The sequence below is a fragment of the Bufo bufo genome, chromosome 6 (assembly GCF_905171765.1).
Source record: "Bufo bufo chromosome 6, aBufBuf1.1, whole genome shotgun sequence".
NCBI classification, from domain to species: Eukaryota; Metazoa; Chordata; class Amphibia; order Anura; family Bufonidae; genus Bufo; species Bufo bufo.
The window spans coordinates 28466539-28598893 of record NC_053394.1 but is presented as its reverse complement, the minus strand read 5'-3'; the positions used below and the strand labels follow the sequence as shown (position 1 = coordinate 28598893).

The window sequence follows — 132355 nt, the reverse complement described above, 5'->3', positions numbered from 1 at the left end:
GTATTTTTATGAAATAGGAGTCAATTTATAACTAGAGTTGAGCGAACACCTGGATGTTCGGGTTCGAGAAGTTCGGCCGAACTTCCAGGAAATGTTCGGGTTCGGGATCCGAACCCGACCCGAACTTCGTCCCGAACCCAAACCCCATTGAAGTCAATGGGGACCCGAACTTTTCGGCACTAAAAAGGCTGTAAAACAGCCCAGGAAAGAGCTAGAGGGCTGCAAAGGGCAGCAACATGTAGGTAAATCTCCTGCAAACAAATGTGGATAGGGAAATTATAAAAAAAAAAATAAAAAAAAATTAACCAATATCAATTTGACAGAGGTCCCATAGCAGAGAATCTGTCTTCACAGCAGCAGAGAATCAGTCTCTTCATGCCATAGCAGAGAATCTGGCTTCATGTCATAGCAGAGAATCAGGCTTCACGTCACCCACCACTGGAACAGGCCACTGTCACATATTTAGGCCCAGGCAGAGGAGAGAGGTCCCGTAACAGAGAATCTGGCTTCATGTCAGCAGAGAATCAGTCTTCATGTCATAGCAGAGAATCAGGCTTCACGTCACCCACCACTGGAACAGGCCACTGTCACATATTTAGGCCCAGGCACCCAGGCAGAGGAGAGAGGTCCCGTAAAAGAGAATCTGGCTTCATGTCAGCAGAGAATCAGTCTTCATGTCATAGCAGAGAATCAGGCTCCACGTCACCCACCACTGGAACAGGCCACTGTCACACATTTAGCCCCCGGCACCCAGACAGAGGAGAGAGGTCCCGTAACAGAGAATCTGGCTTCATGTCAGCAGAGAATCAGTCTTCATGTCATAGCAGAGAATCAGGCTTCACGTCACCCACAACTGGAACAGGCCACTGTCACACATTTAGGCCCCGGCACCCAGACAGAGGAGAGAGGTCCCGTAACAGAGAATCTGGCTTCATGTCAGCACAGAATCAGTCTTCATGTCATAGCAGAGAATCAGGCTTCACGTCACCCACCACTGGAACAGGCCACTGTCACATATTTAAGCCCAGGCACCCAGGCAGAGGAGAGAGGTCCCGTAACAGAGAATCTGGCTTCATGTCAGCACAGAATCAGTCTTCATGTCATAGCAGAGAATCAGGCTTCACGTCACCCACCACTGGAACAGGCCACTGTCACATATTTAGGCCCAGGCAGAGGAGAGAGGTCCCGTAACAGAGAATCTGGCTTCATGTCAGCAGAGAATCAGTCTTCATGTCATAGCAGAGAATCAGGCTTCATGTCACCCACCACTGGAACAGGCCACTGTCACACATTTAGGCCCAGGCACCCAGACAGAGGAGAGAGGTCCCGTAACAGAGAATCTGGCTTCATGTCAGCAGAGAATCAGTCTTCATGTCATAGCAGAGAATCAGGCTTCACGTCACCCACCACTGGAACAGGCCACTGTCACACATTTAGGCTCCGGCACCCAGACAGAGGAGAGAGGTCCCGTAACAGAGAATCTGGCTTCATGTCAGCACAGAATCAGTCTTCATGTCATAGCAGAGAATCAGGCTTCACGTCACCCACCACTGGAACAGGCCACTGTCACATATTTAGGCCCAGGCACCCAGGCAGAGGAGAGAGGTCCCGTAACAGAGAATCTGGCTTCATGTCAGCACAGAATCAGTCTTCATGTCATAGCAGAGAATCAGGCTTCACGTCACCCACCACTGGAACAGGCCACTGTCACATATTTAGGCCCAGGCACCCAGGCAGAGGAGAGAGGTCGCGTAACAGAGAATCTGGCTTCATGTCAGCAGAGAATCAGTCTTCATGTCATAGCAGAGAATCAGGCTTCATGTCACCCACCACTGGAACAGGCCACTGTCACATATTTAGGCCCCAGCACCCAGACAGAGGAGAGAGGTCCCGTAACAGAGAATCTGGCTTCATGTCAGCAGAGAATCAGTCTTCATGTCATAGCAGAGAATCAGGCTTCACGTCACCCACCACTGGAACAGGCCACTGTCACATATTTAGGCCCCGGCACCCAGACAGAGGAGAGAGGTCCCGTAACAGAGAATCTGGCTTCATGTCAGCACAGAATCAGTCTTCATGTCATAGCAGAGAATCAGGCTTCACGTCACCCACCACTGGAACAGGCCACTGTCACATATTTAGGCCCAGGCAGAGGAGAGAGGTCCCGTAACAGAGAATCTGGCTTCATGTCAGCACAGAATCAGTCTTCATGTTATAGCAGAGAATCAGGCTTCACGTCACCCACCACTGGAACAGGCCACTGTCACATATTTAGGCCCAGGCACCCAGACAGAGAAGAGGTTCATTCAACTTTGGGTTGCCCCGCAATATAATGGTAAAATAAAAATAAAAATAGGATTGAATGAGGAAGTGCCCTGGAGTACAATAATATATTGTTAAGGGGAGGTAGTTAATGTCTAATCTGCACAAGGGATGGACAGGTCCTGTGGGATCCATGCCTGGTTCATTTTTATGAACGTCAGCTTGTCCACATTGGCTGTAGACAGGCGGCTGCGTTTATCTGTAATGACGCCCCCTGCCGTGCTGAATACACGTTCAGACAAAACGCTGGCCGCCGGGCAGGCCAGCACCTCCAAGGCATAAAAGGCTAGCTCTGGCAACGTGGACATTTTGGAGACCCAGAAGTTGAATGGGGCCGAACCATCAGTCAGTACGTGGAGGGGTGTGCACAGGTACTGTTCCACCATGTTAGTGAAATGTTGCCTCCTGCTAACATGTTCCGTATCAGGTGGTGGTGCAGTTAGCTGTGGCGTGGTGACAAAACTTTTCCACATCTCTGCCATGCTAACACTGCCCTCAGAGGAGCTGGTCGTGACACAGCTGCGTTGGCGACCTCTCTGCCTTTGCCTTGGGCTTCCACTGGTTCCCCTGTGACATTTGGGAATGCTCTCAGTAGCGCGTCTACCAACGTTCGCTTGTACTCGCGCATCTTCCTATCAAGATCCAGTGTAGGAAGTAAGGTGGGCACATTGTCTTTGTACCGGGGATCCAGCAAGGTGGCAACCCAGTAGTCCGCACACGTTAAAATGTGGGCAACTCTGCTGTCGTTGCGCAGGCACTGCAGCATGTAGTCGCTCATGTGTGCCAGGCTGCCCAGAGGTAAGGACAAGCTGTCCTCTGTGGGAGGCGTATCATCATCGTCCTGTGTTTCCCCCCAGCCACGCACCAGTGATGGGCCCGAGCTGCTTTGGGTGCCACCCCGCTGTGAACATGCTTCATCCTCATCCTCCTCCACCTCCTCCTCATCCTCGTCCTCCTCGTCCTCCAGTAGTGGGCCCTGTCTGGCCACATTTGTACCTGGCCTCTGCTGTTGCAAAAAACCTCCCTCTGAGCCACTTCGAAGAGACTGGCCTGAAAGTGCTAAAAATGACCCCTCTTCCTCCTCTTCCTCCCTGGCCACCTCCTCTTCCATCATCACCCTAAGTGTTTTCTCAAGGAGACATAGAAGTGGTATTGTAACGCTGATAACGGCGTCATCGCCACTGGCCATGTTGGTGGAGTACTCGAAACAGCGCAACAGGGCACACAGGTCTCGCATGGAGGCCCAGTCATTGGTGGTGAAGTGGTGCTGTTCCGCAGTGCGACTGACCCGTGCGTGCTGCAGCTGAAACTCCACTATGGCCTGCTGCTGCTCGCACAGTCTGTCCAGCATGTGCAAGGTGGAGTTCCACCTGGTGGGCACGTCGCATATGAGGCGGTGAGCGGGAAGGCCGAAGTTACGCTGTAGCGCAGACAGGCGAGCAGCGGCAGGGTGTGAACGCCGGAAGCGCGAACAGATGGCCCGCACTTTATGCAGCAGCTCTGACATGTCGGGGTAGTTGCGAATGAACCTCTGCACCACCAAATTCAGCACATGCGCCAGGCAAGGGATGTGCGTCAAACCGGCTAGTCCCAGAGCTGCAACGAGATTTCGCCCATTATCGCACACCATCAGGCCGGGCTTGAGGCTCACCGGCAGCAACCACTCGTCGGTCTGTTGTTCTATACCCCGCCACAACTCCTGTGCGGTGTGGGGCCTGTCCCCCAAACATATGAGTTTCAGAACGGTCTGCTGACGTTTACCCCGGGCTGTGCTGAAGTTGGTGGTGAAGGTGTGTGGCTGACTGGATGAGCAGGTGGAAGAAGAGGAGGAGGAAGCTGAGTAGGAGGAGGAGGAGACAGGAGGCAAAGAATGTTGCCCTGCGATCCTTGGCGGCGGAAGGACGTGCGCCAAACAGCTCTCCGCCTGGGGCCCAGCCGCCACTACATTTACCCAGTGTGCAGTCAGGGAGATATAGCGCCCCTGGCCATGCTTACTGGTCCACGTATCTGTGGTTAGGTGGACCTTGCCACAGATGGCGTTGCGCAGTGCACACTTGATTTTATCGGACACTTGGTTGTGCAGGGAAGGCACGGCTCTCTTGGAGAAGTAGTGCCGGCTGGGAACAACATACTGTGGGACAGCAAGTGACATGAGCTGTTTGAAGCTGTCTGTGTCCACCAGCCTAAATGACAGCATTTCATAGGCCAGTAGTTTAGAAATGCTGGCATTCAGGGCCAGGGATCGAGGGTGGCTAGGTGGGAATTTACGCTTTCTCTCAAATGTTTGTGAGATGGAGAGCTGAACGCTGCCGTGTGACATGGTTGATATGCTTGGTGACGCAGGTGGTGGTGTTGGTGGTACATCCCATGTTTGCTGGGCGGCAGGTGCCAACGTTCCTCCAGAGGCGGAGGAAGAGGCCGAGGCGGCAGCAGCAGAAGAGGCCGAGGCGGCAGCAGCAGAAGAGGTAGCAGGGGGAGCATGAGTGAGTTCCTTGTTTTTAAGGTGTTTACTCCACTGCAGTTCATGCTTTGCATGCAGGTGCCTGGTCATGCAGGTTGTGCTAAGGTTCAGAACGTTAATGCCTCGCTTCAGGCTCTGATGTCACAGCGTGCAAACCACTCGGGTCTTGTCGTCAGCACATTGTTTGAAGAAGTGCCATGCCAGGAAACACCTTGAAGCTGCCTTTGGGGTGCTCGGTCCCAGATGGCGGCGGTCAGTAGCAGGCGGAGTCTCTTGGCGGCGGGTGTTCTGATTTTGCCCACTGCTCCCTCTTTGTCTTTTGCTACGCTGTTGGCTCGGTCTCACCACTGCCTCTTCCTCCGAACTGTGAAAGTCAGTGGCACGACCTTCATTCCATGTGGGGTCTAGGACCTCATCGTCCCCTGCATTGTCTTCCACCCAGTCTGGATCCCTGACCTCCTGTTCAGTCTGCACACTGCAGAAAGACGCAGCAGTTGGCACCTGTGTTTCGTCATCATCAGAGACGTGCTGAGGTGGTATTCTCATGTCCTCATCATCAGGAAACATAAGTGGTTGTGCATTCTATCTCTTCCACCCCTGGGGAAGGGCTAGGTGGATGCCCTTGGGAAACCCTGGCAGCAGAGTCTTCAAACAGCATAAGAGACTGCTGCATAACTTGAGGCTCAGACAGTTTCCCTGATATGCATGGGGGTGATGTGACAGACTGATGGGCTTGGTTTTCATGCGCCATCTGTGCGCTTTCTGCAGAAGACTGGGTGGGAGATAATGTGAACGTGCTGGATGCACTGTCGGCCACCCAATTGACTAATGCCTGTACCTGCTCAGGCCTTACCATCCTTAGAACGGCATTGGGCCCCACCAAATATGGCTGTAAATTCTGGCGGCTACTGGGACCTGAGGTAGTTGGTACACTAGGACGTGTGGCCACGTCCTCTCCCAGCACCAGAGGGTCCACTAACACCACCACGACCATGTCCGCGTCCGCGTCCCTTACTAGATGTTTTCCTCATTGTTACCGTTCACCACAATAAGAAAAATATTATTCGGGCCAATGTATTGAATTCAAATTCAGGCCTTTATTTACAGACACCGAACACTATCTGGCTATCTATTTAGGTACCGTATTACACTAATACAGGCACACCAGTAATGACAGATTTAGCTGAATATAAATTTGAGGCCTATTATTTAGGCGCTGGGTGACAGGTATACGTTTACGGACAGAATTAGACTTGGATCTGCACTGTAGCGTGTGTGTGAAGTTATTGAGAATAACCCTATCAGCACCTTGAATCTAATATACCCTTTTAGGGATAGATTTAAAGTAGGCCTGATACAGCAGAAACCACTAATTTTGAGAATTGCAAAATTGGGAATTGTATTTCAACCCAGAACAAAAACTGTGCTTTGACGGACACTAAATAACTTGACCAGCTAAAGCAGTAATGACAGATTTGGATGAATATAAATGTGAGGCCTATTTTTTAGTTTCTGGGTGACAGGTATACGTTTAATCACAGAATTAGACTTGGATCTGCACTGTAGCGTGTGTGTGAAGTTCTTGAGAATTACCCTATCAGCACCTTGAATCTAATATACCCTTTTAGGGATAAATTTAAAGTAGGCCTGATACAGCAGAAACCACTAATTTAGAGAATTGCAAATTTGGGAATTGTATTTCAACCCAGAACAAAAACTGTGTTTTTACGGACACTAATTAACTTGACCAGCTAAAGCAGTAATGACAGATTTGGATGAATATAAATGTGAGGCCTATTTTTTAGGCGCTGGGTGACAGGCTTAACTTGCCCCTGATGTAGTATATGGCCAAAAAATAACCACACTATTGATGGTTAAATGCACTTGGGTGACAGGCTCAGCTTGCCCCTGATGTAGTATATGGCCAAAAAATAACCACACTGTTGATGGTTAAATGTACTTGGTGGCAGCTTGTGCTGGCGCACCACAAGCCACAAAATGGCCACCGATCACCCCAGAAAAAAGTGACTGAAAAACGCTCTGGGCAGCCTAAAAACACTGAGCAATTGAATAGCAGCAGTTCAATGATCCACAGCTGTAGATCGATCACTGAATGAAGTCTTTTGGAGGAGTTAATCACTGCCTAATCTCGCCCTAAGGTCGCAGCTGCAACCTCTCCCTACACTTGAGTGACGTGCAGTGCTACGTGACCCAAGCTTATATAGAGGCTGGGTCACATGCTGCACTGGCCAATCACAGCCATGCCAATAGTAGGCATGGCTGTGATGGCCTCTTGGGGCAAGTAGTATGACGCTTGTTGATTGGCTGCTTTGCAGCCTTTCAAAAAGCGCCAAGAAAGCGCCGAACACCGAACTCGAACCCGGACTTTTACGAAAACGTTCGGGTTCGGGTCCGTGTCACGGACACCCCAAAATTCGGTACGAACCCGAACTATACAGTTCGGGTTCGCTCATCCCTAATCCTGATGCATCCTGAACGGATTACTCTCCATTCAGAATGCATTAGGATAAAACTGATCAGTTCTTTTCCGGATTTGAGCCCCTAGGACGGAACTCAGCGCCGGAAAAGAAAAACGCTAGTGTGATTTCTGCTTATACCGGGGGTCTAGTAGCGTAGCCACCCAGTACAGGTCGTTCTCCTTCATCCTTTTTATACGAGGGTCCCTCAACAGACATGACAGCATAAAAGACCCCATTTGCACAAGGTTGGATGCCGAGCTACTCATTTCCCGTTCCTCGTCCTCACTAATGTCATTGACGGTCTGTTCTTCACCCCAGCCACGTACAACACCACGGGTCCCAGATAGGTGACAACAACGAGCACCCTGGGATGCCTGCTGTGGTTGGTCTTCCTCCTCCTCAAAGCCACATTCCTCCTCTGACTCCTCTTCCTCACACTCCTCTTCCAGCGTTTCCGCAGGTCCAGCAAGCGATGATGACAAGGCTGTTTCTGGTGGTGATGGTGACCACAACTCTTCCTCTTCACGCTCATCTACGGCCTGATCCAGCACTCTTCGCAGGGCACGCTCCAGGAAGAAAACAAATGGGATGAGGTCGCTGATGGTGCCTTCGGTGCGACTGACTAGGTTTGTCACCTCCTCAAAAGGACGCATGAGCCTACAGGCATTGCGCATGAGCGTCCAGTAACGTGGCAAAAAAATTCCCAGCTCCGCAGAGGCTGTCCTAGCACCCCGGTCATACAAATACTCGTTGACGGCTTTTTCTTGTTGGAGCAGGCGGTCGAACATTAGGAGTGTTGAATTCTAACGTGTCGGGCTGTCGCAAATCAAGCGCCTCACTGGCATGTTGTTTCGGCGCTGAATGTCTGAAAAGTGCGCCATGGCCGTGTAGGAACGCCTGAAATGGCCACACACCTTCCTGGCCTGCTTGAGGACGTCCTGTAAGCCTGGGTATCTAGACACATAGCGTTGTACAATGAGATTCAACACGTGTGCCATGCACGGCACATGTGACAACTTGCCCAAATTCAATGACGCCAACAAATTGATAACATTGTCACACACCACTTTGCCGATCTCCAGTTGGTGCGGGGTCAGCCACTGATCCACCTGTACGTTCAGGGCGGACAGGAGTGCTGGTCCGGTGTGGCTCTCTGCTTTCAGGCAAGTCAACCCCAAGACAGCGTGACACTGTCGTATCCGGGATGTGGAATAGCCCCTGGGGAGCTGGGGGGATTCAGTTGATGTGCAGCCAGACGCCGCAGCAGAAGAGGACTCAGCCGAGAAGGTTATGGAAGAGGATGGAGTAGGAGGAGGCAGTAGGCCTGCCTGCAAGTCGTGGCGGTGTCACCAACTCCGCTGCAGAGCCACGCATTCCATGCTTGTCAGCCGTCAGCAGGTTGACCCAATGCGCAGTGTAGGTGATATACCTGCCCTGACCATGCTTTGAAGACCAGGTATCAGTGGTCAGATGGACCCTTGCCCCAACACTGTATGCCAGAGATGCCATGACTTCCTTTTCAATCACTGAGTAGAGGTTTGGGATTGCCTTTTTTTTTTTTTTTTAATTCGTCCGGGTACCTTTCACTGTGGTGTCCCAATAGCGACAAATTTTTTGAAGGCCTCAGACTCCACCAGCTGGTATGGTAAAAGCTGTCGGGCTAAGAGTTTCGTCAAGCCAGCTGTCAGACGCCGGGCAAGGGGGTGACTCTGGGACATTGGCTTCCTACGCTCAAACATTTCCTTTACAGACACCTGACTGTGGGCAGATGAGATGGAACTGCTGAAGGTGAGAGGCGGAGTGGCGGGTGGTTGAGAGGGGGCAAGGAGGACAGCAGTGGTTGATGTGGCTGAAGATGCTGGACCAGGAGGAGGATGGTGGCTTTGAGGTTGTGTGCTGCTTCTACTCATTATCATGTGTTGATCCCTTAGGCGTTTGTGATGTGCGATCATGTGCCTTCGCAAAGCAGTTGTACCTAGGTGGGTGTTGGATTTCCCACGACTCAGTTTCTTTTGGCACAGGTTGCAAATGGCATCGCTGTTGTCAGAGGCAGACACACAAAAAAAATGGCACACTGCTGAGCTTTGCAATGACGGCATTCTGGTGGTGGCAGCAGCATGTGTTGATTGGCGTGCTGTCTGGCTGACCCCGGGTGCCCATGCATGCTGTCTGACTGTGCCACTAGCTCCTTGCGACGACCTCCCCCTGCTTCCAACTCGTCTCCTCCTTCTCTCTGTCTCCCCTTCTGAACTTTCCCCCTCTTCTTCTTCTCTTCGAGCAGGCACCCACGTGGCATCCACGGACACATCGTCATCATCAACCACTTCACTTGTATCTGACACCTCAGCAAAGGAAGCAGCAGCGGGTACAACATCATCATCATCATCACACTGTACGTCCATGTGAGTAATGCTGCCTGACTGAGACATATCCCTGTTATCTCCATCCTCTGGCAATAATGGTTGCGCATCACTAATTTCATCCAAATGATGTGTAAATAACTCCTCTGAGGGATCAAGTGAAGCGGCTGTGGTGGTAGTGGTGGTGGTGGCGGCGGGCGGGCGAGTGGTAACTTGAGAGCAGGTGACCAAAGCTGAGCTGGAGGAGGATGGTGCGTCAAGGTTCTTAGCGGAAGCTGTTGAAGATTGGGTGTCCTGTGTAAGCCAGTCAACTATTTTCTCCGAATTTTTTGGGTTCAGGGTACGTGGCCTCTGAACACTGGGCATTATTCAAGGGCCAGTGGAAATCACAGCACCACGAACACGACGGCCCCTGCGGAGTGGCCTGCCTCTGCCTGTCATTATTTATTAGATAAGTGTTACTATGCGTGCAAGGTACTGTGCCACCCTATATAAGTGGTGGGCAGTGGGCACAGTACAGTCTATGTGGGCCTGACACACACTGGCTTGCAACTGTGATTATATCACAGAAAAAAATTAAATAGAATTTTGTTTTATCTGCGACGTATTTGTGAGTAAATGACACCCTGTAACGGTATAAGTGGAGGTCTAGCCACTAGCCAGCGGCCACAATACAGTCTGTGTGGGCCTGACACACACGGGTTTGCAAATGGGATTAGATCACAGAAAAAAATTAAATAGAATTTTTTTTTATCTGCGAGGTATTTGTGAGTAAATGACACCCTGTAATGGTATAAGTGGAGGTCTAGCCACTAGCCAGTGGCCACAATACAGTCTGTGTGGGCCTGACACACACGGGCTTGCAAATGGGATTAGATCACAGAAAAATATTAACTAGATTTTTTTTTATCTGCGAGGTATTTTCTGTCACACCCTGTATGAATGGTGTGCACACAGTACTGTCTGTGACTGAGCCTGCAGCCTCTCACACACGGGCAGGCAACTGCAATATATGTATATATAAAAAAAAAGCAGACTGATGTACCAGCCCTGAAAAGAGCTTTTTGGGGTGCTGTCAGGACGCTGTCCTTACAGCAGATGAGTCTGTGGACACAGAACACTGCCCTAGCTAACGCTTTCCCTATTGAATCAGCAGCAGCACTTTCCCTCCTCTCTCTGAGAATGCAGATTCCGAATTAATCTAAAATGGATGCTGTCCGGGAGGTGGGAGGGTCTGGGAGGGAGGGTCTGCTGCTGATTGGCTGGAATGTGTCTGCTGACTGTGAGGTACAGGGTCAAAGTCAGGTACAGGGTCAGGGTCATCGCATATGTTCGCCCGCCGCGGCGAACGCGAACAAGCTATGTTCGCCGGGAACTATTCGCCGGCGAACTATTCGGGCCATCTCTACTGCTCACCGCAGCAAGGGACCGAGCACACCAAAGCCAGCTCCAAGGAGTTCCCTGGCGTGGCAGTTCTTCAGACAATGTGCTGACGACAAGACACAAGTGTTTGCACGCTATGAAATCAGAGCCTGAAGCGAGGCATAAACGTTCTCAACCTGAGCACAACCTGCATGACAAGGCATTTAAGTGCTAAGCACGAGCTGCAGTGGAGTAGACACCTCAAAAACCAAGAAAGGTCTCTGGCTCCTCCTGCTTCCTCTTCTGCTGCAGTCGCGGCCTCTTCATCCACCTCTGGAGTGACAGTGCCACCTTCCACCCCGCAAACAGAGGATCTTCCAGCAACACCACCACCTGGGTCACCAAGCATCTCCACAATGTCCCACGAAGCGTTCAGCTCTCCATCTCCCAAACGCTGGAGAGGAAGAGGAAGTACCCCCCTACCCACCCGCGATCCCTAGCCCTGAATGCCAGCATTTCAAAATTACTGGCCTTTGAAATGCTGTCATTCTGTCTGGTGGAGACGGATAGTTTTAAAGGCCTTATCGCAGTGGCTGTCCCACAGTACGTCGTGCCCAGCTGCCACTACTTTTCCAGGCGAGCCATCCCTTCCCTGCACAACCAAGTAGGGGACAAAATCAGGTGTGCACTGCGCAACGGCATCTGTGGTAAGGTGCAACTGACTATGGATACGTGGACCAGTAAGCACGGTCAGGGGCGTTATATCTGCATAACAGCACACTGGGTAAATGCAGTGGCAGCTGGGCCTGAGGCGGAGAGCTGTTTGGCGCATGTCCTTCCACCACCGAGGATTGCAGGGCGCTTCAGTTTGCCTCCTGTTGCTTCCTCCTCCTACTCCGCTTCCTCATCCTCTACCAGCTCCTCATCCGGTCAGCGTAACGCCTTCACCACCAACTTCAGCACAGCCAGGGGTAAACGACAGCAGGCAGTTTTAAAACTTATCTGTTTGGGGGACAAATACCACACCGCGCAGGAGCTGTGGATGGGCCTTGAACAACAGACCGAGGAGTGGTTGCTGCCGGTGAGCCTCAAGCCCGGCCTTGTGGTGTGCGATAATTGGCGAAATCTCGTTGCAGCTCTGGGACTAGCCGGTTTGACGCAGATCCCTTGCCTGGCGCATGTGTTGAATTTTGTGGTGCATAGATTCCTTAAAAATTTCCCCGATATGTCAGAGCTGCTGCATAAAGTGCGGGCTGTCTGTGCGCGCTTTCGGCATTCTCACCCTGCTGCTGCTCGCCTGTCTGCGCTGCAGCGTAACTTCGACCTTCCCGTTCACCGCCTCATATGCGACGTGCCCACAAGGTGGAACTCCACCTTGCACATGCTGGCCAGACTGTGCGAGCAGCAGCAGGCCATAGTGGAGTTTCATCTGCAGCACGCACGGGTGAGTCGCTCTGCGGAACAGCACCACTTCACCACCAATGACTGGGCCTCCATGCGAGACCTGTGTTCCTTGTTGCGCTGTTTTGAGTACTCCAATAACATGGCCAGTGCTGATAACGCAGTTCTCAGCGTTACTATCCCACTTCTATGCCTCCTTTAAAAAACGCCCATGGTGATAATGGAAGAGGATGTGGCACAGAAGGAGGAGGAGGAAGAGGGATCATTTCGTAGGGTTTCCGGCCAGTCATTCCCAAGTGGCTCCGAGGGTGGGTTCCTGCACCCACAAACCCAAGGTACACAATTGTCCAGCCAGGGCACAGTTCTGGAGGATGAGGAGGTGGAGGATGAGGAGGAGGAGTTGCAGGAGGAGGAACCATGTTCACAGCAGGGTGGCACCCAGACCAGCTCATGGCCATCACTGGTGCGTGGATGGGGGGATACAGAGGACACAGACGATACACCTCCCACAGAGGACAGCTTTTCGTTGTCTCTGGGAAGCCTGGCACACATGAGCGATTACATGCTGCAGTGTCTCTGCAACGACCGCCGAGTTGCCCACATTCTAACTTGTGCTGATTACTGGGTGGCCACGCTGCTGGATCCCCGTTACAAGGACAACGTACTGTCCTTAATTCCATCACTGGAGCGTGATCGTAAGATGCGCGAGTACAAGCGCACGCTGGTAGACGTGCTGCTGGTGGCATTCCCACCTGACAGCGGGGCTACAGTGGAAGCACAAGGCGAAGGCAGAGGACGAGGAAGAGGTCGCCAAAGCAGCCGGGGCACGGCCAGCACCTCAGAAGGCAGGGTTAGCATGGCCGAAATGTGGAAAAGCTTTGTCAGCACGCCACAACAACCAGCACCACCAGCTGATATGGAACGTCTTAGCAGGAGGCAGCATTTCACCAACATGGTGGAGCAGTATGTGTGCACACGCCTATACGTACTGAATGACGGGTCTGCCCCCTTCAACTTCTGGGTCTCCAAATTGGGCACATTGTCTGAGCTTGCCCCTTACGCCTTGGAGGTGCTGGCCTGGCCTGCCTGCGGCCAGTGTATTATCTGAACGTGTGTTTAGCACGGCAGGAGGTGTCATCACAGACAAGCGCAGCCGCCTGTCCACAGCCGATGTGGACAAGCTCACGTTCATTAAAATGAACCAGGCATGGATCCCTCAGGACTTGTCCGTACCTTGTGCAGAATAGACATTTATACCACCATCAAACATACATTCTTGTACTCAAGTCAAGTGCAATGATTCTTTTTTTTTTTTTATTTTTTTATTTGTCCCAATATTTTGGGGGCTACCTACCCCAATAAAAAATAAAAAATAAACATTGTTGGCTACCTCCTCCTCCTCCATTGCTGCCTCCACCTACAACACCACATTCACCAACTCCTCAACCTCGGACTCCATATCCACCTCCTTCTCTGAGTTGCAGGTTAATAATTTGTAATTTTATTTTATTTTATTTTAAGTTATTTCCCTATCCACATTTGTTTGCAGAGCAGTTGCCATTCTCTTAAGCACATTTTACTGCCTTTTACATCCCTCTAGCCTTTTCAAGGACTATTTTAGAGCCATTTTAATGCAAAAAAGTGCCAATTTTAGTGCACTAAATTGAAAAAAATCGTATTTTCAATTGTCGGGTGACATTTTACCATTTTTGGCGTATACAAACCCCTGCTGTGCCTGGGTGACAGGGGCCTAAATTTCTCAAAATCCTCTGTTCTATTGCTGGGTGACATGAACCCCCTTTTGCCGTGAATGAACCCCTGCTGTGCCTGGGTGACATGGGCCTCGTTCTCTCAAAATCCTCTGTTCTATTGCTGGGTGACAAGAACCCACTTTTGCCGTGAATGAACCCCTGCTGTGCCTGGGTGACAGGCCCTAAATCTCTCAAAATCCTCTGTTCTATTGCTGGGTGACATGAACCCCCTTTTGCCGTGAATGAACCCCTGCTGCGCACGCTGATGATGGCATTCCCACCTGACAGCGGGGGCACAGTGGAAGCACAAGGCGAAGGCAGAGGAGGAGGAAGAGGTCGCCAACGCAGCTGGGGCACCGCCAGCACGTGAGAAGGCAGGGTTAGCATGGCCAAAATGTGGAAAAGCTTTGTCAACCTTGGAGGTGCTGACCTGCCCTGCAGCCAGTGTATAGTGTGAACGTGTGTTTAGCACGGCAGAGAGCATTATCATAGGCCGCAGACAATGTGGACAAGCTTAAGTTTATTAAAATGAACCAGGCATGGATCCCACGGGACTTGTCCGTACCTTGTGCAGAATAGACATTTATACCAGCCTCAACCATCTATCCTTGTACTCAAGTGCACTTATTCTTTGTTTTATTTTGTTATATGTCCCAATATTTTGGGGATACCCCAATTTAAAAATAAAAAATAACACAAATCAGTGTTGGTTACCTATTCTTCCTTCACCGCCTCCTCAACCTCCTACTCCTAGATCCAGATTGTAATTTTAAATTTTTCTGTATTTTCTGTTATTTTAAGTCATTTCCCTATCCACATTTGTTTGCAGAACAGTTGCCATGCTCTTAAGCCTTTTGCAGCCCTCTTGCCCTTTCCAGGACTATTTTAGAGCCATTTTAGTGCCCAAAAGTTAGGGTCCCCATTGACTTCAATGGGGTTCGGGTTCGGGGTCAAGTTCGGGTCCCGAACCCGAACTTTTTTTTCAAGTTCGGCCGAACTCGTCGAACCCGAACATCCAGGTGTCCGCTCAACTCTACCCGCCACTTATCGGATGCATTGTAAAAAGGCTAGAAAAGTCTTTTTGGCAAATTCTGGCACATTTTGATTAGTAAATTTCCCCCAATATATCTTTTTGTGTCATCTAAGGGGCTTTTACTGCCAAACCAGGACAGTAATGTCAACATACTCTGCTAATCTTGAATACCCATTTGATTGGGCAGTTTCACTATGTGACCCTAGCACAGATGTGTGCCCCTTGTCGATGCTGAGGTTTGTTCTTTGTCTTAACTAATGTTTCCTTTCATAAATGTAACCACAGTAGAGCTCAATTCAGATTTACCACGGTGCACAAAAATATCTCTGTTCTATTCTGTGCAGGTAAGGATGGAGTCAGACCTGTTTGTAGCCTTTTTTGAAAGGGTGACCCTCCCAAGTCTAGTCCAGATGTGTGACTACTAGACAAGGATGGAGTCAGACCTGTTTGTAGCCTTTTTTGAAAGGGTGACCCCCCCAAGTCTAGTCCAGATGTGTGACTACTAGAACAAAAAGCAAGTTGGACACAAGCTGAAGACGGAAAGTATTTTACTTTTGATTTATGGATGAAATCACAGATGGATTATCACAGAAGAGACTTTGAGAGCAGAAAAACATCAACAAAACAGTCCACCACACAATGAACACAATGAATCCTCCTCCAGTTCTCGGCATGTTCCAAACGGTTAGCCTTGACATTCCAATGGTCTTTTCATCTGTTTTATTTTTTATTATAGATCATCATTAAGTATTGCAAACTAAAATCTACAACAATTCTTTATGTTATAGAATATCCTGAAATGTGATCCGACATGAAGGCATCAAGATTATTCCTGGAGAAAGAATAGAACCAGTTACTGTCAGATTGTTCCCCTTTATCCTATTCTATAGGCTCCACATCATATAGTATGATATAATTTAGCAGATGCTCTTCTGGTGCCAGATACATTGTATATGAATTCATTCCTGATCATGTAATACCTCAAGTCACTGCTTTACAGTGCCATCTCCTCACCCTGCCAGTCAAGGTTGCAGTGAGATAGCTCACTTACTATAATGCATAACCACTACTCCTAGGTTCCTCTAAGAAAACTTTGGCTCGATGGGCTACTCAAATTCTCCTCACCTTACTGTATAACTGGCTCTTTTTGGCCTCTGCTATTAGACTTTTCATATCACCAACTTTGCTCACGTTCTACCCCAATATTGCACACTTCTACCCAACTCCCATATCTAACTTCCGGACTTCTGTCTCTCTGCTTGGCAACATTTGTGACTTCACCAAAATCCTGGAGCCAGGTAGATACCTTAACCAAAGTTGTCGAGAAGGATGGGTGAAATATGTAACTTTGTGCTGCCTGATTGGTTCTTTTCCTGAGTATTGCAGGAATCGGACCGTGACACATCTGTCCCTTACATTTGCTCTTTACTGCATTTGTTTGGGAACAGATCACTGTTTTCTCTATGTAGCTGACATAATCCAACAATTGGCACATGTGAAGTTCATGGGAACTCACTACAGATATTTTGCTTCCATCTGAAAGTAATGACTTCTTTGTTATTGAAAGCATCAAGTTGGGATACACGACCAAAATGACAAGGCTTTGGAGGCAGCCTACTTATATTGACCCCTCCAACACATGACTCCTATAGAGGAATCTATATAAATAGAAAGGACCTATAGACACCTTCTGTTATGATGGTGGCCCTTGCCCACAGCCAGTTTGTTGTCCTTGGCAGGCACATGTGCTGCACTGCTCACTCGATTCCCTGTTTCTGTTCTCCAGTATCTTAGGCCCGCCGGTCTTTCTTTCCAATATGCCTGGCTACAAGAGTAGCTTGGCTGATAACGCTTGGAGATTGACGTCTTCTTCTTGCTGGCAGTGCCTCTCACTACCTGTGTGTGCTCCCTTTAGTTCTTAAGAGGCCAGTGTGCACACACCCTAAGCTTTTCCAACGTATGGCCAGCCACCCAGGGGAACTTCCTTCCCCTATGTGAGTGTTCAGGATCAGGAGCAATACATTAATTTCCTAAGTTCTTGCAAAGGTGTGCATTCTACGTTCATCTGCTTGTGTACCCACTTTTGCTTGTGCAGTACCTTAAACCTGGGGTTATCAGCAATTATTATGTTTTATATGTATTTTCAGTACATGTTTTGGCCATTTATTCCAACAAGATGATAGTGGTTGGCAGGAACTGTGCTAACTATCCTGTTCCTCTCCACTTGGTAGGGGTGGGCTGGTCCTACTTCCTGCCAGTAAGGATGGGGGGGCTCATTTCAGGCGGAAGAAAGGAGAAGAAGCAAATGTCAGAGCTCCTACTTCAAGGAACCATATCCATATACAAACACTCCAGAGAGATCATCAATATCCAGAACACTGCTGTCAGAAATCATCAATATGTCAAGATAGCAGAGTGATCAGTGAAATACAGCTTTACAGACACTGCTGCAAGGTGGGGGCCTACTGTTAAGACACCCATCACCCAAACCACATCCAGGCCAGACTAACATACGGTAAGCCTGTATCACAGTGGACAAGTGCCTGCTAGTGCTATTAAATTGCCATCCAACCAGCCACCATACCCCCTTACACCTGGCCTGATTCTTTAAACTACCTTTCCACTGCACCGATCCCCAGAGAGCCATTCCCTGAAGACCTACAGTACACTATGACACAACATCTCATCGCTGCCGCTACCACTCCCACTCCCATACTTTGCAACAGCTCCTCAGGGGCTTGCTGCAATTGTTATATGGATTTGACCCTTCAATGGCTGCCCTGACCTCAGACTGTTTATTGGATTGCATGTACTCTGATTGCCCTGTTCCTGACTATGATTTTGCCTGAACCCTTGATGTTTTCCATCAATGTCTCTTGACCCTTGTGTATGCAGTCACTTGAACAGACACTACCCTGAAAGGTAGTGGACTGCTAGTTCCTCTGCAGAAGTCCAGACCCCTCTGTAGACCTGAAGGTGGGCACTTTGAGAACACTCTTGGGAATAACCCCAAGCCAAATCTGTTCTAGTGGTACAGTGTGCCCACACACACTGTGCAACTGATTCCGTTTTTTCTTACCACAGCGGTAGGTGAGCAGGGGTAGGTATACACAGCAAAAGCTGCATTATCTGTAAATAAAACAAGAAAATAAACCTTCCATAAATGATTTGAGTGCTGTGCAGTCATCTCAAAGTGACTAAAAGTATAAAAAAAAAAGCATGGAATTCCTTTCATGTACAGTATATTACAATGTAAAAATGATTCTTAATAACTTTTTACGTTGGACATATTACCTGCATCATAATAATCGCATATGGTAACGGCGCTGTTCTGATAGAGTAAAGCCCGTTGGTCCAGAAATGATGTGATGGTGAAGCAGACCTCAAACTGGGCTTTAAGCTGCACAGTAAAGAGAATGATTACATACAGTATTCATAGATGTGATACTCATTTATTAAATAGGAGATGCAAAGGTTATTAATCTACTACTCACAGACATCAGGTAAAACTGCACGTGATTGTCTCTAAATTCAACTTCACCCGTTGTTATGGGGGACAACATCTAAATGAAGAAGAAAATGGCATGGAGTTTTCAATAAGTAATGACATTTATGTGAAGAGCTTGTCAGCACCACACAACATTTTTGGATTTTCATCTCAGCACTAATTGCAGTCCTAAAAGGCTTTTATGAATTATAGCCTTGGAGACCCTTGTCTAGTACTACAGTAGTTTATCTATGTAACACAACTAATTTCTACTGTTAAAAACCCCTTCCCTGACTTGGGTTCAGTTCCAAGGTACCACTTGGAACCCGAAACAGAGTTCAGGAAAACGTTTTTAACAGTATAAATACATTTTTGAAGTTATTACCCGAAGTCTCGCGACTTTGGCTCATCTGAGCCTATACATTCTAATACTGTACTGAGTGCTCATCCGAAGTCGATTCGCTCATCTCTAGACACTACTACGGGGGGGGGGGGGGGGGGGGGGGGCACTGTGACTGTGGTGGAACTATAGAGGACATTACTTGGGGGGGCATTGCTATTGGGGGTGCTGTGGGGGACACTACTACTGGAGGAGCACTCTGAGGGGCACCACTACTGGAGGCGCACTTTGGGAGACATTACTACTGGAGGGGCACTGTGGGGGACATTAATACTGGAGGGGGACTCTGTGGGCATAACTACTGGAGTAGCACTGTGAAGGACACTACTACAATACTACTGTAGGAGCACTGTGGGGGACAGTATTACTGAAGAGGCTCTGTGGGGCACATAACTCTCAATATTATTGAAGGTACTCTACGGGAATTTTTTGTGCTAGGAGCATTATAAGGGGAATTACTGGTGGCTTATACTGAGGCTTTATGGGGGACATTACTACTGGAGGGACACTGTGGTGGAAATTACTACTGGGGAGACACTACTACTGGAGGGGCACTGTGGTGGAAATTACTACTGGGGGAGACACTACTACTGGAGGGGCACTGTGGGGGACATTACTACTGGAGGGGCACTGTGGGGCACATTACAACCGGAGGAGCACTGTGGGAGACATTACTACTAGAGGGGCACTGTGGGGGACATTACTACTGGAGGGGCGCTGTGGGGGACATTACTACTGGAGGGGCGCTGTGGGGGACATTACTACTGGAGGGGCGCTGTGGGGGACATTACTACTGGAGGGGCACTGGGAGGGACATTACTAATGGAGAGGCACTGGGAGGAACATTACTACTGGAGGGGCACTGTAGGGAACACTACTACTGGAAAAGCACTGTGGGGGACACTACTACTAGAGGAGTATTGTGGGGGACACTACTACTGGAGGAGTACTGTGGGGGACAATAATACTGGAGGAGCACTGTGGAGGACACTACTACTGTAGGAACACTGTGGGGGACAGTATTACTGAAGGGGCACTCTGGGGAATATTACTACTGGAAGAGCTTAGTGGGGACACTGCTACTAAAGGAGTACTTTGGGGGATATTACTACTGAAGGGGCACTATGGGGAACATTACTACTGCAGGAGCACTGTGGGGGACACTACTACTATAGGAGCACTGTGGGGGACAGTATTACTGAAGGGGCACTGTGGGCGACATTGCTACTGGGGGCACAGTGGGGCACATAACTGGCAGCATTATTGGGGGTACACTAGGGGAATTTTTAATACTAGGAACAGAATGAGGGGCATTACTGGTGGCTTATACTGTAGCTTTATAAGGGGCATTACTGGGGATTTTTTTTTATATGAGAGCACTATCTGGGGCATTACTGGAGGTACTGGGGGCGTTTTAATACTGGGGCTCTATAGTGGTATTTTTTTAAAGGGGCATTATTACTGGGGGCACTATTAATACTAAGGGTACTATAATGACATTTTTACTTGAGGTAAAATGGGGGATATTAATGCTGGAGGCACTGTATGGGGCATTTCTGTTATAGGGACATATTGGGGGACATTATTCTTTGGGACACAGGCATTATTACTGGAAAAGCACAATGTAGGGTTTTATAAGTATTACTGAGGGCATTTTATCGGACATTATTATTACTAGGGGGCGTTCTAGGAGGCATTATAATTGCTAGAGGCACTATAGGGGGCATTATTTCTGCTGGGGTCACTTTTTTGAGCAGTATATTATTTGGGTGCATTTGGGAGCACAGTGGGCACAATTGGGAGTGTGTGTTGATAAGGTGGGGAGTTTGATTGAAAAATTGAGAAAGCTAACATGTGTAACAATCTTTGCAAAGACGAGACGCGGCTGAAAGAATTTGTCAAATGGAAAAGATGAGGACAGAATGTCTACATCACAGGAGAGGTCACTGGATGTAAGAAGTATGTGGTGCTCTGGCTCTATCCTTCTATACGTGTTGGCAGCCAGTATGCTGTAAGTAGAGCTGGCTCACTACTGTGACCTGCGTCTCACTTCCTTCTCCAAGTCTTTTTTTTTATTATATTTTTATGTACTTTAAATTTGGTGACAAAAATTTTAATTCGGCTCCTAAATTTTTCAGTTTAGGAGTCAGTGGCTTCTAGGTATTTTTTTTAAGTCTAGATCACTGTAGATGGTAATGCTGTTTTTTTTAGATTCTTATAGCACCCAAGCAACACAGGATACACTGGAATGCAGGGTAGTGTTAGTTACACAGTCCAGACAAGGCATTCTGACTGGGATGTATACCTTCATTGGCATTTTTTAAAATTGCATTTTAGGCTACTTTCACACCTGCGTTAGGTGCGGATCCGTCTGGTATCTGCACAGACGGATCCGCACCTATGATGCAAACGCTTGTGTCCGTTCAGAACGGATCCGTTTTCATTATAATGAACAATATAGATTTTTTTTGTTCATGATAATGCAAACGGATCCGTTTTAACTTACACTGAAAGTCAATGGGAGGCGGATCCGTTTTCAATTGCACCATATTGTGTCAGTGAAAACGGATCCGTCCCCATTGACTTACATTGTAAGTCAGGACGTTTGGCTCCGCATCGTCAGCGTTTTGGTGTCCGCCTCCAGAGCGGAATGGAGGCTGAACGGAGGCAAACTGATGCATTCTGAGCGGATCCTTATCCATTCAGAATGCATTGGGGCTGAACTGATACGTTTTCGGCCGCTTGTGAGAGCCCTGAAACGGATCTCACAAGCAGACCCAGAAACGCCAGTGTGAAAGTAGCCTTACTCATTTTGTTCTAAAAGTCATTTTTTCAATTGGTCTTTATTAAAAAAAAGTTCAGCCATTTCTGAGATGCAAGAGCTAAAACATCAGTCTGCATACAAGTTATCAGTTCTGTTCTTTTTGAATCCCATCAGCTGGTGGTTGTGCGGGGCTATTATCTCTGACCTCCTGACCTCATAAACACTTTTTTGAGCTACAGTATATTCTTATCAGTTTGATAAGAATTGAGCTATAAGGAGTGTATAGGAGGTCAGGAGGTTGCAGATAAGAACCCCACATGAGCCGTCACCTGATGGGATTCAAAGAGAACAGAACTGAAAGCTTGCAGATAGATTGATGCTTTAACTCTTGCATCTCAGAAACGACTTAGCATTTTTAATAAAGACCAATTGAAAAAAAGATTTTTAGCCCAAAATGAATAAAATGCAATCATAAAAAATGCCCCTAAAGGTGTACATAGCCTTTAAATACAAATAAAGCTTGAACTGGAGGTTAAGGAACACATAGGGAGGCTGGGAAGAACAAGAGGAGAACAACAGGATCCCAGGCAGTGACTAACGCAGGCAAGATGCAAGAGAATTGCAGAAGTACTAGACTTCCAATACACCTTTGCTGGTCACCAGGGAACCTAAAGCTCAGATGCCCTCTGACTGGGGAGTGTGCGTCGAGTACCCAGGTCCAGGGATCCTTAGCCATTGGCTGTGAAAGTATTTGGTAGTGCCCTAAGGGAGTAGCATAGAGAAAGTAACATGCAAGGGATGAAGTCAACTAGGACGCCACATGGCATAGTTAATGGCACGATGTTCGTCCCACAGGGGATATAAGGGCCGCGCCGGTACGGGCTCGTAACAGTATCAAATCTTATGACTTCCAAAACCCTTATATCTCACCATGTAAGCTAATCCTCTGTCAGTAGTATACCCAGTCAATTCTTTAATGTCAACAAGTACCATATTGGTTTGGTTTTTACTTCCTGTGTACCTAAGAAAAGAAAGCAAATAGTGAGATGAAATGAATATTTCTTAGTTCCTAAACAATGGAGCCAGGGAACAAAATCACAGGTGATTGCAATCATCGAGTAGCAATGTTAAATCCCCTACTAGCTCTGGGATTGGACACTGAGGCAGGAACCTGATCAGCTCAGCTTTCAGCCTTACTTATAGGTCAACTAGCCAGGGATTCACTGGTCAGTATGGCAACCATCCCAGCACAGCCACAAACAGTATTTTGAGTGGGTAACTTCCTGACTTTTTTTTTTTCACTTCTAACAAAGTTCTGACCCTGACCAGAGCCATGAATTCTACTTTTCCAACCATTAGCTTCTGTGTTCAATCCCAAAAATTTGCCTGGAACCCAAGCAGCCTAAAGATAGAGTGTGATCAATTAGCTTTGGTCAATACAGTGACCTTCTTTAACCAATACATTTTTCTAGTAACAAAACTTAAGCCTTAATACATAGACATTAGTAATGTTCAAGCACCAGAGTATTCGGGTGTTCAGCCCAAACAAATTGCTATATTTGTGTCCTCGGCCGAGCACCTGAGTATAATGGAAGTCAATGGGAGACAACCAGGCAACCCCCTGCTCGGAAGAGAAGAGGACGTCTGGATCATAAAAAATGTTAGAAATTGATGAAAACCCCATCAAAATGGTTTGGCAACAGCATTAAGAGGATGTCTGGATGCGTCTTAGACTCCTATTATGTACGGCATACAATAGACAACCACACAAAGTCTATAGGCCAAAAGCCAGGTATGTACAAGCCATCCATCTATCCATGAGACATATAACAGCCAGCATACCTTACAATGGCAGCCTTGTGCACTATGAGATATTCCAATCCAGCTCTCATCTGACTGAGAACCAGTTGTAACACCCCAGAGTTGTGTTACCACACGCCTCTAACTCACTACTATCTTCTAATCACATGTGGTTGCCGTTGGCAACATTAAGTTGTTGGCAGTGGAGCGGCCTGAGCGGTTGCTAGGCGCTCGCTGTCACGGCATGCGGTTGCCTCTGGTAATGTGTGGTTTTAGTGTTCACTTTCTATGTCTGATGTGCACGAGGTTTATGTAGGTGTGCACTGTGACACTTCCCTTCACTCGTGGCTGCCCGTCGCAACGTGGGGTATTGTGTACATGTGTGGCAGTGTCTCGGCCTTCGGGCTGACTCCTAGGACATGGTTGCCACGCATGTCGTTGCCTGCGGTGACAGCTGCAGTGAAATTGTTTATTGTACACTTCCCCTTTAAGTGACACTTACCTTGTTTGGTGATGGAAGGGTTAACCCCTTTCCTAGTGTGTGTGTGGGTGTGGCCGCTTGGGCTATTTAGCTTCCTGCTGGAAGGCAGTTGCTGAGGGGTACTTCAGCCATGCGTTTTGCTGGAGTCATCCTCCTGGTTTATATACCATCTTTCCAGTAAGGGCCACCCTTGCGGTCATAAAAAGAATGTCTGATGTTAAGTTGATGTTTTTATGCTCTTGATATTTATTGCAGCTATGCCTGTCCTGGTTACCTGTGTGTTTTGATGTGTGTGCTGTCTCCCTTGTGTTTGTGTGGACAGCGTATTTGAGCACGGGTTCCAGTCAGCAAGGCTGTGGAAGGTTAGTGTGGAACTGCTTGGTTCATCTGTCATATCCATATCTCTGTTTATGTTCCCCATCTCCTTGCAGCTTGGCCAGTGAGACTCCTGTTCGTCCGTGCCTAGGAGGAACAGGTCGTCTTACCCTGCTCCTAGTTCAGGGCCACCCTGAGGGCTAGTTGGGACCCCGAGGTTCCGGAGTATGAGCCCTCCTACCATCAGGGTCGGCTCATACAGCTAGGAGTCAGGGTCAGTATTAGGGATGCGATAGGAGGTGACCTGCTCCCTGATCCTGTGGTCCTGGCCGAGCAGCGACCAAACATCTTCTGGGATCGTACGGCTGAGGGTTTCCCCCATCCTCAGCCGTGACATATACTGCTTGGATACAAGTTAGAAACATTTGAACTTCATATAATCTTGACATCTAATCTGGTCTGGACATCATTTCTGCTGCCAAATTCCTCTATTACTCCTACTATCACTACACTCAAATTTATTGCAAGTGAGCCAGGAGCCAGTAGTCCAGCTGTACCCAGGTAGGAGACACCGTTGACACAATTATCACCACCTTATAGAGACATTATAGGCCATTACACCACTCTGGCATTCCTAATCTGGGACGTGCGTTATAACACCTTGGAAGGGCCCTGGGATAGTACCCTGTGCACGCTGCAATTGGAGTCGCAACAAATGCAGAACTTTAACCACCGTATCCTGGCCATTGCTCAGTAAACCTCAAAGTTACTTCAGATCTGTTGGATGGCTTGGGTGAACCTGCACACCTAGATCAATATCATTAGGGCGACAAAACATTTTCTGATTGTCCTAACATAATATTCAATAACCTTTCTATACAGTTTTGTCATGTAAAATGTATTTGCATAAACATGCGCATATGGAAAAGACATGCAAATTAGCAGAATCTGCCTTGTTTTTCTGCTGTCATAAGACTATGAAAACCAATAGAGGGTGCTATGGAGGTATGAACAGCGCCCTCTATTGGTTTCACAGTCTTATGACTAATATTCTTGTCAGAAGACTATGAAACCAATAGAGGGCGCTGTTCATAACTCAATAGCACCATCTATTGGTTTCATAGTCTTCTGACAAGAATATTAGGCTGAGTCTTATGACAAGCTTATTAGTGTAGCCTTTTGCATGGAAAATTCGCAATAAAAATTTGCGATTAGAAGATTCATGATTTACACTAGGATATCATCTGACACTGGGAAAGGTGGGTAATAACTCAGTGATAAAATCTGACACTGGGAAAGCTGGGTAATAACTCAGTGATAAAATCTGACACTGGGAAAGCTGTGTAATAACTGGCGATCTACACTGAGTTATTACCCCGCTTTTTTAGTGTCAGATATTATTACTGACTTATGACATAATTATTACATAATATTCGCTATGTTGCTATATATTCTTTTTTTAGAATATTACGAATATTCTAAAAAACATATATAGAGCAATATAGCGAATATGATCTCAGCGAATAGTCTTGTTATAACACTATGCAACTAATAGAGGGTGCTGTTCATGAGTCATGATTCATGACTCATGAACAGCGCCCTCTATTAGTTGCATAGTGTTATGACAAGACTATTCGCTGTTGTGAGTGAATAGTCTTGTCATAACACTATGCAACTAATACAGGGCGCTTTTTATGAGAGATTCTGCTCATTTGCATGTCTTTTCCATATTCCCATGTTTATGCAAATTAGTTTTTACATGACAAAACTGTATAGAAAGGTTATTGAATATTATGTCAGGACAATCAGAAAACTTTTTGTCGCCCTAATGATATTGATTTAGGTGTGCAGGTCCACCCAAGCCATCTAACAGATGCAAAATAACTTTGAGGTTTACTGGTTCTCAGTCAGATGAGAGCTGGTTTGGAATATCTCATAGTGCACAAGGTTGCCATTGTAAGGTATGCTGGCTGTTATCTGTCTCATGGATAGATGGATGGCTTGTACATACTTGGCTTTTGGCATATAGCCTTTGTGTGGTTGTCTACTGTATGTCGTACGTAATAGAAGTCCAAGACGCATCCAGCCATCCTCTTAATGCTGTTGCCAAACTATTTTGATGGGGTTTCCATCAATTTCTAACCTTTTTTTATGAATCAGACACCCTCTTCTCTTCCGAGCAGGGGTTGCCTGGGGTTCTCCCATTGACTTCCATTGTATTAAATTGTATTTGAGCACCCGAATTATTCGGCCGAGCACTCGGATCTGCCGAGCATAGCATGCTCGCTCATCACTAATAGACATCATAAGATTATAGGGATACACAGAAAAGAGCAATAGCCATAGCCATTATCAATATGGGCCCTCACAATGAAGCTGGTAGGACAGGAGGAACTTCATAAATATCTATAACCTTGGGGAAAATTCCCTATCCTGGTGTTTGCTAAAAACTCTGTTCTTCTGGAGAGAAGAGTCCTGCACAGAGGATGGGAGTAACTACGGTTGGGTCTCCTCTCTCAAAGAGGTGGAATAAACAGAACTTAAATTGACTTGTATAAACACATTCAGTGTATAATCCAAGACTCTAATTGAGACATCAAACCAATGATCTTAATCAAGATGAAAAAAAATAGCAATTCACAATATGACTTGGGGAACATATCTATTAGTTTTCTCATTGATTAGCCAGATTGAACAGAAGCTACAAAGAGCATCTTTCACTCTAGACAGACAGTAATTGAAATCAAAGGGGTTGTCCAGTGTTTAGTAAATGATGCCCTATCCTCAGGATAGGCTATCATTAGCTGATTAATGAAGGTTTCACACCCCACATCCCTGCCAATCAGCTCTTAGATGTACCTCTGTCTTTGGAAGTCAGTGCTGGAACCACAAAGCAGCACCCATTCTGTGGAGGCAATCAACACTTGCTTCCAGGTTTCTCCACATATCACAGCTGATTTAGGCTAATTTCACACTTGCGTTTGGGGTTCCGCTTGTTAGATCCGTTTGAGGGCTCTCACAAGAGGCCCCGAACTGATCCGTTCATCCCCAATGCATTCTGAATGGATAAGGATCCGTTCAGAATGCATCAGTTTTGCTCCGTTCCGCCTCCATTCCGCTCTGCAGGGGGACACCAAAACGCAGCTTGCAGCGTTTTGGTGTCCGCCTGGCCGTGCGGAGCCAAACGGATCCGTCCTGACTTACAATGCAAGTCAATGGGGACGGATCCGTTTGACGTTGACACAATATGGTGCAATTGCAAACGGATCCGTCCCCCATTGACTTTCAATGTAAAGTCAGGAGTCCCTATTAATATACCATCGGATCGGAGTTTTAACTTGAAGCGTCCCCATCACCATGGGAACGCCTCTATGTTAGAATATGCCATCGGATTTGAGTTAGATCGTGAAAACTCAGATCCGACAGTATATTCTAACACAGAGGCGTTCCCATAGTGATGGGGACGCTTCAAGTTAGAATATACTAAGAACTGTGGACATAACGGCCCCCTGCTGCCTGGCAGCACCTGATCTCTTACAGGGGGCTGTGATCTGCACAATTAACCCCTCAGGTGCCGCACCTGAAGGGTTAATTGTGCGTATCATGGCCCCCAGTAAGAGATCAGGTGCTGCCAGGCAGCAGGGGCCAGACCCCCCCTCCCTCCCCAGTTTTAAATTCATTGGTGGCCAGTGCGGCCCCCCTCCCTCCCCAGTATTAAATTCATTGGTGGCCAGTGCGGCTCTCCTCCCTCCCCAGTATTCAATTCATTGGTGGCCAGTGCGGCCCCCCCTCCCTCCCTCCCCAGTATTAAATTCATTGGTGGCCAGAGAGTTCCGCACCTGAGGGGTTAATTGTGCGGATCACAGCCCCCTGTAAGAGATCAGGTGCTGCCAGGCAGCAGGGGGCCGTTATGTCCACAGTTCTTAATATATTCTAACTTGAAGCGTCCCCATCACTATGGGAACGCCTCTGTGTTAGAATATACTGTCGGATCTAAGTTTTGACATCTAACTGAAATCCGATGGTATATTCTAACATAGAGGCGTTCCCATAGTGATGGGGATGCTTCAAGTTAAAATATACCATCGGATTGGAGAAAACTCCGATCCGATGGTATATTTATAGGGATTCCTGACTTTACATTGAAAGTCAATGGGGGACGGATCCGTTTGCAATTTCACCATATTGTGTCAACGTCAAACGGATCCGTCCCCATTGACTTGCATTGTAAGTCAGGACGGATCCATTTGTCTCCGCACGGCCAGGCGGACACCAAAATGCTGCAAGCTGTGTTTTGGTGTCCGCCTCCAGAGCGGAATGGAGGCGGAACGGAGCCAAACTGATGCATTCTGAGCGGATCCTTATCCATTCAGAATGCATTGGGGATGAATGGATCAGTTCGGGGCCGCTTGTGAGGGCCCTCAAACTAATCTCACAAGCGGAACCCCAAACGCAAGTGTGAAAGTAGCCTTATGAGGATCTGAGCACCCTGTGGTCAATTTATATGAGGGCCTTTCTAACAAAATAGCATTGTCAAGTGGGCAACGCCTTTAAAATACAATATTTTGGAATAGAGTCAGTTTTGTGCCTGCAGAGACTTACATGGCACAGATATCAGTGTAAATAACTGGAGCTACACCTTCAGTACAGGTTTCAGCCCGTGTAGTAACGTTTAGTGTGAATGAGCTGTCTTCATTTGATATCCTGGTGTTGAATTTCGATGTTATCTAGATAGAGAAACATACAGTTACTACTTGAAGTAGTAGTTGGTAATTGACAAATTCATACATCCCAACATGTCAAACCCTATTCGAAGAAGGGTAAAAGCCCTGCCGCCGATCCACACAGAAAAGCTTCCCAGAAACACTAGCTTTGGGGCACATTTGCATCGGTACCAAAATTTTGTGAAAATTTTGTAAAAAAGGAACAATTTGGAGTCATGCATATTCAATAAATGATTATGCAGGGAAACTACAGTAATATTCTGATTGTCCCAACATTCATTAATACAAAGATAAACTCATCTCTTTCTGTCGAACAACATCCAGTATAAGAAAGGTCTATTTTTGTTCTAGGGTTTTGGTTACCAACTTGTGCCTTTCCAGCTATTGCAAAACTATAGCTCTGGCCATGCCCTGTCAATTGTCTATGGTGTGGCAGAACTACCACCTGACCGCCTGCTTCTTGTCCTGAGAATCAGGCAGACAGAGTAGATAAAAAAAAGGCACCAGATTGCGCCCAATGTGGATGGAAACCTTACAAGGTTTCTGTCAAGTTCTGCCGTGTCAAGTGAATTTCTAGAATTTTTGGGGCGTTCGTTGTCTTTTTCTCTTAGCAAGCTGATGTGGACAAGTCTATTGGTTTCCTTCAGCTAGCCCTGCCTCTTTTAGAATTGGCAGAATAAATTATCAGCAGTCAAAGAGACATGGCATTGACCCAAGACATACAAACTTACAGAGACCTGACCTTTGTATGGGGCATGGAAATTTATGGTGCCTGCCCTAAGATGTGATAATGAAAGTATGAATACAGTATATGGTCACTTTGATTGCAATCTTACCTGTGTGAGGGAGTTGCCTGTCCCAGTGGCAGAGATTTTGATCATCTCAAATACAACGAGCAGGTTCACTCTATGAACCACCATCTTGTTTTCTGTGTTTACATTTATTCGGGCAACTTCCTTATCTCCTTGACTCACAATAACCTCAAAATCGGTGCCCTTGACATTGACCAGTCGACCAAACTCAGTCATGGCTTCAACGCCCGATGCTGTATCCTAAAGGAAATAGGCAATATCGACTTACTTTTCCAGTTTGCTTTTTAAGAAGCTGACAATATATACAATATTCTGGATTGTTCGCCCTTTGATTACCAGTGAGGATGAGTAACCACCCCTGGAATTCTGACACTGAGACAGCCATGTTGCTGCTTGGCCAAGCAAATTAAGATCTTGATTTTCTTTGGGGCCCTTGATCATACCCAACATCATGTTTGCTGTGATGTCCACGTTTGCTGAAAGGCACTTGGAATAAAGTGTCCTTCCTGGAGGTGAGTTTTCACGTTGCCAGTGTACTGTGCCACCTAAAGGTAAGACAATATGAGATGGGCATAAACAAGACATTTTAGTAAATCCACCTTTACTCCTAAGACTCACGTAAACTGATTTTAATAGGTATGTATAAATGCTCTGTTTATGAATAGAATTCCCATCTAGCCTCAGGGTTGGGCACATATTTTTCTATTAACTTTGGAAGTAGTCCCCCGGTCCCCCCACCGATCAGTTGTTTGAGGAGACCTTCTCGCTGTTTCCTGCAGACCAGTGACGTCATGACTAGTAATACTGGCCTGGGCCAGCTCCATTGAAGTGAATGAGGCTGAGCCGCTTCCAGGCCAGTGATAATAGTCTTGATATCACTGGCCTGTGGGAAACAGTGAGGAAGCCACAGCGCTACTGTGAGCGCTGCTGCCTTCTCGAACCCCTGATCACATGCTGATGATCACATGCTGATGAACTATCATCCATTATAAAAAGGTACAGAACCCCTTTGAGGTCCTGGAACTGAATTAAAGGGTTTATTCGGAACTTATATATTGATGGCCAATCCTTAAGATAGCTCTTCAATATCAGATCAATGAGGATCCAACTCCTGGCACCCCTACAATCAGCTGTTTTGGGCAGAACCTAGCCGCCGGAAACTATACAGTGGATGGAAGACTCCATGCACTGTGGAGATTTCAACGCTGGCAGCTTACTTGAATTTCGTACTTCTGCACAGCTACCACACAGTAAATGGAACCTTCTGCTTCCTGCAATGTCCACTGTATAATTTCCAGCACCGGTGGATTTCCAACACAGCTGATTGGTTGAGGTGACGGGTGTCAGTACCCATCGTTCTGATATTGATGACTTATCCTGAAGATAGGCCATTAATATCTAATTTCCCCGAAAACCCCTTTAATAACCTTGCAGGCAGGATGGACTGGTATTATATTGGTGGTATTGATGGCATATTTATTTGAGGGTATGGGACCATATCGCTGTGGTCAAAAAGTCAGGCCTACATGCATAAGGCAAGTTTTTAAAATTGCATGAGTGTGCGGATAATTAATACAGCAGTTCTATCCACAAACCTTCAATAGCATGATTATCAATGGCCATGCATTTTTCAGGTATTATCGGCATAATCATGTAGTCAATTAACAATCTATATGAAAACCCTGCCCCTGTGGTTTTATCAGCCACATACGGCAGCTGCCACATGACAGTGTATGCTAGCTCTTTCCGTTTTACAGTAGGTCGCACAGTTTAGAGGTAGGGCTGGTCTTAGGAATGTGCGGCCTATGCTGTCACACGAGGTACATGAAGGGGGCGCCACTGGTATTTACTTATGCATTGCCTGGCACTACTACTTAGGCACTGCACAGTCTATTATTTTTACAGTTTATGTTGATTATGGGGGCACCGTGTAGAATTGTTATTAAGACAACTGCATGGAACAATAAAACAGGTCCTCTTTCAGGTGGATTTCTGGGACCCAGAGCATTCCACAAAACCACCTTAATTACACATTACACGGCTGATGGGGAAAGTTTGTAATATATTTACCTCCCTAGACTTTCGTGGATCGGTCTACCATGAACCCACTTCTCCTTTGAAAATCCAGGTTCTGCTGACATCATGTCCTTTACCAGTTTTCCAGTTTGGGCTTTAGACAGGACGTCACTTCTGCTGTGATTTGAGTCAGAACTGTTCCTCTCCCTGGCGCATGCACACACTTAATCCACTTCATCTGCGCATGCACCAAGAACAGGTATAGTTCTGGCTCTGTCCACAGAGGACATGACTTCCCATCCACAGCCCAGGATGAAAACCTGGTAAAGGACGTGACGTCAGCGGAAGCTGGCTTTTCAGAGGAGGAGCGTTACGTGACCAGTTTCCTGGGAGGCCCATCCATACAACTTCGAAATGGTAAGTATATTACAAACTTTCTTCTGCGGGCAAGTTATGTGTAATAAAGGTGGACTTGTGGGGACCGCTTGGTCCATAAAACCGATTTATCATTTTACCGGGGCATCATCAGCTGATGGTCATATCATAGCTAAGGTTATAGTGTATTTCACTTAGAAAATAAATGCCATAGGTTTACCTTCAGCAACCGCCCGCTGTAACACAAGGTTGTGCAACTCGTTGACCATTGGTAGATTAGCACGAGCCGCAGCATGGTATAAATAGGCAAGTGTATAAGTATCCAGAGATGATAAATCAGCTGCCTGGAGACACTTCAGACCACCTTGTAACAATGGCTCCTGTAAGAAATATGTAATATGAGATGCAGCCTAACATGTCCTACTGTGCCCATGTGGATCATTATTTGTGGCCAAGTTCTGAAAAAAAAAAAAAATGGCACACACAAAAAAGAAAAAAACCCACGATGACCTATTTCTTGGATCAACCTCCTTATTTCCAGTAAAACGTGTAACATCTGAAAAATATAGTTTAGGGTTCTTAAAAATGACAAAACTACATGCTCTGCCTTACTCTTTTGTCTGTCTTTTCTGGCAGCTTACTGGCATTAAGGAAAGGTTTTTAATGTGAACCTTTCGCCAACATAACAGCCCCCCAACCTGGAGTACCCTACAGCTCTGTACCCCATGGACGTGTTGTGTTACTTTGTCTGAAGGCTCACTTTGCAGAAAAACATGTTTATTCTCCCCACATGCTGTATAGAAATGTTGAAGTCAAGATGGCAGCGGACCTCAAGCTCGAAGTCAATCTTGCCGCACTCCCATCCCATTTCTTCAGTAATGATGGATGTCTCTCAGTTTGTTTAAGTTAGACACAATGCGTCTGAACATGTGCTATTGCCTATTGTCTAGTGTTTTTGGAGCCTGAGCAGTGAGCCTTTTGAAGCCAGTTTCTCAGCACTTGGGCTCACTGCGCAGGCACCAAAAACACTAGACGATGTCAGGCATATTGAGTCTGACTGAGTGGACCTCACTCTCCAAGTCAAGCTTTCCACGCTCCCATCCTGTGTCTTCAGCCTTGATGAACATCCCTTTAGGTTGTTAAGTCATGATACGCCTGACGCACATGCGCCATTGTCAGTCTCAGAGGCTCACCGTGCAGGCACCAAAAACACCAGACGAATGCTGCATTCTTGGGATCCCAGGTGCATCAAGTCTGACGGAGAGTCGTCCATCAAGGCTGAGCATGAGATCTCTTGCCCCCTTTTCTGCAAAGTTAGCCATCGGATAAAGTTGCCAAAAACATCCATGAGGACTTGATGAACAGGGCTGTAAAGTGGTCACAGGTTTCCTTTAATAATGTTCTACCTAGTACATTAGTAAAGGGCAGTGTAACTGGATGGTACTGTAGGATGATAGTAAAATCCCTCGTGGATTATTTTACTGAAAGAATAGTTGCATTCCCCATACAATCAGATTGTACAATTTAGAAAAAATCAAATTCTGCAGAAAAATGAAAACCCTCCTAGTTCTTACAATACATTGCTGTGTGTCTCCCAGTCTTACACCTTACTCACCCCATTGCTGTACGGCTCATCTACTATTAATCGCATTACCATATACGCTGTAAAATGGGTATAAGTATTCTTAATATCCTATGAGAAGAAGAAAAGTGTACAGTTAAGCACTGACTAGCCCAATGGTCCAAGTTAACCCCATCCCGATTCAGTGATTTTCCGTTTCTTTTTTGTTGTTGTTTTTGACTCCCTGCCTTCCCAGAGCCATAACATTTTATGTATTTTACCTTCACATAGCTAAATAAGGGATTGTTTTGTTGTTGTTGTTGGACAAGTTGTACTTTCTAATGACACCATTTAAAGGGTTTCTGTCACTAGCGTTTTCACTATTAAACTGTCTGACTTTTGCGATGGGCTAATGTCAGCTGCACCTAACTATGCTATTCTTGTAATTATTCATGCCTCCGTTACTGCAGAATTCTTACTTTTATAATATGCAAATTAGCCTCTAGGAGCAGGAGGGGGGGGGGTTGCTCCTGCTCTTAGAGGCTCCGTTCTCCCACCTCATTACACGCCCTCCAAGTCTTGATTGACAGGCCCAGGCAGCGTTCACATCCTCCTGCCGGCCCTGTGCTCTGGGGAAATCTTGCGTGGTTCAGTATTCGGCGCAGGCGCAGTGAGCTGCCAGCTTCCTCACCGCGCCTGCTCCTAGAGGCTAATTTACATATTATAAAAGTAAGAATTCTGCAGTAACGGGGGCATGAATACTTACAAGAATAGCATAGTTAGGTGCAGCTGACATTAGGACATCGCAAACGTCAGCCAGTTTAATATTACATGCAATGTAGTGGGAACCTGGAAAAAAATATCTAAATGAGATAGAATAGGGAAGTTGAGATTTGCAGGGCAATCTATAGTTTGTATTGATACCATTTTGGGGTGTGTATGACTTTATGATCATTTTTTATTCAGTTTTTGAGGTGAAAAGACCACAAAATGTCAGCCATTGTGAGTTTTTTTTTTCATTACGACATTCACTGTACGCGACAAATACATTTATATTTTAATTTTAGTTTTGTTTCGGCATTTTGGGAAGCGATGATAGCTATGATGTTTATTTTAAATTGTTTGTTTTTATTTTTAAAATGGGAAAAGGGGGTGGTTTGAATTTGTATTGCTTTTTATATTTTTTTTAACCCTTTGAGGACCAAGGAAGGGACGTATTTTTCCATTGTTTTTAATTGCCTGTATAATGTGATTAAGAACTTAAAATACTTTTTTTTTTGTTTGAGTCAAAATATTAGTTCTTATCAACAAATGGATCTAGCTTTATTTATTGTTCAAAAACCTTCTAAGGGTACTTTCACACTAGCGTTTTTCTTTTCCGGCGCTGAGTTCCGTCCTAGGGGCTCAAATCCGGAAAAGAACTGATCAGTTTTATCCCCATGCATTCTGAATGAAGAGTCCGTCCTTCAGGATGCATCAGGATGTCTTCAGTTCAGTCTTTTTGACTGATCAGGCTTTTCAGAAAAACGTAGCATGCTGTATTTTTACCTCCGGCCAAAAATCCTGAACACTTTGACTGAACGCCGGATCCGGTCTTTTTCCCATTGACTTGCATTAACGCCGGATCTGGCGCTGTGTGTTCAGTCAAACCAGATCCGGCTTTTGCATGTTAAACCCGAAAAATGTGAAAAAAAAGTCCATAAATGGCGGATCCGTTTTTTCCAATGCATTTTTTCATTGTGATCAAAATCCTGATCAGGATTCAAATGTAATCACACGTTTTCACACGTTTTTCCGGATCCGGCGGGCAGTTCCGGTGTCGGAATTGAATGCCGGATTAAAACAACGCTAGTGTGAAAGTAGCCTTAAAGGAAAAAAATATATAATTATTTTTATATTGATGACGGTAATCTTATGATCCTCAAAGGATCATAAGATTTATTTTCAGCCCCCTTAAGGGACATCATCTGATCTCTTCTCCCATAGACTGCAATTATTTAGCATTGCAAACTATGGCAGATTCACTATGTTCCTGTTTAATACAAACTTTGCTATGACAGGCCTTGGAGCCTACAGAAGGCATAGCAACCAAACGGCTCCTGCAATCTAGCCACGGGAAGCCTTCGGAGCACTGGGAGTGCCGAGCTACTGGTAATTGCCAGCTCAAATGCAGTGGTCACAAATTGATCATGGCATCTGAGGGGTTAAAAGACCACGATGAATGTTATCACTAATTGCGGACTGTGCAGTCAGCAATTATGAGCGCCAGCCCAGCTCCTGAGTAGGCACCAAAAGACCTGACATCTGCCGTATATGTATAGAGGATGTGGGGAGGGGTTAAAGGGGTTATCCAGCCCATAATATTGATGACCTATCCTCAGGATAAGTCATCAATATCTGATCGGCGAGGGTCCGATACCTGGCACCACCGCCGATCAGCTGTTTGAAGAGGAGGTGGCGACGCTTCCTCCTTACTACATCACATTTTGTCTCGGAAGTGGGTTGTAATACAGATGCCCGCTCCTAGAATTACACTACGCTCCATTGGAGACGAGATGTAGTGTGATGACGAGGAAGCAGTGCTTGCTAGGAGCAGCGCCTCTTCGTCTCACAGCTGATTGGTCCCAGGTGTCAGTTCCCCGCCGATCTGATATTATCTAATATTATTGGCTGGACAACCCCTTTAAAGATGTTTTTCGATACATTTATATTGATGGCCTATTCTCAGTATGGGCTATCAATATCTGATCAGCAGGAATCTGACACCCCACATAAATGGAGATCATTCTCAAGATGTATTGTTGCGACTGAGGTACTGGAACAACACGCCGCCGCCGCCGCCACTTGTGTAGTGGTTGTAGACAAAAAAAGGGAGAAGGCGCTCATAGGGTGAGTATGTAAATGATTATTTCCCATTTCTTACGGGAGGTAATATGCTCACCTCTTAGAGTTGCACCAATTGGGTGCAACTACAATGAAGGCTAAGTACTCGTGGGGGTTGGTTGGTGCCGCTGGCTTTGTCAAAACACCATTCGGTCGGTACCGAACTCGGGTGAGTATGAGAGCTGTGGGTTTGGTGGACCAAGAAAGTCCAAGAGGAACGGACAGAGTAACTGGTGCAAATCCACAACCAATGGTAGAAAACAGTTTGGTTTAATCAGGACAACGCGTTTCGGGGTACATGTGTAGTGGACAGAGCTGGTTACTGCAGTACTGCCCCTTTGAAGTGACTATTGCAGTAACCAGCTCAACGTAATGGATGGGGCTGTGTAGTTCAGGTGCTAGAGCTACTGCAGAACAGTTGATTGCTTGGATGATGTTTGTCGGACCCCTAACAATCTGATAATCATGGTCTATCCTGTTCACGCAAAAATTGCTCTGAAATTGAACACTGTAATTATGTCTACACGATCATGGAATTTACCTGGTCCTGGATTGTGAAAAACGGCCCTGTGGGATGGAAACAGCCAGTTTCCAAGTTTTGTTCTTTGCTCATTAGTAGCAGTGTCTGTTTCTGGATGTCCGTATCCACATAAATTATTGATTTGATCAGCTCGAATGCCCAGAACGTATTTATGTTCAACCTGAAACAAAGACAACAGGGGCAATAAAGTCACAAAGCCACGACGGCCTTGTTTACGACACCTAGTGTGGATATGAGCCATGACTTTGGCTTTCCCAATTTTTCAGCCATGTGGTCCTGAGACTTTTGATGCAGCACACTGACATTAGGCCAAATATATCACTTTGTAAAACACTCAGTGAGGCCAAGTTAGACGGCTTGACCTTTTACTCCCAAAAATCATATAACAAAATGTACTGACCCCCTAGGGGACAAAGGGGTAAAACTTAACATTTAATACAAATGCTTCTAAAATAGTAGGCGCTAGAGGAAGAGCCTCTAATACAAACAAACATGAGACAGCCCAAAGGGCCTAAACTAGACATACAAAAACAATGGATTGAGCAAAACAGGAACGTTCTCACCCATGTGTGGAGATGGATGGCGGATTCTCTCTGATGTTGCTGATGTCATCAATGGACATTAATGATGCGTCACCATACTGAATCAGTGCCAACGTATTCGCCCCTGCATAGACAGGAATCGGGAGACAAAGGCCCTAGAAAGCCCTATTGGAGGGACAGGGGCTAGTGTGCCCTACCTGTCTATACGAGTCCCCGTCCGGATACCTTTCCCTGTTAGGGGCGGAATCCCTAGTACACCCTATCCCGGTAACTCCCTGAATAGGGTGTACTAGGGATTCCGCCCCTAACAGGGAAAGGTATCTGGATGGGGACGCCCCTTGCGGGGCAAGTACCTCTTATAGACAGGTAGGGCACACTAGCCCCTGTCCCTCCAATAGGGCTTTCTAGGGCCTTTGTCTCCCGATTCCTGTCTATGCAGGGGCGAATACGTTGGCACTGATTCAGTATGGTGACGCATCATTAATGTCCATTGATGACATCAGCAACATCAGAGAGAATCCGCCATCCATCTCCACACATGGGTGAGAACGTTCCTGTTTTGCTCAATCCATGGTTTTTGTGACCATACTATGGATGTCTAGTTTAGGCCCTTTGGGCTGTCTCATGTTTGTTTGTATTAGAGGCTCTTCCTCTAGCGCCTACTATTTTAGAAGCATTTGTATTAAATGTTAAGTTTTACCCCTTTGTCCCCTAGGGGGTCAGTACATTTAGTTTTTTTTTTCAAATATATCACTTTTTCCCTTACCAAGAATTCAGCACAATGGAACTGCGGAACACAGAGTAGTAGCCATCAAACCGTCTGCACCCAAGCTGTCGAGCATATTCTAAACGTAAAAAAGACCAATTAAAACAGGGCATAATGTTCCATTTACATGTGGAATAGATTCAGAAGTTGATCCCTACTGCGAAAGCATTGTTTGGTAAGAACACTTGACACGTTCTTCTCTCACTTCTCTCGTATTCCCATCTCAGACACTTATGGCCTATCCATGGGTCCCACCTCTGGGACCTACACTTATCTCTAGACCAGGACCAAGCGATGTTTGGTAAGAGCACTTGACACGTTCTTCTCTCACTTCTCTCGTATTCCCATCTCAGACACTTATTGCCTATCCATGGGTCCCACCTCTGGGACCTACACTTATCTCTAGAACAGGACCTCCCTGTCCTATCCTGCCCCTGGATGCTACTGCCAGAGGTGGTGAGAACCAGCAGGCTACTCTAGGCTATTTCCATACCTCTCATACAAGTAAATGGTAGTTATCGAAACAGGTATACTGTAGCGGCACAACTATTTCCATAGTCCTGACGACCTCATTATTTTGCAAGGGAGGAAACATTGCCTTGGGAGAGCTTTAAAGGGGTTATCCCACAAATTTTAAACTCATTTAATAACTCTGGAGGACGTTTTTCCCTTACAGTGGGTGGGCAGCAGCTCACATCAGACACTCAAGCAACTGCATTTTTCAGGATGCATTGTAATTAGTTCTTGTTAACCCTTTCCTCCACTGCATTGAAAATAATCCCTTACATTTAGCCCCAGTGATACATCTAGTAAGTAATGCCCCCACAATTTCCTTGTCCACCATCCAAGTAGGGATGAATGAATAAAAAGAGTCTGGTCCGCTTCACCTACATCACTATGAGATTACTGAGGGGAGCAGGGAAGCTACTGAGCATGTTAGGCCACCACCGAATGCATCAGAAGGTAGACCAAAAGGATAAACAGCAGGGGGCGCTGCCAGAGAGGAAAATGTCCTGTACATAAAAATTAAAAAACGATATTTGCAAAGCCCTATGCATTGCATCGTAATACTTTTTGTGGAATAACTCCTTCAAGTCAAAAGTCTCCATTCTTCTTGCAGCTCTGCTGCAAAGTTGTTTACTTGGTGCAACGGTAGACAATACAGTCAGGTCCATAAGTATTGGGACATCGACACAATTCTAACATTTTTGGCTCTATACACCACCACAATGGATTTGAGATGAAACGAACAAGATGTGCTTTACCTGCAGACTGTCAGCTTTAATTTGAGGGTAATTGGGATAATGAGGGAATAACACACACCTGGCCATGGAACAGCCGAGAAGCCAATTGTCCCATTACTTTTGGTCCCTTAACAAGTGGGAGGCACATATGCAAACTGTTGTAATTCCTGCACCGTTCACCTGATTTGGATGTAAATACCCTCAAATTAAAGCTGACAGTCTGCAGGTAAAGCACATCTTGTACGTTTCATTTCAAATCCATTGTGGTGGTGTATAGAGCCAAAAATGTTAGAATTGTGTCAATGTCACAATATTTATGGACCTGACTGTACATACAGTATACATTTTAATGGCTAACACACAGAGTTACTTGAATTTAGCCTCATGCACACAAATGTGTGCCGGACGTTCCGTGCATTGGGTACCGCAATTTGCACGGGCAGTATCCATGCGGATTCTGAAGACGGATCCAGACCCATTCAACTTGAATGGGTCCGTGATCCGTCCACACCGCAAAAAAAAATAGAAAAAGTTCTATTTTTTTGCAGTACGGAGACATAGAGAGTAACCCCACGGAAACACTCAATTGAATGGGTCCGCATCCATGATGCGGTGTGCACATGGCCGGTTCAGTACATTGCGGACCTGCTGTTTGCGGCCCGGCCGACACACGTTCGTGTGCATGAGGCCTAAATGTGCCCCAAGCTCTTTGTAGTCCAATTTTACAATTTCAACTACCAAGCTACAGAGCCTTCTTAAGGAATCCAACAGCAAAATAACTTGACATGTTCCACTGGACTCCATATAGACGGATGTACTGTAGCATTTGCCAAGCCAACAGCTGACACACTACCCTTATAATCTACCGTGCCACACTGGGCACGCTGATGTAGGCGTGCTATATTAATGATGTAGTGTGCCCCTCTGGATAGCTTGATGAATGCTGCATCATATGTCCACCAAAGCTGGCACCTTAGTGGACAGCACCAAACTGAGAAAGCAGTATCGGGTGTACCGGCTTCATGACAGTATGTGTGGGCCCTGAAAGTGACCAGACACAGGAGATAGAACTCCTATGCTTCCCAAGGCTGCAGATTTTGAGGAGACTAGCCACTAATCTCATCCGTATACGGGCCTCTCCACTCTCTCCCCCGACGTCTGATATAACTGCATAGACATCTATGACTAACTTTGACTATTTCCGTCTTGTTCTGTAATATATCTATGCTGCTACTCTGCCCATATAAATGATGACCACGGGGCCATCCTTGGCACATCATCTTAGAAGGTCATACTTACGAACAGCGAGGTAACTTTTTGCTTTTTCATAAAGTTCATCATCTATATCTCCAGTAGAGATGAAATATTTTAGCATATGTGCAACGGCAATCAAACTCCCCAGGCTTTGTTCACAGCATCCATCTGGCAAGTTCAGCAGATTGACCAGATTCTCCGCCACAAGTCCAACAGGGTCACCTGCATGCATTCAAAAATAGCATTGATGTGATATATGACTTAAAACAGAAATAATTATTGGTGAATTTCAATACAAATCAAAAAGAACAAATCATCATCTAATATATTCATATACAGTATATATATATATATATATATCCACAGCGTCCCACTGCAAGTGTTTATGTCACTGTAGTTGGTGCATTATATGAATCGAGTGGGAGGTTCCTAGTTGACATTGCTAGGCAGGGCTGGCTCCACCCTTTCCTCTCTAAGTGGGTCAGTGTAAGCTGTGGATCTGTAAAACGGCTACGGAGCAGGGCAGACCAGGCAATACTTCACTCTGTGGATTAGGCCTCATGAACACGACCATATCCCTTTTGCAGTCTGCAAAGCTTGAACCGAAAAACACGGATGATGTCTGTGTGACGTCCATGTTGCATCTGTTTTTTTGCAGACCCATTGACTTCATGGGGGCCATGATTTGCATTTTGCAGCCAAGAATAGGACATGTTCTATCGTTTTGTGGAACGGTCACATGGCTGCGGTCTGTTTTTTTTTTTTTTGCGGACCCATAGAAATGAATGGGCCCGTGCACAGCCTTTGAGAGAATGAGCCACTGGAGACTACAGAATGTATAGCGGCTACAAAAGGGAAAGGTAACACATCTACATTGTGGCTACAGTGTTCCCTGCTGGCGGGAACAATAATATTCAGGTTCCCCATCATATGAAAAGGACAGAAAGGCCCTCCGTTCAGACCCTGTATTCCACTGAATATACAGTATACAGTACAGACCAAAAGTTTGGACACACCTTCTCATTCAAAGAGTTTTCTTTATTTTCATGACTATGAAAATTGTAGATTCACACTGAAGGCATCAAAACTATGAATTAACACATGTGGAATTATATACATAACAAACAAGTGTGAAACAACTGAAAATATGTCATATTCTAGGTTCTTCAAAGTAGGCACCTTTTGCTTTGATTACTGCTTTGCACACTCTTGGCATTCTCTTGATGAGCTTCAAGAGGTAGTCCCCTGAAATGGTTTTCACTTCACAGGTGTGCCCTGTCAGGTTTAATTAGTGGGATTTCTTGCCTTATAAATGGGGTTGGGACCATCAGTTGCGTTGAGGAGAAGTCAGGTGGATACACAGCTGATAGTCCTACTGAATAGACTGTTAGAATTTGTATTATGGCAAGAAAAAAGCAGCTAAGTAAAGAAAAACGAGTGGCCATCATTACTTTAAGAAATGAAGGTCAGTCAGTCAGCCGAAAAATTGGGAAAACTTTGAAAGTAAGGGCTATTTAACCATGAAGGAGAGTGATGGCTTGCTGCGCCAGATGACCTGGCCTCCAGTCACCGGACCTGAACCCAATCAAGATGGTTTGGGGTGAGCTGGACTGCAGAGTGAAGGCAAAAGGGCCAACAAGTGCTAAGCATCTCTGGGAACTCCTTCAAGACTGTTGGAAGACCATTTCAGGGGACTACCTCTTGAAGCTCATCAAGAGAAGGCCAAGAGTGTGCAAAGCAGTAATCAAAGCAAAAGGTGGCTACTTTGAAGAACCTAGAATATGACATATTTTCTGTTTCACACTTGTTTGTTATGTATATAATTCCACATGTGTTAATTCATAGTTTTGATGCCTTCATAGTCATGAAAATAAAGAAAACTCTTTGAATGAGAAGGTGTGTCCAAACTTTTGGTCTGTACTGTGTGTACACTGCTCAAAAAATAAAGGGAACACAGAAAGAACACAATGTAAGTCCAAGTCAATCACACTTCTGTGAAATCAACCTGTCCAGTTATGAAGCAACACTGATTGCGAATCAATTTCTCCTGCTGTTGTGCAAATTGACCAGACAGCAGATAGAAATGATAGGCAATTAGCAAGACAACCCCCTATAAAGGAGTGGTTCTGCAGGTGGTGACCACAGACCATTTCTCTGTTCTCATCCTTTTTGGCTGTTGTTTTGGTCACTTTTGCATTTTGTCATTGCTCTCACCCGTAGAGGTAGCATGAGATGGTGTCTACAACCCTCAGAAGTTGCTCAGGTAGTGCAGCTCATCCAGGATGGCACATCAATGCGAGCTGTGGAAAGACGGTTAGCTGTGTCCATCAGCACAGTGTCCAGAACATGGAGCAGATACTAGGAGACAGACCAGTACATCAGGAGATGTGGAGGGGGCCTTAGAAGGGCAACAACCCAACAGCAGGACAGCAGAGCCCTGCAAAATGATCTCCAGCAGGCCATTAGTATCCATGTGTCTGCTCAAACTGTCAGAAACAACTCCATGTGGGCCCTAAGTCCAAAAGTACAGTCGTGGCCAAAAGTTTTGAGAATTACATAAATATTGGAAATTGGAAGGGCAGCAAAGAAGCCACTTCTCTCCAAATAAAACATCAGGGACAGATTGATCTTCTGCAAAAAGTATGGTGAATGGACTGCTGAGGACTGGGGCAAAGTCATATTCTCCGATGAAGCCTCTTTTCCGATTGTTTGGGGCATCTGGAAAAAGGCTTGTCCAGAGAGGAAAAGGTGAGCGCTACCATCAGTCCTGTGTCATGCCAACAGTAAAGCATCCTAAGACGATTCATGTGTGGGGTTGCTTCTCATCCAAGGGAGTGGGCTCACTCACAATTTTGCCCAAAAACACAGCCATGAATAAAGAATGGTACCAAAACACCTCCAACAGCAACTTCTTCCAATAATCCAACAACAGTTTGGTGAAGAACAATGCATTTTCCAGCACAATGGAGCACTGTGCCATAAGGTAAAAGTGATAACTAAGTGGCTCGGGGACCAAAACGTTGACATTTTGGGTCCATGGCCTGGAAACTCCCCAGATCTTAATCCCATTGAGAACTTGTGGTCAATCCTCAAGAGGCGGGTGGACAAACCCACTAATTCTGACAAACTCGAAGAAGTGATTATGAAAGAATGGGTTGCTATCAGTCAGGAATTGGCCCAGAAGTTGATTGAGAGCATGCCCAGTCGAATTGCAGAGGTCCTGAAAAAGAAGGGCCAACACTGCAAATACTGACTTTTTGCATAAATGTCATGTAATTGTCGATAAAAGCCTTTGAAACGTATGAAGTGCGTGTAATTATATTTCACTACATCACAGAAACAACTGAAACAAAGATCTAAAAGCAGTTTAGCAGCAAACTTTGTGAAAACTAATATTTGTGTCATTCTCAAAACTTTTGGCCACGACTGTAGGTGTTGTGCTTACAGCCCAACACTGTGCAGGGCGATTGGCATTTGCTAGAAAACACCAAGATTGGCAGATTCGACATTGACATGTGCTAGCCAGAGGTACGTTGACTGCCATTAGGTACCTGGATGAGATCCTCATACCAGTTGTGAAACCATATGCAGGTGCAGTGGGCCCTTGGTTCCTTCTGATGCATGACAATGCTTGGCGTCATGATGAAGGCATTCATGCTATGGACTGGCCTGCCTGTTCCCCTGAACTTAATCCAACCGAGCACATCTGGGATATCATGTCTCGTTCCATCCACAAGCGCCAAATTGCACCACAGACTGTCCAGGAGCTGACTGATGCTTTAATCCAGGTCTGGGAGGGGATCCCTCGGGAGAACATCCGACACCCCATCAAGAGCATGCACAGGCATTGTAGAGAAGTCATACAGGCACGCGGAGGCCACACACACTACTGAGCCTCATTTCCTTGTCTTGCCAGAAATCTGCCTAATTTATCAAGAGGCCTGTGCCTGTAAATTGAAGGGCATGGATCTGGACTTTACAACAAACAGCAGCAGTAAAAGTTAATAGAATAAAACTATAGCATCTATATTATATCCTACATGAGGATGGAAAGAAATATAGAAAACCCCAAAGTGAACTCACCTACGACAGTACAAAATAATTCATATGAATCTTCAACTAAGTTAGGTGGGATCTGTAGTGTAACTTCATTTTCAATGGTTGAACCTTAAAAAAAAAAAAATAGTTATTGATAGGGTATGCCATCACATTCTGCCTGGTGGGAACTTAAGACCTCTATGATCCACAGAATGAAGGGACCACAAACCTCAGTCCCTAATATTGTCAATATTGGACCGGAGTCCAAAAGGTCGGATGCCCACTGATGACAATTTTATGGTATATCCTAGCATATACCGTAACATTCTAAGATAAGGGTATTGCAGTATTTAGTAGAAGAATAATGGAAAAATTATGGAATTTTGGTCCTTCGTCATGAAGAAGGACCAAAATTGTTAGATGGTCTGAAACGCGTTGACGAAACTGTCCTGTATTTGGAAGATTTGAACCGCATGAATAAAGTTTTTCCTGCTACGACATGGAGCTGTATTTTTTCTTCCATTATTCGTTTCAATCGCAACCAGGTGCGGTATCCTTGCTCGTATAGCAAAGGAATAGGTGAGAGCCGCCTTTACTATTTTAGTAGAAGAATGTATGCATTAAAATGAGTACAAATGAAGGTAACAGAAATAATTTTAGTAAAAAATGCATTCAGAAAGTCTTCAGACCCTTTCACGTTTCTTACATTTTGTTATGTTGCTCCTTGTGCTCCTTGCACCTCCATCATTCAGCACTCAATCGCCGATAATGAGATAGTGTTAGAATCTTAGAAATTTTTGCTAATTTATTGAAAAGGAAAAAAATATAATTTGGTATTGACATTAGTATTCACACCTATTACCCAGGACTTAGTTTGGCAGTGATTACAACATCCAGTCTTCTTGGGGATGATGCCACATGGTTTGCACACCTGGATTTGGGGATTTTCTGCCATTCTTCTCTGCAGATCCTTTCAGCCTCCGTCAGGTTGGATGGGGACTGTCAGTAGACAGCAATTTTTAGGTCTTACCAGAGATGTTTGAGTTCAGGACTCTGGCTGGGTCACTCAAGGACATTCCCAGACTTGTCCTTAAGCCGCTCCTGTGTGGTCTTGGTTGTGTACTTAGGGTCATTGTCTTGTTGGAAGTCTGAGGTCCGAATCAGGTTTTCATTAGGAATATCTCTGTAGTTTGCTTCATTCAGCTTTAAAAAACATCCCCACAGCATGATGCTGTCACCACCATACTTCCCTGTAGGACTGGTATTAGGCCGGTGATGACCAGTGAATGGTTTCCCTCCAAACACGAGCGTTGCAAGCAGCGTTTTTGAGTACATCCTGGTATGCGGAGCAAGACGGATCCGTCATGACTCACAATGTAAGTCAATGGAGACGGATCAGTTTTGTATGACACAAAAGAAAACGTATCCGTCCCCCACTGACTTACAATGGTTTTAGAGACAGATCCGTCATGGCTACTTTAGAGATAACCAGCAAAAACGCAGATGTGAAAGTAGCCTAACTCGACACAAAAAAATCCTTGATCCAAATTTTTTGCATCGAGGATTCGTTTATACCATGTGACCACGGAGCGTGAGTGAAGTGCTTGCTATTACTCACCGCTCCGTGGTCTCCCGCTGGGTCACACCACGCGGTACTGTATCCTAACATACACACATCATCAGAATGTAGTGCACGTAAGCGTGAACTATGACCTGACGCTGTGTGAGGTCAGGAGGACAGTGCAGCGCGTGAAGAAGAGGCTGGAAGATCTGTGGAGGCGCTGGGGACTGATGGCTAGGAGGGCTGATGATGGCAATGGGGGGGAACCTAATGGCACTGGAGGGAAGCTGATGGCACAGGGGCCGGGGGAGCCTAATGGCATGGGGGGAACCTGACCGCACCGGGGGGGGGGGGGGAGGGAACCTGATAGCACTGGGGGAACTTGATGGCATGGGGGGAGCTGATGGCACTGTAGGGAACCTGATGGCACTGGGGGAAACCTGATGGCACTGGGAGGGAGCTGATGGCACTTGGGGGGGGGACGGACTAATGGCACTGGGGGAGCCTGATGGTGCTGAGGACTGATGGCACTGGGGGGGACCTGATGGGACTGAGGGGAAGCTGATGGCACTGGGGGAGCCTGATGGTGCTGAGGACTGATGACATTGGGGGAGCCTGGTGGCGCTGAGGACTGATGGCAAGGGGGTATTGATAAGTTTTTATAAAGGAAAACTTTCTTTTAATTCGTTTTTTTCTTATTAGAGTACTCAATTAATTGTTGGATTAATCGGGAGAAAACTTGATTACAAAAATAATGGATAGCTGCAGCCCTACCCTAGGTCTAAATTTGAAGTGTCATAGCAAAGGGTCTGAATATTTATGCTCATGCAAATTTTTGTTTTCCCATTTTAATAAAGTTTCATACATTTCTAAATTTCTGTTTTCACTTTTGTATTAAGAGGAACTGAGTGCAGACTGATGGGGGAAATTATAGTTTTTTTTATTTTAGCACAAAGCTGCAACATAACAAATGTTAGGCAAAGTGAAATGGTCTGAAGATTTTCCAAATGCAGTGTGCATGTATAAAGTAATATAAGCAACAGCGCTCAATGCCAATCAGCACCTGCAAAAGCAAAAATAATTTTCTAATGCCTAAAATGACACAGTACAAAACAATGCCAGTATAATATTGCCCCTCTGCAAGTTATATTAGTTCTGTTCTTACCTTCCAGGATACTCAGGAAACTGTATGTGACTTCTCTTTTCATTCCTTCAGCCTTGTAAGAGATTCAAAAAGCAGACACATTAAAATAAATGTTAAGGTTCCTAAAAATGCACACCTAGTCTAATAGGAATACTAATCCTAAAGACATTTTTGAAACTGGAATTTCATAGAAAAAGCCTTATTCACACATCCAAGACGCAATCTGTGATAAGATGGTCAGTGATTCATCCGTGAAGATGTCCGTGGGTGAGGGATCTGTGTTTGCTCCGTGTGTCCGTTCTTTGCACTCCATGTGTCATCCGTGTTTTACAGACACTGTACAGTTTAAAATAAATTTTCATTGCATCTCCTCCTAATGGTCCGTGAAACACGGATGACATTCGTATTGTGTCCATGTTTTTTGTATTGATCCACAGACTATAATTTGCGTGATCGATCCGGGAACATGGACAAAATAGAGCATGCTTCCGTCCTAAAACCAAAAACCACGGACCGTGCTAAAACAAAGATGTGTAAATACACACATTATAATGTATGGATACATGTGCTGTCCATGGAGAACACGGACAGAACACGTCTGTGAATCACTTATATGTGAATGAGGCTTTAAAGGGGTTGTCTCACTTCAGCAAATGACATTTATCATGTAAAGAAAGTTAATACTTACTCTAAAGTGGGGAAAATTGGCTTCTACCTCACAGTTTTTTTTTGCCTTCCTCTGGATCAACTTGCAGGATGACAGGCCGAACTGGATGGACAGATGTCTTTTTTCGGACTTATGTACTGTGTTACTATGTTACAAATACAAGCCACTTACTAATGTATTGTGATTGTTCATATTGCCTCCTTTGCTGGATGGATTCATTTTTCCATCACATTATACACTGTTCGTATTATGGTATTATAGCCACCACTGCAGCGTAGATACAAGGTGTCCAGGACAGGAGCTGCAGCGCATGAAAGCCTGTGTGTACTCCCACAGTCCCGGCCACCAGAGAGGAAGGCGCCTTTTCCTGGGTGGTCGTAACTATGAGCACATTTTTCAAAAATGTAACTTGTCCGGTTCGCCGAATTTTTCGTAATTTTTTTTTCGGATCGATCGAATTTATTTGCGGCGAATTGCGTTAAAAATGGCTATTTTCTGGCTGCAGAGTGCCTTTATAGTGGTGTAGAACACTGTGCCTTGCAGTAACACACATAGGGAGTCTACTGTGGTAGTGAAATAATACTGTGAGTCAGTATGACATGCAGATGACAGGCGTTGCTCTTCGAATCACTGCACACTTCACTTATTTGGGCAGTCACGTGGCCAAAACTGACCAAAATACTCAAGAATTAACTCAGCCTTACAGGTCGATGTTAGCGCCAAGAAGAAGCGCACTCCTTTTACACCGTCACCAGCTGATTCCACAGAACCTGTTCTATTAAACGCTTATACAAGGAGAGCCCCCCGACAGAGTGGAGAGGGTTTCAGCAGTAAGTTTGTGTCGACGTCACTGATTATTTTTGCTCTGATCCATCAGAACAATAACTCCCAAAAAATGGATCCTGTCTGTTGGCCATCCACCTTTACTCGGTCAGCATTTGGTCAGTAAACCATCAGTATTGCTAATGCCAAAAAAAACAGGAGTGGATCCAAAACAGAGATGATCTTCTGTGTTTTGTACCCACTCCTGCTTTTGGCTACCAAATTACAAGCCAATTCTGATGGGACCATACAGGCCTTACAGCTGCTACACAGACAGGATCCGTTATGCGTCTCATTTTTCCTTCCTTCTGACAGATCAGAAGAAGGGTAAAATACATGATGATGTCAGCCAGGCCGAAAGGCAAAATAGTGGCCCAATCATGAAATGGGGAGGGTAGGAACAGCATGAGAAGTCCACAGAGTGGCCCTATGACAGAGTCTGGAGGTGGCGGCAGCATCAGGAGGCCACAGAGTGGCACAATTACAGAGTATGGAGGTGGTGGCAGCAGCATCAAGAGGCCACAGAGTGGCACAATGACAGAGTGTGGAGGTGGCGGCAGCAGCAGCATCAGGAGGAGGCCACAGAGTGGCACAATGACAGTGTGGAGGTGGCAGCAGCAGCATCAGGAGACCACAGAGTGGCAAGGTGACATAGTGTGGAGGTGGCAGCAGCATCAGGAGACCACAGAGGTGGGGAGGTGGGGAGGTGGATGGCAATACCAGTACCAGCTGAAGATGGTAGGTGAAAGAAGAAGCACTTGGCATCAGATGTGTGGCATCAGGCGGGTGGCAGCATCAGAATAGTAGCTGAGGCTGGTAGCCAGAAGAAACCGATCTCTTTTGTCAAAGTGTTAGTGTGGCACCATGATTGATCTAGTCTGATGCATGATGGAGCTATAACTGCTCCTACTGCCCACCCTGCCACAGCAGCCATGGCAGATGAACATGAGCGCAGAGGGCCCCCCAGTCAGACCTGCGAGAGGATGGACGATGGCAGCTGCCAACTCGCTACATAGATGTCTATATAGTAGTTCAGTTTGTCCTCCCTCTCAGCGGGTGTAAAAAAGGCCCCCATTTTGGATCGGTACCGAGGGTCCGACAAGGTGGAGAGCCAGAAGTCATCCCTCTGCCGAATAGTGATAATCCGGCTGTCACTACGCAAGCAATTGAGCATGCATCGGGCCATTTGTGCAAGTGACTCGGAGGGACTCCCTGCCTCCATCTCCACTGCATACTGCCATGGTGTGTCTGGGTCCTCTAACTCGTCTTTCTTATCGCCCTGTAGCTCCTCTGGCTGCTCCTGCTCCTCCTCTCCTGTCACCTGTGTGTAAAAACCACCAATTTCACTACACATTGCTTGTGCTCCAATGTCCTCCTCCTCCTCCAGTTCAGCCCCCACAGGACTCATGTGGCCGTGAGATCTAGGTGCCACATCTTCAGTCCCCTGACCAGCCAGATTTACCAGCATCTGTTCCAGGACATGAAGCAGTGGAATGATGTTGTTCATCCCGTAGTCCTGGCGACTGACAAATAAAGTGGCTTCCTCAAAGGGCCTAAGCAAACGGCAGGTGGTAGGTATTACGCATGAGCTGCCACTGGCTGACATCGAAGTTACACAGAGGAGTACTCCTGTCCTTTTGGATCATCAAGAAATTGCTTATGGTCTTTCTCTGTTCATATAGTCGGTCCAACATATGGAGTAGGCATCCTCAAACTGCGGCCCTCCAGCTGTTGTAAAACTACGACTCCCACAATGCCCTGCTGTAGGCTTATACCTGTAAGCTGTTCGGGCATGCTGGGAGTTGTAGTTTTGCAACAGCTGGAGGGAATTCCAACTGGTGGAAACGTCGCATATCAGTCTATGTTGGGGGATGCCGTTCTGCCGCTTCAGATCAAGGAAGGTGTGCTTTCCGGTGTACAAGTGGCTGAAGTGCATGCAAAGTTTCCTGGACATTTTTAGGATGTCTTGAAGATGGGTGGAAGACTTCAGAAAAGAGCAGGGTGCATGGCTCATCCCTCCTTGACGCAGCACTGACACCATGGTTTTCCCATTGTCGGTCACCATGGTTATGATTTTGAGTTGTCGCGGAGAAAGCCAGGATTCGATTTCTTGATGAAAGACACGGAGCAGTTCCTCCCCTGTATGACTCAGTTCGCCCAGGCAAACGAGGTGCAGAACAGCGTGACACCGCCGTGCCCTGCACATGTGGTATGCTGGGGGGGTACTGTGAATTCGACCTGCAGTGGAGGCTGAGGACACAGTGGAGGATGAGGAGGCAGAGGTGGACATTGTCGCAGAACCAACGGCGTAACAACGTGGATGCGGAAGCGGCGTCACCTGGCCAAGTTGCTGGTGTGGCTGTGCAGGAACCACATTCACCCAGTGGGCCGTAAAGGACATGTACTGTCCATGACCGTAGTTACAGATCCACAAATCGGCGCTGCCGTGCACTTTGGCAGACACAGATAGGCTCAAGGACTGGCCCACCTTCTGTTTTACATGTGTGTGCAGGGCTGGTACTGCCTTTTTGGCAAAGAAATGACGGCTTGGGACTCTACACCTTGGCTCGGCACAAGCCATCAGTTCTCTGAAAGGTGCAGAGTCCACCACTTGGAAGGGGAGGGACTGCAGCACCAGCAACTTGGACAGGAGCCCATTCAGCTTCTGCTCCGTTGGATGAGTGCACGCATACTGTTGTTTCTTGGCAATCGCTTCGGTGATCGATTGCCGATGGAATGACTGACGAGGAGTAGGAGCAGGACCATCAGGACCAGCAGATGATGGGAAGGACAGACAGCTCTCTTCGGCTGAGGTGGTGGAGCCTTGACTGCCTGAAACCGGGTGCGTGCCACTGGGTGATGCAGCGGTTGTTGCGGCAGGCTGGACCACCACATCGGAGCCACGGTTCTCGCAGGCCACTTTATGGTGACGCTGGGCCGTGGTGTCAACATTGGCACCCTGGCCGCGCTTCACCTTCTGCCCACAGATTCTACAAATAGCCATGTTCACCTCCTCCGGTGGCTTAACAAAAAACTGCCACACCGCCGAGTAGGTGATTTTACCCCCAACACTACGCACTGACTGACTGCTACAGCCGCTGCTTCTGTGAACCCCTGCACCACTACTTTCCGGGCAGGTAGGATCCTGGAAAGCGGGTGGTCTACCCGGGCACGTTTGGCTACTGACCTCCCACTGCTGCCACCTTGCTGACTCCCGGCCATGCTAGCGACTTTCTGGCTCTGCCGCTGTCTCAAGGGCAAGCTGCCACCCTCCTCTCCTGATGATGATGATGCCTCTAATTCACCCAGCTCCCAAGTGCGATCAGCTACATCATCATCATTGAGTACTGTCTGCACATGACTGATGTCCTCCTCAACGATCTCTCGGTCAGGAGCCTCACCGCTCACAACATCAGCTCCCACACCACTCTCCTCATCACTACTCCTCCACATCTTGGCTGGCCTGTAGCTGCTGACTGTCCTCTAGTAGCTTGTCCTTGCTGTATAGTGGGGCTGAGCCCACAGCATATAATACTTCTCTGGCTGAGGGAACAGAAAGGACAGAGGCAGGTTGAGGACAGGTGAGGGCACAGGGCCTGCTCCCAGGCCATGCCAGCTAGGGGGTGTCGTACCCACCGACTCTTGGCTGGGAGTGTCTGATGTCACTTGAGATGAAGTGGATGACCGAGTCAACCATTCAAGAACTACTGGGTTGCTGGTCGAGACACGACCGCTAGATGACACCGAGAGCTCAGGCCTCTCGCTGCGACTCCTGCTGCCATGCCCCCTTACTCTGCTGTGACCTTTGCCTGCGCCAGAAACATTTAGAACTCTGCCACTCCCCTGTGCAGGGCCTGGCACTTCTCTGTCTGACATACTGTTAGATCAAATAAGTAAATAAAAAAGAAATTAAAACACCCCAAAAAAGTCTGTAATTTTCTCACTTCACCACACAATGGCAAATACTTTTTTGTGCCACTAATACACGCAAAAAAGGGCTTTAGAACATATAACTGCACTGCTGCACGGCAAATAAAAAAAAAAATTGTGACACTTATATACAACAAAAAGGGCTGTAATTTTCGCACTTCACCACACAACGGCTAATAAGCCCTTTTTTTCCCACTAATAAAAGCCAAAAAATGCTTTAGAACATATAACTGCACTTCACAGGGGCAAATAAGATGTAGAAATATTTCCTTGTAATAAACCCTGTTAATGGCTGTATCAAACAGCACTTGCACCCGAATAACAAGAATGGTATGCTGGAATTACAGAGCTGTATAATGGCAATTTGGATCCGCAGTCAGTGCAGCAAGGTGTAATAGGATTGTTCCTATTACCCAGGCTGTAACCTCCCCTACTGAACCCTGTTCTACATAAATGCTGTGGAATGATTCCTCCCTATCCTTTCCCTACAGCTTGAATAATCTTTCCCTGCACTTATAAATCGTTTTATTTAGCACAATGAAGTCTTTCCAAGCACTGTCCCTAGCGCCTGCTGACATCTCTCCCTGCACTAAGTACACTGGAAAATGGCAGGATCCAAGATGGCTGAGGCTATTTATAGTGCTGCGACATCACAGGGCTGGCTGGCTGCTGATTGGCTGCATGCATGGCATTATGAGTTGATCCCGCCTTCCCAGAGTTCCTTGCTCCATGTCCTCACACGTGCAGCAGCCATTTTAAAATTCGATTAGTTAGCACGAAGCGTGAGGAAACTTGGATTCGGTGCGAATCAAATTTTTCCTGAAATTCAAATCGAATTCCACTTCGTAAACTTCGATTCGCTCATCTCTAGCCGTAACCATAATATGCATAATGTGATGGAAAAAGGAATCCAGCCAGCAAAGGAGGCAATATGGACAATCACAATACATTAGTAAGTTCCTTGTATTAACATTGTCTACATGATGAGAGGACCCCTTTAAGACACGCATATTTTTAAACTCCCTTCTTTCTCTCCCTCTTTCTCTCACTCCTTCTCTTCCCATCTCTGCCTGCTTTTATTCCTTTCCCTGCCTCTGTCTCTCACTCTCCCTCCCTCGTTCCCCCTTTCTTTCCCCCTCTGTCTCTCCCTCTGTCACTTTCCCTCTCTCCCTCCCCTACACGTATCTCTCAATCCTTCACCCTCTTTTTCCCTCTCCCCTTCCTCTGTTCTGCATCCGCTCTCCCTTTCTCTCTCTCTCTACTTTCCTCCCTCCCTCTGTCTGTCCTTCACTCCCTCTCTTCCTTTCCCTCTGTCCCTCCTTTTCTCTCTCTCTCCTCCTGTTCCTCTCTCTCTCTCTCTCTCTCTCACCCTTTCCCTTTCTTCCTTTCCCTCTGTCCCTCCTTTTCTCTCTCCTCCTGTTCCTCTCTCTCTCTCTCTCTCTCTCTCTCTCTCACCCTTTCCCTTTCTTCCTTTCCCTCTGTCCCTCCTTTTCTCTCTCCTCCTGTTCCTCTCTCTCACCCTTACCCTCTCTTCCTTTCACTGTCTCCCTCTCTCTCCCTGCCTTTCTCTCTCCCTGCCTTTCTCTCTCCCTGTCTCCCCCTCTGCTCCTCTTCCGTCCCTCCTTTACCTCTTTGATTGTCCTCAATATAATCACTTAAAAGTTGGGTTATATTGCACCAAATTGTTCAAAAAATTCTGATTCTAATTCAAAATTATTATTTTATTTTATTGATTTGCTCATATCATTTCCCGAGTCCTCTAACTGAGCGTCCAGTGATTGTTGATGTTGTCAGTCTCTTTCCTACTCGCTGCAGTATTTCTCTATCAGTGCTCTGGGTAAGGAGCAATCGGACATCTCTCCCTGCTGCTCTCTTCCCTTTCCCCTTCTCCTGCTATTTCATTGACACGCTGCAGATGAAGCTGCTTCTCCCTCCTCCTTTTCCTCTATTAGATACACTTATTTTGTGAATGAGGAGGTTTCTTAACATTACTAAAGAGTCTATAGGCAGACAAAGGTGAAAAATAGCCCGCTAAAGGGCAAGCAAGAAGACATACAAGGCTTATTGTATTCACTCGTAAAAGTAATGCAATAAAACACACTGCAGATACAGCAGCGCTCAGTATTCTTACCTCTACTGTAAGGGTCTTTATGACAGTGTCTCTGAGGGGTGTTTCAGATTCATCATTGGCCCCATCACATGAATTGGAAATGTGTGTTGTTGATGCGGATACAGTGATTTTTATATCACCTTTGAATGGCAAAAGAGGTTACGATGAATCAGAAATTTCAGAAGCATCAATAAACTCATTGTACAAAAAAATTGATGGATAAAGATAACAAACATTCTAACCTGTGGAGTTAAAATCCAAGCTCCATTTCTTAGACGTTCTTTCTCCTTTACATATACAGATCTCACCATCATCACTTATGGAATTGGGGGTAAAACCTGAACCTTCTATTATTATTTCCACCTGAAACATTAATGTAAGAATACTTGTGAGTTGTATATTTTTCTTCATTTAAAAAGTATTATTTAAAGAAAATCTGTCGGCTCTCCTGTGTGGTGTAGTATAGAGGATCTGTCAGCTCTCCTGTGTGGTGTAGTATAGAGGATCTGTCAGCTCTCCTGTGTGGTGTAGTATAGAGGATCTGTCAGCTCTCCTGTGTGGTGTAGTATAGAGGATCTGTCAGCTCTCCTGTGCGGTGTAGTATAGAGGATCTGTCAGCTCTCCTGTGTGGTGTAGTATAGAGGATCTGTCAGCTCTCCTGTGTGGTGTAGTATAGAGGATCTGTCAGCTCTCCTGTGTGGTGTAGTATAGAGGATCTGTCGGCTCTCCTGTGCGGTGTAGTATAGAGGATCTGTCAGCTCTCCTGTGTGGTGTAGTATAGAGGATCTGTCGGCTCTCCTGTGTGGTGTAGTATAGAGGATCTGTCGGCTCTCCTGTGTGGTGTAGTATAGAGGATCTGTCGGCTCTCCTGTGTGGTGTAGTATAGAGGATCTGTCGGCTCTCCTGTGCGGTGTAGTATAGAGGATCTGTCAGCTCTCCTGTGTGGTGTAGTATAGAGGATCTGTCGGCTCTCCTGTGTGGTGTAGTATAGAAGATCTGTCAGCTCTCCTGTGTGGTGTAGTATAGAGGATCTGTCAGCTCTCCTGTGTGGTGTAGTATAGAGGATCTGTCAGCTCTCCTGTGTGGTGTAGTATAGAGGATCTGTCAGCTCTCCTGTGTGGTGTAGTATAGAGGATCTGTCGGCTCTCCTGTGTGGTGTAGTATAGAGGACCTGTCATCTCTCCTGTGTGGTGTAGTATAGAGGATCTGTCAGCTCTCCTGTGTGGTGTAGTATAGAGGATCTGTCAGCTCTCCTGTGTGGTGTAGTATAGAGGATCTGTCGGCTCTCCTGTGTGGTGTAGTATAGAGGATCTGTCAGCTCTCCTGTGTGGTGTAGTATAGAGGACCTGTCATCTCTCCTGTGTGGTGTAGTATAGAGGATCTGTCAGCTCTCCTGTGTGGTGTAGTATAGAGGATCTGTCAGCTCTCCTGTGTGGTGTAGTATAGAGGATCTGTCAGATCTCCTATGTGGTGTAGTATAGAGGATCTGTCGGCTCTCCTGTGTGGTGTAGTATAGAGGATCTGTCAGCTCTCCTGTGTGGTGTAGTATAGAGGATATGTCAGCTCTCCTGTGTGGTGTAGTATAGAGGATCTGTCAGCTCTACTGTGTGGTGTAGTATAGAGGATCTGTCAGCTCTACTGTGTGGTGTAGTATAGAGGATCTGTCCGCTCTCCTGTGTGGTGTAGTATAGAGGATCTGTCAGCTCTCCTGTGCGGTGTAGTATAGAGGATCTGTCAGCTCTCCTGTGTGGTGTAGTATAGAGGATCTGTCAGCTCTCCTGGGTGGTGTAGTATAGAGGATCTGTCAGCTCTCCTGTGTGGTGTAGTATAGAGGATCTGTCAGCTCTCCTGTGTGGTGTAGTATAGAGGATCTGTCAGCTCTCCTGTGTGGTGTAGTATAGAGGATCTGTCAGCTCTCCTGTGTGGTGTAGTATAGAGGATCTGTCAGCTCTCCTGTGCGGTGTAGTATAGAGGATCTGTCAGCTCTCCTGTGTGGTGTAGTATAGAGGATCTGTCAGCTCTCCTGTGTGGTGTAGTATAGAGGATCTGTCAGCTCTCCTGTGTGGTGTAGTATAGAGGATCTGTCAGCTCTCCTGTGTGGTGTAGTATAGAGGATCTGTCGGCTCTCCTGTGTGGTGTAGTATAGAGGATCTGTCAGCTCTCCTGTGTGGTGTAGTATAGAGGATCTGTCGGCTCTCCTGTGTGGTGTAGTATAGAGGATCTGTCAGCTCTCCTGTGTGGTGTAGTATAGAGGATCTGTCAGCTCTCCTGTGTGGTGTAGTATAGAGGATCTGTCAGCTCTCCTGTGCTGTGTAGTATAGAGGATCTGTCAGCTCTCCTGTGTGGTGTAGTATAGAGGATCTGTCAGCTCTCCTGTGTGGTGTAGTATAGAGGATCTGTCAGCTCTCCTGTGTGGTGTAGTATAGAGGATCTGTCGGCTCTCCTGTGTGGTGTAGTATAGAGGATCTGTCAGCTCTCCTGTGTGGTGTAGTATAGAGGATCTGTCAGCTCTCCTGTGTGGTGTAGTATAGAGGATCTGTCAGCTCTTCTGTGTGGTGTAGTATAGAGGATCTGTCAGCTCTCCTGTGCTGTGTAGTATAGAGGATCTGTCAGCTCTCCTGTGTGGTGTAGTATAGAGGATCTGTCAGCTCTCCTGTGTGGTGTAGTATAGAGGATCTGTCAGCTCTCCTGTGTGGTGTAGTATAGAGGATCTGTCGGCTCTCATGTGTGGTGTAGTATAGAGGATCTGTCAGCTCTCCTGTGTGGTGTAGTATAGAGGATCTGTCAGCTCTCCTGTGTGGTGTAGTATAGAGGATCTGTCAGCATTCCTGTGCGGTGTAGTATAGAGGATCTGTCAGCTCTCCTGTGTGGTGTAGTATAGAAGATCTGTCAGCTCTCCTGTGTGGTGTGGTATAGAGGATCTGTCAGCTCTCCTGTGTGGTGTAGTATACAGGATCTGTCTGCTCTCCTGTGTGGTGTAGTATAGAGGCTCTGTCTGCTCTCCTGTGTGGTGTAGTATAGAGGATCTGTCAGCTCTCCTGTGTGGTGTAGTATAGAGGATCTGTCAGCTCTCCTGTGTGGTGTAGTATAGAAGATCTGTCAGCTCTCCTGTGTGGTGTAGTATAGAGGATCTGTCTGCTCTCCTGTGTGGTGTAGTATAGAGGCTCTGTCTGCTCTCCTGTGTGGTGTAGTATAGAGGATCTGTCAGCTCTCCTGTGTGGTGTAGTATAGAGGATCTGTCGGCTCTCCTGTGTGGTGTAGTATAGAGGATCTGTCAGCTCTCCTGTGTGGTGTAGTATAGAGGATCTGTCAGCTCTCCTGTGTGGTGTAGTATAGAGGATCTGTCAGCATTCCTGTGCGGTGTAGTATAGAGGATCTGTCAGCTCTCCTGTGTGGTGTAGTATAGAAGATCTGTCAGCTCTCCTGTGTGGTGTAGTATAGAGGATCTGTCTGCTCTCCTGTGTGGTGTAGTATAGAGGCTCTGTCTGCTCTCCTGTGTGGTGTAGTATAGAGGCTCTGTCAGCTCTCCTGTGTGGTGTAGTATAGAGGATCTGTCAGCTCTCCTGTGTGGTGTAGTATAGAGGATCTGTCAGCTCTCCTGTGCGGTGTAGTATAGAGGATCTGTCACCTCTCCTGTGTGGTGTAGTATAGAGGATCTGTCAGCTCTCCTGTGTGGTGTAGTATAGAGGATCTGTCACCTCTCCTGTGTGGTGTAGTATAGAGGATCTGTCAGCTCTCCTGTGTGGTGTAGTATAGAAGATCTGTCAGCTCTCCTGTGTGGTGTAGTATAGAGGATCTGTCTGCTCTCCTGTGTGGTGTAGTATAGAGGATCTGTCAGCTCTCCTGTGTGGTGTAGTATAGAGGATCTGTCAGCTCTCCTGTGTGGTGTAGTATAGAGGCTCTGTCTGCTCTCCTGTGTGTTGTAGTATAGATGATCTGTCAGCTCTCCTGTGTGGTGTAGTATAGAGGATCTGTCAGCTCTCCTGTGTGGTGTAGTATAGAGGATCTGTCAGCTCTCCTGTGCGGTGTAGTATAGAGGATCTGTCGGCTCTCCTGTGCGGTGTAGTATAGAGGATCTGTCGGCTCTCCTGTGTGGTGTAGTATAGAGGATCTGTCAGCTCTCCTGTGTGGTGTAGTACAGAGGATCTGTCAGCTCTCCTGTGCGGTGTAGTATAGAGGATCTGTCAGCTCTCCTGTGTGGTGTAGTATAGAGGATCTGTCAGCTCTCCTGTGTGGTGTAGTATAGAGGATCTGTCGGCTCTCCTGTGTGGTGTAGTACAGAGGATCTGTCGGCTCTCCTGTGTGGTGTAGTATAGAGGATCTGTCAGCTCTCCTGTGCGGTGTAGTATAGAGGATCTGTCAGCTCTCCTGTGTGGTGTAGTACAGAGGATCTGTCAGCTCTCCTGTGTGGTGTAGTATAGAGGATCTGTCAGTGCTCCTGTGTGGTGTAGTATAGAGGATCTGTCAGCTCTCCTGTGTGGTGTAGTATAGAGGATCTGTCAGCTCTCCTGTGCGGTGTAGTATAGAGGATCTGTCAGCTCTCCTGTGTGGTGTAGTATAGAGGATCTGTCGGCTCTCCTGTGTGGTGTAGTATAGAGGATCTGTCGGCTCTCCTGTGTGGTGTAGTACAGAGGATCTGTCGGCTCTCCTGTGTGGTGTAGTATAGAGGATCTGTCAGCTCTCCTGTGTGGTGTAGTATAGAGGATCTGTCGGCTCTCCTGTGTGGTGTAGTATAGAGGATCTGTCAGCTCTCCTGTGTGGTGTAGTATAGAGGATCTGTCGGCTCTCCTGTGTGGTGTAGTATAGAGGATCTGTCAGCTCTCCTGTGTGGTGTAGTATAGGGGATCTGTCAGCTCTCCTGTGTGGTGTAGTATAGAGGATCTGTCAGCTCTCCTGTGTGGTGTAGTATAGGGGATCTGTCAGCTCTCCTGTGTGGTGTAGTATAGAGGATCTGTCGGCTCTCCTGTGTGGTGTAGTATAGAGGATCTGTCGGCTCTCCTGTGTGGTTTAGTACAGAGGATCTGTCAGCTCTCCTGTGTGGTGTAGTATATAGGATCTGTCGTCTCTGCTGTGTGGTGTAGTATAGAGGATCTGTCAGCTCTCCTGTGTGGTGTAGTATAGAGGATCTGTCAGCTCTCCTGTGTGGTGTAGTATAGAGGCTCTGTCTGCTCTCCTGTGTGGTGTAGTATAGAGGATCTGTTAGCTCTCCTGTGTGGTGTAGTATAGAGGATCTGTCAGCTCTCCTGTGTGGTGTAGTATATAGGATCTGTCGTCTCTGCTGTGTGGTGTAGTATAGAGGATCTGTCAGCTCTCCTGTGTGGTGTAGTATAGAGGATCTGTCAGCTCTCCTGTGCGGTGTAGTATAGAGGATCTGTCAGCTCTCATGTGTGGTGTAGTATAGAAGATCTGTCAGCTCTCCTGTGTGGTGTAGTATAGAGGATCTGTCAGCTCTCCTGTGTGGTGTAGTATAGAGGATCTGTCATCTCTCCTGTGTGGTGTAGTATAGAGGATCTGTCAGCTCTCCTGTGTGGTGTAGTATAGAGGATCTGTTAGCTCCCCTGTTTGGTGTAGTATAGAGGATCTGTTAGCTCCCCTGTTTGGTGTAGTATAGAGGATCTGTCAGCTCTCCTGTGTGGTGTAGTATAGAGGATCTGTCGGCTCTCCTGTGTGGTGTAGTATAGAGGATCTGTCAGCTCTCCTGTGTGGTGTAGTATAGAGGATCTGTAAGCTCTCCTGTGTGGTGTAGTATAGAGGATCTGTCGGCTCTCCTGTGTGGTGTAGTATAGAGGATCTGTCAGCTCTCCTGTGTGGTGTAGTATAGAGGATCTGTCGGCTCTCCTGTGGTGTAGTATAGAGGATCTGTCAGCTCTCCTGTGTGGTGTAGTATAGAGGATCTGTCAGCCCTCCTGTGTGGTGTAGTATAGAGGATCTGTCAGCTCTCCTGTGTGGTGTAGTATAGAGGACCTGTCGGCTCTCCTGTGTGGTGTAGTATAGAGGATCTGTCAGCTCTCCTGTGTGGTGTAGTATAGAGGATCTGTCAGCTCTCCTGTGCGGTGTAGTATAGAGGATCTGTCAGCTCTCCTGTGTGGTGTAGTATAGAGGATCTGTCAGCTCTCCTGTGTGGTGTAGTATAGAGGATCTGTCGGCTCTCCTGTGTGGTGTAGTATAGAGGATCTGTCAGCTCTCCTGTGTGGTGTAGTATAGAGGATCTGTCAGCTCTCCTCTGTGGTGTAGTATAGAGGATCTGTCATCTCTCCTGTGTGGTGTAGTATAGAGGATCTGTCAGCTCTCCTGTGTGGTGTAGTATAGAGGATCTGTCAGCTCTCCTGTGTGGTGTAGTATAGAAGATCTGTCAGCTCTACTTTGTGGTGTAGTATAGAGGATCTGTCGGCTCTCCTGTGTGGTGTAGTATAGAGGATCTGTCAGCTCTCCTGTGTGGTGTAGTATAGAGGATCTGTCAGGTTCTCCTATGTGGTGTAGTATAGAGGATCTGTCAGCTCTCCTCTGTGGTGTAGTATAGAGGATCTGTCGGCTCTCCTGTGTGGTGTAGTATAGAGGATCTGTCAGCTCTCCTGTGTGGTTTAGTACAGAGGATCTGTCAGCTCTCCTGTGTGGTGTAGTATAGAGGATCTGTTAGCTCCCCTGTTTGGTGTAGTATAGAGGATCTGTTAGCTCTGCTGTGTGGTGTAGTATAGAGGATCTGTCAGCTCTCCTGTGCGGTGTAGTATAGAGGATCTGTCAGCTCTCCTGTGTGGTGTAGTATAGAGGATCTGTGGGCTCTCCTGTGTGGTGTAGTATAGAGGATCTGTCAGCTCTCCTGTTTGGTATAGTATAGAGGTTCTATCAGCTCTTGTGACATTTATGTTTTAGTAAGCACATCATAAAATAATATCAGAATACTCTTTCTTAAAACTCTACGTTGTGCCATTCATCTGGGTTTCCTCATAGAAATGAACTCTCACATTATATAATAAGTTAAATGTGGAAATGTATGCAATCTTTATCAATTGCCATATTGCATTGCTTTAAAGGGAAATAAGTGTACAGTATATTATTAATATTTTGCTATATGGAGGTGCCTTTTGATGGCATACAAAAAGGCCTACGGCTCCATTGTGTGTCCTTCTACTCCATGTGCAGTGGTATGGATCCTCTGTAGACTTGGCTCTGCTGAGCCCTAAAACTCTATAAATGTTGGGATGATTTTCGCTGCCCCTTTTTCGGACACTGAATGAACAGCCCACTGTGGTTTATACATGGAAGACGTTACAGAGGAGACAGTGTAAGAGGTTTTCACCTTGATGCACTTGTTCAGGTAGTTTGCCACAGTTGCATCTGCGATGATCTTTTCTCCTCTGGTACAAAATTGCGGAAGTGTAAACTCCACAAAGAAAGGCAAAAATGTGGTGACATTTGCAGCCTCGTTGGTCAAACCCACACCTTCTTCTCTTGACAAGCAAATCATTTTGCTTTTCCACTCGGAGATAGTGTCTGGGATGGGGAATTCTGCAGTTCCTCTTCCATCTGATCTAAGTATTAAATTAAGTAATACAATGTTAATTGAGTTCAGTCAATGTTCTCCATGTGCTATCAAGAAGATAAAATAGAAGGAGTGGAGTAATACATTTATTTGTAGTCTGTAAGACTATAGAGACACATAGGTCTGTAGAGGAACTGTAGACACAAGACTATAGGGGATACTTCATCCTGACTCTTTGAGAAGTTGAGGTGTTTTTTTTTGTGATACATTGAAGGAACATAAATGTGTACATTTCCTTTGATTCATAACCTTCGGGAACAGATATGGCATTACAAAAGAATAGGGTTAGGCAGAGCTAGAGCCGCTTTTACTGAGCACGTAAGGAGGACCTTAGTGGAGAATCCCACCTGTAAAGTAGACATGTCTTATGGGGCGTATGAACAGAGTTATTATTGTGAGACATCTCCATTGAAGGGATATTTTCATTAGTCCATATTTTAGCATATCACTAGGATATGATCAGTCCAGTTTGACTTTTGCCACTGTTGTAGATCCAGAGATGATAGGACATGGCATTCTGATGCCCTAGCCACACCCGCTTGAAGGGAACTGCAACACAGCTCCATTCAAGTCACATGAGTACTGCACTTAAAGGGGGTTTCCAGCACTTTCCTTACCTAGACGTGGATAAACATTCCTATACTCAGAATCAATGTTAGATCAGTTGAGGTCCGACACAAGACATCCACACCAATCAGCTGTTTCTGCCACTTGAATGGGAGCTCATCTGCAGGACCTCGGCACAGCCACTACGCAATGGACCAAGCCATCTGCTGGAAGCTCCATTCACTATACAGTTTCCAGTGCATGCGGCTGCCCAAAAAAGCTTATTGGTCAGGGTGCAGTGTGTTGGACCCCACTAATCTAATAATGGTGACTTATCAATATATAAGTAACCAGAAACCCCTTTATGAAGGATCTTGCGGGAGTTCATAGAGTGACCTAAAGTCTACCTCTTTATCTAGACCAGATTTCCACTGACAGATTCCATTTCCTTCATACATTATGCATTTTTTTTGAGAGAACCACCATGTCTAGAAGACCATTGTTCACTGCCATTTTGGACGGTCATCTCAAAGAGATTTCACTGCCTAGTACAAATAAGTAGTTACCCTATCATTACAGTCTGCCATCCGGCCACGTCATTAAAATTACTGCGAACAGTCTCAACCACATCACCAGATCCTGAAAAAAAACAAAAAAAACCTGCAGATTGAAATGATCTTAGACATTGCAGAGATATGCCACAAAATTGTTCTATGTTTTTTTTTTTTAATCAGGAATTGTATGTAGGAAATGATCCCAGGGTGTCCTGCTGTTGGTACCTCCAACGATCAGTTGTTATCCGCGGGGAACCAGGAGCAAATGCTGCAGTGGAAATACAGCATTGCACAATGCCCTTTGAAACCATGAACATGCCCGATCCTCCTGAGTGAGAAACGAACATTGTTCTAGTCCTTAATCTGTCACCAGTTTTCTACTGCTCTCACTTTTAAATCCTAACAGCTCAAGCACATGCCAATGAGTCCCCATATTCATGAGCTCGCCGTTCTCTCCGCCCACCATCCTCTGATTGACAGTTTTTTTTCCATATGAATCGGCAGCAAGTGGGCGGGCAGAGCCATGAGCTTGTAAATATGGGGACTCATTGGCATGTGCTGGAGCCATTCGATTTTGAAAAAATGGGTGGATCAATTATGGAAAGTGACCCAGCATTTTGCTAAGGAGACCTGCAACTATGTTGCCCTTAGTTAGGACACCATAAAACCGGTGACAGATTTTCTTTAAAGCCGCTCTGTCACCAGGATCAACCCCTATTAAACCAGACATACTGCCTTGTAGGGCTGATTAAAACGGTACCTTTCTTATGTCTGTATGATAAACAGCTGCAGAGATATCTGCCTTTTTTGTCATATGCAAATGAGCAATTCGAGCACTCAGAGGCGGGGCTGACTATTCTGACCATCTGCTTTGTAACACCCCCTGTGCTCTGCACATGCGCCCTTTCCATGATTGACAGGACTAGACATGCTGAGGGCAGGGCTGTGTCCTTGCATCTACTTATCATATACACTATGTACTATAGCTTTGCTACACTGAGATCTGCTCAGAAAGCTAATCTACATATCACTGCTTTATTCACAAGCATAGTATATGATTATTAGAAAGACACCAGTAATATGTGATAGCTTCTAAGCATAGAAAAAACACGTATCTCTATGTGGTAATGCTATAGCTTAGTGGTGTAGAGGTTTACCTTGCATATAGACCTCCCAGAAGAGATATACATTTTCTTTCTGTTATTTTATTTTATTTTATTCAAAACCATATTAAAAGGCTATACTATAATAAATAATGTATAATCATACAATAATAAGACCTTACTATATTGAGAAAAGTGTTGGTTTTTTTTTTTTTTTTTGCTAAAACCTATTACTGGTTTAATCACAAATATAATATATGATTATAAAGAAGTTAGTAATATTTATTTGCTTTAAAAATTTTTTTTTTTTAAATAACTTATTGTCCATATAATATAAGGACAAAAACTTGATGTGTTTCCTAAGATTCAAACCTGGGATCTTTACATGCAAAACCAATCACTTAACCACCAAGCTATAGCATTACCACATAAAGATGTCTGTCTTTTCTATGCTTATAAGCTAACACATATTACTGGTGTCTATAATTATACATTGTGCCTGTGAATACAGTAATATGGAGATTGACCTTCTGAGCAGATCTCAGTGTAGTGAAGCCAGGCTCGGACACAGGTTAATCCCCCAGTGGGCCCCTGAGCAAGGTGGGCCCCTAGTCTCCCACCCCCTGCACAAGTGGCACATAACACATTAGACTTACTGCACTACATACATATATTCAAAGTACAGCACCTCAACCAGCCTATGTTCATATAAAAAAAAATATATAATTTTAGCATATAAAAAACATGTTAGATTATTTATTATATTTGAATGTATCCGTACGGTGGGCACCCTTAATAAATTTTACTGGCGGGCCCTAGGTACCCCAGTCCAACACTGAGTGAAGCTATAAAGTGTGTGATATTTTCATGCTAGCACACAGGTCTAGGACACAGCTCTGCCCTCAGCCTGCTGTCCAGCCCTGTCAATCAAGGGGAGTGGGGCGTGTGCAGAGCACAGGGGGTGTTACATAGCAGATGCTCAGAATAGTCAGCCCCGCCTCTGAGTGCTCGAAATTCTCATTTGCATATGAATATAAACGCTGATTTCTCTGCAGCTGTTTATCATACAGACAAAAGAAAGGCACAGTTTTAATCAGTAAGATGAACCCCACCAAGCAGAATGTCTGGTTTAATAGGGTTGATCCTGGTGACAGAGCTGCCTTAGGGTACTTTCACACTTGCGTTGTTTGATTCCGGCAGGCAGTTCCGTTGCCTGAACTGCCTGCCTGATCAGGCAAACTGTATGCAAACGCATGTCATTTTTCTGACTGATCAGGCATTTTTTTATCAGGATCCTGATCAGTCTGAAAAATGCCTGATCAGTCAGAAAAATGCATTGCATTACCGGATCAGTTTTTCCGGTGTCATCAGGCAAAACGGATCCGGTATTTATTTATTTTCTCATTTTTAAAGGTGTGCGCATGCGCAGACTGGAAGGACGGATCCGGCACTAATACATTCCTATGGAAAAAAATGCCGGATCCGGCATTCAGGCAAGTCTTCTGTTTTTTTCCGCCGGAGATAAAACCGTAGCATGCTACGGTTTTCTTTTTTGCCTGATCAGTCAAAATGACTGAACTGAAGACATCCTGATGCATCCTGAACTGATTACTCTCCATTCAGAATGCATGGGGATATGCCTGATCAGTTCTTTTCCGGTATTGAGCACCTGTGACGGAACTCTATGCCGGAAAAGAAAAACGCTAGTGTGAAAGTACCCTTAAAGGAAGTTTCTCACCCCCCAGTGACCATTTTTAACCCTTTGCATCACAGTGTAGCTTTCCTATTGTGATTTCCAAATATATCTTTATGTACTGCTCCCTCTTTTTTTTAATCTCCAAAAAGAAGGTTTTTATTTTTATGCTATGGAGACATAAAAAAGCACAAGAGACTGTACTTATCCCTAAAAGGGCCCAGCCGCGCCCATCAGAAGGGAGCCCTGCACCTCCCCTCCTCTTCTTCTCTCTAACGCCTAGCCTAGCCTACCCTCCCCGACGTCATCGTGATGCTGTTTTACATCTCATGCAGGCGCACATCGTGCACTGTCTGAGCAGACTAGATTCGCCAAATGGTTCTTATCTGCCGACACATTCTATGTTTCTATGTCTGTGAACTTCTGTGGGCATCGGCTTATTCAGTTCCGGGTCAACTGAACCTCTCATACTATTGTCATATGTACAGTTCAGTTGGAGAAGCTGATGCCCAAAGAAGTTCACAGACACATGTACAGGAGATGTGCGCCTGAGCAAAATTTAAAGCAGGATCGTGATGACGTTGAACAGGTTAGTCTAGGCTAGGAGGTGGAGAGAAGAAGAGGAGAGGATAGGAGTGTTCGCTGGTGACTACACAGCTCTATCAACCAGGTAGTGAGGACAGTGCTTGTAACTGTAGTACTGCTCCCAATGACTTCAATGGGATCAGCTCTTTAGTAACAGGCTCCCTCCACTACAAAGTTGTAGTTATTCTCTGTCTTAATACTCAAGCAGACCTGCTACTGAGACACTGCTCTGGTGTTATTTTGCTCACTGACTTTGCACTTAGTGCTGCCCAGTATGTGAAACACCATTACTCCTGAGAGAGGAAGAGAGTCAGGGATCAGTGTTGATCCGAGGCATGTGATGTGTGAGGTCCTGTACTTCAAGGAGAGGGATGTAATCATGTTTTCAGAGATGTAAAAGATGTTACACAAGCAGGAACATGGCCAAGTGATTGCATGTGAGATTGGCATATTGAGGCATCTCAGCTACAGACAAGTGACTAAACTTTCTACATTAACCACCTGCAAACTATTTTAAAGACTTAAAAAACCCTCTACAGTTGTTGTTTCATGTCAGACTTTGATAGTATATCACTAGTATATGCCATTAAAATCAAATAGGTCTGGGTCCCATCAATGGGACCTACCCCTATCTCCAAAACGGACACCCTGAAGCAAAAGAGAGCCGCACTCTGTTCATGACTATGGCAGTTCTTAAAATAGCCGGCTCCTATGTCTAACCCCAGAAAACACTAGCATTTGCTGCTTAGGATGTTTTACAGGGGCTAGTACATTTCCACAGTCATCGGTGCATTGCACCTATAGACCCTCGTGATTGGCTGAGGCTGCCTGAAAGGCATTATGGGCAGGCTGGCGTGAGATCATTTGACCCTCCTTCTTCATCATCCTGATCTTTTGATCTGTATTTTGATCATGCAAAACAAATCTCAAAGGTTTCGGATCAATAAAAACAGTTTTCTGGGAAATTCATAATGAACTGGATTCATGTTGTCACCGCCAGTCCTGTGAGAAGGTCTGTTAGACGTTCTTCTCTACCTCTTGCATGACGTTCTTTGTTTTGGTTTCACTTTGTAATTTCCTTTCCTTCTCCCAGCTGTCACCTATTTACACTAACTGTCTCCCTTTATATTCCCTCCCATACTGCCTCACTTTGCGGTTTATACTTCTTCCTGGATGAGTTGTTCACTGCTGGAGGCTGCTACTGCTGATTGCTCAGATAAGAGTTTTTCCTTTATTTGTGTTTCCTTGCTGGCTTGATTCTACGTGACCCTGACTCCGTCCGTATTTAGTGCAGGGAGCCGGTGGTCGTGTCCCCTCACTATTATAGGGTTTTCAGGTGTCACACAGTCTTAGGTACGTGGGCATGCAATCGTCTACCATAAAGACCTTTGCATGGGCATAGCAGTCAGGGAGAGCTCTAGGGGTTTTATAGGGCTCACCCATATGCTCCTTAGTTTGGGATCAAGCCAGTCGGATGTTTATTTATAAGTTCCAGCTTTCTGCAACACCATCCGTGACACATGTAGAATGAATTCTCTCATCTCCAATTTAAATATCTACATTATAGTGTACAATATCTAAAATGACGATTACCTGGTGGGAGTGAAGCCTCAGAGGAAACTATGGAAGTTGAAGAAAGAAATAAAGTGATCAAGATGTATTCATAAGAAACCAATCTAATACATCTATATTTTTTTTTAACTTTGTAATTGTAGGTTCACTTCTAGTCACAATTTTACTGTGCCTCTTAATACTGGGACACTATAGCTTGATTTTTTTTGTACAGTGGCATTATTACTGGGGCCATTATAAGGGATATTATTATTACATGGGGCACTATAATGGCATTTTTACTTGGGGTAAAATAGTGAATATTATTGTGGAAGGCACTGTAGGGGCATTTCTATTACAGGGGTATATTAGGGGACATTATTATTACTGGAGGGACTATAGGGGGCAATATTATTGCTGGAGGCACTATAGGGGCTATAAAAATTTGTGGAAAAATTAAATTTGGCTGCTTTGCTAAATTAAAAGAAAGATTGCCTCGTGACTAATTATTTGGTCATGAAGCGCATTTCTTTGTAAGTAGTCGGTGCAATGATAGGGAGTGGTGATAGCGCCGCTCCCCATCATTGTACCCCTCAGAGGCCGCGTATACATGATCGCAGCATCTGATAGCAATAATCCATGTATAAAATAAAAATAAAATAATAATAAAATCATACTTACCCTTATCCATTTGTTCGCGAAGAGCCGGCCGCTGCCATCATGAAGATCTAGCGTGAAATCTTGCGCTGCCCATGATGATGTCATCACATCGGCCGGCATGTTGACGTCATATGTCACCGCGCACTTGATTTTGCGCGAGATCTTCAATCAAGATGGCAGCAGCTGGCTCTTCATGTTCAAATGGATGATGTACTGTAAGCACGAAGAAATTAGGCTTCACGGTGAATCGGATTTTCCCTGAAATTCTGATCGAATTCCACTTCGTGGAGTTTGATTGTGCTGAACACTAAAAGTGAGCACACCTTAAATAATGCAAATACTTTATTAATCCATGATCACATTCTCTACAAAATATATACCCCAACGTATACCACCCCTGTCCTAATACATGTCTATGGGGACAGATAACGGTTCCGTTATACATGACGGAAAAAAATGGTCCTGTCGACAGAACTATTTTTTCCGTCATGTATAACGGAACCATTATTTGTCCCCATAGACAAGTATTAGGACGGAGCAAAACGGAATGCAAAACGGACAAGTATTAGGACGAAGCAAAGCGGAATGCAAAACGGACAAGTATTAGGACGAAGCAAAACGGAATGCAAAACGGACAAGTATTAGGACGAAGCAAAACGGAATGCAAAACGGACAAGTATTAGGACGAAGCAAAACGGAATGCAAAACGGACAAGTATTAGGACGAAGCAAAACGGAATGCAAAACAAAACCTGTAACGGAATTCCCTAATGCCAGTACGAACCTGCCCTAAATTATGAGACAGTCTACCAGTTTGTCAACTTATTACGGAAAACCATAAAATGCTGCCAGTTTAATGGGGCTTAATGCATACAAATGTATACAGCCAAATGCATTGATGTCCTCTAAGTTGTGGCTGCGACAATCTAGAACTTTATCATTTAACCCATGGCAAGGGAAGCGTGGGATTCAGTGTCCTTTAGTAGGAAACTAAACAGCAAAAGGTGAACCCTTAAATGTGCGGGGGGTGGGGGGTGGGTGGTGAACCTATGGGGTCGCTTTGCAGCTGAACATGGCCCCTCTCCTGATTTGCAGCTTTGGGTGCGGGCTAAGGCTACATGCACACGAACGTTGTTTGTTTCCGTGTCCGTTCCGTTTTTTTTGGCAGATAGGATGCGGACCCATTCATTTCAACACCGTGTGCTGTCCGCATCAGTATGTCCGTTCCGTTGCCCCGCCCAAAAAATTGTGCTTGTCCTATTTTTTTCTAGTTTGCAGACAAGGATAGGCATTATTACAATGGATCCACAAAAAAAACGGATCCGCAAAAAAAACGGATGCCATACGGACCGCAAAACACATACACTCGTGTGCATGTAGCCTAAAGGAACAGATTTTGCTACTCTATGTATTCTGGAATGGGTTATTGGGGCTTCACTAACAACCGTTACACAGTACTCACACACAGTGGCAGTATAATAGACATTCTCCATTCCACAGACCACTGGTTTCCTCACTCTGAGATCGCTGGCCACAATTAGGCCGAATGACTGAAATAAAGAGATTAAACTATAAGCCATACAATGTTGTTCTAGCTGAGCTCATTAATGTTTAACCCTTTCCTGACACACAACTTTTTTAGCGTTTTTGCGTTTTCGTTTTTTTATTCCCTGCCTTCCCAGAGCCATAACGTTAAAATTTTTCTGTTCACAAAGCCATTTGAGGGCTTGTTTTTTTGCCGGACAAATTGTACGGTCTAATGCTTCCATTACATATTGCATAAAATGTAGTGGGAAGCTGGAAAAAAGTTTTTCTAAATGTGTTGGAATTGAAAAAAAAAAAAAAACGCAATTACGCCACAGTTTTGCTTTTTTTTTTTTTTTTTTACGACGATCACTGTGTGGTACAACAAAGCGACATTTATATCGTATTTTTTCGTGTTTTCATACTGAACAAATTTTTTTTTGAAAGATATAATTTTTTTTCTTTTCATCGCCATATTCTGACCCCCTTTGTAGTTACGTTTATGGAGCTGGGTGAGGGCTCATTTTTTTTGTGACACGATCTGTAGATTCTATTAGTACCATTTTGGGTTGTATATGACTTTTTGATCACTTTTCAATAGATTTTTTTTGGGGGAGGTAAAGCGATAAAAAAGGGGAAATCCGCCATATTGATTTTTTCCTATTATACCATTTACCGCATGGGATAAATATTTTAATATTTTAATAGTACAGGCATTTTCGGACGTGGCAATGTCTATGATGTTTTTTTTGGGGCAAGGGCGTGATTAGAATTTTTATATTTTTAAAACATTTTTAGGCCCCCAAGTGGACCCTGACATGCAATCATTAGATTGCAATTTGTACAAAGTAATGGAATTTTATCCATTACAATATACAAAGTTTGGATCTATTCCAATGCAGTGCTGCCACCTGAAGGTCTGTATTGGAATATACCGGTAATAAGCTTACAAGCCTAGTACAGGCTCTGGCTCATTACTTCAATGGAACGCCTTCCCTGATCTCAGCCAGGGGAAGGCATTCTTGACCACAGCATCTGAGGGTTTAAATGTCCACGATCGTCAGGCATCCAGTTGCTATGGTGCTGGCTCCTCTTTGGAGCAGGCTCCATCTTTAAAGGCCCATGTACGACATGGATTGTAGAGATTGTAGAAAAACATGACAACAGCTCCACACATATCCATGGGAGGTCAGCCCCAATCACTTCAATGTAACGGAGCTGCAGTACCAGGCACAACCAATGGAGAGGTGTGGCACTATTTCTAGTAGAGAACTGCCATGTAATAAAGAATAAATTGGATTTCAAGCCAGTCCCAGTCCACCCCCCCCCCCTTTCCTATAGAAACCATCATGGCCACCACTAGAGGTTCAGGTCTGTGAAACACAACTGAATCCATTACAGTCAATGGTATCTGTCAGGCACTGCCTGTGGCCGTCCTGTGATGGATATGGCGTGGCCATCATTTTTTAGTTTTTCTGTCGCTATGACAACACAGAAAAATGGAAATGGAAAAAACCTTGATACCGAACTTGGGTTCGGTTCCAAGGTACCACTTGGAACCGAACCCGAGTTCGGTATCAAGGTTTTTTAGAGTAATAATTAATTCACAAAGTTATTACACAAAGTCTCGTGAGACTTCGCGAAGTAATAACTTCGGCTCATCAGAGCCAATACATTCTAATACTGTACCGAGCAGGAACTCTATACAGTATTACATCAAAGTTTTATGCGAATCGACTTCAAATGAAGCATCCGAAGTCGATTCGCTCATCCCTAGTTGTGACGCTGGCTGTATTTTGCTACAATGTATCGGTTTGGATTCCAGGGTGTTTAGTTCACAAGCAATGAAGTGATTACCTAACTTTTGGATTGGTCACCGATATCTGCTCGGTGGGGGACTGTCACCCAGTACCCCCTGCTCAGCTGTTGGAAGGGAGTCAGGGACCATTGGTGCTCAGGCGCACCAGTGATGTCACACACGGTGGCTCAGTGGTTAGCACTGGTGCCTTGCACCGCTAGGGTCCTAGGTTTGAATATCTACATGGAGTTTGTATGTTCTCCCCATATTTGTGTGGGTTTTCCACGGGTTCTCCGTTTTTCTCCCACACTCCAAAGACATATAGATTGTGAGCTCCATTGGGGACAGCAAGTGATGATAATGTCTGTATACTATTGCAGAATATGTCAGCGCTATATAAGTGAATAAAATAACTCAATAAAATGAATGGGATTGAGCTGTAGTACCAAGCACAACCACTATACAATGTACGGTGCTGTGCTTAGTATACCATACACAGCGCCATACAAACAGCTGTTTGGGAGGCGTGACAGGAGTATTTATGTCCTGGAAAATCCCTTTAAGGCCATGAAAGTAATTTTATTGTTATACTCTATGGAATACAGGGGCTCTGTGAGGGTCACACACTGGCCCTTTAAGTGAGGTGTTTACCTTTACTGCTATATTAACCAGTGTGCTAACAATAGGATTGGCTATTACTTTGCACTTACCAGGAGATTGCTGTACGTGTCTCCATCTGTGTGAGTGCTGAAGGGACGATAATATCGTCCATGACAAAACACTTCTTTGTTTGGATCCTCACAAGGTGGGGCTGGACCTTCTAAGTTGAAATTTCCAACTTGGAGCCCATATTGGTAATAGTTCAGTGAGTAATATATCTGTAAGAAAAGGAGGATTCATTGTAAGCCTCTGAACATGTGACTTGTAGGATAAACAATATTCACAGCAGAATCCAAAACTATACGAAAATGATACATAAAAAGAACAAGGCCCCCACTTACAAAAATGAACGAGAGCACGCTGCGCATGCGCAGAGTGCTCTCCATTTACTGCTATAGCGAGTACGCTTGACTATTCTTGGAAATCCCATAGAGGTGAATAGAGAGCATGCTGCGCGTGCACGGCTACCTCTCCTCTCACCACCATGGGACCGCCGGAAATATTTTGGAAACTCCTATAGCGGTGAATGGAGGGGGGCTGCACGTGCTCAGCTGCTTTCTGTTTACATTGGTGGTCCCATTCTGTAGATAAGACCCACACTTATCTGACGTTGATGACATATCCTAGTGATATGCCATGAATGCCTGGGATGGGAATATCCCTTTAATAGTGAATTCTTCTCTATGAAAGTTCTTTATAAGACTTAGACAACCCCTTAAAAAAACAGCCTGGGCCTCTGTTCATCCCTTTAATGCTGACCCCTAGACGGTTGTCCAGTTTAGAAATATACCCCATTAGGGGTTTCTGAGTTAAATGGGACCATCTGCCTTGTCAAGAGCAGAAAGTCCCTGGGTCTGGAGGACCCGTCCTTTCCTACATTACACAGACAACCCAGGACATTGTGTAATGCATTATTCCCCCTGTGGAGGAGCTGCATTGAAATGGAATGCTTGCTGCCTAGTTTCCCCACAGACTACAAATGATCACTAGGGATCCCAGGTGGGGGACACGTCATGATCAGCTCAATGTCAAGGGATTCTCCAAATAAGATAGGGATTGGGAAAGTGATGAGCGGGAGGTGCCATATTCGATTTCGCGATATTTCGCGAATATTCAATTGAATATTCGTCTAAATCGAATATTCGCCATTATTCTATTTATCGCGAATAATATACGATTCAATTATTCGCGTATTGCGATTTTTTTCTCTTGACAGTATATGGCAACGTTCCTATGACTATGGCTAGGTTAATATGTGTATTTTACGAATATTCGTAATATTGCTCTAACTTCGTCTTTTAGAATATTACAAATATTCTAAAAGAGGAAGTTAGAGCAATATTACGAATATTCGTAAAATACACATATAGACTGTAATTTAGCTAATATATTGCTATAATCTTTTTTTTTTTGTCTAATTTTTTTTGCCTCTTCTGAACTTCAGTTTTGGAAAATATGTACACTATTAAAAAAAAAGATTATAGCACTATATTAGCTAAATTACAGTCTATATGTGTATTTTACGAATATTCGTAATATTGCTCTAACTTCGTCTTTTAGAATATTACGAATATTCAAAAAGACGAAGATATAGCAATAGAGCGAATAAATTCGTTATTTTGAATATTCGTCTTTTTTTTTTTCAATGTGTACTGTTATTCCACTTTGGCATACTGCTCCCCGACAAGCGTCCCCATAACCATGGGAACGCCTGTGGGTTAGAATATACCATCGGATCTGAGTTTTCACGATCTCAAAGAAAACTCAGATCCGATGGTATTTTCTAACCCACAGGCGTTCCCATGGTGACGGGGACTCTTGTCGGGGAGGAGTATGCGAACAACTGTACAGATAGGAAAAAAATAATGCCAAAATTCTAAATAACGAATATATTCACTATATTGCTATGTATTAGTTTTTTAGAATATTGGTCATTTTAATTTCCATATAAAAACATGATTCCTTCCTGCTTAAGTTGCTTGTGGGCCAATGGCTTATTGACCCCCAAGAAAGAAGCAGGGAGGAATCATGTTTTCAGATGTTAAAAAATGACGAATATTCAATATAACGAATATATAGCACTATATTCAAAATATTCGCGAATTTACGAAGTTACGATATTCGAGATAAAAATTCGTAATTAGAATATTCGCGCTCAACACTAGATTGGGATTGCCCAGCTTGGAGAACCCCTTTGAACTGTTTATATCATATATATTTTAAGGGTGTCTGTATTGTTAGGGCTCTTACATTATCAGGGTTCAAACTATCATATGAACTTAGTAAATCGAGGCTGGCATCATATGCTTTTAGTCCGCAGATTGAGCCCGGAGCTGCTGATAACTCTAGATGAACGTCCGAGCCTGGAGTTACGACTGACTCCGTGAAGGCCAAGGAAACCTGAAAAGATAATAAGTTATATAAAGATAATATGATCAACAAGAAATCACAGTAATATAAACCTGGCCTTTATTAATGGTGGGCCTCATGGAGGTCCAACCTCTAAATATCTTGCTTATTTGACAAAACAAAATTGAATGTGGCAATAGACACTAAGGAATCGATTTGTCTCACGCGCAGGAGCTCTTTACCTGTCACGGGCTGTCCCCACAGGCGAAAGCACCCACCTGCCTATTGATTGACAGGGCTGGACATCCCCTCCAGCTCCGACAATCTGGTCCCTGCGCTGCTGCCGCAGAAGCATCTACGGTTCATGTGCAGAAAAAGCCTGGTTATGAGGTAACATAGCCTAATGGATTGCCTGAATTAGAGGCACTAAAGAAGTTGTGATAATATATTGGGTAACTCTATTTGCCCTGAGGAAAAGCGGTTCAGTCTCCAACTATGGAGAGAATTTTTCACTGTAAGAGCTGTAAAGCAGTCACTACAGGAACTGATTGTAGCAGATAGAAAACTGAAAGAAAACATGTTGATTACTAAAAATGCAACCCTTTGAAATATTAATTTAAACAGGAGATGTTTACAGAAATTATAGGCTAATCTCTGTACACCAATCTATAGGTTATACATACATATAATCTGCGGAAGGAGCAGTTTCTAAATTAATTGTGATAAGTCACAAAAGGTCAAGAAATTGATCTGGAAGCCATTGTCTGATAACTCACTAAGTGTCAAGCTAAGAATTGCTACATCTGTACATTAAATCATACATTACATCATAAGTTATCATGTACAATACATACATTACATTACATATCTTGTACTGATCCTGAGTTACATCCTGTATTATACTCCAGAGCTGCACTCTCTATTCTGCTGGTGGAGTCACTGTGTACATACATTACTTATCCTGTACTGATCCTAAGATACATCCTGTAGTATACTCCAGAGCTGCACTCACTATTCTGCTGGTGCAGTCACTGTGTACATACATTACATTACATATCTTGTACTGATCCTGAGTTACATCCTGTATTATACTCCAGAGCTGCACTCACTATTCTGCTGGTGGAGTCACTGTGTACATACATTACATTACTTATCCTGTACAGATCCTGAGTTACATCCCGTTTTATACTCCAGAGCTGCACTCACTATTCTGCTGGTGGAGTCACTGTGTACATACATTACATTACTTATCCTGTATTGATCCTGAGTTACATCCTGTATTATACTCCAGAGCGGCACTCACTATTCTGCTGGTGGAGTCACTGTGTACATACATTACATTACTTATCCTGTACAGATCCTGAGTTACATCCCGTTTTATACTCCAGAGCTGCACTCTCTATTCTGCTGGTGCAGTCACTGTGTACATACATTACTTATCCTGTACTGATCCTGAGTTACATCCTGTATTAAACTCCAGAGAGCGGCAATCACTTTTCTGCTGGTGGAGTCACTGTGTACATACATTACATTACTTATCCTGTACTGATCCTGAGTTACATCCCGTTTTATATTCCAGAGCTGCACTCACTATTCTGCTGGTGGAGTCACTGTGTAGATACATTACATTACTTATCCTGTACTGATCCTGAGTTACATCCTGTATTATACTCCAGAGCTGCACTCACTATTCTGCTGGTGGAGTCACTGTGTACATACATTACTTATCCTGTACTGATCCTGAGTTACCTCCTGTATTATACTCCAGAGCTGCACTCACTATTCTGCTGGTGCAGTCACTGTGTACATACATTACTTATCCTGTACTGATCCTGAGTTACATCCTGTATTATTCTCCAGAGCTGCACTCTCTATTCTGCTGGTGGAGTCACTGTGTACATACATTACATTACTTATCCTGTACTGATCCTGAGTTACATCCTGTATTATACTCCAGAGCTGCACTCATTATTCTGCTGGTGGAGTCACTGTGTACATACATTACATTACTTATCCTGTACTGATCCTGAGTTACATCCTGTATTATACTCCAGAGCTGCACTCACTATTCTGCTGGTGCAGTCACTGTGTACATACATTACTTATCCTGTACTGATCCTGAGTTACATCCTGTATTATTCTCCAGAGCTGCACTCTCTATTCTGCTGGTGGAGTCACTGTGTACATACATTACTTATCCTGTACTGATCCTGAGTTACATCCTGTATTATACTCCAGAGCTGCACTCACTATTCTGCTGGTGGAGTCACTGTGTACATACATTACATTACTTATCCTGTACTGATCCTGAGTTACATCCTGTATTATACTCCAGAGCTGCACTCACTATTCTGCTGGTGCAGTCACTGTGTACATACATTACTTATCCTGTACTGATCCTGAGTTACATCCTGTATTATTCTCCAGAGCTGCACTCTCTATTCTGCTGGTGGAGTCACTGTGTACATACATTACATTACTTATCCTGTACTGATCCTGAGTTACATCCTGTATTATACTCCAGAGCTGCACTCACTATTCTGCTGGTGGAGTCACTGTGTACATACATTACATATCCTGTACTGATCCTGAGTTACATCCTGTATTATACTCCAGAGCTGCACTTTTTCCTAAATTTAGTTCGCCATGCTTGATGATACCTCCCACAATACAAACTATTAGTTCTTGGCAAAGATTGCTGGGAAATTGAAGCTCTGAATCCTGCAGAATTGTGAATGAAGCTCTGGACAGTAATACAGGCTGTAAAAGTCTAAGCTGTAAGTCACCTCTGTGTTTCCAGTTTTTCATGGACCCTCAGTTGGCTGCACTGCATTGTAGGAGGCATTGTCACTCCTCTGGTTCATGGTTCTTCCTTACCATTTTCCAACCTATCATATAATTTATACTATATGTGGATGTATGAATGGATTGTGCAACAATGTATCTACAGTATCTATTGCATAGCAATGTACCTACCTCATTGTCATAACAGCTTTCTACGTTGAATGTTTGTAGGTCTGAGATGATTTCGGTCTTCATTTTTCCAATAACGAGCATCTGAGCGTTTATTGCATAATCAGAAGTGATAAGCAGCGGTATTTTGAAGGATCCTGTAAGGCCTGTAAGGATAAAATACACTCCCTGAAAAAGGACACACTCCCTAAGAAAGGACACACCCACTGAGCTGCCAGCTTGAAATAAATCTAGCTGAGCAACTGGAGCAGTGAATAGGGAGATCTCTGGATCCATGCGAGGTAGAGGGCTGGTTCTAGCTTTGTTAGAAAGCGATCGTCATGTACTATATGAAGTCTCATTTTTTTTTATTCATTATGAGATAAACATTTTAAAGGGATTTTCGGGTCTTAAGATATTGTGTATGGAGCTGAAATAGCACAACACACCACATAGTGGCCATTTTTGTGTACTGCAGCTGAGCTCCTATTCAAGTGAATAGCATGGGGCAGGGATGGCCAACCTGCGGCTCTCCAGCTGTTGTAAAACTGCAACTCCCACCATGCCCTGCTGTAGGCTGATAGCTGTAGGCTGTTCGGGCATTCTGGGAGTTGTAGTTTTGCAACAGCTGGAGGGCCGCAGGTTGGACATCCCTGAGTACACAGAGAACGGAGCTACTCTCGTTTGTGTCAGTCCTGGTGCTAGCGGCTGCTGTAAACATCTGATTGGTAAGGGTGTTAGACCCCACCTATCAGAGATTAATGACCTACCCTATGGATAGCTCGTCCATGTGTTAGTCCCAGAAAACCCCTTTAAAGAGAGGTCCAGTAATTGGTTGTAACATTTATTTGTAATATCTGTAATATTTTTTATTAGTCAATTATCTTATGGTACAAAACAGGGAAAAGGGGTAATACTAATTGGCGCCATATATACTGTGTCTATAGAAGAAATACTCACTGTTAGTCAAGTCAACTTTTTGTTGGCCATGTGATACAATTTCTTGTCTTGCTTTGACCTAAACAGCAGCAAAATAAAAAATGTAAAAGATATAACTTCTCCCAGTTTGTAGGAGAAATGACGGTCCAAAAACATCAGAACCCTTTCGGGGTGGCTCAGTGGTTTCCTTGTCCCATTGCAGTACTGGGGTCTTGGCAGCAAATGCGACCAATAAAATTTGCAATTTTTATGTTCTCCCTGTGTTTTTGTAGGTTTAGTTTTATTAGCTCATAGAGATCTGTGAACCCTTAAAGAGGACCTTTCACTAGAATAATAAATGTAAACTAAGCATACAGACATGTAGAGCGGCGTCCAGGGATCTCCCTGCACTTACTGTTATCCCCTGGCGCCGCTCCGTTCTCCCGGTATAGGCTCCGGTATCTTCATAGTTAGGCTCCACCCAGGGGAACCTGCCGGCATCTCCTTCTCCCAGGCTGTAGCGCTGGCCAATCGCAGCGCTCAGCTCATAGCCTGAGAGTCTTTTTTCTCTCTCAGGCTATGAGCTGAGCGCTGCGATTGGCCAGCACTACAGCCTGGGAAAAGGAGGCGCCTGCAGGCTCCACCCAGTTGAGCCGAACATATGAAGATACCGGAGCCTATACCGGGAGAACGGAGCGGCGCCCAGGGATAATAGTAAGTGCAGGGAGATCCCTGGGCGCCGCTCTCCATGTCTGTATAGTTAGTTTACATTTTTTTTATTCTAGTGAAAGGTCCTCCTAAAATGGGTTGTCCCATCTCACACATTGATGGTATGTCACTAATTTAAGCCATCAATGTCAGATAGATGTGGGTCTCTCCACTGGTGTCTCCTCTCTCCAGAATGGGTCGCCCTAAGTGAAAGTAGAGCAGTCATGCATATCTGGCCTCCCTCTATTCACTGCCATGGGAGGTCGAAAAATAGCTAAGCTCAACTATTTCCAGCAGTCCCATAGCAGGGAATGGAGAGGTGGCTGTGCACACACGAAGTGCTCTTCTTGTTGTGCATTTTCATAAGTACACAGTATTATCTAATGATATTATAGCCAAAATGAATAGCCATTGCCTTTAAGAGAAAATCAGCTTGAACTAAAGTTTTGTTATGTGGCTGAAAAGGCCAAGATGAGTTCATGGCAAGTTCAGTTTATATAAGAGTCATAGTGAATATGAATGGACATTGTATTTTAAAAGTTATTGCTAAAAGATATAAGTTTATCTATGGGGAGTATACTGGCTTCTCCAGACGTGTCTGTCTGAAGGGAAAAATGTATGTTTCATGGCGGAGCCATGACAAGATAAGAATTTAAATCCTTAAGACACATCTGGAGTGTGATGTCTATTCATATATTCATAAGTATCATATATATTCATGTGCACATTTATTTAGTTTTTTAGTATGAACATATTAATAATTCATGTATAATATGCAATATTGATATACTGTATATTATAACCAAGTATTAAGGTATACTTTATGCCGTGTGTAGATCACTGAATGGATATAGTCTTAGAAGGTATAGAAAACACTGAGGTTCTCCACTAATGGAAGTTTCTCAGAAAAGCTAATGTTTTTCCAGGCATCGTTACTCTGGAAAGTTAGATATACAGCTTGGACAGTTAGATATCCAAACCCATGGTGCAAATGTAAGGCCCATTGTATTTCTTATCAAGCCTATAAATTCAAGAGTCTGGGAGAATCATGATGGTCCCAGTAAGTCTGGAAAGATTACTTCAGGATGTCAAAGAAATATCCCTCCTCTTTGATATACGTTGAGAAAGGTTAAAGGGCACATGATAAAATAAAGCTAAATTTTCTACGTTTTTACTTAAAAATATGTTGTACAACAGTGCCATCTGGAGGCAGATGGACAATATTATATTATTTTACCATTTGTTTTATACCATGTCAAGGGTTAATATGACATCATTGTGTTATTAGCATACGAATACACCCACCTTACCTGATTAGAAATCCTTAATCCAGAAGGGGATAATTCTTAGATAAGGTGGGGAATAATTACTCATGTGCAGAGCATCAGCTCACTCAAAACAAACTGACCAAAAAGAAATACCAAAAGAAAAGAAAGAAACTTGGATCATTTTTGACTACTAGGAAAGTTCTTGAGAACTGGTCCCATCTTGAAACTCTGTCTACCTCTGACCCGGTAATGTATACTGTACTTATTGCTCGTGATAATAATCTTTCTGTATAATCTGTGTATTGTTATAGCCTGTTTTGTAAACAGAAGATCCTAAGTTTCTCCTGGTATATAAATCATTGGTCTGCTTGTTAAAAGTATAACATTAACGTTTTGTGATAGATAAATCTAAGTTATACTGTGCTGGTGATATAGGTTGTGTTGGCACCACCGTGTGGCATCTTTTGGGTATTATTTTACAGCTTCATTGTTTGTCTTTGCAACTTTTTTGATTTTATATTCTTTGTTTTGTATTGTGTATAATAAACTACATATATATTTTTGCATAGACAATTGTCCCTTTATTCACTGCTTGCACAAATCAAATTAAGATACTCAATAAAAGAATTTAGAGGCGATTATGTCCGCCTGAAGGATCATATAATTTTATTTTATTTTATATATATATATATATTTTTTTATCCTCTCTTTTATATGAAGATTATTTTTATATAGAAGATATTCGACATTCTTTGACGCTATGAGATTTAAAAAAATAGCTGAGAGTGCTCGCTTTTATTGTAGTGAATGGAGAGCACTTCACACATGTGTGGTGCACTCTTCTTCAATTTGAGAGCCCCGTTCTGGAGCTAGGAGTGGGTCTCAGAGGTGGGATCCACACTTGCCTGACATTGAAGAAATATTCTAGTGATAGGCCATCCATGTCTGAGATGGGAACACCCCATTAAGTTAGCTTTAATTTGGTTAAGGACTCCAATTTTCCATGGATACAAATTCAATTCAATATTGTGAATTTCTTTAAAAACATTAACAGGCTGCAGTTTACACCTTAAACACTGTGTGGCAGCACATAGACTGGTATAGGATAGCCCTCTTGTGACACAATATCTCAAAATCATATTTTGAAAAGCGGATTATTTTGTTACATGCTTCTCAGGATGTGTTGAGTCAAAAGGAAAGGTAAGGACGGACTTTTCTCTATGTCTGAGAGAGTGGAATGAAATTGTGAGCCCCAATGAGGACAGGGGCTGATGAGTAATGAGAGACTTTGTACAGCGCTTCGCACCAGCTTACAAAACTCGAAGGTGGTCTGAAATACGCCTATATTTCAGGTGCAAATGGCAGTGCAACTGCAAGATCTGCGACTTCTCCCTGCACACACCAGGTCTAAAAAAGTGGGCGTGATATGGGCAGGGAAGGGGATGGACCAGCAGGCCCATCTCATTCATCATTTTCTACGCCTGGCTAAATATTTTCAATAAGGGCCAATTGAAAATATTATTTTTAGCCAAAAATAAGTAAAATTCAATCATAAATAAAAATTGCCTCCAAAGGTGTACATAGCCTTTAAAGCCCCTCCAAGACCATCTCCCTGAAATGTCTAAGAACATATTGCGACTTGACAGACGTTGCACACCTACCAAGTATTGGAAAGTCGCTTCAGTTGCGCCTTTCCCAACTCCGTCTTCTGTCACTTTGTATTCCACCTCTATGTCATGGATCTTGTTGCAAGAGAGTCGTCCTGGTATCTTTTTAAATTGTAAGTAGCTATCTGTATCGGAGTAAAAGCGGTAGACAACCTTTTCAGCAGAAGGATAGTCAAGATAAGAGCGGTAAGGATAGCCAGGATAAAAACCATCATACAGCTGCTGATTTGTGGAATAGCATTGATTTTCATTGGGATAACTGATCTGTGGAATAAACACAATGTATAATATAAGGAAACATTATAATTGTTAGATTTGTATATGGCATGTATAATAGTGTAATACATAATATCTGGTAGAAATTTTGCAAAACATATGGTCCCCCCCCCCCCCCCCCCCCACATGCACCCAAACCTCCTATGATTGACTAAATAGTATTTATCTTAGTGTATATAACACCAGCAGAGATTTACCAATAATGGGGCACAAATCTGGGACAGGGAACCTAAGAAAAGTCTATCTGCCCAATAGGAAGAAACCAATACTACAAAAGATATTTGGCCAGTCACAGATTTAGCAAAAAAATTTTTAAAAAAGTTATGACTCTTGTTCTTACAAGGTCTTGAATATGAATGCACTTTAAATTTGTTGAGGAACAATTGCTCCTGATCCATTATATTTTCTTGTAGATGATCATGAAATGAGTGGGGGGGGGCTCTTAGTCACCCTGTTCTCCTGTTGCAAACCAAATAGAGATGGGGAGGTCTCCTGCTGCAACCTGTTGCCCTGCAGCTAGGGGCAGGTTGTCAAAGCAAATATCACTGCGACCCTCTGGTTCAGGTGGCACATCAATACTGAAGCCAGTCATTGAATTTGTGACCATACACATTCTGCACCGGTTGTCTGTGACATGGACACATGAGAGGCAGCATGGAGGACCGGCGGAGCAGCGGGGAACAGGTAAGTATGAATCTTCTGTTTACGAAGGCAGGTTGCAAACAGAAGTTAAAAAGTAACTATTCCCTGCGAAAACCCCTATAAGGGATTAAAAATGTAGATAGTCATCCTTTTATTTTTGCATATTTGAGAGACCTACCCAAAAGCCATTTCCTGTCCTCAAGGTTTCCCCCATGATCTATATTGTATTATATCCTTGTATGCATTATATGACGTCTAGTATGAAGGATAGCTGGCTTTGGAAATTGATAAGGATCATTGAAAAGACTGCATCAGAGGAAAGAAAGTGCATGATATCTAGTCATTTCCTTGTAGCCATTCCCCTCCATTTCTGGAGGGTGGGTAACAGGAAATGACAAAAAACATTACATTGGTGATTTTTGACACTTTTCTATACATACACGGATGGAAATATTTGGTTGAAAGAATGAGGTCGTATCTATCTCACTCTCCACCCTTCCTTGGGCGTCGGTTGTTGCGTTCTTGACTTTATTTCCGTTGACCTCTATGATGATCAACTCATTAGCCATTGGTTGACCTCTCTGATCTGTTAATATGCCCTGGAATCAGAGATTGAACATAGGTGAGAAGACAAATACACATACATTAGCCTGGGGCAGTGATGGCTAACCTCCGGCACTCAGCCGTGGTAAAATTACGACTCCCAGCATGCTCCATTTATTTCTGTGGAGTTCTGAGAACAGCCGAACAAGTGTGCATCTTGGGAGTTGTAGTTTTACCACAGCTGGAGTGCCGGAGGTTAGCCATCAGAGGCCTAGGGTATTAAACACAAACTGACCCAAATTCTATATAACCATAGTGTCTGACATTTATGTGATTATTATACTCACGGCAATCGGATACTTTATGCCCCGTTTGTAATACTGGTAATTATAGGTGTAATCCAACTGCAGATTAGCCGCCCGGCTGGTCACGGAAATGTAGCACGATTTGGTAACCAGGACCCCTGTGAAATGAATAGGAGTCAGTATTTTGTAGCTTTGATCTACACTTCTACTACAATCATACTGGTCCAACTCCCAGTATATTCCCTGATCAACCGACTAAAGGGGCCATGGCGTGCGTTCAAATAGTCAAGTTATCCCCGGATTTTCCAGGAACAGTCTCATACTTTTAGTAGTGGCTGTGCCTTGGACGGCAACTCAGTCCCATTCCCTGGTGTTGACAATATCAAAAGCACGGAGCTGTGCGGGGGAAGCCAACAGGGGGACATGGCGCTCTCTTCAGTCAGCTGACATACTAATGTCCCAGCCAAAAGATAGACCACTAATATTGTGCTCAAGGATAAAACCTCTTTGAGTAGATGTAGCTATAAATATAGCTGGAAATCAGATGGGCCCCCGTTATAAGTAAAAGGGATCACTCATTGTCATCCATTTGAAAATGGATCCATTATACCCGTCCAAACCTCCTCCATTTATAATAAAAGCCAAGGGGGTATGAGTGTAGCATTAAAGGGGTCTTCTAACCCACTTGTATGGATAGGACAGATACCATACATGGTGCCTATATCTCCATTAGAATCTCAAACTTCAGTACTACCTGTCCCAGCTTCCTTCATTGTGACGCCACATTCGATGCTATTGGCATATTCAGAAAACTGCAGCCTAAAGGCGTCCAGGTTCAAAATTTCCGTGTGGGTTCCAGTTGTAGAGTCTATCTGTAGTAGAATAAATTTGAGAGTGTCCTTGAAATATAAGTATTCGGGGTGTGAAGATAGCTTAGGACTTTGGATGTTTAGACAATAAAGTTTCTTGCACACAGTTGTATCTGTAGCAATACAGCACCCATAAGAATCTATGGACCCATGTTGTTATTTTTTTCTCGTAGATTCCTATATTCCACTGGGGCCATCTAATTGAGGAGTTATTGAGTCCTGGAAGTATTTTCAGGGGTAAAACCTTTCTAAAACAGAGACGCACCAAAACACTGTATATAGCCACTTATAGATGGTCTACTGCTCCATCAGGACTTTATGTTACCATACAGACTCCATGCACGTAGCTGACCTAATGGGTTTAGGAATCCAAATGACTCGAAACAAGGTTGATTCTAATAAAAGATTTACCTCTGCAGTAAATTCTGTGCAAATGTCTTCTAAGCCCCTTAGACAATTAGCGTCTCTACCATAAGCATATCGTACTTTCCTGCAGCACTTTCCATTGACTTTGCCTGGTACTGGCCGACCATACACATATCTGAAAACATTACAAAAAACAGCCATGTTGTGCTAATAATATTCAAAACATCATCTTATATTTTCACATTCTACTATGGTACTCAGAAGGTAGGCAATATTTCCATAAGGGGACAAGGCCGGCTTTACACATGTGATTAAGAAATCTTGCATTAAAAAAACCTTCCGGTAGAGACCCCGTAACTGTCCCTAATAGGAAGACATTGAATTCACCACTAGAAGTAATGCAGGTTTAAAGCTAAAAACCCCTTCTCCAAACCAAAAAAACCTTGTTACATACTGAGCGGACACTTTAATTTCAGCCGATTTTTCCAAGACTGAAACCGCATTTGGACAGGATACAGTGGAGTAATATCTTGGCAGTACTGTAATAGAATGGGAAACGGTGATCAGATTGAGTGCTGAAGGCTGATAGACAGCAATATATCCAGACATGCAGTGATTTTCATAAGTTACAGTTATCAAATGATGGTATCGGAACATGATTGGTAATGGTAACTGAAATGTCAAGCAATTAGAATTGTTGACGTAAAATCTTGGCTTTTAGATAGACAATGTTATGGTGCCACATACCTGTAATTTGCCCACTGGCTCCTGGTATTGCCCATACGGCTCAGTTAGGAGAGTGTTAGGTCCCGGGCTACTTGAGAAACCTTGTCGTGGTGTCCGGGCTTAGACATGTTCTACACCGTAGGATATGTTGACTAATCTCTCAATTTTAAAATCAGTTTGAGGGTTTAGTAAGATTGCAGTGTGCACCTGTCTTTGCTATTAATTTGTTATATTGTTATATTGATTATTACATCCGCACTTGTTACCTTGTGTAGGATGTCTATTGTGGTACTTGTGGTTCGCTGCGGGCATCCTCCACCGTATGCATTTTTGCTGGGGATCGCCATTGGCAACGAGCCACAAGTGCAGGATTTGCTCCCCTATATATATGCACGACTGCATGTGGGTTTGAGCAGCTCCTGCTAATACCACGCTAGTCTTTTCAGTTTGTATATATAGAGATGCCTGGAGGTGTATAATCTCCAATTTAAATGTGCCTGTTTTCCATCTACAGGCTACATTTAGGTGCACCTGTGAAGCCTGGGCCTTATCAGCCAGTCTTGAGTGGGACTCGCAGACTCCTCCCTCCTCCCACTGCAAGCATGGCCACATGCTGGAGGTAACTGGTGAGTTGTTTGTGAGTCGGCCTCATGCTCCTGTAATTTGCCCACTGGCTCCTGGTATTGCCCATACGGCTCAGTTAGGAGAGTGTTAGGTCCCGGGCTACTTGAGAAACCTTGGCGTGGTGCCCGGGCTTAGACATGTTCTACACCGTAGGACATGTTGACTAATCTCTAAATTTTAAAATCAGTTTGAGGGTTTAGTGAGATTGCAGAGTGCACCTGTGTTTGCTATTATTTTGTTATATTGTTATATTAATTATCACATCCGCACTTGTTACCTTGTGTAGGATGTCTATTGTGGTACTTGTGGGCATCCTCCACCGTATGCATTTTGCTGGGGATCGCCATTAGCAACGGGCCACAAGTGCAGGATTTGCTCCCCTATATATATGCACGACTGCATGTGGGTTTGAGCACCTCCTGCTAATACCACGCTAGTCTTTTCAGTTTGCCACATCAAGGTGCATGAAAATCGTAAGTGCTCATGCACACGACTGTATTGGGATCGATAACGACATGATCTTCTGTGTGCTTCCATATGTGGATGCACATAAAGATTCCTTATAGATTTGGAATCCGGGGGAACAAAACACAAGCATGGTGTGTTCCATCAAATGGCATATCACACAATTACTTACAGGAAATTGTAAGCCATGAAATTCAAAAGATCATTTTCTTACATGCAGCTTAATGTTGTATCTACAGTGGGACCCATACCTGCAGAGCCATACAGGGATTACATACAATATGTCCACCTCTGTCCCTAGAAACATTGCTTCTAGGGGGAAAAAAGCTAAAGGTAAATTAACAAGTGTTGAGGTCAAGGTCAATCACACTGCCTTCAGGCCAACATCATTCATAATGCCTTCAGGTCAATGTTAATCAAATTGCCTTCAGGTCAAGGTCAATTGAATTACCTTCAGGCAGTGTCGGACTGGGGTGCCTAGGGCCCACCAGTAATATTCATTCTAAGGTCTCGCTGTACAGCTACATACAAATATTGGGTGCCCCTGCAGTGACTTCAAGACCAGCAGTTCCCTGGAGAACGAGGATACTGACTGGTCTTTCTCTGTACCTAGAAGTAATCTCAGACCCCTGCTGCATCTACAATAATAAACTAGGTAGTTTTTTATATAAACACAAGCTGATTGAGATGCTGTATGTTGCCCATCTACACTGCTCAAAAAAATAAAGGGAACACAAAAATAACACATCCTAGATCTGAATTAATTAAATATTCTTCTGAAATACTTTGTTCTTTACATAGGTGAATGTGCTGACAACAAAATCACACAAAAATAAAAAAAATGGAAATCAAAATTTTCAACCCATGGAGGTCTGGATTTGGAGTCACACTCAAAATTAAAGTGGAAAAACACACTACTGTCACAACCAGACAGCTGAGAAGCTCTGACAGGAGCCGTCCAGATCCTCCTCCTTGAGTTTCTTTGTTTTGGTTTCTGTTCCTCACCTCGTTAGTCTATCTCAGCTGTCATGCAGTCGGACTGATTACTTCCCTTTAAATTCCTACCCATAAGGCAGTAGTGTGCGGCTGATACAACTTCCTGGAGTGTGTGTGCATGCTGTCCCAGTTCCCAGTTCCCTGTCCACAGTCGTCTGCAAGATAAGTTCTGTTTATGTATTTATGATTTTCTGTTTTCTGGATCCAGGTGACCCTGACTCCCTCCGTGTCAGTGTAGGGAGCCGGTGGTCGTGTCCCCTCACTATTGTAGGGCCTTCAGGTCTAAGATAGCCGAGGTACGTGGATATGCGCCCATCCACCTTTGGGGTGGTCGCATAGGCTGAGCAATAAGGGAGAGCGGCAGGTCGATTGCAGGGGTCTCCCTTTTGTTCCTTAGTTGTGGGTCCAGTGAGTCATTGTTTGTATTGTATTATCTTGTTTCCTGTACACCATCCGTGACATTATCAGCCGCCAAAACCGTCTCAAGCATGGATCCGGTTACACTTTTGGCTGAACGCTTTCAGGGTCTTGCTTTGGAGGTAGCTGATCTCCGTAAGACTTTTTCTCAGTTTCAAGTGACCGGTTCAGCTTGCGTTCATGGAGTTTGTGCTGAGCCTAAGATTTCGCTCCCGGATACGTTTTCCGGGGGTAGTGAGAATTTTGTACGTTTTAGAGAGGCTTGCAAACTCCATTTTCGCCTTCTTCCCCATTCTTCTGGTGATGAAGAACGAAGAGTGGGTATCATTATATCGCTGCTCAGGGGTAACGCTCAGTCCTGGGCCTTTTCACTGCCGGAGGGGGCATGGCCCCTCCGTTCAGTGGATGAATTCTTTTTAGCCCTGGGTCAGATATATGATGATCCGGATCGTATTGCTCTGGCTGAGTCTAAACTACGTCTGTTATGCCAGGGTAAACAATCCGCAGAGATATACTGTTCAGAATTTCGGAGATGGGCAGCAGATACGGGTTGGAATGATGCTGCACTCCGAAGTCAATTTTGCTATGGTCTTTCAGAGGGATTGAGAGATGCATTTGCCTTTCATGAAAGACCTACCTCCTTGAATTCTGCTATGTCTCAGGCTGTTCGTATTGACAGGCGTCTTAGAGAGAGAGGAGAGATCTCTCCTTCCTGTCATACTCAGTCCCGGGACAGTGCAGCGGTCTCATTCTGTGCACAGGGGTCTCAGTCGCTGTCAGCCCCTTCTGAGCAGGAGCCCATGCAGCTGGGGTTGATTGCCTCTGACAATAGAAGATTCAGCCCGCAGGGGAGGGTTTGCTTTTGTTGTGGAGGTATAAATCATCTGGCAAATGTTTGTCCCTCTAGGAGATTCAGGCAGTTTTCTGGGAGTAATAAAGAGACAAAAAGGAAGAAATCTTTTAAGAATGTTCCGTCTGTTACTATTGGCAGGGTTGAGGCGGAAATTGAAGGTTTTCCTTTTGCTTGTAGTTCCCGTTTTGTCCTGCCTGCTAGGGTGGCGCTAGAGAGCAAGAGCATTTTTTGTGAGATTTTTGTGGATAGTGGAGCAGCTGTCAACCTCATTGATAATCAATTTGCAATAACTCATGGTTTCCAGGTATGCACTTTGGGAAGAGATATTCCTGTTTTTGCTATTGATTCAGCTCCACTTTCTCAGAAATCATTAAAAGGCATAGTTCACAATATCCGTTTAATTGTGAATGATGCTCATGTTGAGGATGTGTCATGTTTCGTCCTTAGCGGTTTGCCTACTCCTCTAGTGTTGGGGCTACCCTGGCTCACTAAACATAACCCCACCATTGATTGGCAAGCGAGGCAAATAAATGGTTGGAGTAACTTTTGCAGAGAGAATTGCCTCATAACATCTATTTCTGAGGTTTCTACTAAAACTGTACCACCTTTCCTCTCTGAATTTTTGGATGTCTTCTCTGAGAGTGGAGTTCAGGGTTTACCTCCGCACAGGGAGTATGATTGCCCTATTGATCTCATCCCAGGCGCCAAGCTGCCTAAATCTCGTTTATACAATCTTTCCCAACCTGAGAGGGTCGCTATGCGTGCTTATATCTCTGAGAGTCTGAGAAAAGGACACATACGACCCTCGAAGTCACCTGTTGCCGCTGGTTTTTTCTTTGTTAAGAAAAAAGATGGTTCTTTAAGACCTTGTCTGGATTTCAGGGAGCTGAACAGTATCACTATTCGTGATCCTTATCCGCTTCCTCTGATCCCGGACTTGTTTAACCAGGTTGTTGGGGCGAAAGTCTTTTCCAAATTAGACCTAAGAGGGGCATACAACCTGGTCAGGGTCAGAGAAGGAGACGAATGGAAGACGGCTTTCAATACCCCTGAGGGCCATTTTGAGAATTTAGTTATGCCTTTTGGTTTGATGAATGCCCCAGCCGTTTTTCAGCATTTCGTCAACAGCATTTTTTATCATTTAATGGTAAAATTTGTATTAGTGTATTTGGATGACATTTTGATTTTTTCTCCTGATTTCAAGACTCATAAGGAACACTTATGTCAGGTCTTACTCATCCTGCGGGAGAATAAATTATACGCGAAACTGGAAAAATGTGTGTTTGCGGTTCCAGAGATCCAATTTCTGGGGTTTCTTGTCTCCGCTTCTGGTTTTCGCATGGACCCCGAGAAGGTTCGCGCTGTGCTTGAGTGGGAGCTTCCTGAGAATCAGAAGGCGCTGATGCGTTTTTTGGGCTTTGCTAATTATTACAGGAAATTTATTTTGAATTATTCCTCTGTTGTTAAACCACTCACTGATATGACCAGAAAGGGGGTAGATTTTTCTTCCTGGTCGGTAGAGGCGCGTAAGGCCTTTTCTAATATCAAGGAGAGTTTTGCTTCCGCTCCCATCCTAGTACAACCTGATGTTTCGTTACCCTTCATAGTTGAGGTTGATGCTTCTGAGGTAGGGGTGGGTGCGGTCTTGTCTCAGGGTTCCTCTCCTGCCAAATGGCAACCGTGTGCCTTTTTCTCAAAGAAGCTCTCCTCCGCAGAGAGAAATTATGATGTGGGAGATAGGGAATTGTTGGCCATCAAGTTGGCTTTTGAGGAATGGCGCCATTGGCTAGAGGGAGCCAGACACCCTATTACCGTGTTTACTGACCATAAAAATCTGGCCTACTTGGAGTCAGCCAAGCGTCTGAACCCGAGACAGGCCAGATGGTCTTTGTTCTTTTCAAGGTTTAATTTTGTTGTTACGTTCCGCCCTGGGGTTAAGAATGTGAAGGCAGATGCCCTATCACGTTGTTTCCCGGGAGGTGGGAATTTTGAAGACCCGGGTCCCATTTTGGCTGAAGGTGTGGTGGTCTCTGCTCTTTTTCCTGAATTGGAGGCAGAGGTGCAGGCAGCTCAGTCAGAAGCTCCTGATCTTTGTCCTCCTGGGAGGTTGTTTGTGCCTCTCGCTTTGAGACACAAGATTTTTAAAGAACACCACGATACGGTTCTTGCTGGGCACCCGGGGACAAGAGCCACACTGGATCTCATTGCCCGGAGATTCTGGTGGCCTGCGCTTCGTAAGTCGGTTGAGGGTTTTGTGGCAGCTTGCGAGACTTGCGCTCGTGCCAAGGTCCCTCATTCACGGCCATCAGGTCCTCTCCTTCCTTTGCCCATTCCTTCCCGTCCTTGGACACATCTGTCCATGGACTTCATAACGGACTTGCCTCGTTCCTCGGGGAAGTCTGTGATTCTGGTGGTGGTGGACCGTTTTAGCAAAATGGTGCATTTTATCCCTTTTCCTGGTTTGCCCAATGCTAAGACGCTGGCGCAGGCATTTGTTGACCACATTGTCAAATTGCATGGGATTCCTTCAGACATAGTCTCTGATAGGGGCACGCAGTTTGTTTCCAGATTCTGGAAGGCCTTCTGTTCTCGCTTGGGGGTTCGCTTGTCATTCTCTTCTGCTTTCCATCCGCAGTCGAATGGCCAGACAGAGCATGTCAATCAGAATCTGGAGACATATCTGCGCTGTTTTGTGGCGGAGAATCAGGAGGATTGGTGTTCTTTTTTGTCCCTTGCTGAGTTTGCTTTAAATAACCGTCGTCAGGAGTCCTCTGATAAGTCACCATTTTTTGGTGCATATGGGTTTCATCCGCAGTTTGGGACTTTCTCTGGAGAGGGCTCTTCTGGTTTGCCTGATGAGGACAGATTCTCCTCGTCTTTGTCATCTATTTGGCAAAAGATTCAGGATAATCTAAAGAACATGAGTGAGAGATATAAGCGTGTGGCGGATAGGAGACGTGTGCCTGGTCCTGACCTGAATGTTGGTGATTTGGTGTGGCTGTCTACCAAGAATATCAAATTGAAGGTTCCCTCCTGGAAGTTGGGTTCTAGGTTTATTGGGCCTTACAAGATCCTGTCTGTCATCAATCCTGTTGCCTACCGTCTTGATCTTCCTCAGACTTGGAAGATCCATAATGTTTTCCATAAGTCCTTATTGAAACCTTATGTTCAACCTATTGTACCCTCGCCTTTGCCTCCTCCTCCGATTATTGTTGATGGAAATCTTGAATTTCAGGTCTCTAGGATTGTGGATTCTCGTCTTGTCCGCGGTTCCCTCCAGTACCTCGTTCATTGGGAGGGTTATGGTCCTGAGGAGAGGATGTGGGTCCCAGTGACGGACATTAAGGCCTCTCGTCTCATCAGGGCTTTCCATAGGTCCCATCCTGAGAAGGTGGGCCCTGAGTGTCCGGAGTCCACTCCTAGAGGGAGGGGTACTGTCACAACCAGACAGCTGAGAAGCTCTGACAGGAGCCGTCCAGATCCTCCTCCTTGAGTTTCTTTGTTTTGGTTTCTGTTCCTCACCTCGTTAGTCTATCTCAGCTGTCATGCAGTCGGACTGATTACTTCCCTTTAAATTCCTACCCATAAGGCAGTAGTGTGCGGCTGATACAACTTTCTGGAGTGTGTGTGCATGCTGTCCCAGTTCCCAGTTCCCAGTTCCCTGTCCACAGTCGTCTGCAAGATAAGTTCTGTTTATGTATTTATGATTTTCTGTTTTCTGGATCCAGGTGACCCAAACTCCCTCCGTGTCTGTGTAGGGAGCCGGTGGTCGTGTCCCCTCACTATTGTAGGGCCTTCAGGTCTAAGATAGCCGAGGTACGTGGATATGCGCCCATCCACCTTTGGGGTGGTCGCATAGGCTGAGCAATAAGGGAGAGCGGCAGGTCGATTGCAGGGGTCTCCCTTTTGTTCCTTAGTTGTGGGTCCAGTGAGTCATTGTTTGTATTGTATTATCTTGTTTCCTGTACACCATCCGTGACAACTACAGGCTGATCCAACTTTGATGTAATGTCCTTAAAACAAGTCAAAATGAGGCTCAGTAGTGTGTGTGGCGTCCACGTCCCTGTATGACCTCCCTACAATGCCTGTGCATGCTCCTGATGAGGTGGCGGACGGTCTCCTGAGGGATCTCCTCCCAGACCTGGACTAAAGCATCTGCCAACTCCTGGACAGTCTGTGGTGCAACGTGGCGTTGGTGGATAGAGTGAGACATGATGTCCCAGATGTGCTCAATTGGATTCAGGTCTGGGGAACGGGCGGGCCAGTCCATAGCATCAATGCCTTCGTCTTGCAGGAACTGCTGGCACACTCCAGCCACATGAGGTCTAGCATTGTCTTGCATTAGGAGGAACCCAGGGCCAACCGCACCAGCATATGGTCTCACAAGGGGTCTGAGGATCTCATCTCGGTACCTAATGGCAGTCAGGCTACCTCTGGCGAGCACATGGAGGGCTGTGCGGCCCTCCAAATAAATGCCACCCCACACCATTACCGACCCAATGCCAAACCGGTCATGCTGGAGGATCTTGCAGGCAGCAGAACGTTCTCCACGGCGTCTCCAGACTCTGTCACGTCTGTCACATGTGCTCAGTGTGAACCTGCTTTCATCTGTGAAGAGCACAGGGCGCCAGTGGCGAATTTGCCAATCTTGGTGTTCTCTGGCAAATGCCAAACATCCTGCACGGTGTTGGGCGGTAAGCACAACCCCCACCTGTGGACGTCAGGCCCTCATATCACCCTCATGGAGTCTGTTTCTGACCGTTTGAGCAGACACATGCACATTTGTGGCCTGCTGGAGGTCATTTTGCAGGGCTCTGGCAGTGCTCCTCCTGTTCCTCCTTGCACAAAGGCGGAGGTAGCGGTCCTGCTGCTGGGTTGTTGCCCTCCTATGGCCTCCTCCACGTCTCCTGATGTACTGGCCTGTCTCCTGGTAGCGCCTCCATGCTCTGGACACTACGCTGACAGACACAGCAAACCTTCTTGCCACAGCTCGCATTGATGTGCCATCCTGGATAAGCTGCACTACCTGAGCGACTTGTGTGGGTTGTAGACTCCGTCTCATGCTACCACTAGAGTGAAAGCACCGCCAGCATTCAAAAGTGACCAAAACATCATCCAGGAAGCATAGGAACTGAGAAGTGGTCTGTGGTGACCACCTGCAGAACCACTCCTTTATTGGGGGTGTCTTGCTAATTGCCTATAATTTCCACCTGTTGTCTATCCCATTTGCACAACAGCATGTGAAATTGATTGTCACTCAGTGTTGCTTCCTAAGTGGACAGTTTGATTTCACAGAAGTGTTATTGACTTGGAGTTACATTGTGTTGTTTAAGTGTTCCCTTAATTTTTTTGAGCAGTGTATATGTAGTGCAGTCTACTGTATCATGTGCCACTTGTGTAGGAGGTGGTGAACTAGGGGCCCACATGGGAATTCACCTGTTCCCCTGTGGGCCAGTCCAAGTCTGCCTTCAGGTCTATGTCAATCAAATTGCCTTCAGGTCAAGGTCAATTGAATTACCTTCAGGTCAAGGTTAATTAAAGTGTAAAATTAAAGTGAGGATGTCAACTAGAGATCAGCGAATTTCATATTTTGAAATTTGTTTGCGCTTCGAAAGCAGAATTGCATTATGGATTCCGTTACCACGGACCATAACGCAATTCTATGACGGAATGCATAACGGAATGCCTTTAGAGGCATTCGTTATTCATTCCATCATAATAGAAGTCTATGGACTGCATAACGGATCCAGCCCGTTTCCATTATGCTGGAGTCCTCTCCTGCATAATGGAAACGGGACGGATCCATTTTGCAGGCCATAGACTTCTATTATGACGGAATGAATAACGGAATGCCTCTAAAGTCATTCCATTATGCATTCTGGCATAGAATTGCGTTATGGTCCGTGGTAACAGAATCCATAACGCAATTCTGATTTTACCACCAAACGAAGCACAAACAAATTTCATAACATGACATTCGCTCATCCCTAATGTCAACCATACCAATATCAAGGTCAATGAAACTGCCTTTAAGTCAAGGTAAATCAAAATGTAAAAGAAAAGTGAAGATATCAACCATAGAACCAATTCCATCATGTACACTGCACTCAAAACTAATACTTTGCATGTCCAGCTAAAAAAATATATCAACCAAACCAGAGTTGAAAAGATAACAGTAGACATCTAATAATCGAAATTCTGCTTTTTGGCGCTCCAAAACCCGGTCAAGGGAAAATTGAGTTTCAAACTTCTTTTTATTCCAATAAAATAGGTTAGCAATAAAAACAACGCGTTGCAGGGAATTAAGAACCCCTTCCTCAGGTTAAAAAAATGAGTATACACATAGAGTACATAGGGTCATATATATAGTAAAAAAAAAAACACATCTGGGGGTGGCATTAGCATTCAGGATCCGCCCACAGTTTTTTTCATCATGGACAATGCATGCAAATTTGAAATACACTCTCTTGGTTAAAAGCATTTTTATACATACTGATGTCAAGGTTTTATTAAAATCAATCCAAATAAACTTATTCTCATGTTTTTATATACTGAAATATTGATTTTCGGGGCTTTTATTGTATATTCTATAGGACCTTTGTAGTTTGAAGTATTTCAAATTTGCATGCATTGTCCATGATGAAAAAAAAACTGTGGGCGGATCCTGAATGCTAATGCCACCCCAAGATGTGTTTTTTTTTTTTACTATATATATGACCCTATGTACTCTATGTGTATACTCATTTTTTTAACCTGAGGAAGGGGATCTTAATTCCCTGAAACACGTTGTTTTTATTGCAAACCTATTTTATTGCAATAAAAAGAAATTTGAAACTCAATTTTGCCTTGACCGGGTTTTGGAGCGCCAAAAAGCAGAATTTCTTCTATTATTTATGCTACGGCCAGTGAAGAGAGACTCGACATCCTTCTACACTGGAACCATATCCTGCGGCCGCACACCTGAAGGCAACTATTTCTTCATCTGATACGACTACAGTAGAGTTGTGCCTATCTTAGCACAACTTGAAAAGGTGAGCCTCGAATCACTAAGTAATTCATTCTGTCCTATCTAAGAATTAGGACGTACTACCCTATTTTCTTGAGCCTTAGGCACGTCTACCCTGCATTGAACAGTAGACATCTGACTGGTTTAGACATTGGTTCAAAAGTAAGAGGCAGAAAAAGCTGGAAAATTGAAATGTAGAAAAATAACCAACATTAGTATCATGTGCTGAGTGTAATAAATACATACCATATCTTTGCACTGGAAAATATGCATTCACGGCACTATCAAATTCCCTTACAAATTCGAGCCTGTATGATCCAGGAGATGCATCTTTGCTTAGATTGAATTCCACTGAGACCAAACCAACATCTGATGGTGGTTGCGTTACTTGGGCGACACGTGCCCCAGTTGGTTCCTAGAGAACATTTAGGTCAACAAGCAGAAAGATTAATGCTCAATCAGTAAACTTTGTTGTCGATAGAACTTCTAGAACTTGGATGTCTATGTGTGTGAGGGGTAAATACCTGTAGATGGGTCTAGGATCAGATCTTTTATATTTTTTATGTGGTCTGACTAGTGAGGGCCCTTCCCCAAATAAATCAAAGTTTTCTACATTATGACATTATAGTTGCGTGAAGCTATTTTTCAGTGATGTGAGGGGGGTTATTATATAGGGGGTGTATGTGTGTGTGGTGGGGGGGGGAAGGTTAGGTACAGTCTGGCCCTACAATGAAAAGTGAACATGCATATGCTCTGCATAGATGGAGGGTGAACCTCAGAGTCATCTTTTCAAGTGGGCCCAATGAAACACAGTCCAACAATAGGAATTATGGGTTAAAGGTTGTGCCGTAAGAAAACAGGCATTTGCTCTGACAAATAAGAGCTACAGAAAATAATAGTTGTAGACTTCTTACCATCATGTAGACTCTGGTGAACTGCAAAATAGAAAAAAGGTATAATTCTTTATGGGGGGTCTCATGAGTAATCCTTTATTTACACACTATCCTTTATAGAGGACCGTTCACCTCTCCTGAAAGGTCTGTTTTAGTAACCACTTGCATTCACCATGTGCAGAAAGCCCAGGGAGAAGGGAACGGAGGGTGGGAGGAGAGGTAGTGGTTAACTGCCTTCTCAGTAGCAACAAAGTCTCCATGTTATAAACGAGCGATACCTTACTGTTGTTATCTTGTATGGCCTTCTGAGCTGGCTGGTTTCCTTTTCTCAGGGGTACTGTGGTGGTAAAAGTTGTTTCTTTATCAGCTTCTGTCTGAGAGAGGAAGTTCTTCTGGGTTTGGGCCTGGCCTGCAGGTGCTTACACACATGTCCATCCTGTAGCCTTGCTCAACTCAGAATCTCTAACTGGTGAGCAGGCTAAGTCAATCACCCTGGTAACCTAACCCAGTTGGCAAATTAACTGTATATTGCCCATTCATGGGACTTGAGACATGAGCCCTTTGGCGTTGAATCATAACATTTAAATCAGTAACATCAAATGAACCCTTTGCAGTGATGCACTGGGGCACTGCACATGTAATAACAATGCTGGAACACCTATCCTTATGACTTTGTTGTGCCATTCCTTTATAATGACTTGCTAGCAGTTTGCAGCGAAGGTCTTGATGGTTGTTACCAGTTGGGGAAAGGGGAAACACCCAGATGGACCTTTACTGCAAACTGCTGCCAATTCATTCTTAACTTCTAGCAGGAATAATAAAGGAGTAGCACAACATAGAGTCATGACAATGGATGCTCCAGAATTAATATTACATGGGGAATGGAAGTAGTTACAGACATGTCAGGGATGGTGATAGCATCTCTTTAGGAGCCATTTATACACCTTGGAAGTAATACACTGAAAACCACAAGTTTACATCAGAACTTTACACAAAAATACTTTCAAATTTCCTTCATGTCGTATTTCGACAATTTATTAGATACTAGCAGGACTATTTCATTTAATGTTTGTGTGCGTCGTTAAAAGATATCGACAGTATCCACTATAACAGTGACATGTACAGTACCCCGCCCCCTTAACAGTGACGTCCACAGTCCCCCACCCCTTAACTTTGACCTTCACAGCAGCCTTCCCCTTTAACAGTGAGTTCCACAGCACCCCACCCCCTTGACAGTGACCTCCACAGGGGTGTGCCTCCTTAACAGTGACCTGTACAGCACCCGCCCCCTTAACACTGACCATAGGTTACAGTCCCTTAACTGACCTCCACCATTCCCGGCCCCCTTAAAATAGACCTGCACAGCGACTGCCCCTTTAACAGTGACTGCCACATCTGCTCCCTTAACAGTGACCTCCACTGTACCCTGCTGCCTTAACAGTGACCTCACAGTACCCTGCTGCCCCTTTAACAGTGGCCTCCACAGTGTCCTCCTCCCTTAACAGTGACATCCACAGTGGCCTGCCCACTTAACAATAATATCCACAGCACCCTCTCCTTTAACAGTGAGCTCCACAGTGGCCACCCCTTTATTAGTGACCTCCCCAGTACCCCATCTCCTTAACTGTGATTTCCACAACACCCCTCCCCCTTAACAGTGGGCTCTACAGCAATCTGTCCCTTAACACTGACCTCCATAGCGGACCATCCCCTTAACTGTGACCTCCACAGCAGCCTGCCCCTAGGGTGGCCAGAGGTCCGGCTTTAGGCCAACAGTCCGGCTTTCAGACTTCCTGCCCTCCGTCCGGCGCAGGGCCTGTAGAGACACAGGGGTGTCCCTTTGAACAGCTCACTCTCAGACAGCAGCACTGTGCTGTCTGAGTGTAAGCTTGCTGGGAGAAAGTCACCCTCCCTCCCACCCCTGCAGCTGACAGAAGTTGATTTTTACCTTCAATCCCCGTCGGCTGCGGAGTTGGAGGGGGTGTGGCCTAACCAGGGTCGGGGTGTGGCCTAACCAGGGTCGGGGCGTAGCTTAGCGGGACCTAGGGGCGAGTTTTTAAGTCTGCTTTTTGACGGTGGCCTGAATGGCCACTCTACCTGCCCCCTTAACTGTGACCTCCATGGCACTCCGGTCCCTTAACAGTGTCATCCACAGCACCCTGTCCCTTTAAAGCTCACCTACAGCAGTGAAGAAAAATGGCTGGGTTTTTATGAAAACCTGGTGTATAACTGTGTGTATGTGGAGACTAAGGGCCTGCAAGCTTCTATTGGCTGATAAGGGTCATGTGACCGTGTGTATGGCAGTTGGCAAATGAGGAGAAAGACCTGCAGGCTTCTATTGGCTAATGTAGGTCATGTGATGTGCCAAATTTGCATTTTTTTTTTTTTATATATATCTCAGGAACGGTACATCCTAGAGAGCTGAGACCCGGTCTAAAACCTTCCCGGACACCTTATGTACCTGTGTGCCAAATTGCGTGATTATAAATAGTGTGGATTCCTTTAGTGGACAGTTTTATAGATTAGATTGCTGTGTCAGTTATATACAGTACATGTCTTGTCAGGCGTCCCTTTCCCATATCCCTCATAGCTGAAGATATATTATATGTGCCTTGGTGATCAGTAGACAAATACAATTCAAAAGCTTTGTCGTATGTTCCCACCATGTTTTTACAGGCTATGGCCTCTTTCACATTTCCGTTTTTCACTGACATTTGCTGTCCGCATTTTCCACAGCACACGTACCCATTTATTTGAATGTGTCTGTGCACACATCAGTATTTTTTTTTACTGACCTTAGGTCAGTAAAAAAATTCGGGAGACATGCACTACTTATGTCAGTGATGCTGGCCAAACACACCCATTGAAGTCTATGGACACAACAGAGGTGGCATCCGTGTCGCATCCGTGTTGAGTCCATTTTTCACTGAAGAATAGGAGATGCTTTGGAAATACATTTTTAGCTGAGCTGCGTTCGTGGATTAAGTATGACACATGGAGGGTAAAAAAGGACACACGGACCAAACATGGATCCTTCACAGACATCTTCACGGATGAAACACGGACACTTTTTTCACGGATGTGAAACTGGCATGAACTGAAATGTGAATGAGGCCTAATAAATTCAGTGAGAAATCAGTGCCATGTATGTACTAGCATATTTTCAAAGTGTTGCATGTGTATTTTGACATGTATGTTCCTTTGACATGGAACATGCATCATGAGGTGGCTTCCTTTTCTACACAATGAGGATTTCAAACACGTCTCCTAAGAACAATGCTGTGTGTCTTCCCCCTTGAGGTCAATGGGATGTGGTTTGCTGGCATATTTCATGCATATTTTGCCCCCAAAATAAGAGTTAAAAAAAAAATTGTGAGAACATATTTGTACCTATTTGTCTAGTCTAGTATTACCTTACAGCAAAGTTCTGTTTTATATGGAAAGCAGGACCAAATGGTAGAATATGGAAAACGATTAATTAAATTCTACTTACATTTTCCTCAGTGGGCTTCAGGTCGCTGTCTATACAAAATGCTCTGCATCGCACTGCAAAGAGAACATAGAAAACAGTAGATTAAGGGCTGCTTCACATAATCGTGTCCCTTGCTGGAATCATGCTCCGAGTGAGAGAGGGATCCTGCTTTCTGGACTACAGAAGCGCACAACATTATCAGGATTGATAGTGCTGTGTGCCTCTGCCTGACCTTTCTGTAACTGAATCATACTGACAGTATAACCTCTGTGTGGCGGCACTAATGGGACTGGGAGTGTATAGATATGCATTTGGCAGAGTTAGAGGTGTGGCTTAGTATTATAAAATGTATCACTGTTATTGTCCGTCCTTGTCATTTTCTATACTTTGGCTGTATGGATAGGATTTTCCAGGATTTACATATTGATGGACTTTTCTCAGGATAGGTCATCAATGTGAGACTAACAGGGGTCCGACTTCCAGCACTCTTGCCGATCAGCTGTTTGGGGGTATCGCAGTGCTCCAGTGAGTGCAGCACCGTCCATTTGATAGTGGCTGTGCTTGGTATTGCAGCTCAGCCCTGTTCATTTGAATGGGACAGAGTTGCGCCTAGGCCACGTGACTGATGAATGTGATGTCACTGGCCTAAGAAGAGGCCTAAGCTCTCACTGACCACTGTGGACTCTTCGTACATAAAAAAAATAACTATTAGGCAGCACACAGAAGGGGGATGTCAGGGGAAAATGGAAGGAGGGGTCCCAAGTTGGATTAGATAGCTTCGGGCCTTTGATGCCCTTGGGAATGACACAGGGATTCAAAGGAAACTAAAGAGCAAATCAATGTGCTATACTCCATCCCCTCCACCATGCACATGGTAGAACACCGAGTATCAGTTTTGATCAGAGTATATCTTTATGCTAGGGTTTTACAGCAACTTTGCAGGATTAAAACCAGAGGAATATAGCAACTAGGCTTGAGCGAATCGAGCTTCTGATCATAGATCCGAAGTCGATTCGTTAAAAAAACTTAGTTTGTAATGCTGTTTTCATGCAGCATTAAAATGTATGGGCTCCATGTAGCAAAACTTACGGAAGAAAAAATAAGTTGTGAGAGACTTCGGTGAATTAGTACAGTATTCTTTAAAAACATTTTACAATAGGAATCCAAAACCAACCATTTTTAAAATGTTTTTAAATACGCAGATAGGAATACCAAAGCCATTCACCAAAGTCTTTCGCAACTTCGGCCGAGGCCACGTTTTTCTACACAGACCCCATACATTTTAATTCTGTACAGAAACAACATTACAAGCATGTTTTTTAACAAGTCAACTTTGGATCTATGATCCGAAGCTTGATTCACTCAAGCCTAATAGCAACCATAATACTCACTGAAGTTGCTGCATGGTGATGGAAATGTTACTTTTTTTTTTCAATAATTTGGCTTTTGTTATTTGTGTGCACTATGGAACTTGAGGTAAAATGTAGTAAAGCGTCAAGAACAGCAAGAGCCATGAAAGCTCTATGAACAACTCCAACACCAGCGTGTTGGAAGGTCATGAGTAAATAGCGGGAAATAAGACTTTGGCAATCAAGTATAATGCCTCAAATACTGGCCAGAAGAATTCACCCAGCCAAAACTTTACTCACCTGTCTCTCCTGGTTGGTACATAGTTTTTTCTATTTGTGTATGGCACGCTTTTTTCATGATATCAATAACAAAACTTTTGCGTTCCATTTTTTTTACCATGTCTCCAACAGCTGAAAAGGTCATATATGCCAGTTGTTGTGTGTCCACTGTGGGGACCTGAGGAGACAAAAGAGGGGCCACATTGTTTCAATTTGTCATTAATAATTTTACATGGGGGTCTAGGTAAAGAGGTACATCTTTTGTGTTTTTTGTGGTCCAGGCTAGCGAAGGGGGTCAATAGGTAATTCACTGCTGCTCTAGAGCAGTGAAAGGGGGTCAATAGGTAAATCTATTGTGGTCCAGAAAAGTGTGGGGTCAATGGTGACTCTCTGGTTTTTTTTTTGTTGTTAAAAATGGTCAACAGCATTTGCTCTACAGGGTTACTTTTCACACTGAACCCGTCAGGTTGCTGCTCTAACAGGTGGATGCATAGCTCTTATCTCTGAATTAGGGCTGATGCACACGAACATATGTAGTTTCGGGTCCGCTAAACACGGATCCGCAAAAACAAAAAATAATGACATCCATGTGATGTCCATGTTGCACCTTTTTTTGCGGATCCATTTGTAACAATGCCTGTCTTTGTCCACACACCGGACAAGAATAGGACATGTTCTAATTTTTATTTTTTTGTGGAACAGACATGCGGATACGGAATGCACAAGGTGTCATTTCCGTTTTTTTTTTCCAAAAGCCCCATTGAAATGAATGGTTCCACATAAGGACCTGTAAAAAAACCACAACAGAAACGGAAGAAAAATACGTTCGTACGCATGAGCACTTACTGGCAATTTATAAACACTCATTATAGCTGAATTCTTATCAAACCGATGAGTATATGTCTTATATGAGTGTTTATGAGCTGTCAGGTGTTCAGAGTTCAGAGCTACAGATGTAGCAGAGTTAAAACACACACTTGGTGAGTTATCACATCTAGTTAACCCATTATGACTGTGACTGTTAGCTCTGCTGTATCTGTACATCATGACTATTGTAGACTAGAGAACGCTTCTCTTGATTTCTGGGTAAAACATATGCAAATTATTATGTCTAACATCAGCTGGCATAGAAATAGGAAAGCTAATATGAATATCCTCCCCATAATGGCGAGTCCACAAAAAAGTGACCTGAACTAATTTAACATATAACAAGGTCCAGAAAATTTGTATATACTCAGATCCAGAAGTAAATATAGAAAACATGGTAAGAAATCGACAGAAATGAGACCTGAGATATTGTCATATATGCCTAGGTGCAGGTTAACAGTAGGGAGAGCACAGAACCCATGTGAGTACTACATTATCCTGCTGACTGGCAAGGATGTCTTCCAGCCTATTAAACATGTTTACGTAGCAAAGCTAGGAAACCTCACATCAGCAACTAGCTCTTTCAAGACAAAAGCCCTTTACCAGAGCAAGACAGATGGGAACAGCTTTTCTATATACAAGGCCTTGGGGGAAACCTCTGCATGTGTACTATTTCTTTTGTGGAGACCACTTGATAGACATGATGACTATTGTAGGCTAGACAATGCTTCTCTTTATTTCTAGGGAACATATATGCAAATTATCATGTCAAACATCTGCTGCCTGCAGATAGGCATAGGAAAGCTAATTTGAATATCTGTCCCAGAGTACCACAGGGGCATCACCTGGCCTACAATATTGTGCACATGTACTCTCTCTCTCTAAAATGCAATCTTAAATTAAAAAAAATGCCCCAAAAGTCTTCATAGCCTTTAAATCTCTGGTGGTCTAGGGAATTGGAGAAGCCAATTGCAAAGTCCCTAGTGCTCTAGTGTAGAGATGAGTGAATTTATTGAAATTAATTTTTGTCCGATTTAGCGAATAAAAAAATAATAATTTGGATTTCTACCTGAATCAATTTAGCACGAATCGAAGTTGCTCCAATTGCCCCGAAAACTGGTACATAACACCCGCTAGACTCCTAGGACTTTTTGCTCTCTCTCACCAAGCCCTTCTCCCTCCCAAAGCTCTTGAGCGCAAAGACAGCAATAGCACATAATGCCAGAGTGATACTGACATATATAGCTATGGGTAAATTCATATTTGACGGTGGTAACAAACAGAGTGATTAAAAACACACTATGCCGTCACATGTGTTATGCTTTTTCATATTAGAAAACTTCCAAAAATTGTCCCTTATTGCTCACTGTTAGAGCTGTGCATAGGAAGGGACAGACAGTGTAGGGAGTGTAATAGGAAGATTTTTATACAAAAAACTTTTCAGAGACCTAAAAGTCCTTTTAAGGACTATTGTGTGTGACAGCAGCAATATATATTTTTAGCGCATCCTGCGCTAAATACTGTCTAATAGTCCGCTGCGGACAGTTAAATTATCCACGTTACATGTCCTGTTTAAAGTGTGCGCATCACTAAAATATCAGTGACATCTAGTGCAGTTTTTCCGTAGACGGTTTCCGCTGCGGACAGTTAAATTATCCGCGCCACATCTCCAGTTTAAAGTGTTCCCGTTCCTAAAATATCAGTGACATCCAGTGCAGTTTTTCCGTAGACACTGCAAACTGTGACATTACCTGCGGTACCTGTCCTGTATAACGTTTCCTCATCACAAATACTGTTGTAAATTTTTTTGCACATACAGTACACTTCTAAATCCTACGCTACTGTACGTGTGACATACTTTCGAGAATATATCACATTTAAAATGAAGAAGGCGAGCAGTAAGAAACGGGGAAGTGGCTGTGATGCTGATGGTGCATGCAGAGGCCGTGGCCCTGGGCACGGAGAAACTGTGCCTGCTGCCAGAGAACAAGAAAAACAATCATCCAAGATACCTAGCTTCATGTCCCAGTTTGCAGGGCGGCGCAGGACACCACTCTTGAAGTCAGACCAGTGCGACCAGGTGGTCGGTTGGATTGCAGCAGATAATGCTTCCAGTCGGTTAAGCACCACCCTGTCTTCCACCAAGTCCAGTCTCAGTAGCCAGGAGTCCGGTCAGAACAATCCTCACCCTGATCCTCCTTCCTCCAACCATTTACAGTCTGGCCAAACAAGTGATCCCACACTCGGATATTCCGAGGACCTCTTTCCATCGCCATTACTTGATTTGGCCCTCTCGCCAAGCACATTGGAGAAGGACATAAGATCTTGTGCCCTCATTCCCAACCTCTTGAGCATACACAGTCACAAGAACATGACGGTGGGTAATGGCAATTAGTGTTTAATGAGGTGGATGATTATGATGAGACACAGTTGCCAATGAGTCAACCGAAAATACTGTCTCAAGAGGTTGATGAAGAGGATGAAACACAGTTGGCAATCACTGAGGTTGTGGTTAGGTCAACAAATCAGGAGGATGATGAGAGTAAGGAAGTGGAAGAGAAGGTGGTGGACGATGAGGTCACTGACCTAACCTGGGAAGGTAGCAAGCTGAGCGAGGAGAGCAGTACAGAGGGGGAGGGATCTGCAGCACTGCAACAGACTGGAAGAGGCAGTGGGGTGGCAAAAGAGAGAAGGCGCACCACACCAAACAGGCCCGGAACTGTTCCACGGAGCACCCCCTTGCAGAAATCTCCCTTGCCAAGAGGTAGATGTTCCACAGTCTGGCACTTTTTTGAAGAAAGTGCGGACGACAAAAGAATAGTAGTTTGCAATCTGTGCCATACTAAAAGGAGCCGGGGTGTGAACACTAGTACCCTCACCACCACCAGCATGATCCGCCATATGGCATCCGAGCACCGTAATAAGTGGGACAAACGCCTGGGTCCACAATCTGTGTCTGCGGCTCATACCACTATGTTACATGCTGGCCAATCCCCTGTCGAAGGCACAGGCCCAGATGCCTCCCGCCCTGCACCTGGACCTTCGCAAGCACCATCAGCGACAACATCTACTTCCGTGTCCCAGCGCAGCGTCCAAATGTCCTTACCCCAGGCATTTGAACGCAAGCAAAAATACCCAGCCACCCACCCATAGGCCATAGCATTAAATGTGCAGCTTTCCAAATTACTGGCCCTGGAAATGTTGCCATTTAGGCTAGTGAACCCTGAGGCCTTCTGCAGCCTGATGTCGGCGGCCGTCCCGCGTTACGCAGTCCCCAGACGCCACTAATTTTTCAAGGTGTGCCATGCCCGCCTTACACCAACATGTGTCCCGTAACATCACACGTGCCCTGACCAACACAGTTACTGGGAAGGTCCACTTAACCACGGACACATGTACAAGTGTATTTGGCCAGGGACGCTACATTTCCCTGACTGCACACTGGGTGAATGTTGTGGAGGCGGGGGGCGAGTCGTACCCTGGAATGACACAGGTGCTACCGACGCCAAGGATTGTGGGCCCTGCGTCGATCGGGGTTTCCGCCAGCACCTATGTTAGTGGCTCCAACCCCCACTTCTACTCCTCCGCCTCCTCCTCCACTTCCACCTCCGAATTATCTACGTGCAGCACCAGTCAGCCATCAGTCGGTAGCTGGAAGCAGTGTAGCACTGCAGTGGGGAAGTGTCAAAAGGCCATGCTGAAGCTGATATGCTTAGGGGACAAACAGCACACAGCCGCAGAACTGTGGCAGGGGATAAGAGACCAGACTGAGCTGTGGCTCTCTTCACTCAACCTAGAACCAGGCATGGTTGTGTCTGATAAGTGCTGTAACTTGGTGGCGGCTTTGGAGCTTGGCAAGCTTAGACACATCCCATGCCTTGCCCACGTCTTCAACCTTGTGGTTCAGCGGTTTCTAAAAACCTACCCAAATTTGCCTGAGCTACTGGTGAAGGTGCACCGCGTGTGTGCACATTTCCGCAAGTCACCGACAGCTTCAGCCGGTCTGTCAGCGCTGCATCAGCGCTTGAAATTGCCAGCTCACCGGCTGCTGTGCGACGTGAGCACGCGCTGGAACTCCACGTTCCACATGTTGGCCAGGCTTTGTGAGCAGCAGAGGGAAATAGTGGAATACCAGCTGGAACATGGTCGTCACCTTTCCAGTCAGCTTCCACTATTCACAAGCGAGAAGTGAGCATGGATGTCTCACCTCTGTGAGGTTTTAAGAAAATTTGAGGAATCAACACAGATGGTGAGCGGCGATAATGCTATTATCAGCGTAACCATCCCACTTCTGTGTCTACTCAAACGCTTGCTGCTCACAATTAAGGGCGACGATTTGCATGTGGAAGAGGTGGAAATGGGGGAAGACATTACACAGGGTGATAGCCAGACCACCCTCAGTTAGTCTTCTCAGTGCAAATTGGACCATGAAGAGGAGGAGGAGCAGGAGACGATTGCCTCCGCTACAGAGGGTAGTACCCATGGAAGTATAATTTCATCTGTTCAGCATGGGTGGGCAGAAGAGGAGGAAGAGGATGAGGAGATTAAGAGTGATCCTCCTGATGATGACAGCGAAGTCTTGGCTGTTGGTACTCTGGCACACATGGCTGACTTCATGTTAGGCTGCCTTTCCCACGACCCGCGCTTTATACGCATTTTAGACAACACGGATTACTGTTTTTTCAACCTTATCGACCCCCTCTACAAAGAGAATTTTGGAAGATGGTGAAGGAGTACATAGCAGACCATGTCAGCCTCCTCAATGATTCCGCAGTGCCTTACAACTACTAGGTGTCCAAGCTGGACATGTGGCACGAACTGGCACTCTGCTCTTTGGAGGTGCTGGCCTGCCCTGCCACCACCGTTTTGTCTGAGCGGGTATTTAGTGCTGCTGCTGGCATTATAACAGATAAGCGTATCTGCCTGTCAACTTAAAATGCTGACAGGTTGACTCTTATAAAAATGAACAAGGCCTGGATTGACCACGATTTCTCGACTCCAACATAAAGGCACTTTAAATGTGTTGTTTTTAATGTGCTGAATACACTGTATTTCCATGCACCCCTTCCACCACAAACAAGGGTATATTCATCACATATAATGCCCTCGCATATATGCCCTTCAAATATAATTTTTTAGAGGGGTTCAACTCAGCTGCAGACCCCCGCATATAATTTTTTAGAGGGTCAGCTCACCAGCAGGCCTTCACCTACAATCTTTTACAGGGTCAGCTCACCTGAAGGCCCTCGCATTTAATTTTTTAGAGGGTCAGCTCACCTGCAGGCCCTCGCATATAATTTTTTACAGGGTCAGCTCTCCTACAGGCCCGCACCTCAAATATTTTACAGGGTCAGCTCACCTGCGGGCCCTCACCTAATTATACCTAATAGGTAATTTGCACGCATGCTACCTTGCTTGGATATGGTAGCCGTAGCTGTTTCTCAGGCTCCCTCTCCGGAATCAAACACTGGTTTCCCATTACCCGTAGTCACAATGGATTGCGCTGACAATAACATTGAAAGTTGATAGGCCACACATCCGAATAGATCGTCGCCATCATGGGGACGTGCGATCGGCCCCTGGTAAACTAGAGTCACCAAAGCGGCAGCAGGCCCTCACCCATAATGTTTTAGATGGTCAGATCAGCAGGCCCTTGATCCAAATGTTTTTGAGGGTCACCAGCAGGCCATCAATCATAATTTTTCAAGGGTGTGCATGACGCCCTGCTTTATGTGTAATAAAGGGTGTATTAGAGAGCCGATTCCTTGTAATTTTTGGCAGCACTTTCACTGCATAGGCTTTATGAGTGTAGGAGTCCCACTACATGAACAATTATACCACAATGTGAATGAGGCCCTCCTTTATGTGATATACAGGTTGTATCGGAGTGCCTCTTCCTTGTCATTTTTGGCAGCATTTGCACTTTATAGACAAGTAAATATACAGGAAAGAATGTTTCCTATAAATTTTTCCTCTAAAAGTGTGTATTATTGTCAGTCTATGAAAGTGGCGTACTATTCGGACAACATCGTTCCCAGAAGCAAACTGGGAGTCCAAGATGCATCCAGACATCCTCCCCATGCTGTTCCCGAACCATTTCGGTGGTGTTTCCATCAATTTCTGACTTTTTCCTATGAACCAGGCACCCTCCCCTCTTCAGAGCAGGGGGTACCAGGTTTAATGCTCGGGTTCTCCCATTGACTTCCATTATACTTGTGTTTGGCCCGAGCCCCCGAGCACCCAAGCACTACAGTGCTCGATTAACACTAGCCTCTATTAAACTCATTCTGACTCTCAGATGATGAGGCCTGGATATTTTGTTTTGTGCTCGTCTGTTTTCCAGGTATTTTATTATGAGGCCTATAAATTTAAAGCCACGAGTTTGGTACACTGATTATTAAACAGTACTAGGAAAATTGCAAGTGGTTTTAAAAACATAAAAATCCATCCCCTGCCACAAACACACTGCACACTGGTATTCACAGATTGCAATGGTATTAATGCTATTTTCACAGTAAAACATGAACTACATGCACTGATGCAGTAATACCAGCCCTTTACTAAAACCTGGCTTATTTTCATTGATGTGAAACCTTCTTTGAAAAAAACGTTATGAATGATGCAATATGCCTTCTTTTATTTGCGTAAAATGTGTTTGCCTCCTGCATCCACCCATTGTCTTCCAGCCATGGACAACATATTTAGTAACATGGCCATAATAATGGCGTTATGACTGCCATTTTATTATTGCGGAAAAATCTGCGTTAGACGTTGATGCGGTAACGGCTTCACTAAGGCCTTTTTTACACAAGTGTTACAGATTGTATCGGGATCTGTTCATTGAAAAACGCATGGTTTTGCACACAAGTTCAATCAGTTTTTTCTGCATGGGTGTTCAGTGTGTGCATTTTTCCCCGTTTTGCATGCGTTTTTCACGCTCCTGAAGAAAAACAGAGAAATGACAATCTACATCTCCAGCAACCATCAGTAACACACTAACTGAGATGCCCAAGTACAGTGGCATATCTTGAACTGACTGGGCCTCACAGCAAATGAATTACAGGCCCCCCCTCACTTATTTAAAATAAAACCTTTTAAAAAACCAATTTGTCTTTGTATCGCCATTTTATGACAGCTAAAACGTATTTTTTTTATTTCTGCCTAAGGGGCTGAAGCTTTTTTACTGGTGGATGAACTGTAGTTTTTTTGGAACCATTTTTGGGGCACGGACAATTTTTTGATCACTAATATTCAATATTTTTGGGGGGGGACACGGTAACCCAAAAAAATTTGAATCGGGTTTTGATTGTTTTCAGTCATGGCGTACACCGTGCATGAAAATTATTTTTATTTTTTGATAGTGAAGACACTTTTGGACATGGCAATGCTTTTTTATGCTTATTTTTATTTATTTTTTTAAACATTGGGAAAGGTGGTGATCGGAACTTTCATCCCAACCTCTGCCCACTCCTTCCTCTGCCAGCCTCCTGTACTATAGCATATGGTACATGGCAGCCTCCCCTCTCTGTCTTCACTGCTCCGCCAGCATCACATGTGTGTATATGTGTGTAATGCAATAACAAGCACTAGTAGATGGCGGAACAGCAAGCAGAGGGGAGGCTGCCATGTACTGCATGCTATAGTACAAGCGACTGGCAGAGAAAGGAGTTGGCAGAGGTTGCAGTCTAGCTACCTGGCAGCTGCAGTCTGCCCTGGCTGCACAACTTTGCCTGCTGCTGTACCTGGCCTTTCCTCCTTTCCTTTTCCAGTCTATGAACTTCACAGACTGGTAGAGGAGGAAAGGCTGAACCACTTTGACTCTTCTCTGCCCCCCTCCTCCTTCCTCCTCATGCCCAGAGAGACCCCAGAACCACTGTGCACTAGCAGGCAAGGCAAGGGAGGGCCAAGGAGGCCCAGGCACATAATTGAAAAAACAAGTGCTCTGAGTGCCTGCTGTGCCTCCCTCCGCCCTCTGCCGTGCTGGTGCTACTGCTCCTCTCGCCTGCCCTTGAGGAGGACTTCACTTGGTGGGCTGCCACTGCGCTTCTTGAAGACCGAAGGTATTCATTTCCATAGCGAGCTGCCGGTTTGTTCTCTGCCTCTTTTGCAGGCAGGAAGAAGAGGCTGCTCAGCTCATCATCATGTATGAGGGCAGGCTGATGCCGGGCGGAGTGGGCCCTGTTTTAATGAATGGAATGCAGAGCGGATGGGCAGCGTGGGTGGGCCCCTATGTGACCACACCAAATGTGAAGGGGGGGCAGGCCTGGCCTGAAAAGTTTAAATTATGTACACACAGTAAGTGGGTGTGAGACGCTGCTCCCGGGCCCCTTGTCAGCCTGGGCCCTGAAGCATCCGCTTTCCCTGCTTCTCCGGTAGTTATAGCACTGCCCAAGTACAAATGCTAAATAGAATTTGGTTTCTAAAATTAACGGGGCAATTTCTCACTGCAAAAAATGTCATTTGTATGGAATTTGTCATTTAGAACAAGTTGCCAGAAGCTGAGCTGACAGTAGCCTGCTAGTAAATACACCTGATAGTGACCAGTTCTCACTCCCTGATTACACCCCTCAATATACCCAAATTCCCAAATATATTATTATTACTATTATTATTATTATTATTATTGTTACTATTATCTCCCTTTAATCTTCTTCTTTGTCTTTTTTACAGTTTACAGCACATAGTTCTGCACAGGCCCCTCCCTGCCTGCTGCCCCCCTGATTGGCTGATCTAGGCTGCCTGTCAGCCTTTGAGCCAATCAGGACAAGCTTTCTCCCAGTGTCATGAGACCAACCTTCTTCTTCCTACCCCATCATTTTTCCTCTCCACCTTCCAGAGGCAGTTTTTACACAATTCAACCATAACGAATCAAAAAGCTTTGGATTTGTTTAGAGAGCAAATTTTTGTGAATTTTTTTACAAATCTGGTTGTTTATGGATTGATTTGCTCATACTTTATCTGGTGATTACCTCCCACGCTCTAGCTAGGTCCTGCCTGTAACAGGAAGCCTTTTTAGGCCGATTGTGTTCACTTTTTTATCCCCCCTTTCCCCGGCATTGACCATACAAATCTTGGAGCTCACAGATGGGCAGAATATTTTCCCATTCAATTGTCAGGTTGTTGAGATCAGGTTGCATCTTCAGGAATCCACCAGGCAATGTGCACCTAGTGTCGTTGATATAATTTTGCGAGTACATACCTGAAAATTTCTGCATTCATTTAAATTAGAGCTTTCCTCGCTGAATATAGAAGTGGTTGAGGATTGGTATTCGAATGTAATGTTAAACCGTATAAGCTCTTCACTCTTAAGGAACAGACAGACTTGCCCCGTATTCCCACTTTTCATCACCGGTAAGACGGACATAACGTAATTGAGTTTTGTATTGTCATTGAGGTCACTGTAAGTAGATAATATCAAGTTTGTTGTGATCAGACAGTAGAGAATTGATAACATTGGGAGTCAGCTCATATTGGGTTTTAAGTGTGGACCTACCTGAACTCAAATGGGTGCAGTGAGGTTTTGGTCATTCTAGCGCCCGAAGGGACCAAATATCCGAAAGTCCCATTTTATAAATGATACCTAATGATTGGGGGGGTCCTTACAAATTTTGCATTGAGCTTTAACTGATTAGAAGACATTCTCTTGACTTTCACAGTGAAGGCAAATATTCTTTACAGGTTTAGTTTATTTATTTTTTTAACTATTATCTATCATAAGGAACTGATCCCATTTGATAGCACTTGGCAAGCAGTGGTTTACGTCCCATATCTCAGTTATATGGAAAGTACTGTATCTAGCACTGCTACGTTGCCACTAATCCTTAATTAACCTTGGTGATGGACTGGGGGCTGGAACTTAAAGTTGAAGAAAGTAAGCTCATGAGAGTCTTCCAAAAAGTTCATGGCTCAGAGATCTGAACTTCTGAGGCTTTGTTGTTGGACTTTTCATTGACTTCATTGGCTCCTTATCAGCCCCATTCTAATCATCATTGACAATGGTGGTCCCAAACAGGGAGGATCCTCTGCTTGGCCCAGGCTCTGATGCAATGGATGGTCTCAAATGTCCAGAAGCATAAAACCCCCATTTGGAGCTGCCTTAAGAGACATCCACTTGCCTGTTATAAGGGAAAATAATAAAATGTACAGAACACCTAACCCAAACCTGAACTTCAGTGAAGAAGTCCTGGTTCGGGTTTGGGTACCACAGTCAGTTTTTTAACACGCACGTGCAAAACGCATTGCATCCGCACCATAAAAACTGAACATCGGAACGCCATCGCAGTCAAAACTGACTGCAATTGTGTACCTACTCACACGATTTTCCCTGATCGCAGACGCCAGGCATCTGGACCTAATCCGGACACGCTCGTCTGCAAGGGGCCTTAGACTACTTTCTCACTAGCGTTAATATTTTCTGGTACTGAGATACGTCATAGGGTCTCAATATCGGAAAAAATTGTATTCTGGATCTACAGCTGATGTTTATTTACTTTCCACACCACCCATGGGTCCCATATCATAGTATACTTGTGATGTGTTCTCAACTCCCAATGCGAAAGTTCTTCTAACCTAGCCATGTCCGCAAACTTGTCAAGCCATAATGGGATAGAGGGGGAGGTGTTAGACTTCCAGTTTGAAGCGATCAGCAGTCTGGCGGCAGCTAGCAGGACCTTCAACAGAGACTTCTTTGGATTTGCAATGGATTATGACGGATCTGTCTTGGCTATGTTATAGATAATACAACTGGATCCGTTCATAACGGATTCAGATGGTTGCATTATCATTAACGCTAGTGTGAAAGTAGCCTTAGGTAGTGCATCATAAGCAACCAGACTAAGGCGTCCTGCACACAACAGTAGGTGTCCCGTTTCCGTATTGCGTACTGCATTTGCGGATCCGCAATACACAGGCACCATTCCGTTTCCATTCTGCATCACGGATGTGGACCCATTGACTTCAATGGGTCCGCAAATCCGGAGATGTGGAATGGAAGCACTACGGAGTGCTTCCATGGGGTTTCGTCCCGTAAGGACTCCTATCTTTTTGCGGAACGGCAGGATCGCGGACCCATTAAAGTTAATGAGTTCACGATCCGCTGCGGCTGCCCCATGGACGGTGTTCGTGCATTGCGGCCCGCATTTTACGGGGCGCACACATTTGTGTGCAGGAGGCCTAAAATTGGTTTGATCAAAGCTGCATTAATACTGTGGGTGACAGGCTGGCAGTAGTTTCACCAATACCCAGTCTCAGTCCTTGACTTTCCTTTAAAATGTACGGTAGATGATATGCACATATTTGTTTGGAGGACTACCTCACAAAAAGTATTGGTATGTGATGAACAGGGCATTTTAAATGAAGTATTATTGCAATATACGTGCAATTAAAACATTAAGGGAGTCTTAATATTGTATGTCTCTCTAGGGCTGTATGTCAGGGGCTATTTTCAATGCAGAGGAGAAAAGGATTAACAAGAGCTAACTCTAATGGGAGACGCATGTACTTGATTATCTCATATGAGCTGCTGCCTACCCACAAAAAAGGAACCACATTTTTCAAGTATCCGAGTAATAGCAGTTTTAAATTCATGGGATAGCCCTTTTTAAGATAACTTTCTGCATGTATTGAGCTCATATATGTCATATATTAGCCCATGACTTTCCTTAGCTGTTATTTAATTCCTTATATCGGTCTATAACTTACCTCTGTGACATGACTCTGGGGATGAGACCCAGCAGGAAGATGCTCAGAAGAAGCCTTTTCTCCTGCATTGTGACAGGTCGGGATCCCTTAGAGATCATGGGTACAGAATGACCTTCTTTTATTGAGCTGTGAAGACACTCCACCCACATTCATCACTTCAGGAGCCAAACTGCTCCCGGCAATCACGCACTAGTAGACGTTTGTTCAGCCAATTATGTAACGAGGAACCTTTGCTACAGTAAACAAATAGATTGGCACCCAGATGCCCAGATTGCTTTTCCTTAATGCTCTAGAACAATCATGCCAGCTGTATGTAGTAATAATGACACAGCTGCACGCTGACTGCAAAGTGTATTTTTCTCATACCATTTATTATACTACAGGTTACCCTATAGTGCGTATACTGTAGGATGAAGAGGAGATATGCATGCTTTTTTAGGAGAGGTTTTCCAGGCTCCAGATATTGATGACTTTTATCCTTAGGATAGGCTATCAATATCCGATTTGAGTGGGTCCCACACCCGGCACCCACGCCGATCAGAACAAACGCTTTGAACAGAGTCAGGAGCACAGCTCCATTCAACACAACTGTGCCGTGCTACCATTCACTTGAATGGGCGCTGAGCTGCTGTAACTGTCATTTATTCTTAAAACGACCTAGGCTCTGACCTTAAAGAAGGATCTTTTTTGCCCGCTTAAAAACAGCATCCCCAGCAGCCATTTTCTGCTGTTTTTTTTGCAGTTCTGAGAGAGAGAGAGAGAGAGAGCAGGGACATTGCTGTGCTCTGTGCTTTCATCTGGATCCTATTCCTTATACAATTACATTAGATAGTTAGTTAACTTATACAGTACAGACCAAAAGTTTGGACACACCTTCTCATTCAAAGAGTTTTCTTTATTTTCATGACTATGAAGGCATCAAAACTATGAATTAACACATGTGGAATTATATACATAACAAACAAGTGTGAAACAACTGAAAATATGTCATATTCTAGGTTCTTCAAAGTAGCCACCTTTTGCTTTGATTACTGCTTTGCACACTCTTGGCATTCTCTTGATGAGCTTCAAGAGGTAGTCCCCTGAAATGGTCTTCCAACAGTCTTGAAGGAGTTCCCAGAGATGCTTAGCACTTGTTGGCCCTTTTGCCTTCACTCTGCGGTCCAGCTCACCCCAAACCATTTCGATTGGGTTCAGGTCCGGTGACTGTGGAGGCCAGGTCATCTGGCGCAGCACCCCATCACTCTCCTTCATGGTCAAATAGACCTTACTTTCAAAGTTTTCCCAATTTTTCAGCTGACTGACCTTCATTTCTTAAAGTAATGATGGCCACTCGTTTTTCTTTACTTAGCTGCTTTTTTCTTGCCATAATACAAATTCTAACAGTCTATTCAGTAGGACTATCAGCTGTGTATCCACCTGACTTCTCCTCAATGCAACTGATGGTCCCAACCCCATTTATAAGGCAAGAAATCCCACTTATTAAACCTGACAGGGCACACCTGTGTAGTGAAAACCATTTCAGGGGACTACCTCTTGAAGCTCATCAAGAGAAGGCCAAGAGTGTGCAAAGCAGTAATCAAAGCAAAAGGTGGCTACTTTGAAGAACCTAGAATATGACATATTTTCAGTTGTTTCACACTTGTTTGTTATGTATATAATTCCACATGTGTTAATTCATAGTTTTGATGCCTTCAGTGTGAATCTACAATTTTCATAGTCATGAAAATAAAGAAAACTCTTTGAATGAGAAGGTGTGTCCAAACTTTTGGTCTGTACTGTATATATATGAAGGAAGAAGCCAGAAGCACACCATTAAGATAAAAAAAAAACACGTGCGGTTTATTCACCCAGTGTCATGTAGCAGCGACGTTTCAACCGCTTGTTGCGGTCTTTCTCAAGCTAAGAAAGACTGCAACAAGCGGTTGAAACGTCGCTGCTACATGACACTAGGTGAATAAACCGCACGTGTTTTTTTTTATCTTAATGGTGTGCTGCTGGCTTCTTCCTTCTTATTGAATGGGGCCTTGGTGCTGGTTCATATTGGCCTGATTTTGCACCCAACTGATAAGTGTGCTGCGTCTTCATCTTCCATTTATATATATATATATATATATATATATATGGGTTCTGCCCATACAGTCTCTTATGTAGTCTGTACATCTTTATTTTTTGTTGCTATGGCTGCTAATGTTAGTTTGCTTCAAACATGTACATTTAATTGAAATATGCTAATCGTGTTTATCATAATGTTTAATCATGTAATTTAAATTCTAGTTATGGAATTCATTGTGGTATTATGATTTCAGCAACATTTCTCTTATTGCCATCACGTCAACCTAGGCAACATACCACATTAAACATGGCTTTTGATGTTATCTTACTTGTATCATATAATTAAAATAGACCGATTATGTTTATAATAATGTTTAACCGTGTAATTTCATTTTAGTGATGTAATTTATTGTGTATTATGATTGCTGCTACGTCCATTTTTCTTATTGCCATTATGTCATCCAAGGCAGCATACCATATTAAAGTAGTTATCTAACCCCTATAATGCTCCGCCAAATGCCCAAGCCCCTCACACAAATTGTACTTACCTTGCTTCCTGGCATCCACATCGCTTCTGATGCCCGTGCGGCCACCGCTGCATCTCCCCATCGCTCGGATGAAAATGGGGGCAGCCAAAAGCAGGCCGTCATGGGAACGAGCCTCCCTAGCCTAGGTGATGTTAAGGAGGCTTGTTCCTAATGCGGCCTGCTATTTGCTGACCCCCACTCCCCCAATCGCCGATATTATTGATGCAAGTCTAAGACAGATAGAAATTGTAACATTATATCTGTTTGTGCTGAGATTCTCCACTCCACCCCTCCGACCTAAAGGTTCTAGTTCAGCTAGAAACTGTACATAAGTAGTGCAGTCAGAGCCCCTAGTGTTCTGCAGTAAAAGATCAGGGATACGTTGAGAAAGGGATTCTCTGCCACAGACCCTAGATCACCAGCCATTGACCAGGATACCCGCCATCTGAGAACGAGAGGGACAGCCAGCTCAGGCCTTTCCTCAGCACCAAACATTCTTCTGCCAGGGAGGAGACTGGAGAAGACAGCTCAGTGCATTGCCTGTATTGTTTTGCACCTCCAGTAAAGAAACACACTGGTTACTGCAAACCCTGACATTCTGGATATATTTCCCATTGGGGTGCACCATGCCTTACCATCTCTCCCGGGAGCAGAAACATGTGGTTACATGGTGACATCTCTACTATTGTATATATATTGTGGGGACTGGTAAACAGGATTAGCGGACACAGTATAGAGGCAACAACAAGTTCTTTGGATCAAACAGTTCAGTGTTTTATTTACACTTTAGGCAAGTGACAAAACAAGCAGTCATAATCAAACAAAATGTCACCTTGCGGTGTCAGTGGTAATTCACACCATGCAGCATTTCTGCCTCAAAGAGTCCTTGACCATAGCAGCACCAACCTGTTTTCACACCAAACAGGTAGCAAGCCTTCATCCAGACACAATGCTCCCAGATACCAACACAGAGACCTGGCTTCTGAGTCCAGCTGCCTATTTAAGGACAGCCAGGTGCTGCCAAAACCCGGACCGGTATTTGACCTCCCCTGGCGTCTGAGTCGGACTGGAGCTCTCTGCCCTTTACCAATCCAGCCACGGGCCCATCCATCTGGCCCATCAAGACTCACTCTCATTTCATCAGTCCATAAAACCTTAGAAAAATCAGTCTTGAGATATTTCTTGGCCCAGTCTTGACGTTTCAGCTTGTGTGTCTTGTTCAGTGGTGGTCGTCTTTCAGCCTTTCTTACCTTGGCCATGTCTCTGAGTATTGCACACCTTGTCCTTTTGGGCACTCCAGTGATGTTGCAGCTCTAAAATATGGCCAAACTGGTGAAAAGTGGCATCTTGGCAGCTGCACGCTTGACTTTTCTCAGTTCATGGGCAGTTATTTTGCGCCTTGGTTTTTCCACACGCTTCTTGCGACCCTGTTGACTATTTTGAATGAAACGCTTGATTGTTCGATGATCACGCTTCAGAAGCTTTGCAATTTTAAGAGTGCTGCATCCCTCTGCAAGATATCTCACTATTTTTGACTTTTCTGAGCCTGTCAAGTCCTTCTTTTGACCCATTTTGCCAAAGGAAAGGAAGTTGCCTAATAATTATGCACACCTGATATAGGGTGTTGATGTCATTAGACCACACCCCTTCTCATTACAGAGATGCACATCACTTAATATGCTTAATTGGTAGTAGGCTTTCGAGCCTATACAGCTTGGAGTAAGACAACATGCATAAAGAGGATGATGTGGTCAAAATACTCATTTGCCTAATAATTCTGCACTCCTGTATATAAAATTTTATTTGGCCTTTATCACTTCCTTCTCTGTTCTGATTTTTCTATACATTGTTCAAATACTATATACACTGCTCAAAAAAATAAAGGGAACACTTAAACAACACAATGTAACTCCAAGTCAATCACACTTCTGTGAAATCAAACTGTCCACTTAGGAAGCAACACTGAGTGACAATCAATTTCACATGCTGTTGTGCAAATGGGATAGACAACAGGTGGAAATTATAGGCAATTAGCAAGACACCCCCAATAAAGGAGTGGTTCTGCAGGTGGTGACCACAGACCACTTCTCAGTTCCTATGCTTCCTGGCTGATGTTTTGGTCACTTTTGAATGCTGGCGGTGCTTTCACTCTAGTGGTAGCATGAGACGGAGTCTACAACCCACACAAGTGGCTCAGGTAGTGCAGCTTATCCAGGATGGCACACCAATGCGAGCTGTGGCAAGAAGGTTTGCTGTGTCTGTCAGCGTAGTGTCCAGAGCATGGAGGCGCTACCAGGAGACAGGCCAGTACATCAGGAGACGTGGAGGAGGCCATAGGAGGGCAACAACCCAGCAGCAGGACCGCTACCTCCGCCTTTGTGCAAGGAGGAACAGGAGGAGCACTGCCAGAGCCCTGCAAAATGACCTCCAGCAGGCCACAAATGTGCATGTGTCTGCTCAAACGGTCAGAAACAGACTCCATGAGGGTGATATGAGGGCCCGACGTCCACAGGTGGGGGTTGTGCTTACAGCCCAACACCGTGCAGGACGTTTGGCATTTGCCAGAGAACACCAAGATTGGCAAATTCGCCACTGGCGCCCTGTGCTCTTCACAGATGAAAGCAGGTTCAAACTGAGCACATGTGACAGACGTGACAGAGTCTGGAGACGCCGTGGAGAACGTTCTGCTGCCTGTAACATCCTCCAGCATGACCGGTTTGGCATTGGGTCAGTAATGGTGTGGGGTGGCATTTCTTTGAAGGGCCGCACAGCCCTCCATGTGCTCACCAGAGGTAGCCTGACTGCCATTAGGTACCGAGATGAGATCCTCAGACCCCTTGTGAGTCCATATGCTGGTGCGGTTGGCCCTGGGTTCCTCCTAATGCAAGACAATGCTAGACCTCATGTGGCTGGAGTGTGTCAGCAGTTCCTGCAAGACGAAGGCATTGATGCTATGGACTGGCCCTCCCGTTCCCCAGACCGGAATCCAATTGAGCACATCTGGGACATCATGTCTCGCTCTATCCACCAATGTCACGTTGCACCACAGACTGTCCAGGAGTTGGCAGATGCTTTAGTCCAGGTCTGGGAGGAGATCCCTCAGGAGACCGTCCGCCACCTCATCAGGAGCATGCACAGGCATTGTAGGGAGGTCATACAGGCACGTGGAGGCCACACACACTACTGAGCCTCATTTTGACTTGTTTTAAGGACATTACATCAAAGTTGGATCAGCCTGTAGTGTGTTTTTCCACTTTAATTTTGAGTGTGACTCCAAATCCAGACCTCCATAGGTCGAAAAATTTGATTTCCATTTTTTTATTTTTGTGTGATTTTGTTGTCAGCACATTCACCTATGTAAAGAACAAAGTATTTCAGAAGAATATTTAATTAACTCAGATCTAGGATGTGTTATTTCTGTGTTCCCTTTATTTTTTTGAGCAGTGTATTTAAGAGATGCTTTTCTTAGCACATTGATACCGATCCAAAGGGAAGCAATAGTTAAGGAAATTAATTTTAATAGTTGATTTTGTAATAGGTTAAAACAATGAACACGGCTTCCTGTCAACATGAATGAGGATCCTCTGTCTTCTGCCTATTTGCATAGCAGAGTTATACAGAGTATATTGGGACTACAAATATTGATAGCCTATCGTCATCCTTATGTCATCAATATAAGATCAAAGGAGGTTTAACATCCGCACCACCACAGTCAGCCATTTTGGACAGAACATATACAATGTATAGTGCAGAAGACTCCATACACTGAGTAGTTTTTGGTGCCAGTGTACTCAATTGAATGGTTACTGAGCTGCACCACCCTGGCACAGCGACCGCGTTCAGAGCCTTCTGCTTCCTGCTTCTTGCACTGTATAGTTCCTGGAGCCAGCAGCTGCCCAAACGGCTGATCGGTGAGGTGCTGGCTGCTGAACCCCACCAATCTGTTATTGAAGACCTCACTTGAGGATAGATTATCAATATGTAAGTCCTTGAAAACTCCTTTAATCTTTCTTCTGCAAGGTGAAATAAGGTTTGTTTCAACAATCACCCCCTCCCCTCCACATTTGCAAAAACAACAGCATTCCCAGCAGGGCCCTTGCTTGATAGATATAAAAAATAAACATATAAAATAAAATAAAAATAAAACATAAAACATTTTACATATATTTAAATCCACTGCAGTCTCTATAATGGTACTATTTTGATTACACCATCCGCAAATCATTTAATATGTATTAGGAAAATATCAAGTGCAATATAGCCAAGTGGAATGTTCGTTTCTTAATTAACTGTCTCGATACTGTTGCCAATATGTATCAATATTTCCCTAATGTTTCCATAAATAAATCCATCCATAGGTAAATACTGAAATTCAAAGTCTCATAAATAACAGCAATGATAGAAAGCACTAATGCCGCTATAATGATGATGCCAGTGATAAACAAACGGATATGTCTTAATGCCAATATCAATGCCAAATAATCTAAAGTTCACCATACATTATATATAAATACTGCGACTTCTACGTGGTTGATGGTCTCAATATTGGCTGTGTCGTAAATGTTGGCACCAAAAATGGACCGCTCGCCGTTTATGCAGCTTACCCCCTCCCTGCAGCTGCGCCAGCACCTCACCCAGCATACTGGACGGAGCTTCTCGCCGGTATGCTTAGACAGTATAATCAAGCCGACCCTCACTCGGCGTCCTGATCTCCGAGCACCTCTGTCAATCGCTGTCTCGGCGTGCTCCATTTATATTGCATTTTATTTTTTTAGTTTTTTATATTTCCTTTTTTTTATGTTTTTGATTTTATATATTTAATATTTTAAATCCATCTTTTTGTATGTATATTATTTTGACTTTTCAGCATTTATTACATATAGGATGGGGTCCTCTTATTGAGGGGAGTTTAGAGTGCTGGATAACAGCCTGACTCCAATGTCCCATCAATATAAAGCACCCATCCCTATATCTACAAGTTCCAAATCCACATTGAGTCCTCCCAGTATCAATGTGTCAAACTCAAAAATCCTTCTAGATTCAATTCAAGACATCCAAGCAATATGATTCCCTCCCCTCCAATTATTTTCTAGTTTTTCGAGTGCAACAAAGATAAGTACCGTAGGGTCCTTATTATGACATTGTTTAAAATGTTTAGATAAAGAATAATTTTCAAACCCATTTTTAAATGTTAGAGATACTGTATGTTCTCACTATTCTCTTTTTAAACGTACATTTAATTCTCCCAATGTATTGTTTATTACATGGACATTGTATCATATTTATCACATTGGATGAATTGCAAGATAAAAAAATCCTTAATCTCACAATGAAATGTATTTTGTATGTAACATACGTTAATGGTTTTCTTTGGAAATGTAGTTATTTTACAATTCCACATTTTCCACATAGACGAAAACCTTTTAATCCTATCCAACTGTGGATTGAATTCACACTCGTTTTTCTTTATTTAATAGATGGGGAAATTTTAAACTTGGAGCTTTAGTGTATGTTATTTGTGGTACATTCGGTAACAAAGGATCAATTATTTTGTCCTTCAATACATAATGCCAATGTTTCTTTATAATTCTTTTAATTTACGTATACAGGGAGTGCAGAATTATTAGGCAAGTTGTATTTTTGAGGATTAATTTTATTATTGAACAACAACCATGTTCTCAATGAACCCAAAAAACTCATTAATATCAAGGCTGAATATTTTTGGAAGTAGTTTTTAGTTTGTTTTTAGTTTTAGCTATTTTAGGGGGATATCTGTGTGTGCAGGTGACTATTACTGTGCATAATTATTAGGCAACTTAACAAAAAACAAATATATACCCATTTCAATTATTTATTTTTACCAGTGAAACCAATATAACATCTCAACATTCACAAATATACATTTCTGACATTCAAAAACAAAACAAAAACAAATCAGTGACCAATATAGCCACCTTTCTTTGCAAGGACACTCAAAAGCCTGCCATCCATGGATTCTGTCAGTGTTTTGATCTGTTCACCATCAACATTGCGTGCAGCAGCAACCACAGCCTCCCAGACACTGTTCAGAGAGGTGTACTGTTTTCCCTCCTTGTAAATCTCACATTTGATGATGGACCACAGGTTATCAATGGGGTTCAGATCAGGTGAACAAGGAGGCCATGTCATTAGATTTTCTTCTTTTATACCCTTTCTTGCCAGCCACGCTGTGGAGTACTTGGACGCGTGTGATGGAGCATTGTCCTGCATGAAAATCATGTTTTTCTTGAAGGATGCAGACTTCTTCCTGTACCACTGCTTGAAGAAGGTGTCTTCCAGAAACTGGCAGTAGGACTGGGAGTTGAGCTTGACTCCATCCTCAACCCGAAAAGGCCCCACAAGCTCATCTTTGATGATACCAGCCCAAACCAGTACTCCACCTCCACCTTGCTGGCGTCTGAGTCGGACTGGAGCTCTCTGCCCTTTACCAATCCAGCCACGGGCCCATCCATCTGGCCCATCAAGACTCACTCCCATTTCATCAGTCCATAAAACCTTAGAAAAATCAGTCTTGAGATATTTCTTGGCCCAGTCTTGACGTTTCAGCTTGTGTGTCTTGTTCAGTGGTGGTCGTCTTTCAGCCTTTCTTACCTTGGTCATGTCTCTGAGTATTGCACACCTTGTGCTTTTGGGCACTCCAGGGATGTTGCAGCTCTGAAATATGGCCAAACTGGTGGCAAGTGGCATCTTGGCAGCTGCACGCTTGACTTTTCTCAGTTCATGGGCAGTTATTTTGCGCCTTGGTTTTTCCACACGCTTCTTGCGACCCTGTTGACTATTTTGAATGAAACGCTTGATTGTTCGATGATCACGCTTTAGAAGCTTTGCAATTTTAAGAGTGCTGCATACCTCTGCAAGATATCTCACTATTTTTGACTTTTCTGAGCCTGTCAAGTCCTTCTTTTGACCCATTTTGCCAAAGGAAAGGAAGTTGCCTAATAATTCTGCACACCTAATATAGGGTGTTGATGTCATTAGACCACACCCCTTCTCATTACAGAGATGCACATCACCTAATATGCTTAATTGGTAGTAGGCTTTCGAGCCTATACAGCTTGGAGTAAGACAACATGCATAAAGAGGATGATGTGGTCAAAATACTCATTTGCCTAATAATTCTGCACGCAGTGTAGTGTGAATTAAAAGGTAAAATAATCCATATAATGTCTTATTTCATTTGTTCTTTCAATACATCTATTTTTGTGGAACAAAAAAAATTTGGTTCTATCCATTGCCCTCACTTTTGGTAAAGATGAATCTATAATCCTTTGTGGATATTCCTTAAAGGGCTTCTGTCACCCCATTAAACCGTTTTTTTTTTTTCTTTACTAATAATCCCTACACTGCGATCTCATCATACATAAGCTAATTAATGATTTTCGTTCAGTAGAATTTGTTAAAAATCGATTTTTATAATATGAAAATTACCTTGCTACCAGCAAGTAGGGCGGCTACTTGCTGGTAGCAGCTGCATCCTCTGATGGTAATGACGCCCCCTCTGCTTGTTGATTGACAGGGCCAGCGGACGGGATCTTTGTCTGCTGGCCCTGCCTGTTTTGATTCAATATCTGGCGCCTGCGCCGCGGCCGTACCTCTCTTCAATCTGCGCAGGCGCACTGAGAGGCGGCCACTCACTCGGCCGCTCGCTCCTCAATGCGCCTGCGCCGGGTGTAGATGTGACGTCATCGGCGCATTGAGGATGGAGCGGCCGAGCGAGTGGCCGCCTCTCAGTGCGCCTGCGCAGATTGAAGAGAGGCACGGCCGCGGCGCAGGCGCCAGATATTGAATGAAAACAGGCAGGGCCAGCAGACAAAGATCCCGTCCGCTGGCCCTGTCAATCAACAAGCAGAGGGGGCGTCATTACCATCGGAGGATGCGGCTGCTACCAGCAAGTAGCCGCCCTACTTGCTGGTAGCAAGGTAATTTACATATTATAAAAATCGATTTTTAACAAATTCTACTGAACGAAAATCATTAATTAGCTTATGTATGATGAGATCGCAGTGTAGGGATTATTAGTAAAGGAAAAAAACAAAAACGGTTTAATGGGGTGACAGAAGCCCTTTAATTAAAAATTGGTCTGTCAACTGTTTTGCTTCTTCTTCAAATCTATCATTCTCGGTACAGTTCCGCTTTAAACGCTGGAATTGACTGGTAGTTATATTCATCAGCCATCTTAGTAAATGGCAGATTGAATATAAAATTTAACTATTTTTTGTTACAGGTTTATGATAAGTACTGCAAATAATCTTATGATTCTGTGTCAATTGATTGATTTCTACTTATATTTGGGGAGCATTTTAGATGCCTCGAATTATTATTTAATTCTTCTACAAAAAACCATTTGAGACCACTTGAAAACACTACCGAGACCCACAGGTCACATCCTAAACCTAACAGCCAAAATAGAATAGCGTGTGTAACCACATACCATCCCTTAATGCCGAAAATCCAACAGCCTCTCAAACAACACTGGCCACTCCTAGCCAAAGCCTATCCCAACATAAAAAAATTTAATCAGTCCCCCTGACGTCCTACAAAAGATCCCCGAATATTAGGGATAAATTAGTCAAAGCAGACATAGGTAGTTTTACCAAACTATCGAAACAAACTTTTCTAAGGAGCAGACGACAAGACACATATCCTTGTCTTCACTGGGCCCAGTGTTCGAGTGTAATAAAAGGCGAATATGCCACACACCCACGTACTGGACAGACCATTCCAATCTGAGGATTCTATACGTGTGATTCCAGCTTTGTAATTTATTTAATAAAATGCCCGTGCGGACTCGCGTATGTTGGCGAGACGACGCAACACGTTCGGGATCGAATAAGCAAGCACAAGTCAACTATTAGACTTGGTCATACGTTCTTACCAATACCATACCAATTTTTGGACAAAAAACATCAAATATCGCAATTCCGTTTCCAAATTCTGGAACAAATCGATTCACCCAGGAGAGGAGGCAATCAGATACTCCTCCTAAGACAACGAGAGGTATTCTGGATCCATAAACTAGGGACACTTTCACCCAATGGTCTGAATCGCGATTGTGACTTTTTCATCAATGTATAAACTTGGAAGATATATGTATATATATAGGGTCTTAACATTGTTCTATTCTTTCCACAGACCCGCTGAAAATCAATTTTGTCTGCATCGGGTGAGAGTGAGACTTTTTTCCCCATTTTCCTTAACTCTGCTTTGATTCTCCCCTTTTTTTTATTATATATAATAAAAAATCCCAAAAATTATTTTACATTTTTTTTCTTTCAGTCAATTTTTCTTTCAGCCATTTTTTCCTTTTCATTATTTTCTAACAATTTCTTCCTATAATTTCCTATATTGCATTATGGTTCTATATACAAACCGGATTCCAAAAAAGTTGGGACACTAAACAAATTGTGAATAAAAACTGAATGCAATGATGTGGAGATTGCAAATGTCAATATTTTATTTGTAATAGAACGTAGATGACAGATCAAACGTTTAATCCGAGTAAATGTATCATTTTAAAGGAAAAATACGTTGATTCAAAATTTCACGGTGTCAACAAATCCCCAAAAAGTTGGGACAAGTAGCAATAAGAGGCTGGAAAAAGTAAATTTGAGCATAACGAAGAGCTGGAAGACCAATTAAGACTAATTAGGTCAATTGGCAACATGATTGGGTATAAAAAGAGCTTCTCAGAGTGGCAGTGTCTCTCAGAAGCCAAGATGGGTAGAGGATCACCAATTCCCACAATGTTGCGCAGAAAGATAGTGGAGCAATATCAGAAAGGGTTTACCCAGCGAAAAATTGCAAAGACTTTGCATCTATCATCATCAACTGTGCATAACATCATCCGAAGATTCAGAGAATCTGGAACAATCTCTGTGCGTAAGGGTCAAGGCCGTAAAACCATACTGGATGCCCGTAATCTCCGGGCCCTTAAACGACACTGCACCACAAACAGGAATGCTACTGTAAAGGAAATCACAGAATGGGCTCAGGAATACTTCCAGAAACCATTGTCAGTGAACACAATCCACCGTGCCATCCGCCGTTGCCAGCTGAAACTCTACAGTGCAAAGAAGAAGCCATTTCTAAGCAAGATCCACAAGCTCAGGCGTTTTCACTGGGCCAGGGATCATTTAAAATGGAGTGTGGCACAATGGAAGACTGTTCTGTGGTCAGACGAGTCACGATTCGAAGTTCTTTTTGGAAATCTGGGACGCCATGTCATCCGGACCAAAGAGGACAAGGACAACCCAAGTTGTTATCAACGCTCAGTTCAGAAGCCTGCATCTCTGATGGTATGGGGTTGCATGAGTGCGTGTGGCATGGGCAGCTTGCATGTCTGGAAAGGCACCATCAATGCAGAAAAATATATTCAGGTTCTAGAACAACATATGCTCTCATCCAGATGTCATCTCTTTCAGGGAAGACCCTGCATTTTTCAACAAGATAATGCCAGACCACATTCTGCATCAATCACAACATCATGGCTGCGTAGGAGAAGGATCCGGGTACTGAAATGGCCAGTCTGGTGTCCAGATCTTTCACCTATAGAGAACATTTGGCGCATCATAAAGAGGAAGGTGCAACAAAGAAGGCCCAAGACGATTGAACAGTTAGAGGCCTGTATTAGACAAGAATGGGAGAGCATTCCTATTTCTAAACTTGAGAAACTGGTCTCCTCGGTCCCCAGACGTCTGTTGAGTGTTGTAAGAAGAAGGGAAGATGCCACACAGTGGTGAAAATGGCCTTGTCCCAACTTTTTTGGGATTTGTTGACACCATGAAATTCTGATTCAACATATTTTTCCCTTAAAATGGTACATTTTCTCAGTTTAACCACCTCCGGACCGCCTAACGCAGGATCGCGTTCCGGAGGTGGCAGCGCTGCGCACAGTCACGCATATACGCGTCATCTCGCGAGACGCGAGATTTCCTGTGAACGCGCGCACACAGGCGCGCGCGCTCACAGGAACGGAAGGTAAGAGAGTTGATCTCCAGCCTGCCAGCGGCGATCGTTCGCTGGCAGGCTGGAGATGTGTTTTTTTTAACCCCTAACAGGTATATTAGACGCTGTTTTGATAACAGCGTCTAATATACCTGCTACCTGGTCCTCTGGTGGTCCCCTTTGTTTGGATCGACCACCAGAGGACACAGGTAGCTCAGTAAAGTAGCACCAAGCACCACTACACTACACCCCCCCCTGTCACTTATTAACCCCTTATTAGCCCCTGATCACCCCTAATCACCCCTGATCACCCCATATAGACTCCCTGATCACCCCCCTGTCATTGATTACCCCCCTGTCATTGATCAACCCCCTGTAAAGCTCCATTCAGACGTCCACATGATTTTTACGGATCCACTGATAGATGGATCGGATCCGCAAAACGCATCCGGACGTCTGAATGAAGCCTTACAGGGGCGTGATCAATGACTGTGGTGATCACCCCATATAGACTCCCTGATCACCCCCCTGTCATTGATTACCCCCCTGTCATTGATTACCCCCCTGTAAAGCTCCATTCAGATGTCCGCATGATTTTTACGGATGCACTGATAGATGGATCGGATCCGCAAAACGCATCCGGACGTCTGAATGAAGCCTTACAGGGGCATGATCAATGACTGTGGTGATCACCCCATATAGACTCCCTGATCACCCCCCTGTAAAGCTCCATTCAGATGTCCGCATGATTTTTACGGATGCACTGATACATGGATCGGATCCGCAAAACGCATCCGGTCGTCTGAATGAAGCCTTACAGGGGCATGATCAATGACTGTGGTGATCACCCCCCTGTCATTGATTACCCCCCTGTAAAGCTCCATTCAGATGTCCGCATGATTTTTACGGATGCACTGATAGATGGATCCGATCCGCAAAACGCATCCGGACGTCTGAATGAAGCCTTACAGGGGCATGATCAATGACTGTGGTGATCACCCCATATAGCCTCCCTGATCACCCCCCTGTCATTGATCACCCCCCTGTCATTGATTACCCCCCTGTAAAGCTCCATTCAGATGTCCGCATGATTTTTACGGATGCACTGATAGATGGATCGGATCCGCAAAACGCATCCGGACGTCTGAATGAAGCCTTACAGGGGCATGATCAATGACTGTGGTGATCACCCCATATAGACTCCCTGATCACCCCCCTGTCATTGATCACCCCCCTGTCATTGATTACCCCCCTGTAAAGCTCCATTCAGATGTCCGCATGATTTTTACGGATGCACTGATAGATGGATCGGATCCGCAAAACGCATCCGGACGTCTGAATGAAGCCTTACAGGGGCATAATCAATGACTGTGGTGATCACCCCATATAGACTCCCTGATCACCCCCCTGTCATTGATCACCCCCCTGTCATTGATTACCCCCCTGTAAAGCTCCATTCAGATGTCCGCATGATTTTTACGGATGCACTGATAGATGGATCGGATCCGCAAAACGCATCCGGACGTCTGAATGAAGCCTTACAGGGGCATGATCAATGACTGTGGTGATCACCCCATATAGACTCCCTGATCACCCCCCTGTCATTGATCACCCCCCTGTCATTGATTACCCCCCTGTAAAGCTCCATTCAGATGTCCGCATGATTTTTACGGATGCACTGATAGATGGATCGGATCCGCAAAACGCATCCGGACGTCTGAATGAAGCCTTACACGGGCGTGATCAATGACTGTGGTTATCACCCCATATAGACTCCCTGATCACCCCCCTGTCATTGATCACCCCCCTGTCATTGATCACCCCCCTGTCATTGATCACCCCCCTGTCATTGATCACACCCCTGTCATTGATCACCCCCCTGTCATTTATCACCCCTCTGTAAGGCTCCATTCAGATATTTTTTTGGCCCAAGTTAGCGGAATTTTTTTTTTTTTTTCTTACAAAGTCTCATATTCCACTAACTTGTGTCAAAAAATAAAATCTCACATGAACTCACCATACCCCTCACGGAATCCAAATGCGTAAAATTTTTTAGACATTTATATTCCAGACTTCTTCTCACGCTTTAGGGCCCCTAGAATGCCAGGGCAGTATAAATACCCCACATGTGACCCCATTTCGGAAAGAAGACACCCCCAGGTATTCCGTGAGGGGCATATTGAGTCCATGAAAGATTGAAATTTTTGTCCCAAGTTAGCGGAACGGGAGACTTTGTGAGAAAAAAATTAAAAATATCAATTTCCGCTAACTTGTGCCAAAAAAAAATAATTTCTATGAACTCGCCATGCCCCTCATTGAATACCTTGGGGTGTCTTCTTTCCAAAATGGGGTCACATGTGGGGTATTTATACTGCCCTGGCATTCTAGGGGCCCCAAAGCGTGAGAAGAAGTCTGGTATCCAAATGTCTAAAAATGCCCTCCTAAAAGGAATTTGGGCACCTTTGCGCATCTAGGCTGCAAAAAAGTGTCACACATCTGGTATCGCCGTACTCAGGAGAAGTTGGGGAATGTGTTTTGGGGTGTCATTTTACATATACCCATGCTGGGTGAGAGAAATATCTTGGTCAAATGCCAACTTTGTATAAAAAAATGGGAAAAGTTGTCTTTTGCCAAGATATTTCTCTCACCCAGCATGGGTA

General features: G+C 44.7%; 1 protein-coding gene across 1 annotated transcript; it reads right to left on the bottom strand.

The window, feature by feature from the left end:
• Positions 1–15701: 15701 nt before the first annotated feature.
• Positions 15702–116220, bottom strand: LOC121003460 (ovostatin-like). Its single transcript, XM_040435332.1, has 37 exons — positions 116131–116220; positions 113630–113828; positions 103585–103741; positions 101957–102009; positions 98485–98505; positions 97817–97985; positions 86938–87022; positions 86529–86658; positions 86003–86120; positions 85291–85406; positions 84841–84999; positions 83477–83746; positions 79882–79939; positions 78946–79088; positions 75871–76020; positions 73671–73838; positions 71101–71188; positions 69022–69048; positions 64060–64132; positions 62705–62936; positions 55650–55770; positions 55429–55547; positions 47900–47951; positions 45219–45302; positions 41181–41357; positions 38638–38716; positions 37330–37489; positions 33960–34037; positions 32565–32724; positions 30290–30498; positions 29978–30193; positions 29020–29144; positions 22752–22842; positions 18665–18733; positions 18465–18570; positions 18250–18299; positions 15702–16002 (listed from the first exon to the last, which is right to left on the bottom strand). Exons 1-37 carry the CDS (start codon positions 116196–116198, stop codon positions 15997–15999), a joined length of 4386 nt encoding a protein of 1461 aa, XP_040291266.1. The 5' UTR covers positions 116199–116220; the 3' UTR covers positions 15702–15996.
• Positions 116221–132355: the final 16135 nt, after the last annotated feature.

What these genes read in the sequence shown, in the direction of transcription:
- LOC121003460 (XM_040435332.1), bottom strand. Translation starts at nt 116,198, where the DNA reads ATGCAGGAGAAAAGGCTTCTTCTGAGCATCTTCCTGCTGGGTCTCATC. An exon ending in GAAATTAAAGTGTCCGCTCA is followed by an intron (nt 86,659 to 86,937) that starts GTATGTAACAAG and finishes TAATGTTTTCAG; the next exon opens with ATATGTGTATGGTCGGCCAG. An exon ending in ACAGCGGGCGGTTGCTGAAG is followed by an intron (nt 30,499 to 32,564) that starts GTAAACCTATGG and finishes TCTTACCTTTAG; the next exon opens with GTGGCACAGTACACTGGCAA.